At 42.9% G+C, this 108,183-nt stretch overlaps 3 protein-coding genes and 2 long non-coding RNA genes across 5 annotated transcripts; all 5 read right to left on the bottom strand.

Annotated features, from left to right (window-relative positions):
* Positions 1-4,972: 4,972 nt before the first annotated feature.
* LOC118218899 (NACHT, LRR and PYD domains-containing protein 5-like) lies at positions 4,973-32,378 on the bottom strand. The gene is made up of 13 exons (XM_035401640.1): positions 32,147-32,378; positions 26,958-27,047; positions 26,516-26,626; positions 25,856-25,966; positions 24,727-24,837; positions 23,835-23,945; positions 22,469-22,579; positions 22,069-22,135; positions 20,627-20,690; positions 18,580-20,057; positions 18,233-18,540; positions 12,880-13,140; positions 4,973-5,288 (listed from the first exon to the last, which is right to left on the bottom strand). The coding sequence occupies exons 1-13, from the start codon at positions 32,158-32,160 to the stop codon at positions 5,111-5,113; spliced, it is 3,015 nt and encodes a 1,004-aa protein (XP_035257531.1). The 5' UTR covers positions 32,161-32,378; the 3' UTR covers positions 4,973-5,110.
* An 8,426-nt stretch (positions 32,379-40,804) lies between these two features.
* LOC118218981 lies at positions 40,805-42,544 on the bottom strand. Its single transcript, XR_004763625.1, has 2 exons — positions 42,514-42,544; positions 40,805-42,044 (listed from the first exon to the last, which is right to left on the bottom strand). It is a non-coding gene; the product is annotated as an uncharacterized LOC118218981 (long non-coding RNA).
* A 2,321-nt stretch (positions 42,545-44,865) lies between these two features.
* On the bottom strand, positions 44,866-50,339 carry LOC118218927 (Bardet-Biedl syndrome 10 protein homolog). The gene is made up of 3 exons (XM_035401701.1): positions 50,315-50,339; positions 48,468-48,682; positions 44,866-46,970 (listed from the first exon to the last, which is right to left on the bottom strand). The coding sequence occupies exons 2-3, from the start codon at positions 48,656-48,658 to the stop codon at positions 45,425-45,427; spliced, it is 1,737 nt and encodes a 578-aa protein (XP_035257592.1). The 5' UTR covers positions 48,659-48,682; positions 50,315-50,339; the 3' UTR covers positions 44,866-45,424.
* Positions 50,340-54,847: 4,508 nt separating this feature from the next.
* Positions 54,848-100,047, bottom strand: LOC118218888 (NACHT, LRR and PYD domains-containing protein 3-like). Its single transcript, XM_035401615.1, has 13 exons — positions 100,001-100,047; positions 97,821-97,931; positions 92,407-92,517; positions 90,457-90,526; positions 86,499-86,838; positions 84,117-85,589; positions 83,669-83,978; positions 78,394-78,567; positions 64,671-64,844; positions 56,624-56,785; positions 55,724-55,770; positions 55,067-55,477; positions 54,848-55,032 (listed from the first exon to the last, which is right to left on the bottom strand). The coding sequence occupies exons 1-13, from the start codon at positions 100,045-100,047 to the stop codon at positions 54,848-54,850; spliced, it is 3,615 nt and encodes a 1,204-aa protein (XP_035257506.1).
* Positions 100,048-102,461: 2,414 nt separating this feature from the next.
* On the bottom strand, positions 102,462-103,840 carry LOC118218963. Its single transcript, XR_004763607.1, has 3 exons — positions 103,594-103,840; positions 103,023-103,164; positions 102,462-102,520 (listed from the first exon to the last, which is right to left on the bottom strand). It is a non-coding gene; the product is annotated as an uncharacterized LOC118218963 (long non-coding RNA).
* Positions 103,841-108,183: the final 4,343 nt, after the last annotated feature.

Genomic DNA, 108,183 nt, shown 5'->3' with positions numbered 1-108,183 from the left:
CCCGCCAAGTTACGCCTTGGCGGGGGCATGCCCCCATACCTATACAGCACCGAGAGTTTGGCACTTTTCAGGGTTCCCCACAGAAATAACCACAACAGCCACAGACACTCAGCCCTTAAAAACATTAAATTCTGTACATTCTGACCCCATTTCAACAAACAGAACTCATAAACAACTTCACATGTCCACACAATAAAGCCCCAAACTAAGGGGATTTTGCGTTTTCTCCTTCTTCTTCTCTTTCTTCTTCTCATTCTTATTTTTCCTGCCGCCTTTCCCACTAACAACATGTCTCCCCATTGGACATTTCACTGACACCAGCCAAATCTTCACCTACACGACCCAATCAAAAACGCGCATACACACGCAAAATACCGATACCTTTCTACTCTGAAACATTTGCAGGGTAAATAGCTAGTCCGCCTGTGGCCTAGTGGGCAAGGTTACAGTCTTGAGAACACGGGGTCGTAGGTTCAAGCCCAGCTTGGAACACGTTTCTTTAACCTGCTTCAACCCTCACTAATAATTGTCTACTACTTATCAATTATTGCTTTTGCACCATATCTACCTGCCGTTCACCGTTCAGTTATTAACCAGCTACAATATTGCTAAGCCATATGGATTCAACGGGAGCTAATCTGTGTTTACTGGCCTGTGATCTTTAAAACCACCGGCAGGTTTGCTAATGATATTTCACGCATTGCATAGCTATGGCATGGTGCTGCACTAACGAAGTCACAGACTGGTAAACCTCCGGTTTAAGGCTTGAATCACGACTCGCCCTCAGGCAGACCATTTCCTCTTTTATACAAACGTTTTCTTACGGTTATATTTCCTTTACCAAAACTCACTCACGGCCACCCATATGCATTTCATGACGGCAAATGTATTCCTTTTATTAAAAAGTTACACCAGTTCACCGCTGTGCCATTTCTACGAACTATATTTCTTCACTTGGCTACCGTACAAAACCTTCTTATCAGCAAACGCCACGTTTGTACATTCATGTTACCTCGCCCTGTTCTCTATCTAGCCACATAGGCTACAAACAACTACGTATGTATGTTCTGCAACTCCGCAGTCTAAACAGCTAGTCTGCCCGTGGCCTAGTGGGCAAGGTTACAGTCTTGGGAACATGGGGTCTTAGGGTCAAACCCAGCTAGGAACACGTTTCCTTAACCTGCTTCGACTCTCACTAATTACTGTCTACTACTTATCAATTATTGCTTTTGCACCATATCTACCCGCCGTTCACCGTTCAGTTATTAACCGGCTACAATATTGCTAAGCCATATGCATTATGACTTACCGTCTGTACGTTCAGTTATTAACCGGCTACAATATTGCTAAGCCATATGGATTCAACGGGAGCTATTCTGTGCTTACTGGCCTGTGTTCTTTTTTAAAACCACCGGCAGGTTTGCTAATGATATTTCACTCACTGCATAGCTACGGCATGGTGCTGCACTAACGAAGTCACGGGCTGGTAAACCTCCGGTTGAAAGCTTGAATCCCGACTCGCCCTCAGGCAGATCATTTCCTCTTTTACACTAACATTTTCTTACGCTTACATTTGCTTTACCAAAACTCACTCACGGCCACCCATATGCATTTCATGACGCAAATGTATTCCTTTTATTAAAAAGTTACACCAGTTCACCACTGTGCCATTTCCACTAACTATATTTCTTCACTTGGCTACCGTACAAAACCTTCATATCAGCAAACGCCACGTTTCTACATTCATGTTACCTCGCCCTGTTCTCTATCTAGCCACATAGGCTACAAACAATTACTACGTCTGTACGTTCTGCAACTCCGCATTAAAACATTACATCTAAAATCATGATTCACTCATAAGTATAACTACTAGCACTGAACATGAGAAAAACACATTTGTGCGATAGATTGCACACGTTATTTAACCCTCCACTTCAACAACGAACATTAAATACAGACTGTTATATGTACCGTTTGATAAGGAAACTAAGCTCGCTCATGGTCACTTCATTTACTTCGCACTATAGTCTGTGATCATGTCAACCTTCACCTACATGCCCATTCTGCTAAAAAAAAAAAACATGTTGTTTCAACTACGCAATTTCATCATTTCGCCTAATTTATCTCACACTTGTTATTTTCTCATATGCAAAGCCTGCTGGGACATATGCGTCTGCTCCTATTCTCCACTATCAACTTTTCCGGTTCTAGCTTAGCAAAACAGCAAAGAGGATTCCTACCTGCAGATAAGCCTATCAAAATGCCTTATAAACCTTACAAACACTAAAAGTGCATCTTCACGAAATAACAGACAACGGAGCAGGACAGAAGGGTACACAAGTTGCGACCTAGGCAGCTCTAATTCTACGGGCTTGCTGATTCTTTTGTCAATCAAGGCTCGTTGGATGCCCGTCAAATCCGTGAGTAGCCTACATAGCTACACCCTGCCATATTTAACCTTTTCTGATGCGTTTACAATTACGCCACCGCACCATTTGTCACAGCCACTGTTTTACATATATAGCAAACCGAAACTGCTAAACGTACACGCTCTTCAGACTGTACAAATTCACACAATGATAGCCATAATTCACAACCGTTTCTTACAGGGTCACTTCGCATTTCTCACTCTCGTAATAAAACGCTTTGCAAAAAGAAATGATATCTCATAAAAAACACGTTTTCAACGTACAAAAATGCCAAGTTACTCAAAAGTATTGATATCAAAATGACGCCAAGTTACGGTACTACAAACAATATAGGCTATCTTGCCTCACCGAAATTTAATAACATGTATTCCAAAGCAATGCTACCCAGTATTTCCTCAATTCTTTAAAGTCACTTGGCCCTGTGTGTATATAAGTGTGCAGTACATGGACAGGCCAAACATATGTGTGGATGGCTTTCTCACAGTCATGATTGATTGAAAAGGCATCTATATGTCCAATTTGTATTGGTATGTATGTATTTTGGTGGCCAGCCTTTCTGTTGTGTGAATGATTGTATGTTTCTTGGTATAAATGTCTGTTCGTAAATGTGAATGTAACATGCTGCGAGAGAAATGTCCCCATGGGGATAAAGAAGTTCTCTATGTATGTATGTACAATATGTATTTTACATGTATTTATTGTATGTTGCAAATATACAATCACTTGTACATTTAGTCAAATTCAGTTCAGAAGCAAGTATAAACATATGTTTTCTGGAGAAATATGCTTCCTGTAGTGACTGACCAGCAGTTTTCTACATGAATTTCCATGTGTTCAATGAGGCAATACGAAATATTTGACACTTTGATCTGACACAACGTTTGCATGACATTGTAATATGGTAAGGTTACAAAACACAGGGCCAAGTGACTTTAAAGAATTGAGGAAATACTGGGTAGCATTGCTTTGGAATACATGTTATTAAATTTCGGTGAGGCAAGATAGCCTATATTGTTTGTAGTACCGTAACTTGGCGTCATTTTGATATCAATACTTTTGAGTAACTTGGCATTTTTGTACGTTGAAAACGTGTTTTTTATGAGATCTTATTTACTGCAGTGATCCCGTGCAGCACCCTCCACAGGAGATCCCCAACTCTCTTGAGTAACGCTGGTTTGTACAGTGCCCTCCATGCCCCCCCCCCCCCCCCCAACTCCTTTTGTGTGTGTGTGTGTGTGTGTGTGTGTGTGTGAGGAGCATTGTGGAAACTCTCTGTACTTACAGCAGTGTGAGTGTGTCCAGTTTAGCAGCAGACAACGCTCTCACTCCTGATTCTCCTGGGTGATTGTGTCTCAGGTCCAGCTCTCTCTGGTGTGTGTGTGTGTGTGTGTGTGTGTGTGTGAGGTGCAGTGTGGAAACTCTCTGTACTTACAGCAGTGTGAGTGTGTCCAGTTTAGCAGCAGACAGCGCTCTCACTCCTGAGTCTCCTGGGTGATTGTATCTCAGGTCCAGCTCTCTCAGGTGTGAGGGGTTTGAACACAGAGCTGAAGCCAGAGAATCACAGCCTCTCTGTGTGACTCTACAGCCTGACAGCCTACAGAGAGAAGGACACACACACCTTACATGCATTAATATAAACTAACAGGGCTGTGTGTGTCAAACACATAGCAGTGTGTTACGCACCTCACACACATTAATATAAACTAACAGGGCTGTGTGTGTCAAACACATAGCAGTGCGTTACACACCTTACACACATTAATATAAACTAACAGGGCTGTGCGTATCAAACACATAGCAGTGTGTTACACACCATACACACATTAATATAAACTAACAGGGCTGTGTGTGTCAAATGCATAGCAGTGTGTTACACACCTTACACAAATTAATATAAACTAACAGGGCTGTGTGTGTCAAACACATAGCAGTGTGTTACACACCTTACACAAATTAATATAAACTAACAGGGCTGTGTGTGTCAAACACATAGAAGTGTGTTACACACCTTACACAAATTAATACAAACTAACAGGGCTGTGTGTGTCAAACACATAGCAGTGTGTTACACACCTTACACAAATTAATATAAACTAACAGGGCTGTGTGTGTCAAACACATAGCAGTGTGTTACACACCTTACACACATGAATATAAACTAACAGGGCTGTGTGTGTCAAACACATAGCAGTGTGTTACACACCTTACACACATTCATATAAACTAACAGGACTGTGTGTGTCAAACACATAGCAGTGTGTTACACACCTTACACACATTAATATAAACTAACAGGGCTGTGTGTGTCAAACCCCTTCTACAGCTCAATATAAAATAACAGGGCACCGGAATTAATCATGACTATTGAAGAAAATGACCAGTTAAACTAAATTTGAACAGATTCTATTAATTTTCATAATTTTGAAGAATGTTTGAATAGAAACAATTTGACGCTTCTGGAAAATATGTTTATTCCAACTGATGTCAGATTTAAAATGTGTTTCTACCAAGAGGAAGAACAGGAAAATGTTGCTTTATTTCTGTGAAGAAAAATAACTCTCTTTTCTATTTTAACATTAAAAACATTAGTAATATCAGTGCTATATTTAGTCATTATTAACATTAGTGCTGTATTGTGTCACATTGGAAACCTTTTTGATTGAAGGGGTTTGTGTTTGTACTCACCCCAGTCTCTGCAGTTTACAGTCTGGGTCCTCCAGTCCAGCAGAGAGCGCTCTCACTCCTGAATCCTGCAGCTCATTGTCTCTGAGTTCCAGATCTCTCAGCTCTGAGTGAGGAGAGCGCAGGACTGAGGCCAGAACATCACAGCAGCCATCTGTGAGATTACACCAACCCAGCCTGTGGAGAGACCACACACACACACACACACAACCACACACAACACACATGCACACACACACAGACACACACACATACGTGCACGTGCACACACACACACACACAATTGAAATTCACTGCTAATTGTCACACTGTGCACCTTGGTAGCAGATAAATGTGGAATTTCCTATTTGTACAGTACGTGCATTCCTGGGATGTACACAGTACACACAAAAACAGGAAGAGGTTATATTAATTACGTTCATAAAGTATTCTGACTAATCCATAAAAAAAGGTTATCACTTGGCTCAATTAACAAAAAATAACTAAAAATAAGGAGCCAATTCAACTCAAGGTTGGGGGCTTCCTGCAAGGATTTCATTAACAAACTGTTCCATGTTGCGATGATATCACATGGGACACAACATGATTGCAAACATATTTCATTTGCAAACACAAGAAACAGCACTAGTATGATCACTATGGTGTACTTTACCTCACCTTCAGTCTACAAACATCTTTATATTTTAAAAACATTCAATCTTCATCTAATAATGTAACCAAGGCGGCAAATGAAATACACTGCATCGCCATCTACTGGCTGCAGAGAAACACCACAACTGATTATTGCCATTGATTGGTACTACAGGTATATGGAGGACCAAAAATTTAAAAATAATAAATAAATAAATGACTCAATAAATGAATTAATGTATGAATAAATAAATAAATACAAAAGCAAGAAAATGTAAAAATAAATGAATGTACACAGTGTGGCGTGGATCGGGGCATGGCTCCACAGTGCCCCTCCCAGCCCTATAGGCGTCAGCCAAAACCGGCCACCAGGCCGCCTCTTCAGAACCCAGGACAGCGCCCCAATAGGAAGCCCAGCCACAGGACCCTGGAGAGCGGCAGATTGAACATTCCTCACCTCCCTCATTGGCAGGCAGCACACCTGCCATCAATGAGGCAACACAGCTGCCGCCACTCCAGGGAGATGGCTGGGAGATTAAAAGGAGGCTGTTTGTCTCCATTGTGGAGAGGGGGTTTTGGGCGGCAGGAGAGCTGAAAAACGTTTAATAACTTTGTCCCTATTTTGCAGAAGCCGGTGGAGACGCCGGACAACATCCCTCTTCCTGAGTTGAAGAGGGATCCCCTCAGCGGTCTCCCGGACGCCGTTGTTTCTTAATTTTGTTCGCTTTACTTTAAGTTAACTCCGACAGGAGGTTTTTGTTGTTCAGTTGGGTTTTGGGTTGGGTATTTACTTTTGGTGAATAAAAGGCCCTGTTGGGCTACTTTTCCCCAAACCTCCGGTCTGTGCGTTTCTGTGCCGCCCCGCCTGCACCGTCACGCCCCGTGCGGTGCCACAACAGAAATAAATTAATAGACAAAATCTGACAAATGGGTATTTGCATTTATTTCCATATTTATTGCTTGATTCATTTATTTCTGTATATATTTATTTCCTTAGTTATGTTTTGATTAATTTATGCCTGTATATATATATATTTCTGTATTTATTTCTGTATTTTTTTCATCCATATGTTAATGAGGGGGCTGTCAATGAAAATATGTCATAGTGTCACAATATTTCCATTGGTTGATCGATACTAGAGTACGTAGATTCACTGTACATGCCTTGCTTCAACACCGGTTGCTTTTTACCACATTTACGTTAGTAGGGCAGAGCAGGGCAAAACGTAACACAGATTTTATTTTTTTGGTTAGGTGGTGCAGCTTGAGTGACGTATTTCAGGATAAACACTCAGAATGACCCTTGCTTTCTCTCCAACGAAAGGTGAGGGATTTTGATAAACATTTTGGGAGATGATGCCAAATAAAAGTTTGTTTTGGTGATATGTAAGCACATTGTTTTACCATAAGTATTTTTTGGGTGCTGTAATGTGTGTGCATATCAAAGGATCCAAATATATGTAATCGTAAACTGTCTTTTCGTGACTAACAGATTGCATATTTTTGATAGAGCAATCAGCTCCACCTGCAGGATTAAGACATGCACACAGACTCACAGAGCAAGGGAACATAACAGGACTGAAAAGGGAAGACATTCAACGGGAACTGCAGAATAATGCTGGGATAACTTCAGAAGGGAAAAGAACAGGACCACATAGAAGAGTTTATGATAAACTTTACTTTGGAGCTTAAAGAACTGTGGCATACATACAGTACGGCTGCACTCAATCTCCTGAACAAGCTACCTCACTACCTCACTGACGTCTTACATTGGTTGGTATATCCTGTTTCAAAAAGCCTAGGGCTCCACCTAGGGGACAACCTGACTACACTACAAATGTACAGTATCGTGATAAGTTTTCACCAGTTGGCAATAGGCTATGAAAAACATTTAAATGTAATCAACAGATAGATTAGAAACAGTGTTTGTATCCTAAAACATCAAACTGTATTGAGTTACCTTACTTTGTGTGAACCTTTAAAGGTATTAAAACTTAGGTTAGCTAGCCATGTTAGTTTTCCATTATTCCATTATGGTATGAAATCATAATTAGGATGTAGGTGTGAATGGTTTCTATTAAAAATGATTAATCTAGTTCTAGTTATATTTTCAAAATTGAGCCAAATAGGAAAACTGTTGTTTCCTATACAGGCAAGAGATAGCCAGAGGCTTGAGCCTGGCTGACCTAGCTGAAAATGCTAGTCCTCATTATGTGCTCTTTTGTGTGGATGCTTTGACAGTTTGTTCCAGGTAGCTGCATCACAGAGATTGACCCTGTAGTGATCAGCCATTTGGAGGAAGTGGCTCTTCGCCTGAATGTTTCACTCCATAATTCAGATTACGCCAGATCAATTGGATGCCCTTCTCACATGCTGCCTGAGGAAGCACTGGAGAGTTATTTATTAGTTGGTTTGTCTGTTCATCATGTTGCAGCACAATTAATTAACAATTAATCCCTTGCATGTCCATGAGTTCTCAACAGGATGCTTAGCAGGGTGATCTACACTAGATCATTTAAACTTAATACACTTACGCAAAGCAAGTTTTATCCATCTATGCCTCGGTGGTGTTTCTCCCATCTCATTAGTAATGCATTAATTGGTGTTGTTCTGAGTGCCCCACAGCATATCCTCAAAGCTTTTGCCTGTTTAACATGTGATGCCAGGAAAGGAACTGGGGTGCTGTCCACCAGGGGGCAGCATCGGCCCTACAGAGAGGTATCGCTGCAGCTGCGGCCCATTACCTAACCATGGGCTCTATAAGAGGCCTAGCTTCCAGGCCTAGGGGAGGGTGCTTTTAGATGGTGTTTGGGAGCGTGGCTATGGACAGTATGGTGGGTTGGTGCCAGTTATGTTTGGAGCAGCTAAAGGTACATATAATGACCTTGTGCTTTATATAACAATGAGGAGTCTCCTTGTGTTCCTGCTATATAATGAGCCTGTGCTCTGTATAGCAGTGAGGAGTCTCCTTGTGTTCCTGCTATATAATGACCCTGTGCTCTATATAGCAGTGAGGAGTCTCCTTGTGTTCCTGCTATATAATGACCCAGTGGTCTATTTAGCAGTGAGGAGTCTCCTTGTGTTTCTGCTATATAATGACCCAGTGGTCTATTTAGCAGTGACGAGTCTCCTTGTGTTTCTGCTATATAATGACCCTGTGCAACCTCTACTCTCTGCCTAGCAAGATAAGTAAAGCCAACTGCTGTAGAATTTAAATGTTCTGAAATCCAGACTTTGGCTTTGAATTGGAACCACAGAAGAGTGACAAAACTAAGTGATGTAACATTGCACCTAAACAGCAGTTTGCACGTTGATCAGATTGACCCTCTTCCCTAAGATGTACACACGTACCCTATCGACCAATAGTTGATTTTACCAACAGTAATAATATCTGATTTTATGCTCAATATCTTCAGAAACGCCACAAACCTGTAGCACACGTGTGTAATGATGAAGGAGTACAACTCATCTTCATCACAAGGTCAGCATGAGAAAGGGAGTGGGGTATAAGTTAGAGCTGCCGCGGTATTGATTTATTTCCTTACCGCAAAAATTAGCGAAGCCATTCAAACCGTTGTGGTAACCGCCATAAAAAATAATAATTTTTCGATTTTCGATAACGATTTCGTTTTTTACTTTCAAGTACATTTCTGGAATGGCTGTTTCCGAGAAATAGGTTCTGCCCGGCAGTTCATACTGCTTGTCAAGGGACTGAAGCATAGCTCGGAATGATGGCTTTCCTACAGTCCGGAAGGGCACCATCTCCACAACCAAATACTTACAGTTACAGTTGTTGTAAGTGCTCGCCACTTGTTGCTGTCCCGGTTGTATTCAGTCACTCTGGCAAATGCCTCTGAGACTCCTAACTGACGTAGTGACAAGCCGGTACCTCCCGAGGTAGATGGGGTGCCTTTCATTGCATCGTATAACGGACGATGAGTGGTCCTAAGATGCGATGCTAGATTTGTCCTGTTTCCTCGCATGACGTTGATTTTCTTGCTGCAAATGCGGCACACTGCCTCATCCAAATTCTTTGGCTTTCCATCTTCATCGGGCTCAAAGCCAAAATGTTCCCAAACAGGAGAAGTAACGTTGGGTTTCGCTACAAGATCCATGTTTTAGCCTAATTTGAAGCGAAAACTTTCCGTAGCCAACAATTTCAAAGCACGTTCTGGGTGACACTTTCTCCGATCAGAACGTTAACTGCGCAACTGTGAGTGGAAACTTTTGAACACATGGAGTGAAGAAAATAGGCTACACAATTATAATTCTAATTATTTTAAAAATTGCATTGCATTTATTTCAGATCACAACTTTTACAAGTAAAAATTGCAACATAAACAATTGGCCTAAAATAAACGGGAAAAAAAACAAAACCCAGCGGTGAAGCGGTGATCAGCTTGACTCTATTGTGGACGTGACGTGTTTGCGTTACCACGGTAATGCAGTAACCGCGGCAGCTCTAGTTTGCCGGCCACTGACCTGTGTTCAAAGCCTCTCTAACTACTCTGAGAACACTGTCCTCTAGCTGCGCTTCTCGCAAGTCTTCTCAGGTGAACTGTTCTAGCTGACCCAAATTGAGATGAGTTGCAAAAGCATACAGCTCAGGAACACCTTCTGCTGAAACACCTAGTCTGTCTGCCAAGTGCACATCACTGTCACTAGACTCCTGCACATGCACACGACCACAACACCCTCGCCTTCACATCACCCTGTGAATGGTTTCTCCACGTCTCAGTGTCCAGTTTCGGGAAAGAAAATCAGCCTCAACATTGACCTTCCCAGGGTGATATTTTACTTCAAAATCGTATGTGGCTAAGGCAGCAAGCCACCTATGCCCTGTAGCATTAAGTTTCCCTGTCGTCAACACGTGATTGCGTTTCCGCGGTAATAGAGTAACCGCGGTAGCTCTAGTGTAAGTATGGATTTCATTAGAGTGCAGAGCAGGTAGTGAATAATGGGGATGGATGAAGACTGCAATATGTGACAGAAGTGAATCCAGAAGTCGGTGGAAACCTGGCAAATGAAACTCAATACAGCTCAATGTAAGGTTCTACATGTGGGAAATAAAAACATCAGGCTAGATTACTTTATGGGAGGAACGACATTGGAATGTGCTCAATTTTGGGAGTAATAGTTGATCAAAACCTTTCAGGTTCTAGGCACTGTGCTCTTTCAAGTGCCACTAAACATTTTCATTGGTCGCACCGGTGCGCCTGACATTTAGCAGGTCTGTCTGTGTGTGTGTAGCGTTATTTTTTTCCCACCCGCATTCTGTGAAGACCCGCCCCTACTCTGCCTCTGATTGGCTCTGACCCTGATATTCTTCTTCGCTGAATGCGGTGGGGAAAAAAATAAGGCATTAGTACACACATGTTAGTGATTACGGATCGCAGTTATATCCGCGGGCACCACGGTTAATCTGCGGATCGGGTGGGCCGAGTCATAAAAATTAACATTCTGATTAATAGCGGATGGGTTGCGGGTGGGTGAAATAATACATAATTAATGAGGAAAATATTAACTACATTCTCTAAAATGTGAACATATTTTAAGCTTCATTTTTCGTCAGGCGTGAATTAGCAGACTAGACTCTCGTTGCGCCAATTGCGGCGTCCATTTGTCTTAAGCAGCAAAGGAGGCAAAAAAGATCCGAGAGAAAATTTAAAAAGGAGAATTAAAAAAGGAAGGGCAGAAAAGTTCCGTGTGGGAGTGATTTAGTGAATGACGAGTCAAGTGCTGGGTATGTCATATGCAACAGCTGCGAAATAATGAAAAATAGCGGTAATGTGTGATCGGGTGCGGGTCTCTAAATCAGAGAAAATAATTTGTTCGGGTGGGTGGTGGGTGGATGATTGCGTACATGTGGATTCGGATGACGTCAGAGCCGATCCGCGCATCACTAGTGTGTATGTGTGAAACCGCGCCCTGTACTCCTCTGGGAGCAGCGCACACTTTTATTTGAGTTATTTGAGTTTGATTTATTTATTTGAGTTTGTCAAGCACTTTAAACATCAGAACTTTTTAAGTTCATTTTTTAAACAATTGAGGTTATTGCGATTTCTTGTTTGTGCTGTGATTTAAATAAAGAAAAACATTTATCTGCACCTTTATTCCTGTTTACAATCATTTACATAATGTGTTAAGAAATAACCAATGTGTATGGGAACTGAAAAAAAGGTAACACTTAAAATGTATTATTGTGGCACCAATAGGCGTGGTGAAAAATATTGGGTGCACCTAAATTATGTGCTGCTCCACCTAAATTAAAAAGTTAGGCGCACCAGTGCATCCAATGTAAAAAGTTAGTCTGGAGTCCTGTAAATCCAAGGAAGTTATACTTATTTTATACAATACCTTTGTCAGACCACACTAACAGAAGTGTGTGCAGTTCTGGGGACTGTACTAAAAGAAAGATATAGAGGATCTGGAAAAGGTTGAAAGAAGGGAAACCAAACTGGTTTCTGGTATGAAAGATAAAAGTTTTGAGGAAAGACTTCAGATGCTTAACTTCTTCAAGCTTAGTAAAAGGAGACTCAGGGTTATTTGATTGAGTCTTTTAAATTCATAAAGGGGATCAACAAAGTGAACCACAAGAGATTCTTCAGGTTCAGCTCTGTTAGTATGTCGAAGGGGCATAAAAGGAAATTAGCAAAAGGTAAATTCCGCACCGACGTTAGGAAGTATTTTTTCACACAGAGAGTAGTCACTGTGTAGAATAGCTTGGCACATGTCATGTAGTAGAGGCAGAAACTCTGGGGGTTGTCAAGACCAGGCTTGATACGATGCTGGATACAATCTAGTTTGTAGGTAAACCAAGCACTAGTGGTAGGTAGGAAAACGGCGAGCATGTCGGGCTGAATGGCCTATTCTCGTCATTACATTATGTTATGTTATGTTATTTTTGTTATGTTATGATAGACATGAAACATATTGCTGTACTGAAGTGGTTAATATTTTACAATGTCAATCATGTATTCAGCATTCAGTCATCACCTGTGACCTGATACTACAGACTCCACTGAAACCTTACGTTATGGTCAGGAACCACAAACCTGGCAACCCTATATTTCACTGCACAGATCCATAATCACTTATTCTATTTAGTTAAGGTCACACAGTACACAGCACTACTCACCCCAGTGTCTGTAGTTTACAGTCTGGACTCATCAGTGCAGCACAGAGCAGCTTCACTCCTGAATCTCCCAGGTTATTGTAGCTGAGGTCCAGTCTCTGTACTTTACAGTTTGGACTCATCAGTCCAGCACAGAGCAGCTTCACTCCTGAATCTCCCAGGCTATTGTAGCTGAGGTCCAGATCTCTCAGGGGTGAGTTTGATGACTGAAGAGCAGAGGCCACAATTTCACAGGACTTCTCTGTGAGGCCACAGTAGTTCAGTCTGCAAAAGAGAGTTAATATATTATTGTATTTTTGAAAAGCGCAATATACTGTAAAATCTGATAAGTGCAATGTAACAGTAATCACATTTAGTGATGAAGAGTTATAATGAGGATTTAAAGTTACTGATGCTCTGAGGAAAATGACTTTGCTACAATCTCAAACTGCAGCACTTTAGGCCTGAGAATTAGACGTCCTGTTGGACAGAACTCTGACAGTTCTACAGATGAAATTCTTACCCAAATGGCCCCCTTTCTTCTGACATTTGGCACAGATACAACGAAAAGTAAAGAGGCAAGAAATAACACACATCTTTCAGTGTGGATAGTGAGTTAGGCTCTGCTTCTTTACTTTTGCTGGTAACTGTGAGAAACTTCCCACAGCATTGCAAGCCAATACAGAGCAAAAGCCAGATTCACTTTAGAAACAGGAATGCAAAAAAGTGATCTGTTCACATGTAACCAGGTAGTGCAGTCTGTCTGTTTTGCTGAGGTTATATATAACCATGTAGTGCAGTCTGTCTGTTCTGCTGGTGTTACATATAACCAGGTAGTGAAACCAAAGCTATGTAGGAACTGTTAATGATCCCTTTAGGGTTCCTTTTGTTGGAATAGTGATACATTTGATGGTGCTGTCCAAGGAGACACCATTTAGCTTTTTCCAGGCTTTAGGAAACTTCAGAAACTTGTACAGGCCAGACTTTAGCCTGAGATAAGCCACAGAATTACCTCAAAAACAGGCACTTTAACAGTCCCCTGAGAAGACCTCACCCTGACACCCATCCTACAATTCCTCTACCTTCCTGTTTTCACTCTGTCTACAGGCACTATTGGATTCTGGGTCAGCCTACACCAGAATAAAGCAGAGACCAGGATGGCACTACTGGCCTTGTAACATGGTACATTTACTGCCTGAACTAATCTCACAATACAGTAACACAAACATTTCATTGACAACCACACTTGCCTCTCCCAAACCAAACCCAGCATTACATTAATCATTATGTTGAAAAAATATCTCATCTTCATGAACAATATAAGAGGGGTACAGACTGAGCAGGCTCTCTCTGGTCATCTCCCACTCACAAATTATCTATGCATGGACTAGGGATAAAAGGGGGATTCTTCCCACCTTTTGAAAAACATGATTTGATTCAATCAACATTTGTCCTTAACTGACTGACATTTAAAAGGAGGGATTCTTTTATCTACACAAACACAGTTCGAACTACTTCACCAAACTGAGTTAGATAAGAGTAAGTGTAACACCTGTGTTTACTTGTCCAAGTCAAAGTTAAGGACAAATGTTAGTTCAATAAAGACCATAGGGGTGTTTGTATGGCTAATCTGCCAAGAAATCAGACCTTGTTATTCTACTAATAATGCGGCTGACCAAACTCAGCTAAAAATTGGATTAATTAATATCAGATCACTAGCCCCTAAGGCAACTCTTGTAAATGAATTAATTACTGATCACCAAGTTGAAATCTTATGTGTAACTGAAACTTGGCTTAAAACTGTATATTACCTTAAATGAATCCACCCCTCCTGGCTACAGCTATACTCACGTTCCCCGTCTGACGGGTCGTGGCGGTGGTGTTGCTGCTGTATATCATTCTAATCTTTTTGCTACTTTGAAATCTGGCTTCAAATGTAACTTTTTTGAAGTGCTTGTTCTCAGTTTTGCACATCCGAACAAAAAAGCAGTCAGTTTTATCCTTGCAATTGTATACAGGCCACCAGGGCCATACAGTGGCTTTTTACTTGAGTTTGCTGATTTCCTTTCCAGCCTGGTTGTTAATTCAGATAAAGTAGTAATTGTAGGGGTCTTCAATATTCACATGGATAGTGAAGGTGATCCTCTCAGATCAGCACTCTTGTCTATCACTGAATCTATTGGCTTCGATCAACATATACATCAGTCCACACATTCTCATAACCATACTCTTGATCTGGTCTTAACTTATGATACAGAAATAGCAAATATAGCAGTTATGCCTAAAAACCCTGTGCTATCAGACCATTATTGAATTACTGTCCAACTTTCACAAGTCTGTCATGTGTCACCAGATCCTTCATTCTACCTTATCTGTAAGCTTTCCTCCAGGACTGCAAATGCTTTTATTAATGAGCTCCCAGGCTCAGTTGTGCACTGTGGGGATTTTCTTGGCTCCCACCCAAACGCATATAAAAATGCAAGCATTAGCTCAATTGATCAGCTGACAGACAACATAAATTACGTACTTTCCAGAACCCTGGATACTATCGCACCTCTTAAGAAGAGGAAAGTCCGCTATAAGAAATTAGCACCCTGGTACAATGACCATACTCGTGCTCTCCAACAAGCTTCACGCCAACTTGAGCGCAAATGGCGTTCTACTAAATTGCAGGTATTCCTCCAGGACTGGAAAGACAGTCTACTAACTTATAAACATGCCCTCTCCACAGCACGTTCCTCATACTTCTCTACTTTAATAGATGAAAATAGAAACAATCTGTTGCCAGGCTGACCAAGAATCAAGTTGATCCATGTGCCTCAATATCATTTAGTAGCAATGACTTCATGAATTTCTTTGATGACAAAATTATAAAAATCAGGGGCAAGATTCAAAGTTCTCCTACCACCCCTCATATAGGGTCTGCCGTTCCATCCGCTCAACGCATGGATGCAGAATCTTCAGAAGAATCTTCAGAAAGACAGGCGGCTTATCTGAACTCTTGTGCTCCAACAGATCTCATGGAGTTTAATGCCATAGTTAATTCCTCAAAATCTTCTACTTGTCTTCTAGACCCTATCCCTATGAAGCTTTTCAAGGAGCTATTACCAGTGATTGGAACACCAATGTTACATATTGTCAATGTGTCTTTAGCATCTGGACACATACCACAGACTCTTAAACTTGCAGCCATCAAACCCCTTCTTAAGAAGCCAAACTTGGATGTGAATGACCTGTCTAACTACAAGCTTATCTCGAACCTCCCTTTCTTTCTAAAATACTAGAAAGGGCCATTTCAAAACAACTTGGTTCATTTTTGCACTCCAATCATATATTGGAAGTTTTTCAATCTGGTTTTAGACCCTCTCACAGCACTGAAACAGCCCTGGTCAAAGTACTCAATGACCTACTCCTCGCTTCCGACCATGGCTGCATCTCTGTACCTGTGCTTTTAGACTTAAGTGCGGTATTTGACACAGTTGATCACCTCATCCTTCTGGATAGACTTGAAAATCTTGTAGGCCTCCTTGGACAGGCACTCTCTTGGTTCAGGGTTGCTTTTTATCACTTGAGAAACATCTCAAAAATTCAGAAAATACTGTCCTTACATGATGCAGAAAAGCTAGTTCATGCTTTTGCTACTTCAAGATCAGATTACTGCAATGCTCTTTTGTCTGGATGTGCAAATTCCTCTCTGAAAGGGCTCCAGCTAATTCAAAATGCAGCAGCTCATATTCTCACTAGAACAAGGAGATTCGAGCACATCAGCCCAGTGTTAGCATCGCTTCACTGGTTGCCAGTTAAATTCCGAATAGACTATAAGATACTACTTCTTACCTTTAAAGCCTTACATGGGCTTGCCCCTTTGTACTTAAATGATTTACTTCTTCCTTATATTCCCTCACGAACGCTCTGTTCACAGGGTGCAGGCCTCCTTGTTATTCCTAGAATATCTAAAAGTACCATAGGTGATAGAGCCTTCTCCTATCGTGCTCCCCTCCTGTGGAACAAGTTGCCTGCCCATGTTCGGGGCACAGACACTATCACCTTATTTAAAGCTAGGCTCAAAACATATATTTTTAGTCTCTCTTATATTTGAGGGGCAGGAGTGGGTGGCGGGCATAGTTATAGAGTCTCTGGTAGACTGAGCGGTTAGTGCTGTCACTGGATCATCATTGGTAGTGCTGTGTTAAGCTGAACTGGTCATGGTCTGGTGATGACTGTCTCAAGCCTGCCCTCATAGCTGCGTTGGCCCCTGCCTCTGTTTCCCTTAGCTATGCTGCCATAGCCTTATTCTGCCGGGGTTTTCCTTATCGCACGTGGGCACCTCTGTTTCTTCTGCTCTGCTTGCTAATCTACCATTTGAATCCCCTAACAATGTTTTTTTTTTCTCGTTTTCCTCGGCTTTGGGCACCTGCCCGGAGCTCTAGCCCAAGTTTGCTGAGCACCCCCCTGGCCCGCAGCTCCAGCCCTAGACCAGCTAGACCAGCTGGGCACCCCCGCCTCCTGCCACTGTTGATTTTCCATAACAAACCGGTGCCTGCCCACAGCAGATGGGTTCCCCCTCTGAGTCCGGTTCTGCTCAAGGTTTCTTCCTGTTATCAGTCAGGGAGTTTTTCCTTGCCACTGTTGCCCTAGGCTTACTCTTTGGGGGTCGGTTCTCTGTAAAGCTGCTTAGTGACAAAGCTCCTTTGTTAAAATACAAATTATAAAATAAATTGAAATAAAGTGTTGGCCTGTAAAGCAAAAGTGAGCCTGTGATCTTGTGCCATTTGCCTTGCTTCTCAGCTGTGCCTTGGTCTCTTTTGATCACAGTCTTGGATCTCTGGTCTTGATTCTTTAGCTGCTTATTTTACCATCCTGGGTCACAGGGGGGACAGACAAGCTGTGGTTCTGCGGTCCCTTTCATTCATTTTTTTCACAGTTACATTATTTATTTTCCATGTCTGTCTAATTTTGTGTAAAGGATGTGTAGCTTGTATTTTTTTATTTGATGGGGAATACGTTCATCTTAATACTGTAACATACTATACCCTCTCTTCATTTAAATCTGTGAGTTGTATGTTTGCACCATTATTGATCCATCACATTGGTTTGCCTAACAAGGAATTCATGATGTATTTAATAACTGGTATCTTTAATGATATTATGTAAATTAAATCTAATAAAATACATTTTACATGTTGGATACATTTTTTACATTTGATGGTACTTCTGTATTCATTAAATGAGGGCACAATCCGTTAAAATAGCTTGACTCAAAAATCCTAATTCTCAATTGCCTGACAATTTTATTGTATTCTATTTTCACTTTAACTATGAAGTCTTTATAAAAACATGCTGTCATTATCTACATTAATAAGTACATAATACTCACATGGCCTTCCTGCAGTTCCTGACTACTGGTACCAGTCTCTGATAACCTGCTCCTGATGTGTTGTAGGTCTTCAAGTCAAACTCATCCAGGATCTCCTCTGTCATCAGTAACATAAAGGCCAGGGCTGAACATTGGTGTGGTTCCAGCTTTTCATCAGAGAGTTCTCCTGATCTCTGGAACTTCGTGATTTCCTCCACTAGAGAGTTGTCATTCAGTTCATTGAGACAGTGGAACAGATTGATGGTCCTCTCTGCTGAAGATTCTTTTTTGATCCTTTCCTTTATGTGCAATACTGTTTCCTCAATGCTCTCTGATCTGCTTCCTGTCTGTGTCTGTGGATCTGGTACAGGTGATCTGCTTCCTGTTTGTGTCAGTATTCCTCCTAATAGAGTCTGAATGGAGTCCAGAGAGAGGCCTAGAAGGAATCTGAGGAAAAGGTCCAGGTGTCCATTCTTACTCTCTAAGGCCTGATCCACTGCAGTCCGGTGTAACTCAGACAGCTGCACTCTGTGTCTGCGAGGTCTTGATTCTTCTGCTCTGAGTACATTTCTGTTCTCATTCACACATGAATGAAACACAAACAAGGCAGCCAGATACTCCTGAATGCTCAGATGCACAAAGCAGTAGACCTTTTCCTCACCCAACCCACACTCCTCTTTAAAGATCTCTGTGCACACCCCAGAGTACACTGAAGCTTCACTGACATCAATGCCACTCTCTCTCAGGTCCTCTTCATAGAATATCAGATTGCCCTTTTCCAGCTGTAGAAAAGCCAGCTGCCCCAGTTTCAGGATGATTTCTCTATCTGACTCAGAGATTTTCGGGTTTGTCACACCATTGCCATGATACTTCTCATTCTTCACATTAGTCTGAATGAGCAGGAAGTGTGTGTACATTTCAGTCAGAGTTTTGGGCAGATCTCCACTCTCTTTACCCAACATTGTCTCCAGTACAGTGGCAGAAATCCAGCAGAAGACTGGTATGTGACACATGATGTAGAGACTCCTGGATGACTTTATGTGTGAGATAATTTTGCTGGCCTTGTTCCGATCTCTGATTCTCTTCCTGAAGTACTCCTCCTTCTGTGGGTCATTGAATCCTCGTACCTCTGTCACCTGGTGGACGCACTCAGGAGGGATCTGATTGGCTGCTGCTGGTCGGGAGGTGATCCAGAGGAGGGCAGAGGGAAGCAGATTCCCCTTAATGAGGTTGGTCAGCAGCACATCCAATGATGATGACTCTGTTATATCACAGCAGATCTCATTGCTTTGGAAATCTAGAGGAAGTCGACACTCATCCAGACCATCAAAGATGAACACAACTTTGACATCATCATCTTCAATACTCTTGATCTCTTTCAGTTGTGGAAAGTAGTGCTGCAGAAGTTGCATCAGACTGAATTCTCTCTCCTTTTTCAGATTCAGATCTCGGAAAGGAAGAGTGAAGATGAAATCAATGTCCTGATTGGCTTTTCCTTCTGCCCAGTCCAGAATGAACTTCTGCACAGAGACGGTTTTCCCAATACCAGCGATGCCCTTTGTAAGCACAGTTCTGATGGGTCTCTGTTGTCCAGGTAAAGGCTTAAAGATGTCATTGCAGATGATTGCAGTCTCATGTGTGGTGTGTCTCTTGGATGCTGTCTCAATCTGTCTGATCTCATGTTCATCATTAACCCCCCCACTTCCCCCCTCTGTGATGTAGAGCTCTGTATAGATTTCATTGAGGAGGGTTGGGTTGCCCTGCTTTGCTAAACCTTCAAATATGCATTCAAACTTCTTCTTCAGAGCAGTTTTCAGTGCTTGCTGGGCTCTTTCTATGGATTTAACTGAGGAAACGAAATAAGAGAAGAAATGTTTAAAATAACAGAACAGATAATAAAAAATACATATGCAGTCCATTGTCACAATGGTATACACACCTCTTAAGGTGTTACACACTTCTCACAGTGTGTTCTACACGCAAAATGAAAACATATCAAACAATGAAAAAGGATTCAATTCCTTTATCACATTCAATTTCTTAATTTTTCATAGTATGATGTGATAAATATGGTCTTCATGGGTCATGTAGTAATTTAATCATTGTATAATTTTTATGCTCAGTGCTCATTAATCCTGGATAAAAACTCAGACCAGATTTGAATCTCTTTCAGGGACATTTAATCTCATGTGCATTTGCTTGCCCCATAATCACTGCTGGATGCAATATTTTAATTTAAACACATTTGTGTACATGTAGTGTGTGATGTTTTCTATATGCAAGACTGTTGATGTAAAACACTATTATGAAAGTGTAGATGCTATAAATCAAAACATTGTACTCTGTTATATTCGATTGCTAAGCTCATTTCAGCATTCAAATGGACACACAGTAGCAATGAGTGAAAACTCTTACTGTGCTGCTCATCTCTCTCCAGTGAGTCAGTGAGATCCTTCTGCTTCACAGGGCTGCTGGTCAGCTGTATTAGTGTGAAATAAACACATGAAGAGGTGTACTGCATCAGTGTGAAATAAACACATGAAGTGGTGTATTGTATCAGTGTGAAATAAACACATGAAGAGGTGTGCTGTATCACTGTGTGAAATAAACACATGAAGAGGTGTGCTGTATCAGTGTGAAATAAACACATGAAGAGGTGTGCTGTATCAGTGTGAAATAAACACATGAAGAGGTGTGCTGTATCACTGTGTGAAATAAACACATGAAGAGGTGTGCTGTATCAGTGTGAAATAAACACATGAAGAGGTGTGCTGTATCACTGTGTGAAATAAACACATGAAGTGGTGTGCTGTATCACTGTGTGAAATAAACACATGAAGTGGTGTGCTGTATCACTGTGTGAAATAAACACATGAAGAGGTGTGCTGTATCAGTGTGAAATAAACACATGAAGAGGTGTGCTGTATCAGTGTGAAATAAACACATAAAGATGTGTGCTGTATCAGTGTGAAATAAACACATGAAGTAGTGTGCTGTATCAGTGTGAAATAAACACATGAAGAGGTGTGCTGTATCAGTGTGAAATAAACACATAAAGATGTGTGCTGTATCAGTGTGAAATAAACACATGAAGTAGTGTGCTGTATCACTGTGAAATAAACACATGAAGCGGTGTGCTGTATCAGTGTGTGAAATAAACACATGAAGTGGTGTGCTGTATCACTGTGTGAAATAAACACATGAAGTGGTGTGCTGTATCAGAGCCACTGAAACAATGAGATTCTTGCAATATGTCTCATGTTTTCTCTTATAGGATGGCCAGAACGGGAACAGATACTTTTAAACAGAATACATGCAGAAGGTCCAAAGCCTCAAGTTTGAAGTGCACCTTTTATCCCTGATTAATGCACAGTAAAATGTCCAGTTAATGTCCAGTGTTAATTCAACTCTTAACAGATAACATTTGATCCCACATTGCAGAGTGGGATGAAACATTATCTGTTAAAAGAGATGAGAGTTGAATTAACACTGGACATTTTATTGTGTGGTTTTGTAGAGACACTACTTGTGATAAATCAAGAGTTCCAATAGAATAAATCAGTTTCTCAGTGCAAAACATTTGGAAAATTCTGACTATAAACTGCACGCTTCAGACACTCTGTTTGGAGTCTTACTCTGCCATTGTGTTTGGGTCCTAAAAATTTTTTTGTGTCTTTCTGTGAGCCCAGGAAGGCCAGGTAGCACTCTACAAAATTAAAAAACCTGATTACAAATTCAATCTTATCAATTAAAGGCTACTAATTCATTTTTGTCAAGCGATCATATTCAAAGGAAATGCAGTGTATAGTACAATCGCACAAGCAAATATTAAAATAGAAAAAATATATAAATAATACCTGTTTTGAGAACAGTTTCTCTGAACTCCTCTCTACAATATGGTTGGACACCTGTGAGCAGTGGATCCTGTGAACAAATCATGAGACAAAGCAGTTAAACTGTGAACTCTCCACTGAAGTAGATTGGACGATGCATTGAACTCTTCACAGACAGACAGCTGGGTGCAGGTGACCCAGCCCTATCTACCTGGACCCTGTGAACAAAACATGGAGACAGAGCTTCCAGTTAAACTCATCCTCTTACTGCAACTCTAACTCACAGCACATGGAGACAGAGCTTCCAGTTAAACTCATCCTCTTACTGCAGCTCTAACTCACAGTAGGCTACATGGAGACAGAGCTTCCAGTTAAACTCATCCACTTGCTGCAGGTCTAATGCAATATGAACGTGTTTCTTTACCTTTGATCACCTGTGAACTCTCCACTGAAGTAGATTGGACGATTCATTGAACGGTCACTCTTCATAGACAGACAGCTGGGTGCAGGTGATCCAGCCCTATCCACCTGGACCCTGTGAACAAAACATGGAGACAGAGCTTCCAGTGAAACTCATCCTCTTATTGCAGCTCTAACTCACAGTACATGGAGGCAGGGCTTCCAGTTAAACTCATCCTCTTACTGCAGCTCGAAAACATAGCACATAGAGACAGAGCTTCCAGTTAAACTCATCCTCTTACTGCAGATCTAACTCACAGCACATGAAGACAGAACTTCCAGTTAAACTCATCCTCTTCCTGCAGCTCTAACTCACAGTAGGCTACATGGAGACAGAGCTTCCAGTTAAACTTGTCCTCTTGCTGCAGCTCTAACTCACAGCACATGGAGACAGAGCTTCCAGTTAAACTCATCCTCTTACTGCAGCTCTAACTCACAGTAGGCTACATGGAGACAGAGCTTCCAGTTAAACTTGTCCTCTTGCTGCAGATCTAACTCACTGCACATATAGACAGAGCTTCCAGTTAAACTCATCGTCTGACTGCAGCTCTAACTCACAGCACATGGAGACAGAGATTCCAGTTAAACTCATCCTCTTACTGCAACTCTAACTCACAGCACACGGAGACAGAGCTTCCAGTTAAACTCATCCTCTTACTGCAGCTCTAACTCACAGCACATGGAGACAGAGCTTCCAGTTAAACTCATCCTCTTACTGCAGCTCTAACTCACAGCACATGGAGACAGAGCTTCCAGTTAAACTCATCCTCTTATTGCAGCTCTAACTCACAGTACATGGAGGCAGGGCTTCCAGTTAAACTCATCCTCTTACTGCAGCTCGAAAACATAGCACATGGAGACAGAGCTTCCAGTTAAACTCATCCTCTTACTGCAGATCTAACTCACAGCACATGAAGACAGAGCTTCCAGTTAAACTCATGCTCTTACTGCAGCTGTAACTCACAGCACATGGAGACAGAGCTTCCAGTTAAACTCATCCTCTTACTGCAGCTCTAACTCACAGCACATGGAGACAGAGCTTCCAGTTAAACTCATCCTCTTACTGCAGCTCTAACTCACAGAACATGGAGACAGAGCTTCCAGTTAAACTTGTCCTCTTGCTGCAGCTCTAACTCACTGCACATATAGACAGAGCTTCCAGTTAAACTCATCCTCTTACTGCAGCTCTAACTCACAGCACATGGAGACAGAGCTTCCAGTTAAACTCATCGTCTGACTGCAGCTCTAACTCACAGCACATGGAGACAGAGCTTCCAGTTAAACTCATCCACTTGCTGCAGGTCTAATGCAATATGAACGTGTTTCTTTACCTTTGATCACCTGTGAACTCTCCACTGAAGTAGATTGGACGATTCATTGAACGGTCACTCTTCATAGACAGACAGCTGGGTGCAGGTGACCCAGCCCTATCTACCTGGACCCTGTGAACAAAACATGGAGACAGAGCTTCCAGTTAAACTCATCCTCTTACTGCAACTCTAACTCACAGCACATGGAGACAGAGCTTCCAGTTAAACTCATCCTCTTACTGCAGCTCGAAAACATAGCACATGGAGACAGAGCTTCCAGTTAAACTCATCCTCTTACTGCAGATCTAACTCACAGCACATGGAGACAGAGCTTCCAGTTAAACTCATCCTCTTACTGCAGCTCTAACTCACAGCACATGGAGACAGAGCTTCCAGTTAAACTCATACTCTTACTGCAGTTCTAACTCACAGCACAAGGAGACAGAGCTTCCAGTTAAACTCATCGTCTTACTGCAGCTCTAACTCACTGCACATATAGACAGAGCTTCCAGTTAAACTCATCGTCTGACTGCAGCTCTAACTCACAGCACATGGAGACAGAGCTTCCAGTTAAACTCATCCTCTTACAGCAGCTCTACCTCACAGCACAAGGAGACAGATCTTCCAGTGAAACTCATCATTTTACTGCAGCTCTAACTCACAGTACATGGAGGCAGGGCTTCCAGTTAAACTCATCCTCTTACTGCAGCTCGAAAACATAGCACATGGAGACAGAGCTTCCAGTTAAACTCATCCTCTTACTGCAGATCTAACTCACAGCACATGGAGACAGAGCTTCCAGATAAACTCATCCTCTTACTGCAGCTCTAACTCACAGCACATGGAGACAGAGCTTCCAGTTAAACTCATCCACTTGCTGCAGGTCTAATGCAATATGAACGTGTTTCTTTACCTTTGATCACCTGTGAACTCTCCACTGAAGTAGATTGGACGATTCATTGAACGGTCACTCTTCATAGACAGACAGCTGGGTGCAGGTGATCCAGCCCTATCCACCTGGACCCTGTGAACAAAACATGGAGACAGAGCTTCCAGTGAAACTCATCCTCTTATTGCAGCTCTAACTCACAGTACATGGAGGCAGGGCTTCCAGTTAAACTCATCCTCTTACTGCAGCTCGAAAACATAGCACATAGAGACAGAGCTTCCAGTTAAACTCATCCTCTTACTGCAGATCTAACTCACAGCACATGAAGACAGAACTTCCAGTTAAACTCATCCTCTTACTGCAGCTCTAACTCACAGTAGGCTACATGGAGACAGAGCTTCCAGTTAAACTTGTCCTCTTGCTGCAGATCTAACTCACTGCACATATAGACAGAGCTTCCAGTTAAACTCATCGTCTGACTGCAGCTCTAACTCACAGCACATGGAGACAGAGCTTCCAGTTAAACTCATCCTCTTACTGCAACTCTAACTCACAGCACACGGAGACAGAGCTTCCAGTTAAACTCATCCTCTTACTGCAGCTCTAACTCACAGTACATGGAGGCAGGGCTTCCAGTTAAACTCATCCTCTTACTGCAGCTCGAAAACATAGCACATGGAGACAGAGCTTCCAGTTAAACTCATCCTCTTACTGCAGATCTAACTCACAGCACATGAAGACAGAGCTTCCAGTTAAACTCATGCTCTTACTGCAGCTCTAACTCACAGCACATGGAGACAGAGCTTCCAGTTAAACTCATCCTCTTACTGCAGCTCTAACTCACAGCACATGGAGACAGAGCTTCCAGTTAAACTCATCCTCTTACTGCAGCTCTAACTCACAGAACATGGAGACAGAGCTTCCAGTTAAACTTGTCCTCTTGCTGCAGCTCTAACTCACTGCACATATAGACAGAGCTTCCAGTTAAACTCATCCTCTTACTGCAGCTCTAACTCACAGCACATGGAGACAGAGCTTCCAGTTAAACTCATCGTCTGACTGCAGCTCTAACTCACAGCACATGGAGACAGAGCTTCCAGTTAAACTCATCCACTTGCTGCAGGTCTAATGCAATATGAACGTGTTTCTTTACCTTTGATCACCTGTGAACTCTCCACTGAAGTAGATTGGACGATTCATTGAATGGTCACTCTTCATAGACAGACAGCTGGGTGCAGGTGACCCAGCCCTATCTACCTGGACCCTGTGAACAAAACATGGAGACAGAGCTTCCAGTTAAACTCATCCTCTTACTGCAACTCTAACTCACAGCACATGGAGACAGAGCTTCCAGTTAAACTCATCCTCTTACTGCAGATCTAACTCACAGCACATGAAGACAGAGCTTCCAGTTAAACTCATGCTCTTACTGCAGCTCTAACTCCCAGCACATGGAGACAGAGCTTCCAGTTAAACTCATCCTCTTACTGCAGCTCTAACTCACAGCACATGGAGACAGAGCTTCCAGTTAAACTCATCCTCTTACTGCAGCTCTAACTCACAGAACATGGAGACAGAGCTTCCAGTTAAACTTGTCCTCTTGCTGCAGCTCTAACTCACTGCACATATAGACAGAGCTTCCAGTTAAACTCATCCTCTTACTGCAGCTCTAACTCACAGCACATGGAGACAGAGCTTCCAGTTAAACTCATCGTCTGACTGCAGCTCTAACTCACAGCACATGGAGACAGAGCTTCCAGTTAAACTCATCCACTTGCTGCAGGTCTAATGCAATATGAACGTGTTTCTTTACCTTTGATCACCTGTGAACTCTCCACTGAAGTAGATTGGACGATTCATTGAATGGTCACTCTTCATAGACAGACAGCTGGGTGCAGGTGACCCAGCCCTATCTACCTGGACCCTGTGAACAAAACATGGAGACAGAGCTTCCAGTTAAACTCATCCTCTTACTGCAACTCTAACTCACAACACATGGAGACAGAGCTTCCAGTTAAACTCATCCTCTTACTGCAGCTCTAACTCACAGCACATGGAGACAGAGCTTCCAGTTAAACTCATCCTCTTACTGCAGCTCTAACTCACAACACATGGAGACAGAGCTTCCAGTTAAACTCATCCTCTTACTGCAACTCTAACTCACAGCACATGGAGACAGAGCTTCCAGTTAAACTCATCCTCTTACTGCAGCTCTAACTCACAGCACATTAACTCTCTGATTCATGCATTTTTACCTCTTTCTCGCAAGGCCGTGGGTTCCATCGTCAGTCTCTGTCTCCTCTGAGGAATTCATTTTAGAAACAGCGCCCCCTGTCTCAGGACACCTGAACACACCAGATCAGATTCACAAGTGGGTTCTGACCCAAATTGGCAGACCTGTAAATACACACAAGAACATTATAACGCACAGACATATTAATACACTGTGAGGGCCACATAATGTAAACGTGTAAAACAAAAAGGTCATTTAATTAAGTTTGGTGCATTAAAATATGTACGCACCATATTATGTTATTTGTGCATTTTATCCCACTGATATACTCAATGTATGTATTGATAATGAGTCCTTTGCGAAGTATCGCAAATTTGTATGCCGGCCCTTTAAGAGTTGCGCTCAAGCAGCAAACAGGTGGTGACGGGCCAGGTGGGTTTTTTTAAATAGATTGGGGGCAAGAGGTAGCAACGGAGAATGGAGTAAAGGGGAGTCAGCAGAAAATAATCAAGAATTCTGAGATTTGTTGGCGTTTTTGTTTGGATTGTATTTTTTTCAATCTACAATTATTCAACACAGCTCCAAGACACGAAAACGAGTAACCTGCTGAACCTACGTTTTAAAAGAATTCTCTTCTACTGCATCAGGAGGGTGAGCCGAAGCTTTTTGGGTTTTTTTTTTTTTTTTTTTGCTTCTTTGAATGCAATGCATTGCTTAATTATTTGTTTTTGGAGAGGAAAGAAGATTCTTGCACTTATGCATTAATTTTGGTTTCGGGACATATTATTTTTGGCACGTTTTCTGGATTTGTGTTTCCGTGGATACCGGACAACTAAACTAAACTCGGACTTCAACTTTAACTGTTATTCAATGGACAATCGGTTATTATTTCACATTGCCAGTTTAGTAATGATTGTACCTGGGTTTATGTTTTCCTGATCAAATACTTGCCATATCGTTATTTTGTTGTTGTTTTGTTTGTTCATTGTTTGGTTGCCTCTGTTGTAATATATAAATTCCGTTCGATTAGATTCCTGTGAATATAGCGTGTTCATTCTGTTTAAATTGGTCTGAATTTGTTATAACACACACACACACATCAAATCTCATAGAACAGACAGCGACAAATCTGGAATTTAATTGAGCCATAAACTTGCACAGTAATACAATTCCTTCCAAAATATTCTGCACCCATGATAACAATTACTAAGACCATTGATCATAAAGATTACCAGTGCTGAGGTATATTTTCATTGTCCAACATATGGAATATATTTAATGATATAATGGAAACTACCAAAATGACCCATTTCTCACATTTCTTTACAAAAATTGTGCGTCACAATTATTGGTACCCCTGTATTTGGTACTGTGTGCACCCTCCCCTCGCAGGGATAATGGCACTGAGTCTTTTTACATAAGGTGTTATAAGACCAGAGAACACATTGGGAGGGATCTTAGACTCTTCCTCAACCCACAATCTTTCCAGATCCTGATGTCTTTGTTGATCCGTGCTCATGGGCTGTGCTGTTCAATTGAGTCACAGGTTTTCAGGGAGTTTCAGCAGTCTTTAGACTGTTGTAGCCATTGCACAATGATGCTTCTGCATCATTAACCTTTTTATTTGTGGATTTTAACGTGAATTTGGGGTCATTGTCTTGCTGAAAGATCCACTAGTTTCAGTCTGCTGGCAGAGGTAGTCAGGTTTAGGGCTAAATTGTCCTGGTACTTGGGTAGAGTTCACGATGCTGCTTTCCTTAACAAGGGCCCCAGGACCAGTGTGAGCAAGGTAGCCCCATAACATGAAAGATCCACCACCGTATTTTTCTTTTCAGTATATGCATCCTTAAATCCATCCTACATCATATTCCTGGACATGGTTGTGAGAGGGGCTGGAGCCTCTCCCAGCATGCATTGGGCAAGAGGCAGGAAAAAACCCTGAACAGGTCATCAGTCCATCACAGGGCACACACACCATGCACTTACACACTCATACATTCAAGCAATTTAGTGTCTCCAATTAGCTTAACCTGCATGTCTTTGGACTGTGGGAGGAAGCCCATGCAGACATGGGATGAGAATATGCAAACTCCACACACACCACCATGCTGCCCTCCAGCAGTTTTAAACTTCTTCATTATTGCCCTCACAGTAGTACCTAGCATCTTCAGTTTATTTTTTAATCCATTGCCTGATTTTCAAAGGTCACCAACCATTTTCATTTCGTTCGTCAGTTCTTTGTCTTTCTCTGTGGCGAAGATGAAAAATGGGTTTCAGAAGCAGGTTCTCATGGAAGCCATGGAAGCCATGGAAGGCCATAAGAGTTTCTCTTAATATTGATGTAGATTTAGTTTGATTTTATTTATAAGAATCTTTAGGGGGTGCCAATTATTTTTATATATATTTGGGAAATAATAACCCTACCTGAATCCAACCGTCACACTAGAGGGTGCCAGTTCTCCCAATCTTAGTTTGTTTTCTGTGCCTGTTTAGTGCTAATTAAGGTGTTGTGTCGCAAACATTTAATAGCCTGACCAGATTCACATTACAGGTACCTGTAACTGATTTATGACTAGTCAAAGAGCTAATTTAAGATCTAACTGCATTTTCACTCATCAAAAAACTTTTAATATCTCAAATTACATTTTGCTAGTAAGATTGAAGTTACTTTCGCCATTCAGTTGTATGGGACCTCCTATTAAAAGATACCTACAATTCAGTTTTGACTATCCAAAACGTGAATTCCAGATACTGTATTGCCATTTCAATTATGACTAGTCATAACTCAAATTAGAGATATCTCCACATTAGTTCTGACTTAGTCATAATTTCAGTTAAAGATCTTTCATTCCTCCTGATTTGAGATGTGTCAGGTAACGGGGGACCAGGACCCAAACACAGAGTGGGAAAAACACCAGGAACTCCAAAAAGGCAAATCCAATCAAAGACATTACTCTCATACAGGTAACAGAAAAGAGGGAACAAAAACAAGGCCACTTTCAAAAACAAAAACAGCAGAATTTTCACAAAAAAAAAAAACAAAACACACACACAAGGAAACAGAACTTGGGCAGGGCAGAACTCACAGACAGAAACGCGGACAGAAACAGACGGGCAGATACTCTCAGGCAGAAACACAAGGAACCAGCACCCAAGTCAGGAAAACAGAGAACTTAAATAGCCACAAAGATAGCAAGACACAGGTGAACTCAAAGCACAATCAAACCAGAGCAGGGAGGGATAACGAGACACAAAGAAAAACAATGACAGAATAATTGAAAACAATAATACAAGTAACACAGGGGTAACTAAAGAGTGAGCAAACTGAAATACAAACTGAAGTACCGCCATCTGGCGGCCCAGAAAAGGAAAAAACAGAAACAGAAAAGGGCAGAATCCTGACAATATCTAAATTATCTTTTTGGATAACTGAATCTAAGATATTACTAGCCAAAATATGGCAAGCCATTTTAACATCTAATAACCTGTGCGGTTTCACATTACAGATATTTATCATTAATTTATGACTAGTGAAAACGCTAATTTAAGATATCTCTAATTGTATTTTGTAATATGTAACTCCAACTAAAAATATCTACAATTCAGTTTCGACTATTTAAAACGTGAATTCCAGATATCACCACTTAATTTATGACTCTTAGCAAGTATGAAGCAGCCATTACCCATAGTCCAACACCGAGCAAAACCCCTGCCGTCAAGTTTAGTTTATGCACGCTTATGGTTACAACCCCTGGTTCTCGCGCACCAATCAGAAGCCAGTACCCAGTGTTAGGAGGAAGTTGGACGGACGCTTTTTCGCTATTTTCTTATAATAATGTGCCTGCGTTGTTCCATGTCCGTTTACCCTATAAACAAACAGTTTGAAACAAAGCACCACTTGTCACAAACACATACATTTATGAATTGTAAGGTCAGCTAACCTTTTTTTTTTCCTTGTGGGAAAACTAGAAGACCTTCGCCGGTTAGCCTAGGCGCACGGCTAGCCTGCCCATAGACAGACACCCCGAGTAAGCCTGCGATTAGTAGACAGTAAACTGTCGCGATATCGTCACCCCTCAGTGGCGCCCCCACCTGTACGCCAAATACGCACACTGCGTACCCCAGCAGTGGCACAAGGTTGGCTGGCGGTTTTGATTATTTGATTAAGCGGAATTAGCGGAAAGTAAGTTTCTTTCAAAATGCGTTTAAAATCCTTGGATGCTAGCCCTCCGTCATTGCGTTCAGTGCTAGCAAGTTAGATAGCTGGCATCTAAGTGATCTAAAATAAAAAGAAAACGTGTTTATAAAAAACGCACGGCTGAGTTTATTAACTCAAAACTACGGCAAAATGAGAGTCAAATCATGTTTTTGCTGGATCAGTCCTTTCCTACCATAAAGTAGGCTAAGTTATATAATAAGCTATGTTCCAATCAACCGATTTAATTTCAAAACGTGGCTTGTTTCGTAGTGCAGTCTTTGTCAGACTATCCCATTTTTGTCCTTTTCTCTCGTTCTCCAGGCGCTCACATTCACTTCTGTTTACGTCAATAGGCCTACACGGTTCCTCTACGTTTGCCGAAAATGAGCTGCTGCCACTTGTAGGTTGTGCGCTCTGGTTGTGCGTGGCAACTTTTTTGAGTGTGCGTACCATGAACAAGAATCCTGCGGGCGCCCCTGAGTAAGATGATAACATGTATCATATGTGCCATTATCTGTATTGTCTAATGTACTTGCTATGGACCTCTTTTTAAGATGAGTCTTGAATAAAGCTGAAATGAAATGACATATAGTAATCTCTGCCTAATATAATCACTCCACTGTATATTTTGCCTCAATATTGCAAAACAATTAATTTGATTTAGTAATGGGAATGATTTCCCATAAAACATAAAAGAATAAGTAACAACCTCTTAATTGTTTAATTAAAAACAAAATCGGGTTCATACTGCAGTGTCAAAGTGTCAACAAGAAACAAGTCCTGTGACCTCCGACTCGCTACGCTACCTCCTCACGAGGTAGAATTGGTCATGGAATATCAAAGATAGGCTACTGAAGTAAACTTTCTGAAAGGTTATTTCAATATTACTTTCTGGTCTAAATGGTATGTTCGGACTCCGTGTGAGCTCTTAGCTTATCAGGCTACGCATTAAACACACCATTTTATTGGCAGTTGTCAGTTTTTCTGAATTACGCGGGTTAATGCGATTATACCTGCAGATTCCCATTCCTTCCCGCAGCCCTTTACCTTCAGCTTCTCTTACCTCAGTTCCACTCCACAACAGACTGTTTACTCCGTTTTTTACATTTAATTTAAGTCCTTCTTTCCTCGGGATTCTTTCTCCTCCGTTTTTAAAATGGCCGTTAAGTTTCAGTTCCTCTTCTGGACCGCATTTCCTTACTTGCCGACTGGCTCAACTGAATGTTCGATGGGCGGAGTTTTATATATTTATACTATATCTTAGCTGCGTCAGTCACAATATTTAATACGTTATGCAGAAGAAACACATAGCCTATTTAATCCATGTAGACCATGTAGAATTTTAAAAAAATTTAAAATTTAGCATATAGCCTACATATATCAGGCCTATTCAACAGCTCGTAAATTATAATGTTGGGATTTAACGTTCTCCAATATAATGGTGTAACCTGTAGGCTGAACACACAAATAAGCCTTTTTGATTATAACAAAATATTTCAAGACAAATAGCCTACTACAGACAGCAAATTAAATAAATAAATAATTTAACGCTCCACCAGTCTCCCTGCCATAGTCACTGACCCATTAACATCCTGAGTGATGGCCCTATGTAACACGCTAATGTGTGAGGTAAGTTATTTTTGTTATTTCCTATTACAAAATATTAAGAAATAACAAGCATGTGCTTTTGCTATTTTGTCTGTACGTCTTGTGCCTTCCCCAATCAACTGTTTCTTTTTTCTCTCTCTCTCACTTTTTTTCGTTGACAATTTTTAAGGTTAGGCTATTTGCCCTTTGTATACTCATCAAATGTGTTTGTGAAGTATTTAAATAAAATAATAAAAAACTAACGAGAGCTGACTTGATGATACCTGCTCTTACCAGTTCCACTTCATTTTATTCAAAATGCGCCACAAGACTTTTTTATTTTATTTTATTTTATTATTTTATTTTATTTCACGGCTGAAATGTAAGCTCTGATCCACAATCTTTTTCTCGAGTCGGGAGTATCTGGAGACCAGAGTACGGGGCGTGTCAAAAGTAAAATGGACGACGGGTCAAAAGCACGTTTCTATTGGTCGATGATTTGGCGAGTCACATATATTATCCAATCAAAAGCATGATCCAAAGGCGTAGATGTATCAATATTGATTTGACGTTTCTGAGACAGCATATCTGTTTTTGTTGTCGCTCCTGAAGGTGAATAATATGTCGGTTCGTAAATTATGCGGGAAAACAAAAGTTGTGGTATTTGTGTAACCTGTTCATTTACACCATTTATTTGAAAATGACGTTTGATCGTCAGTGATTACGACGCTGAAGTTGGCTCCCGATTCTTAGGTCCCGACTCGAAAATTCCGCTCCATCTTAAATTGGCGAGGTCTCTTTCCAGCAGCTTCTTGTTCTTGTTATCTTAGCAGATTCCTGGCACATTTAAATGTTTTTGGGACCAGGACTTTGTTTCACGGACTTTGTTTCACTCTAAACTATATAGCAATCTAATATGCAGCAAAGTCATGTTTGGTGTAGATGGAGAGCCAATATCATGAGCTGTTAGATGGTCTCATTCTATGTTGAGAACGTTGTCATTCAAAGTTTATGTGTCACATGAAAGTGAAACGCCAATCACGGAAATTGAGCTATGCAGTTGTTACACCTGAAATTGTGAAAATGGCGACACTATGTTTGAACAGTTGTCTGAATCCAGTGCTTTGGATGCTGTTTGGAATAAAATTATTATTATTATTATTATTATTATTATTATTATTATTAATAATAATAATAATAATAATAATAATAATGCATATAAATGTATGTACCATAATGAAATCTGGAGAGAGACATGTATACACATACATACAGTTGTGGCCAAAAGCTTACATACACCTAGGCTAAAGATATTCAAACTCAGTCTTTCATAACTCTGCACATTTTGTGTTGCCATACAGTTTGGCAAGTTAATTAAGGCATCTGCTTTGTTCACATCAGAGGTAATTTTAAAACAATCGATTAGAGACATATTTATTTCAGCTTTAATTCACTATATCAGAATTCCAGTGGGTCAAAAGTTTACATACACCTAGTTTAGTGTGTCTTTAAACAGTCTGGAAGATTACAGAAATTGATGCAATTACTTTTGACCATAAGTTTTGTCATAATTAGGAGTGAACTGGGAGTTAATTGGCACATATGGCTGTATTTAAGGGCCTACTTTTAGAGCCACTGCCTTTTTGCCCATGATACGATGGGAAAATCCAAGCAACTCTGCCAAAAAATTGTGGACCTCCACAAGTTTGGTTCCTCCTTAGGAGCAATTTCCAAACAACTGAAGGTAACACGAACATCTGTACAAACAATTGTATACAAATATAAAAATCTTGGGACCACAGACACTGCAGAGTTCAAATTAACTTCCAGGGCTAAACAAACTATGGTCAGAAAGGTTCAACTGATCCCCAAGACAACAACAAAGGAACCGGTGAAGGAGTTGGCAGTACCAAAGGTACCAACGTATCTACATCCACCATTAAGAGAATCCTACATTGCCATGGCCTGAAAGGCTGCTGTACAAGGAAGAAGCCCTTACTCCAAGGCCGGCATAAAAAATCCAGGATGAACTAGAAAAACTGAAGCAAGACCTCAAGACATCAGCTAGAAAGTTAAAACTTGGTCAGAACTTGGTCTTCCAGCAGGACAATGATCCTAAGCATACCTCCAAAGTTGTAACAAAATGGCTTAAAGACAACAAAGTGAAAGTACTGGAGTGGCCATCACAAAGCCCTGACCTGAATCCCATAGAAAATTTGTGGACTGCACTGAAAAAGTGTGTCCGAGCAAGGAGGCCCACAAACCTGACTGACTTACACCAGTTCTGTCAGGAGGAATGAGCAAAAATTCTGGCAAAATATTGTGAGAAGCCTGTGGAAGCTTACCCCAAGTGTTTGATTAAGTTAAGCAATTAAAAGGCAATGCCACCAAATACTAACAAAGTGTATGTAAACTTTTGACCCACTGAAAATCTGATATAGTACATACAAGCTGAAATAAATGTCTCTTAGCTATTATTTTGAAATTACCTCTTATGGAAATAAAGTAGATACCCTAATTGACTTAGCACAGGAAATGCATGGTAACATGAAATGTGTGGAGTTGTGAAAATTTGAGTTTGAATGTCTTTAGCCGAGGTGCATGTAAACTTTTGGCCTCAACTGTAGCCTACAAGTTAAACTGTATACTAGAACTTTTAGTTGGAGTTTGGGTTGCTTACAGCAGTAGCTTAGGTGGTTGAATTTCATGATTGGAGGCAACAAAGACAGTGATAACGTTGTCGTAAATATTGTTTCCCCCCATTATTACCCCATAACGTGGCAGTTTTTCTTTGGAATCCTGTAGAGTAGTAACCCTTCCTCGACTCAGTGCACACACTGACGCCGTGAACAAATAGGGTTCCGTTTCTTAAATTATTTGCACACGTCCGGCTTGTGGTCCCGACCAGACAATTGAATGAGTAATTGATCTAATAAATTTGTAGTTTGTAATGAATTTGCTTGCCTGCGACTCCCTGATCTGACATCGGTTTCAAGGGGGTTTCCCGGCGCCGTCGCTGGTTTCCAGGGGATTCCCCCTGGCTAACGTGGATGACAGACAACAGGAGCAGAGTTAACACCATCCTACAGCCATCCTGCTTGTCTCTTAGGAGTGATGATTCATATCGGCGTGTAAGCACACACACATTACAGCGTTCCTGCTCTGAACATGGACTCAGGCTGGTTGATCTGAATGTACAGAGTAAACAGGCACATGCTGACTTGTGCATCACATCTCATGTACAAAATCTATGCTCAAATGGTTTTAAGGCCACGTCTGAAGGGTTTATCTATGCTTCCTGTACTTTCGGGGGCGTGTGCTGTTCGGTGCTGTGTGGTCTTCACTCATAAACCGGTTGGATTATATTCATATTTTAATAATCTTCATTTTTATCCTAGGAGCAGGCATATCATAAACTCCCCAGAAACCTGATGCTAAAGGCATTGTTCAGTTCTGTTGTGCAGAGTGACCGCACATGACCATTGTAACACCCACAATTATAATATGGAGCTTATTTTCATATACACAATTTCTAGATGATCTTATTCAGATTCCTTCTCACATATAGCAAGTCATCTAGCAGACTTGCAGAGTGAGACACGCTGATCATGGAGGAAAATCATGAAACTCCACAACAGAGCCCATATCAATGCCTCTACATGCACAAGATGTCTTCCAGTGTGGAGAGTATGTATAATGTTCTTAAAATGTTTTCAGAAATCGCATGGCACTTTCTAAAATGGCCTTAACTTGATGCACTTAAAACTAGTTTTTCCTATACATATAAAGGTTATAGATAAATACTTATGTGACCTTTGTGACAGAAATTACTTGCACATGGAAAATACAGTGGATTTCATATAAGCCATCTCTACTGAACATGACTTGACTTTATTGTCCCTGTAGAGAAATGTGGTTTGCAGCACTGTGTTATGTTAAAGGGCATCACAGATGCAGACAATAGAAAGTTATAAACATTGCAAATGTCACAGTAGTAGTAGCACAGGAGTATACAATATGCAGGGATGCTACACAGGCAGCCCAGTGTGACACAGACAGCTGGAGCAGCCAGATCAGCTGGTATTAGGCATGGCTGGTGCCTGATGGCTCTCTGATATCAGAGTGAGTTCCAGTTTCATTTTTGAAAGTAGAAATATATAACTTTACATAACTGCGAGACAATATTTTACAGTAAGATAAGATTGCTATTAAGCTACTTGAACCAATTCATATGCAGATGAAGACATTTGATTGCAAAAGCAACTGTCAACTGAGAAACATTAGCCATAATCTGAATGCTGACTTCAGTGACTATTGAGCATGTGGCTTCATCTAGTGGTGGTTTCTTTAATAGATTTTATAAAAGGTTGTCAGGTTTTGAATGCCTTCACATTATGGTAGGCCTACCATCAAATGTTTATCACGTTAAATGTCATTAAAAACAAATTATTTTTAAGATTATTACTACTATTATTATTAGTAGTAGTAGTAGTAGTAGTAGTAATATAATAACAACTTCAGAAAAAAGTTGAATTGAGTGTATATTTTCCAGAAAAAATGAGCTCAATTAGATTACACATAACTCAAATGGGTGCCACCGATAGACCGTATAACAAGACCAGGTTAAAACATAGTGGACCGAAGCGGCTGACATCATAGACATGGGCGGTGTAACTTTATCACTCAGTCAGTCAGTCAGTCACAGACATTCGTGTTTGTACGGCTGGCCACGCTGTTGCGTTCCGGCCAAATATAGGTCAGTTCTAAAGGCACCCCGAGGAAGCCGTGAGTCTCTGTAATTGTTGGCAGAGAGATCCAATCAAATCCCCGTTCGCTACCAAGATTCTACCAATGAATTGAAGGGGATAGCCAATCAGAGTGCGTATGTCTACCAAGACCAATCCCTTGCTCGAGTCTTTCGGGCTGAGAGACGCGCAAATATTGAATGAGGTAAATCGCTGTTTTATTTTCCTGCGTCGATAGGTAAAGATAACCACACATTTAACTGAATCATAACTGGGAAAAAGTTACGACAAGCTATGGATAAGTATGGTAACGTTACCAAATGTAAAGAAATATTAATTTTTAGTGTTACCTTAGTTAAATCAGCTTCAAACAAGGTAGCCAACTAACGTTCACCGGTTTAAATTACAGTAGACGATCTAATCTGAGGAACTGTTCTTAATTTACACCAGGAGCAACAAGGTAAATATATTTTTAACCTTTAAGTGTATTTTCTTTGGCATTATAAATAGCTTGTTTTATATGAGTTTAATATATTAATGCAGCAGTTTTTATGCCTTTAATTTATCTGAATGATCATTTGTAACTAGCTATCTGGATTGAACTCTGGCCATTTATAGCTAATCAAATAACCTTGCTCACACTAAGAAAATAAAATGTCCTAGAAATAACCTATAGCTAGCTACATTTTTATTTTTCTTTCTTCATTGGGATGGCAGGTATGCCATCCCGCCAAGTTACACCTTGGCGGGGCGGCATGCCCCATACCTATACACCACTGAGAGTTTGGCACTTTTCAGGGTTCCCCACAAAAATAACTACAACAGCCATAGACAATCAGCCCTTAAAAACATTAATTTCTGTACATTCTGACCCCATTTCAACAGACAGAATTCTTGTGAAGACAAAAACTTAACACGTCCACACAACAAAGCCCCAAACTAAGGGGATTCGCGTTTTCTCCTTCTCCTCCTCCTGCTTCCTGCCACCTAGCCTACAAACAAAATGTCTCCCCATTGGACATTTTACCAACACCAGCCAATCCTTCGCCTACACAATACAATCAAAATCTCAAATACACATGCAAAATAGACATATCTTTTTACTCTAAAACATTTCCAATCTCAGCAGCGAGTTCCTTTGGCTGAGTGGTCAATGTCATGGTCTATGGATTACAGGGTCCCTGGTTCAAGCCCCACTGGAAGCAAGTTTCTGAACTGTGCTATTTTGCTCACTAATATTTGTCTATTACTTATCAACAACCACATCTACCCAGCGTTCACCGAACATATACACTGCATTATGATGTACCATCTGCACGTTCACTTAATTGGCTACAATATCTTCTGTAAAACCACAGACAAGTTTGACCAAAAAATCTCACGCATTGAACAGCAATGTCATGGTGGCGCACTGCCAAAGTTACAGCGTATAAAGGTTGGAACACAAACAGACAGTCAGTTAGAGGGGATGACACCAAAATCAGATGCCCTCCTTATCTCTAGATTGCAGTGTTTGAAAAAGTGCCTGTTTGTACACACTTACACAGAGAGAATAAGGACACAGTGCTGTCTGTACACAGTTACAAGGGAATAAGAACACAGTGCTGTTTGTACACAGTTACACAGAGAGAATAAGGACATAGTGCTGTTTGTACACAGTTACATAAAGAGAATATGGACACTGTTGTTTGTACACAGTTAAACAAGAGAATAAGGACACAGTACTGTCTGTACACAGTTACAGGGCGAATAAGGACACAGTGTTGTTTGTACACAGTTAGACAAGAGAATCAGGACACAGTGTTGTCTGTACACAGTTACACAGAGATAATAAGGACACAGTGCTATTGTACACAGTTACACAAAGAGAATAAAGACACCGTGCTGTTTGTAGACAGTTACACAAGAGAATAAGGACACAGAGCTGTTTGTACACAGTTACACAGAGAATACGGACACAATGCTGTCTGTACACAATTACACAGAGAGAATAAGGACACAGTGCTGTCTGTACACAGTTACACAAGAGAATAAGGACACAGTGCTGTCTGTACTGAGTTACACAGAGAGAATAAGGACACAGTGCTGTTTGTACACAGTTACACAGAGAATATGGACACAGTGCTGTCTGTACACAATTACACAGAGAGAATAAGGACACAGTGCTGTCTGTACACAGTTACACAGGGAGAATAAGGACACAGTGCTGTCTGTACACAGTTACACAAGAGAATAAGGACACAGTGCTGTTTGTACACAGTTACACAGAGAATAAGAAAACTGCTGTCTGTACACAGTTACACAGGGAGAATAAGGACACAGTGCTGTCTGTACACAGTTACACAGGGAGAATAAAGACACAGTGCTGTCTGTACACAGTTACACAGGGAGAATAAGGACACAGTGCTGTTTGTACAGTAGCACAGAGGATGGACTAAACAGTGCAGGTATACACACTTTATTGATGTCTGGGGTTGTGCTGTGTTATAGCGTGTGCTGCACGCACACCCAGTGCTGTCAGAAAAAAGAGGCCAATCAATCCTCCGGCCACTGATAGCATGATCTGGGCTCCAGGCCCTGCATGGAGTGAGAAAAGCAACCAATCACACAACACATTCTAATCCATTCTACTACAATCACACAGCACATTCTAATCCATTCTACTACAATCACACAACACATTCTAATCCATTCTACTACAATCACACAACACATTCTAATTCATTCTGCTCCAATCACACAACACATTCTAATCCATTCAACTACATTCACACAGCACATTCTAATATCTTCTACTACGACCACACAACACATTCTAATTCATTCTACTACAATCATACAACACATTCTAATCCATTCTACTACAATCACACAACACATTCTAATCCATTCTACTACAACCACACAACACAGTATATAATAATAATAATAATTATACATATATATATAATAATAATAATAATTATTATTATTATTTTGAAGAAAATACCCCCCTTTTTAAACATGTTATACACATAGCTCATTGCTTGCTTATTTATAGAGCCTTCTTTGTTCACTTTTATCAAGTGTAAAAATAATTCTGGAAGGCAGTATATATAAAAAAATGTAGGTTGTGTGTTGAAGTTGCTCTGGACAAGTTTCTGCTAAATGCCTACATTCTAGCAATCCCTCACTGAGCCAGCATAACCAATCCCTCAGAAACGCACGCTCACACGCATACATGCACACGCGCACACACAGATGCGCATACGCACAAACGCACACTTACACGCATACATGCACACGCACACACAGATGCGCATGTGTGCGCGCACAAAAAAATGCACAGAAATGCGCACAAACAAGTTTCAAGTTTAATTGTCATTCCCACATACATAGTATACGGGAACGAAATGTCGTTCCTCACGGTCCAAGGTGCTAACACAAAATACAACACAGTCTCGAAACATAAAAACAGAATAAAAGCACAATAAAAGCAGTGATAAATATAAATAATGCAGTATGTGTAATTATAAGAACTATAAGAATATAGGTAATATAAATACTGCCTAACCAGTGGCCTCAGTGGTAATTATACATAGTATAAATAGGAGGCACAGCGGTGATGATGGCCCGGAATAAAGGGTCGGTACAGGGTAGTCATAAAATGTCCATTACAGGGGCAGAGAGGTGTAGTCCAGGTGCGCATCTGCGCACACACACAGATCTGCCCACACACACGCACGAACCCACACACACATACACTCTCTCTTGCACTTCTATGAAGATGTGGGATGGGGCAGAAAATAACTGGGTAAAATTCACTGTCAGGGAGGAAAAATAATCAGTGACAACAATTGTAACTACAGAACCCTTTTAAAATACTCCAGATATTACAACCATTTTTTACCAGACGCCATTATTTAGAGCAATTTCACACTATATTTGGTATTTTTGCATAGTATCAATTTATACAGCTGTCTACATATTGAAGCAATTCAGGTGAATTATTCTGCTTACGGTATAACAGCCGTGTCCTACCTGGAAATCGAACCTGAAACATTTAGAATGCAAGCACAGTTCCTCAACCAGCAAGTTACTCACACATACAAAGAACTGTCAGCAGGTCATTAGTTCAAATGGTGTAGGTCATATTTTTTAGACTGAAGTGTTTTTTAATGGGCTATTGTACACAAGAGACCTACTAATTGTTTGTATATTGGCAGAGGATCTATAGGGCTAGATAACATTAATTTAGAAATGTGGGCAGCTACAGTAGTTAAAAAGTACTTATCAGTACAGGCGCAACAGTGAATGTGAACCATTCTGACTTAAAGAAAATCGATATATCTGGTGTGAGTAAAGTCATTATCTTGCGTCAGTTTCTATACCGAATTGCAACACAGATTGTACTTAATTTCAGAGGCGTCTGTATCTCCACTAACATAATGCACTCGGTCGGTCGTGTCGTTAACAAGGTAGCTAACATTAAACTCGGTGAAAATGCAGAAAGCGGAACTGTCTAAAGTGGGTGTATTTTATTTGGATTTCAAAAATGTTTCCCGCAAAGACATAGAGGCAAAGACATTCCCTGGGGCCCCTGGGAAGCTTCCTGGATGAGCTAGACACCTTGCTCAGCTCCTTCCCTGAGGATGGCACCCCGCTGATCCTCCTGGGAGATTTTAACATCCACCTAGAGGCCTCCCAGTCTGCTGCCTTCCTACCACTACTCCACTCCTTTGACCTCTCCCTACAACACTCTCCCCCAACCCACAAGGCAGGCAACCTCCTAGACCTGATCTTCCTGAGGATCTGCTCCAGCTCCAATCTTACGGTTACCCTCCTGCATACATCTGACCATCACTTCATCTCCTTCTCCCTCCCCCTCTCTCCATATCCTCCCTCTCCTCCTCCCATCCCCACTGTCACTGTCCACCGTAACCTCCGCTCCCTATCACCCTCTTCTCTTGCTCCCAGAGTGACTGCTTCCCTCCTCACTCTTCAATCATTTTCCAAGCTCCCCACTAACTCTGCATCCTCCACCCTAACTTCATCTCTCTCCTCAGCACTCGACTCCCTATGCCCCTTTGTCCCTAGGCCAGCACGTTCATCCCCTCCCAGTCCATGGATGTCTGACATCCTACGCACCTCCAGGGCCAGCCTCCGCGCTGCTGAGAGGAAGTGGGCCAAATCCAGGGACCCATCTGACCTCTCAGCCTATCAGTCTCTCCTGACAGAGTTTTCTTCTGCTGTCACTGCCGCTAAGGCAAAATTCTACCAAACCAAAATTCATAACTCCATTTCTAACCCTCGTCAACTTTTCTCTATTTTCTCTTCTCTCCTCAGCGTGCCACCTCCTCCACCCCAGTCTTCCTTCACTACAGATGACAGCATTCTTTGACGAAAAGATTGCAGACATCCGCAGCTCCTTTGCACTCTCCGCCCCCTCTGCGCCCTCCGCCCCCTCTGCGCCCTCCGCCTCGTTTCTTCATATTTTCTCTCCTCTCAGACTCTGAAGTTTCCCAGCTTCTGCTCACCCACCGCCCTACCACCTGTGCCCTCGACCCTATCCCCTCATCTCTCCTCCAGGCAATCACACCTGACATCCTCCCTTTTGTCACCTCCCTCGTGAACTCCTCCCTATCTTCTGGATGTTTCCCCTCATCCTTCAAGAGGGCCCACATCACCCCGCTGCTGAAAAAACCCACACTAGATCCTTCAGTCATTCAGAACTACCGCCCGGTATCTCTCCTCCCTTTCCTATCCAAAACACTTGAACGTGCTGCATCTAACCAACTCTCTGCTTTCTTCTCTCACAACAACCTGCTTGATCCCCACCAGTCTGGCTTCAGGCCTGGCCACTCGACCGAGACTGCACTCCTCTCGGTCAGTGAGTCACTCCATGCCGCACGAGCAGCCTCCCTCTCCTCTGTCCTGATTCTTCTAGACCTCTCCGCTGCATCTGACACTGTGGAGCACTCTATCCTCCTGTCCTCCCTGGCAGCAACAGGGATCTGCGGCACAGTCCTTGACTGGATTGAGTCTTACCTCTCTGACCGTTCCTTCCAGGTTGCCTGGGCGGGTAAGGTATCACCACTCCGTCCCCTCGCCACCGGAGTTCCCCAGGGCTCAGTCCTCGGTCCCCTTCTCTTCTCCTTGTACACCAGATCCCTTGGCCCTGTAATATCTGCCCATGGCTTGTCCTATCACTTCCTATGCCGACTGACACGCAACTCTTTCTCTCCTTCTCCCCATCGGACACACAGGTCCCTGCCCGCATCTCCGCTTGCCTGAGGGACATACAGAGCTGGATGGACAATCACCACCTGAAGCTCAACCCGGGAAAGACGGAGCTAATCTTTATTCCTGCGCTATCCGCTCCCCTCCTCGACTTTTCCATTTCCCTAGGGGACACCTTAGTGACATCATCACCCTGTGCCAAGAATCTTGGAGTGGTGATGGACAACAGGCTGTCCCTCTCCAAGAACATCGCAGCAGTAAGCCGGGCATGCAGATTTTTCCTGTATAATATCCGCAGAATCCGCCCCTTTCTCACCACCTACTCAACCCAGCTCCTGGTCCAAGAAATGGTTCTATCCCGCCTGGACTACTGCAACTCTCTTCTGGCTGGACTACCGGCATATGCCACCAGACCCCTGCAACTCATTCAGAATGCTGCGGCTCGTCTGGTCTTCAACCTCCCCAGACACTCCCACGTCACTCCCCTGCTCACTACCCTCCACTGGCTGCCTGTTATACCTCGCATCAAATTTAAAACATTGGTCATTGGCATACCAGGCATTCAATGGATCAGCCCCAGCATACCTCCACAAGATATTCAAACCCTACATGCCAGCCAGATCCCTCCGTTCTGCTACCTCAGGACGCCTAGCACCTCCCCCTCTTCGCACCTGCACTTCCAGAACACGTCTCCTGTCTGTTCTGGCCCCACGATGGTGGAATGACCTCCCTGTGGAGGTCAGAACAGCTGAGACACTGACCCAATTCAAACAACAACTGAAGACTCGCCTCTTCAGGCTGCACCTCTCCCCATCCATCCCTACCCCCCTGTAAATGACTGTAAGCTTAGGGTTGTAACTAGGCAGCTGTTTCGTAGGTGACTTAGGTGCATTAACTGTCTTAACTACTGCTTGTATTTTTTCCATAGATTGTGTTGTTGCCGTTCTCGTTGTGTTAGTGTTAATCAGTTTATCCTTCAGGGTCCAAGTTGAACTATGCGGTTGTTCCCTGCACTTGGACCAGTACTTCTCTCTAGGGGTTTCGTCATACTTGTTCCTGGTTATGGTTATACACTTTGTTGTACGTCGCTCTGGATAAGAGCGTCTGCCAAATGCCTGTAATGAAATGTAAAATGTAACATAACCGATGCAAAAGCAATAGCTTAAATGTTTGATTTTTAGTTAGCTAGCAAGCCAGTTTAGAGTTAGAGGTTTGCTTGAGTCTGAGGGGGGATTTGAACCTGGGTCTGTCACTCGTCCATAATTGGTAAACGTGCTACCCAGTGAACTATGAGGAAAACAGATGTCGGGGCTGCAAATTTTTGGTCTTTTAAACGTATGCACCTGTATGTATGTCCAATGAGGCAACCTATTCTGGTGCATCTGTGATGATGTAATCAGTCAGGAAGAAGAAAACGCGAAATCCACTAAGTCTGGGGCTTTATTTTGTGGACGTGTGAGGTCAGAAGGTACAGAAATGAAGGTTTTTAAGGGTTGAGTCTGTGGTCATTGTGGTTATTTCTGTAAGGAAACCCTGAAAAGTGCCGAACTCTCGGTGCTGTATATGTATGGGGCATGCCACCCCACCAAGGCGTAACTTTGCAGGATGGCATACCTGCCACCCCAATTTCACATACTTAAGGTATGAATATACTATCACATGGGAGGACCTGGAACTTGTATAAATACATACAGCCATTCAAATTTGTGCATAATGAAAAACAGGATTGACAGAACATTTCTACTCTTCTGCCTCCTCTTCCTCCTCCTGGCTGTGTTCCGCCTGGCTGCGGATGTGGGTGTGAAGGATGAGGTCCACGGACAGCAGGCTTGACGCAGTGTGCAGGACGGAGAGGAGGAGCTGGTATTTACAGGCCAGGGACTCCAGCCCCCGAACCCTCCAGCTGGGGGGGGCGGCCCCAGAGGCCCTAAGGAAGTGTGACTGGGCATCCAGGAAGCGTGGGCCGGGGTACAGCCGCCTGGGCACGCTCAGTACGGCCCCCGCCACCAGCCGGCAGGCCGCGCGCAGGTCGGGGCAGCGCCGCTGGGAGGCCTGCTGCAGGAGGCAGTGGTGCAGTACGAACTCAAATGCGCCCCCTGCTGGTAGCACGCTGCCTGCCTCTATTAGGACACTTGAAGAGGCGGGGCCTGTTTCTCGGGTACGGGTCCCCAATGCTCCTTCTTTCCCTTCCCCAAAATGGACGCCGGGCCGCTCTCCTGATGCCTTGACATTTCGTAGCATGTGATGCGATTGGACAGGACCCTGTCCGTGACGCGACTGGACAGGCTCGTACACGCGCTGAAGCATCCGGAACAGTCCGCAGAAGGCCGTGCTGCACTGCTCCGCCAGGCCGGGACTGGGCCCGCACAGAACCAGGCAGTGCGGTGCCAAGCCCCGCCCCTCTGGGAAGCCCACGTGGGCCAACCTGTCGGGACCCAGCACCACGGGCTTGCAGAATGTCACCGTGGCAACGTGCTCCTCTCCAATCAGGCTCCAGTCACCGGGGTCGGCAAAGAGCTCCGCCCCCGCCAGCCGACAGAACAGCGCCAGCTCGTCACTGTCCACGCACTCCACCACGGACAGGCCGGCCCGCCGAGCGAGGTCCAGCGCCAGCTCCGACTGCTTCGCTGCCGAGAGCAGCAGCCCCACCCTCAGCCTGCGCAGGCAGGCCACGCCCCGCTCTGCCCTCCCGCCCACCCCGCCGCAGCACCTCTGCGCCTGCGCCGCGCTCGCCAGGTTCAGAGAGACGCCAGGGGGCGCCAGAGGGGACTGGAGCGGCACGCTTGTGGCCAGCGCTCGGAGCGGCCCGTCGCCAGGGCAACGCACCGCAAAGTCTCTGTGGATCACCAGGCCCTGGAGGACCCGGGACCGGCTCACGGGCAGGCCTGGTACGGGCGTGTGGAGCGCGGCGAAGTGGCGGGCGATCAGGGTCACGCCGGTGCAGTCCTGCTCACACCGCCACCTGCGGTAGAACTCGCAGGCCGTCTGGCTCAGGACCCCCCAGTGGGAGCTCGCCGTCTTTCCCCGGAAGTAGGCGTCCGTGAGCGGGCGCAGGTGGGCGGAGTCCTGGAGAAGGGACAGGGCGCGAGGGGCGAGGCCCTGCCCGATCACGCCATCCAAAACGAGCGTCTGGAAGGAAAGCAGAATGTGAGCCACGCGGCGGGCCTGAATGCCGTGGAGATGGTCGCTGTGGATACCCCGCAGAAGCGCCCCCAGCAGGAGAAGGAAGGACTTGGCTCCATCACCCGTGATCTTACAGTGTGCTGATACACATCCCACCAGGACTCTGTCACAGGCACAACACAACACCATTATCAGCACACACATCACTATCCATAGTCTTTTACTCACTATTACTCATACAGTATGAATTGCAGTTTCTCATACACATTGGTAATCACACAGTATTATTTACACACTGTTACTCACACAGTATGATTTACACAGTCACTCATACACACTATTACTCATACAGTATGATTTTCACAGTGTTACTCATACAGTGTTACTCACAGTATGATTAACACACTGTTACTACAGCATGATTTACACACTGGTTCTCACACAGTATGATTTACACACTGTTACTCACACAGTATGATTCACACAGTTACTCATACACATTGCTAATCACACAGTATGAATTACACACTGATACTCACAGTATTAATTACACACTGTTACTCACACAGTATGATTTACACATGTGAGTAACAGTGTGTAATTCATACTGTGTGATCAGCGATGTGTGAATTACACACTGATACAGTATTATTTACACACTGTTACACAGTATGATTTACACACTTTTACTCACACAGTATGATTCACACACTGTTACTCACACAGTATGATTTACACACTGTTACTCACACAGTATGATTTACAGTCACTCATATACACTATTAATCATACAGTATGATTTATACAGTTACTCATACACATTGCTAATCACAATATTTACACACTCTTACTCACACAGTATGATTTAGTGTCACTCATACAGTGTTACTCACAGTATGATTAACACACTGTTACTACAGCATGATTTACACACTCTTACTCATACAGTATGAATTACGCACTGTTACTCACACAGTATGATTTACACACAGTTACTCACACAGTATTATTTATGGACTGTCACTCACACAGTATGATTTACAGTAACTCATACACACTATTACTCATACAGTATGATTTATACAGTTACTCATACACATTGCTAATCACACAGTATTATTTACGCACTGTCACTCACACAGTATGATTTACAGTAACTCATACACACTTACTCATACAGTATGATTTATACAGTTACTCATACACATTGCTAATCACACAATATTTACACACTCTTACTCACACAGTATGATTTACAGTGTTACTCATACAGTGTTACTCACAGTATGATCAACACACTGTTACTACAGCATGATTTAAACAGTTACGCACACAGTATGATTTACACACTGTTACTCACACAGTATGATCAACACACTGTTACTACAGCATGATTTAAACAGTTACGCACACAGTATGATTTACACACTGTTATGCATGCAGTATGATTTACACTGTTACTCAAACAGCATTTTCCACTTGTATACTTTCATTTCTCATTTATAGTGCAAACATCACATCCTCAACATCGAACTGTCCATACTGCAGTAAGACGTAGTGGTGAAAAAACGTTTTCTGAGCTGGAGGAATGGAAGAAGCCCCAGGTTGTTGGCTGTGCTGTATGTCAGTAAGAGGGAGAACAGGTTCTGGGGCCTGTTACCTGGCAACGGGATGGTCAAGCCGAAGGGAGGTAAGGATCCTCTGGCCATCCCTGGTGATGAGGACCTCTCCAGAGCCACGGGTGAAGAGGACCTGGCCCCCGGACGGACCGAAGCACGGGCCTACCACCGCCTCCAAGGCCTGGGTGACCTGCAGCAGGGTCCCCAACTCCACCCTCTGCACCCCCTTCATCTCCACACTGCCTTTAACAGGGGCCTGCTGCACACACAGGGCGCAATCACTGAGCTGCATTTCCAACCCAGACACAGCGTACTCAATCTGAAATGCACACGGTGCATTTCCCACACAGACCAAGCATACTCAATCTGAAATGCACACGGTGCATTTCCCACACAGACACAGTGTACTCAATCTGAAATGCACGCGGTACATTTCCCACACAGACACAGCGTACTCAATCTGAAATGCACACGGTGCATTTCCCACACAGACACAGCGTACTCAATCTGAAATGCACACGGTGCATTTCCCACACAGACACAGCGTACTCAAACTGAAATTCACGCGGTGCATTTCCCACACAGACACAGCGTACTCAATCTGAAATGCACATGAATCCACCAGCGAGGGGCCAGGACAGACAGCAGACGCGAACGGGAGGTACAGACACGAAGAGGGGGAGGTGCCAAGTGTCCAGAGGTGGCAGAACGGAGAGGTCTGGCTGGTGTGTAGGGTCTGATGATCCTCTGGATGTATCCTGGTGCTGACCCCTTAGCTGCCTGGTATGCAAGCACCGAAGTCTTAAATTTGATGCGAGCCATAAGAAGCAGCCAGTGGAGGTCAGTGCGCAGGGGGGTGACATGGGAATGTCTGGGGAGGTTGTAGACCAGATGAGCTGCGGCATTCTGGATGAGCTGCAGGGGTCTGATGGCGGATTAATAATAATAATAATAATAATAATAATAATAATAATAATAATAATAAATAAATAATACATTAAGAAATTAATTAAATACAAATATTAAACTCTAACCTTAAACTCTATTATTAAATATAATAATTTCCTATAATAATGCATTGATATCTATAATAATTATCTATAATAATTTATTATTAAATATAATAATATTATATTAATTATATCATATGTTTACATTATATATTAATATCAGCATGAGGGTTAACATGTGACTGTTTTGCCAGAGGCTGGGGGTGCCCACAATTATTAGGTGCATCATGTTCATCACAGCTGCCTTCTGGTAAATGGACTGCATTTCTATAGTGCTTCCATCCAAAGCGCTTTACAATTGACGCCTCTCATTCACCCATTCACACACACACTCACACACCAACGGTGAAAGGCTGCCGTGCAAAAGTACCAATCAGCTCGTTGGGAGCAATTAGGGGTTAGGTGTCTTGCTCAGGGACACTTCGACACGCCCAGGGCGGGGGATCAAACTGGTAACCGTCCGGCTGCCAGACAACCACTCTTAGCTCCTGAGCTATGTGGCCCCACACTGCACTGCCTTACGCCTGGTCTACACCGCTTACCTCGCCTGCGCGTGACGGCTACCTCGCCGAACTGCTGCGGCTCGCATGCATGTGTGTGTCCACACCGCCAGCGCTGCTGCTGCGGCGCTGCTACTGCCAGCCCTATCTGTCTACATTGAGTTTGCCTTTGATAATGGCCATCAATAATAGAATGTCTGATTTCATTTCATAAATTTAATTTAGACAGAAAAAGGTTAAGAAGTGTGTGCTCAATTGTAAAAAAAAAAAAATTAGGGCTTAGTTTCAGATCTTTACAAAAAATGTTATATTAGACAGAGGGAACTGGAGTAAGCAGTCAACGATTTAGAAACTCCCAACTTCTGCCTTGAGTCTCACCCTCTGGAGTTCAGTCCCTTGTAGTAGCGTCACAAGACCACCGGATGGCGGAAATCATCCACTTTGTGTTTCCAGTATTCCAATACAGCCAACAGGCCTGATAGCAAAAGTAAATACTCTGATATTTTCGACTATTTCAAGCTCCTGCCACTGCACATAATGGTTTTATTAAATTCCATTTAGCATGAGGATGGGGGTGTAATTTCAAAGAAACACTACACTGGTTGATGCACTGAAGATGCTCATTTTTATTGTACACACAAGAGCACGTACACAGCACATTACAGTACATTACAGGCATTTAGCAGACGCTCTTATCCAGAGCGACTTACACAACTTTTTACATAGCATTTTTCACATTGTATCCATTTATACAGCTGGATATATACTGAAACAATGCAGGTTAAGTACCTTGCTCAAGAGTACAACGGCAGTGCCCTTCCCGGGAATCGAACCTGGGACCTTTCGGTTACAAGCCCAGTTCCTTACCCACTGTGCTACACTCCGTCCTACATCAATACACACAGACGCACGCACATGCATAACATGCACACACAAGCACATATACACCATGTTCACATGATCATATAGATAGATGGTTTGATACTGTGGTTTGTGTCTTTGGAGGCCCTACTAGACTGAAGGCTTTTCTTTCTGGGGAGGCTACGCTCCTTCGGTGTGTGTAGCAGGATGCTGGCCATGTTCTACCAGATCATTGTGGCCGATGTCCTGTTCTACACCTGTGTGTGCTGGGCTGGGAGCCTCTACTCCAGGAACACAAAGAGGCTCAAACTGATCCAGAAGGCCAGCTGCCACCCTCTGCTGTTGTTTTGGGTGCAGTGGGTGTTTGCCGACTCTCCCCCCTCTCTCTGAGCCAGCCCCCCTTCTCTGCTTCCTCGGCCATCTCTCCAGCTGCCCTCCTCAGCCTTGCCCCTGCCTTGTCTGTGTTCTCCAGAAGGTAGAGCACTGACTGGCGGGTGAACCCCCAGCGTCCCACCTCCACTGGATATACTGTCGCTCTCTAACCGGCCTCCTTACACTCCTTACACTCTCACACTCCGCTGCCAGGTCGGAGTACTTCAGGCGTTTCCGCTCATAGTTTGCTTCTGCCCCCTCCTCCCATGGGAGAGTGAGCTCCATAAGGAGCACCACCTTCGCCCGAATAGAACACGTCTCCATATAAGGAGCACCACCTTCGCCCGAGAGGACAACGTCTCCATATAAGGAGCACCACCTTCGCCCGAATAGAACACGTCTCCATATAAGGAGCACCACCTTCGCCCGAGTGGACCACATCTCCATATAAGGAGCACCACCTTCACCCGAGTGGACCACGTCTCCATATAAGGAGCACCACCTTCGCCCGAATAGAACACGTCTCCATATAAGGAGCACCACCTTCGCCCGAGTGGACCACATCTCCATATAAGGAGCACCACCTTCACCCGAGTGGACCACGTCTCCATATAAGGAGCACCACCTTCGCCCGAGAGGACCATGTCTCCATATAAGGAGCACCACCTTCGCCCCAGTAGACCACGTCTCCATATAAGGAGCACCACCTTTGCCCGAGTGGACCATGTCTCCATGTTAGGCCACAGGAACGCTGTGCTGATTTCATTTGGGAAATGGAGCTGTGGATTGAGATCTACACGCATGCTCCACCCTCTGCCTGGAACCAGGGCTCTACTCCCACCTTCGTGTCCTACGGTCCCCTCCTCCTCTGCTTGCCTCACAAAGTGGGTTTGATGCTCTTTCACAGGAGAGGCGTCTCTGTTTGCCTCCTGTCTGCTGGTCTCTAGTAATTCCAGAAGCTTCCGCAGCAGCTGGTCATACCTCCATCTGTAGCACCCCTGTGCTGGAGCCGTCTCACAGCCTGACAGAACGTGCCGGAGGCCTGCTCTGTGTCCCTGTGCTGGAGCCCTGCTCTGTGTCCCTGTGCTGGAGGCCTGCTCTGTGTCCCTGTGCTGGAGCCGTCTCACAGCCTGACAGACCTGCTATGTGTCCCTGTGCTGGGGACCTGCTCTGTGTCCCTGTACCTAATCAAAAGTACATAAACACACCTTGAACATTTTCAATATAAATATATTAAAATGAAAAAAAATATCACATTTAGACAGCAAGTGCTTAACCTGAACTGCTAAAAGATAATACTCTTATGTACAGGAGTTAGGTTGTAGTGAGGTTATATATATATAATATTGGGCACAGCTGAAATTGCACTGGTAAGGCATTGGTCAAGGAAGGTTGCAAGTGTGTCGATGAGTGTGTGTGTGTGTGTGTGTGTGATTGGGTGAGAGTGTGTTTGTGTGCGTGAATTTGTGAATGTGTGTGCATACATGCGTACGTTTGTGGGAGTGACTGTGGATGTGAACATGTGTGTGTATGTGTGTGAGTGCATGAGTATGTGTGTGCCCGGATTGTGTGTGTATGGGTAAGAGAATGTGTGTGCGTGTGCACGCATGTATGTGTGTGTGCATGTGTGAGAGTATGATTGAGTGCATGAGTATGTGTGTGTGCACACGGGTGCGTGTGTGTATGGGTAAGAGAAAGTGTGTGTGCATGCATTTGTGTGAATGTGTGTGTGATTGTTTATTTGAGTGTGTGTGCGTGCAAGAGAATGTACACAGTGTATGTATGTGTATGTGTGTGTGCGTGAGAGTGCCTTTGTGAATGTGTGTGTGTTTATACGTGTGTGTGTGTGTGTGTGTGTATGTATGGGTATGAGAATGTTTGTGTATACATGTGTATATGGTGTGTGCACGCATGTATGTGTATGCATGTGTGTGCATGTGTGAGTGCATGAGTGTGTGTGTGCGTATAGGTAAGAGAATGTGTGTGTTTATACATGTGTGTGCGTGCATGCGTATGGGAATGAGAATGTGTGTGTGTTGACACGTTTGTGTGTGTGCGTGCTTTTGCGAATGTGTGTGTCTGTATACTGTGAGTGTGTGAGTGAGAGAAAAAGTGTGTGTGTATGAGTGCGTGTATGTGTGCATGCGCGTGTGTGTGTCCGTGTGTAGGTGTGTGTGAGTGACTGGGTGTGAGAGAGTGTGCGTGCATAGGTGTGTGAGTGCGTGTGCATGAGTAAACATGAGTGTGTGTATTTGTGAGCGCGTGTGCATGACTGAGAGAGAAAGGGTGTGTGTGAGAGTATGTGTGTGTGTGATGGAGTGTATGTGAGAGAGAGAGGGTGTGTGTGTGACTGGTTGTGCGAGATTGTGTGTAGATGTGTGAGTGCGTGTGTGTGAGTCTAGGAGCATATGAGTGTGTATATATATATGTGTGAGTGTGTGATTGAGTGTGTGTGTACGTGTATATGAGTGTGTGTGTGTGTGTGTGTGTGTGTGTGTGTGCGTGTGTGTATGTGTGAGTGTGTGATTGAGTGTGTGTATGTGTACATGAGAGTGTGTGTATATATATGTCTGTATGTGTATGTGCATGCGTTGGAGTGTGTATGCTCACGTGTGTGTGTATGCGTGTGTGTGTGCGCTTGCATGTGTGTGTGTCTACTCCAGTTAGCAGAGGGACACTGAGGAGTGTGTGTGTTGACACGTGTTTGTGTCTCTGCAGGCATGTGTGTGTGTGCGTGAGTGCATGAGTGTGTGTGTGTGTGTGCGTGTGTTTGTGTGAATGTGTGTGGATGTGAGTGTGTGTGTGTGTGTTATGTGTGTGCATGTGTGTGCGTGCGTGCGTATGGGAATGTGAATGTGTGTGTGTTTATACATGTGTGTGCATGCGTATGGGAATGTGAATGTGTGTGTGTTTATACATGTCTGTGCATGCGTATGGGAATGTGAATGTGTGTGTTGACACGTGTTTGTGTCTCTGCATGCATGTATGTGTGCGTGCATGAGTGCATGAGTTTGTGTGTGTGTGTGTGCGTTTGTGTGAATGTGTGTGTGACTGTGGATGTGACTGCGTGTGTGTGAGAGAGAGAGGGTGTGTGTGTGAGTCACTGAGTATGAGAGAGAGAGAAGGTGTGTGTGTGCATACGGTTATGAGCGTGTGTACATATGCATGCATGTGTGTGTGCGTGAGAGTGCACTGGTGATTGTGTGTGTTCATGTGTGTAGATGTGTGTGTGCATGTGTGTGATTGGGTGTGTGAGTGATTGGGTGTGAGAGGGTGTGTATGTGTGTGTAAGAGTGTGAGTGTGTGTGCATGAGTGTGTGCGTGCGTAGGTGTGTGAGTGTATATGAGTGCATGAGTGTATATCAGTGTGTGTATTTGTGAGTGCGTGTGCATGAGTGTATATCAGTGTGTGTATTTGTGAGTGCGTGTGCATGAGTGTGAGAAAGCAAGGGTGTGTGTGAGAGTATGTGTGTGTGTGTGTGGATGTGTGGATGTGTGTATGTGGGTGTGTGTGTCTATGTGTATCTGAGTGTGTGTGAGTGGGTATATGAATGTGGTGTGTGTGTGTACATGAGTGTATGTATTTGTGTGTGCGTGCATGTGTGCGAGTGTGTATGCGCACGTGTGTGTGTGTATGCGTGTGTGTGCATGTGCATATTTGTGCGTGTGTGTGTGTCTCTACTCCAGTTGGCAGAGGGACACTGAGGCGTCACACACTCTAAATCCAGCACAGAGGGGTGTGTGTTGAGTGAAGTGTGTGTGGAATCTGTGCAGGAGGGTCAGTGTGTCAGAGTCAGAGACGCTGTAGAAGGACAGAGTGCCGGCCGGACGGTCCACACACACTCCTACCCTGTACACACACACTCCTTTACCAGCATCATCATCATCATCACACACTCCTGCTCTGCGGTAGGGGGGGGGGGGGGGCAGGTATGAATGTTAGGTTCTTATTGAGCCAGACATAGTGACTGAGTTCATCAGAGTCACCAAGCTTAATGCAGCCCAGACTCCAGGAGTTTTTATTCCATCCAAACCTACAGTCAAAATCCCGTCCTTTCCTGCTGATTCCTTTATATGCCACTGCTATATAAACCTCTCCCCCCCCCACAGACACACTGAACTCAGCCTCCCAGTAACAGCGCTCACACACACTCTCTCTGCACACAACCTGGCGCTCAGACTCAAATCTCTCTGGATGATCAGGATATGGCTCCTCTCTCCCCGGTGTGTGTGTCACCCTCCTGTTCCCCTCAGACAGAGACAGCTTTCTGGACGCTGTGTTTGGATCCAGTGTGAGCTGACAGCCGTCTGCACACCAGAGACATTAATGAGATTAATTATCATTATTAATATTCACCTTATTATGTGTGTGAGAGAGAAAGGACTGTCATAGTACCTCTGTGTGTGTGTTTGTGTACATGTGTGTTTCTGTTTGTGTGTTTATGTGTGTAAGAGAGAAGTCTCTCGCTCTCTCTCACACACACACACACACACACACACACACACAGCAGAGTGTGTATCTATGGAAAGTGTTCTATGTCGATACAGACTCACATTTCCTGGGTCCTGGTTTGGTCCTGTTCTCTCCTCCATGGTCCACACTGTAAGAACAGCAGAACAGAATTCTGAATTTTAACCATCCTTTATTTCCACTCTTAACACACCAATGACATCACATATATAAAAACAAAGGCACAATAAAACACAAAACCACGATCATATGAAAAAACACAAATCTGTCAGAAAGGAAACTTATTCCATTCACTCACCCTGTTCCATGAGCAAAAATAGTTCCCCTCCCTCCACTGAACATAAAACACCCTTATAACACACACACACTCTGAAACACACTCAGGTTCTCCATTACTTTGTAATACTGAAACTCCACCATCACTGTTCCTGATCAAACCCCTAACTACAACAACCATATCTTATTTACTGCAGTGATCCCATGCAGCACCCTCCACAGGAGATCCCCAACTCTCTTGAGTAACGCTGGTTTGTACAGTGCCCTCCATGCCCCCCCCCCCCCAACTCCTTTTGTGTGTGTGTGTGTGAGGTGCACTATGGAAACTCTCTGTACTTACAGCAGTGTGAGTGTGTGTATGTGTGTGTGTGTGTGAGGTGCATTGTGGAAACTCTCTGTACTTACAGCAGTGTGAGTGTGTCCAGTTTAGCAGCAGACAGCGCTCTCACTCCTGAGTCTCCTGGGTGATTGTGTCTCAGGTCCAGCTCTCTCAGGTGTGTGTGTGAGTGTGTGTGTATGTGTGTGTGTGTGAGGTGCACTATAGAAACTCTCTTTACTTACAGCAGTGTAAGTGTGTCCAGTTTAGCAGCAGACGGCGCTCTCACTCCTGAGTCTCCTGGGTGATTGTGTCTCAGGTCCAGCTCTCTCAGGTGTGTGTGTGTGTGTCTGTGTGTGTGAGGTGCAGTGTGGAAACTCTCTGTACTTACAGCAGTGTGAGTGTGTCCAGTTTAGCAGCAGACAGAGCTCTCACTCCTGAGTCTCCTGGGTGATTGTATCTCAGGTCCAGCTCTCTCAGGTGTGAGGGGTTTGAACACAGAGCTGAAGCCAGAGAATCGCAGCCTCTCTGTGTGACTCTACAGCCTGACAGCCTGCAGAGAGGACACACACACCTTACATGCATTAATATAAACTAACAGGGCTGTGCGTATCAAAACACATATCAGTGTGTTATACACCTTACACACAATAATATAGACTAAAAGGCTATGTGTGTCAAACACATAGTAGTGTGTTACACACCTTACACACATTAATATAAACTAACAGGCCTGTGTGTGTCAAACACATAGCAGTGTGTTACACACCTTACACACATTAAAATAAACTAACAGGGCTGTGTGTCTCAAAACACATATCAGTGTGTTACACACCTTACACAAATTAATATAAACTAACAGGGCTGTGTGTGTCAAACACATAGCAGTGTGTTACACACCTTACACACATTAATATAAACAAACAGGGCTGTGTGTGTCAAACACATAGCAGTGTGTTACACACCTTACACGCGTTAATATAAACTAACAGGGCTGTGTGTATCAAACACATAGCAGTGTGCTACACACCTTACACACATTAATATAAACAAACAGGGCTGTGTGTGTCAAACACATAGCAGTGTGTTACACACCTTACAGCACATTAATACAAACTAACAGGGCTGTGTGTGTCAAACACATAGCAGTGTGTTACACACCTTACACACATTAATGTAAACTAACATGGCTGTGTGTATCAAACACCTAGCAGTGTGCTACTTTACAGCACATTAATATAAACTAACAGGGCTGTGTGTGTCAAACCCCATCTACAGCTCAATATAAAATAACAGGGCTCTGGAATTAATCATGCCTATTTAAGAAAATCACCAGTTAAACTAAATTTGAACAGATTCAATTAATTTTCATAATTTTGAAGAATGTATGAATAGAACCGATTTGACGCTTCCCAAAAATATGTTTATTCCAACTGATGTCAGATTTAAAATGTGTTTCTACCAAGAGGAAGAACAGGAAAATGTTGCTTTATTTCTGTGAAGAAAAATAACTCTCTTGTCTATTTTAACATTAAAAACATTAGTAATATCAGTGCCATATTTAGTCATTATTAACATTAGTGCTGTGTTGTGTCACATTGGAACCCTTTTTGATTGAAGGGGTTTGTGTTTGTACTCACCCCAGTCTCTGCACTTTACAGTGTGGGTCCTCCAGTCCAGCAGAGAGCGCTCTCATTCCTGAATCCTGCAGCTCATTGTCTCTGAGCTCCAGATCTCTCAGCTCTGAGTGAGGAGAGCGCAGGACTGAGGCCAGAACATCACAGCAGCTCTCTGTGAGATTACACCAACCCAGCCTGTGGAGAGCCACACACACACACACACACATACATACACATGTACACACACACACACACACAAACACACAACACACATGCGCACACACACCACACAGACACACACACACACACACAATTGAAATTCACTGCTAATTGTCACACTGTGCACCTTGGCAGCAGATAAATGTGGAATTTCCTATTTGTACAGTACGTGCATTCCTGGGATGTACACAGTACACACAAAAACAGGAAGAGGTTATATTAATTATGTTCATAAAGTATTCTGACTAATCCATAAAAATAAATACAAAAGCAAGAAAATGTAAAAATTAATGAATGTACAAATAAATTAGACAAAATCTGACAAATGGGTATTTGCATTTATTTCCATATTTATTTCTTGATTCATTCATTTCTGTGGATGTTCATTTCCATATTTATTTATTGCTTGATTCATTTATTTCTGTATATATTTATATCCTTATTTATGTTTTGATTAATTTATGCCTGTATATATATATATATATATATATATATATATATATATTTCTGTATTTATTCATCCATATTTTAATGGGGGCTGTCAATGAAAATATGTCATAGTGTCACTATTTAAATTGGTTGATCGATACCAGAGTACGTAGATTCACTGTACATGCCTTGCTTCAACACCGGTTGCTTTTTACCACATTTACGTTAGTAGGGCAGAGCAGGGAAAAACGTAACACAGATTTTATTTTTTTGGTTAGGTGGTGCAGCTTGAGTGATGTATTTCAGGATAAACCCTCAGAATGACCCTTGCTTTCTCTCCAACGAAAGGTGAGGGATTTTGATAAACATTTTGGGAGATATTGCCAAATAAAAGTTTGTTTTGGTGATATGTAAGCACATTGTTTTACCATAAGTATTTTTTGGGTGCTGTAATGTGTGTGCATATCAAAGGATCCAAATGTATGTAATCGTAAACAGTCTTTTCGTGACTAACAGATTGCATATTTTTGATAGAGCAATCAGCTCCACCTGCAGGATTAAGACATGCACGCAGACTCACAGAGCAAGGGAACATAACAGGACTGAAAAGGGAAGACATTCAACGGGAACTGCAGAATAATGCTGGGATAATGATAACTTCAGAAGGGAAAAGAATAAGACCACATAGAAGAGTTTATGATAAACTTTACTTTGGAGCTTAAAGAACTGTGGCATACATAGAGTACGACTGCACTCAATCTCCTGAACAAGCTACCTCACTACCTCACTGACGTCTTACATTAGTTGGTATATCCTGTTTCGAAAAGCCTAGGGCTCCACCTAGTGGATAACCTGACTACACTACAAATGTACAGTATCATGATAAGTTTATACCAGTTGGCAATAGGCTATGAAAAACATTTAAATGTAATCAATAGATAGATTAGAAACAGTGTTTGTATCCTAAAACATCAAACTGTATTTAGTTACCTTACTTTGTGTGAACCTTTAAAGGTATTAAAACTTAGGTTAGCTGGCCATGTCAGTTTCTGAATGGCACGTCCCAGAAATTCCATTATGGTATTAAATCATAATTAGGATGTAGGTGTGAATGGTTTGTATTAAAAATGATTAATCTAGTTCTAGTTATATTTTCAGAATTGAGCCAAATAGGAAAACTGTTGTTTCCTATACAGGCAAGAGATAGCCAGAGGCTTGAGCCTGGCTGACCTAGCTGAAAATGCTAGTCATCATTATGTGCTCTTTTGTGTGGATGCTTTGACAGTTTTTTCCAGGTAGCTGCATCACAGAGATTGACCCTGTAGTGTTCAGCCATTTGGAGGAAGTGGCTCTTCGCCTGAATGTTTCACTCCATAATTCAGATTACGCCAGATCAATTGGATGCCCTTCTCACATACTGCCTGAGGAAGCACCTGAGAGTTATTTATTAGTTGGTTTGTCTGTTCATCATGTTGCAGCATAATTAATTAACAATGAATCCCTTGCATGTCCACTTCCCATGAGATCTCAACAGGATTCTTAGCAGGGTGATCTACACTAGATCATTTAAACTTAATACACTTATGCGAAGCAAGTTTTATCCATCTATGCCTCAGTGGTGTTTCTCCCATCTCATTAGTAATGCATTAATTGGTGTTGTTCTGAGTGCCCCACAGCATATCCTCAAAGCTCTTGCCTGTTTAACATGTTACATTACATTACATTACAGGCATTTGGCAGACGCTCTTATCCAGAGCGACGTACAACAAAGTGTATAACCATAACCAGGAACAAGTATGACGAAACCCCTAGAGAGAAGTACCGGTCCAAGTACAGGGAACAACCGCATAGTTCAACTTGGACCCTGGTGGTTAAACTGATTAACACTAACAACGAGAACGGCAACAACGCAATCTACGGAAAAATAAAAATAAATAAAAATAAATAAATAAATAAATAAATAAATAAATAAATAAATAAAAATACAAGTAGTATATCATACATGTGATGCCAGGAAAGGAATTGGGGTGCTGTCCACCAGGGGGCAGCATCGGCCCTACAGAGAGGTATTGCTGCAGCTGTGGCCCATTACCTAACCATGGGCTCTATAAGAGGCCTAGCTTCCAGGCCTACGGGAGGGTGCTTTAAGATGGTGTTTGGGAGCGTGGCTATGGACAGGTGATTTTTTTCCTTACCGCAAAAATTAGCGAAGCCATTCAAACCATTGCGGTAACCGCCATAAAAAAAATTATAATTTAAACCTCCGGGCTACGATTTTGTTTTTTACAAGTACATTTCTGGAATGGCTGTTTCCGACAAATAGGTTCTGCCCGGCAGTTCATACTGCTTGTCGAAGGACTGAAGCATAGCTCGGAATGATGGCTTTCCTACAGTCCGGAAGGGCACCATCTACACAGCCAAACACTTTGTTACAGTTGTTGTAAGTGCTCGCCACTTGTTGCTGTCCCGGTTGTATTTAGTCACTCTGGCAAATGCCTCTGAGACTCCTAACTGACGTAGTGCCGAGCCGGTACCTCCCGAGGTAGATGGGGTGCCTTTCATTGCATCGTATAACGGACGATGAGTGGTCCTAAGATGCGATGCTAGATTTGTCCTGTTTCCTCGCATGACGTTGATTTTCTTGCTGCAAATGCGGCACACTGCCTCATCCAAATTCTTTGGCTTTCCATCTTCATCGGGCTCAAAGCCAAAATGTTCCCAAACAGGAGAAGTAACGTTGGGTTTCGCTACAAGATCCATGTTTTTAGCCTAATTTGAAGCGAAAACTTTCCGTAGCCAACAGTTTCAAAGCACGTTCTGGGTGACACTTTCTCCGATCAGAATGTTAACTGCGCAACTGTGAGTGAAAACTTTCAAACACATGGAGTGAAGAAAATAGGCTACACAATAATAATTATAATTATTTTAAAAATTGCATTGCATTTATTTCAGATCACAACTTTTACAAGTAAAATTGGAACATAAACAATTGGCCTAAAATAAACGGGAAAAAAACAAAACCCAGCGGTGAAGCGGTGATCAGCTTGACTCTGCGGTGGACGTGACGTGATTGCGTTACCACGGTAATGCAGTAACCGCGGCAGCTCTAGTTTGCCGGCCACTGACCTGTGTTCAAAGCCTCTCTAACTACTCTGAGAACACTGTCCTCTAGCTGCGCTTCTCGCAAGTCTTCTCGGGTGAACTGTTCTAGCTGACCCAAATTGAGATGAGTTGCAAAAGCATACAGCTCAGGAACACCTTCTGCTGGAACACCTAGTTTGTCTGCCAAGTGCACATCACTGTCACTAGACTCCTGCACATGCACACGACCACAAATCGCCTTCACATCACCCTGTGAAAGGTTTCTCCACGTCTCAGTGTCCAGTTTCGGGAAAGCAAATCAGCCTCAACATTGACCTTCTCAGGGCGATATTTGACTTCAAAATCGTACGTGGCTAGGGCAGCAAGCCACCTATGCCCTGTAGCATTAAGTTTCCCTGTCGTCAACGCGTGATTGTGTTACCGCGGTAATGCAGTAACCGCGGTAGCTCTAGTGTAAGTGTGGATTTCATTAGAGTGCAGAGCAGGTAGTGAATAATGGGGATGGATGAAGACTGCAATATATGACAGAAGTGAATCCAGTAGTCGGTGGAAACCTGGCAAATGAAACTCAATACAGCTCAATGTAAAGTTCTACATGTGGGAAATAAAAACATCAGGCTAGATTACTTTATGGTAAATGGACTGCATTTACTTAGCGCTTTTATCCAAAGCACTTTACAATTGATGCCTCTCATTTGCCAGAGCGGTTAGGGGTTAGGGGTTAGGTGTCTTGCTCAAGGACACTTCGACACGCCCAGGGCGGGGTTTGAACCGGCAACCCGCCGACTGCCAGACAATCTCTCTTACCTCCTGAGCTATGTCGCCCCAACTTCGGGAAGAACGACTTTGGAATGTGCTCAATTTTGGGAGTGATAGTTGATCAAATCCTTTCAGGTTCTAGGTTCTGTGCAGTTGCAGTAAAAAAGCCAACAGGATGCTGGGATAGTAGTGAGTATAAATCAAGGCTCCAGAGTGCGACCATTTTGGTTGAACATGCGACCAAAAATCTGTCAAGTGCGACTAAACATTTTCATTGGTCGCACCGGTGCACCTGACATTTAGCAGGTCTGTCTCTGTGTGTGTAGCGTTATTTTTTTTCCCACCCGCATTCTGCGAAGACCCGCCCCTACTCTGCCTCTGATTGGCTCTGACCCTGATATTCTTCTTCGCTGAATGCGGGTGGGGAAAAAAATAAGGCATGTGTGTATTAGTGATGTGCGGATCGCAGTTATATCCGCGGGCACCACGGTTAATCTGCGGATCGGGTGGGCCGAGTCATAAAAATTAACATTCTGATTAATAGCGGATGGGTTACGGGTGGGTGAAATAATACATCATTAATGAGGAAAATATTAATTACATTCTCTAAAATGTGAACATATTTTAAGCTTCATTTTTCGTCAGGCGCGAATTAGCAGACTAGACTCTCGTTGCGCCAATTGCGGCGTCCATTTGTCTTAAGCAGCAATGGAGGCAAAAAAGATCAGAGAGAAAATTTAAAAAAGGAAGGGCAGAAAAGTTAAGTGTGGGAGCGATTTAGTGAATGACGAGTCAGGTGCTGGGTATGTCATATGCAACAGCTGCGAAATAATGAGAAATAGCGGTAATGTGTGATCGGGTGCGGGTCTCTAAATCAGATAAAATAATTTGTTCGGGTGGGTGGCGGGTGGATGATTTATGCGTACATGTGGATTCGGATGACGTCAGAGCCGATCCGCGCATCACTAGTGTGTATGTGTGAAACCGCGCCCTGTACTCCTCCGGGAGCAGCGCACACTTTTATTTGAGTTATTTGAGTTTGATTTATTTATTTGAGTTTGTCAAGCACTTTAAACATCAGCACTTTTTAAGTTCATTTTTTAAACAATTGAGGTTATTGCCGTTTCTTGTTTGTGCTGTGATTTAAATAAAGAGAAAACATTTATCTGCACCTTTATTCCTGTTTACAATCATTTACATGTGTTAAGAAATTACCAATGTGTATGGGAACTGACAAAAAAGGTAACACTTAAAATGTATTATTACGGCGCCAAAAGGCGCGGTGAAAAATTTTGGGTCTAACTAAATTATGTGCTGCTGCACCTGAATGAAAAAGTTTGGCGCACCAGTGCATCCAATGTAAAAAGTTAGTCTGGAGCCCTGTAAATCCAAGGAAGTTATACTTATTTTATACAATACCTTTGTCAGACCACACTTACAGAATTGTGTGCAGTTCTGGGGACTGTACTACAAGAAAGATATAGAGGATCTGGAAAAGGCTGAAAGAAGGGAAACCAAACTGGTTCCTGGTATGAAAGATAAAAGTTTTGAGGAAAGACTTCAAATGCTTAACTTCTTCAAGCTTAGTAAAAGGAGACTCAGGGTTATTTGATTGAGTCTTTAAAAGGGGATCAACAAAGTGAACTACAAGAGATTCTTCAGGTTCAGCTCTGTTAGTATGACGAGGGGGCATAAAAGGAAATTAGCAAAAGGTAAATTCCGCACCGACGTTAGGAAGTATTTTTTCACACAGAGAGTAGTCACTGTGTAGAATAGCTTGGCGCATGTCATGTAGTAGAGGCAGAAACTCTGGGGGTTGTCAAGACAGGGCTTGATACGATGCTGGATACTATCTAGTTTGTAGGTAAACTTAGCACTAGTGGTAGGTAGTAAAACGGTGAGCATGTCGGGCTGAATGGCCTATTCGTGTCATTCTGTTATGTTATGTTATTTTTGTTATGATAGACGTGAAACATATTACTGTACTGAAGTGGTCAATATTTTACAATGTCAATCATGCATTCAGCATTCAGTCATCACCTGTGACCTGATACTACAGACTCCACTGAAAACTTACATTCTGGTCAAGAACCACAAACCTGGCAACCCTAAGACTCATGAGGGTTTATCCTGCTTTTCTTTGTTGTGCTAAAGCAGTTAGAAGAGAGGGATGAGAACAATGTGGACAAAGAAAGAATGCTGGTGGACATAGGAGTAAACAGAGAGAAAGCACTTCATATATTTCACTGCACAGAGCCATAATCACTAATTCTATTTAGTTAAGGTCACACAGTACACAGCACTACTCACCCCAGTCTCTGTAGTTTACAGTTTGGGCTCATCAGTCCAGCACAGAGCAGCTTCACTCCTGAATCTCCCAGGTTATTGTAGCTGAGGTCCAGATCTCTCAGGGGTGAGTTTGATGACTGGAGAGCAGAGGCCACAATTTCACAGGACTTCTCTGTGAGGTCACAGCTGTTCAGTCTGCAAAAGAGAGTTGATATATTATTGTATTTTTAAATAGCGCAATATCCTGTAAAATCTGATATGTGCAATTTAACAGTAATCATGTTGAGTGATGAAGAGTGATATTGAGGATCTGCAGATATCCACCCCACACTTGCTGCAGCTGTGCTTCAGCTGAACTTACTGTAAGAGGCCCTCTGTGTCAGTTCTGTTCTTTCCTAATACAGCTAGGTCTATTACAGGATCCAGAAGAAGCCAAGGGGAGATGACAGACCAGCAGGTTGAAGGAGCCATGTCTTTTCCCCTCTTATTGTAGCTTTCCCCATTGCATACTTGCACAATTAATAAGAGCTTTTCTCCTCTTTCTGCCCTTGCATGTCCACTTCCCATGAGTCCTCAATAGGATGCTTAGTAGGGTGATCTACACTAGATCATTTAAACTTAATCCAGTTATGCAAAGCAAGTTTTATCCATCTATGCCTCAGTGGTATTTCTCCCATCTCATTAGTAATGCAATAACTGGAGTTGTTCTGAGTGCCCTACAGCATATCCTCAAAGCTCTTGCCTGTTTAACATATGATGCCAGGAAGGGAATTGGGTGCTGTCCACCAGGGGGCAGCATCGGCCCTACAGACGGGTATAGCTGCAGCTGTGGTTCATTGCAATCACATCAGCTGTGGCCCATTACCTAACCATGGGCTCTATAAGAGGCCTAGCTTCCAGGCCAAGGGAGAGGGTGCTTTTAGATGGTGTTTGGGAGCTGGGCTATGGACAGTATGGTGGGTTGGTGCCAGTTTTGTTTGGAGCAGCTAAAGGTGCATATAATAACCCTGTGCTCTATATAGCAGTGAGAAGTCTCCTTGTGTTCCTGCTATATAATGGCCCTGTGCTCTAAATAGCAGTGTGGAGTCTCCTTGTGTTTCTGCTATATAATGACCCTGCGCAACCTCTACCGTCTGCCTTGCAAGATAAGTAAAGCCAACTGCTGTTGATTTTGAATGTTCTAAAATCCAGACTTTAGCTTTGGATTGGAACCACAGAAAAGTGACAAAAATAAGTGATGTAACATTGCATTTAAACAGCAGCTTGCATGTTGATCAGATTGACACTCTTCCCTAAGATGTACACACATACCATATCGACCAATAGTTGATTTTACCAACAGTAATAATGTCCAAGGCTGCGTTTACCCAATGGGCTACATGGGCTGCAGTCCTGAGCTTCTGCCACTAGGGGACCTCAGCGGTGAGGGGAATGTTTTTTTTCTTTTCTTTTTCACAAATTTTTAATTCGTTGTGACATACATACGTACCCGTAGGATTGCTGCACGTCTCGTGATATACTGCCGTTAATCTAACCAACGTAAACGTACAAAATATGTTGTTGCGAGAATTCTTGTGTCATCATCAAAATTCAGTCTAAAACAAACATGTCGTCAAGCAGAACATTTGAGAGTGGGGCGCAAAAAAGAGCAAGAAAACAACAACAAAAAGCAAGAAACGAAGAAGTTCTCAGTAAAATACCGAAGCTTACTTCTTTCTTCAAAACATCGACGGATGATTACTTAACAGCAACCGATGCAGGCTCCGACATCAACAACGATCCCTTCCTTGACACATGCCCTGACGATGACGATGATGCAGATGCTAACCCAAGTCCCGCCACACCAACTCAGTCAACCCGGCCGCCTTCTCCGGAAACTATACCGCCGTCACCAGGCAGAGATGGCACAGCCACGACATCAACCCTGTTAGCATCGAGTACGCCTTCTCTGGAACCCGGCTCCGGAGACACTGATAACATCAGCACTGTCAGTGCTGCTGACGAAACTACTCCGCTAGCAGGTGCAGGCGCCACGGTCGGGAGGAAAGATGCAACATGTGGAGCCACATCCACTGATGTAGCTTGTTGGGGACCCGTTACCGAAAACTTGCGTAGCTATTGGGTGAGCAAAGGAATAAAAGCATCCTTGTCATGTCAAAATAAAGACATAGCATTCACAGCATCAGAACGATCGTATAAAAATCAGAACAGACAATTGAGTAAGACCTTGTTTTCGCGTAATCTGCGTAATGGGGAGAGTGTTACCCGTGAGTGGTTAGTTTATTCTCCAACAACCGGTAATGTATATCGCTTTTTTTGTCGGCTTTTCGGCAGGACACCATCTGCCTTTTCTCAATCCGGGTTTTCTGATTGGAAACATGCTTCTTGTCGGACTGAAGAGCATGAGTCAAGCCAGTCTCATCGAAATGCAATGCTCATCTGGTTCGCTCGCACACAGGTGCACGGAATTGACAACGAACTTAAGGAGCGCTGCGAAGAGGAGGGGAAGTATTGGCGCGAGGTCCTAAAACGAATTGTCTCCGTTATACAGTTCTTGTCAGAACGAGGTCTCGCATTCCGAGGAGGCGATGAAGTTCTCGGTTCCCCTAACAATGGCAACTATTTGGGAATACTTGAGCTACTCAGCAAGTTCGACCCCTTTCTTGCCGAACATTTAAAGAAATATGGAAACCAGGGGAGTGGGTCTACTTCCTATTTATCCAACACTATATGTGATGAATTCATTGCAATTATGGGACAGCGAGTTCAAGCTGAAATTATTCTAATGGTGCAGAAAGCAAAGTACTTCTCTCTTGTTGTTGATTCAACCCCAGATTTAACCCATATTGATCAGCTAACATTCGTGATAAGATATGTCTCTCAGGAAGGTCAAGTCTTCGAGCGTTTTTTAAAATTCCTGCCCATATACAGTCATACCGGTGAGTCTCTTTTTCAGTCCGTTACAGACGTGCTAAATGACATGAATATTGATATAAATAATTGTAGGGGACAATGTTTTGATAATGCATCCAACACGTCAGGTGTGTACAAAGGACTGAGGGCCCGTATTCTAGAAGTAAATCCTTTGGCTGAGTGGATACCTTGTGCAGCCCACTCACTCAATTTAGTCGGAGTGAACAGTGTAGACTGCTGCTCTGAAACAACCACATTTTTCAGATCTGTTCACTCTTCAATCTTTTCTCGGGATCACCCCGCCGATGGAAGGTTATGATGGATGGACTTGAGCCCAATGTTAACAAACGCATAGAGACTTTAAAGGGACTGTCGGACACGAGATGGGCCGCTCACGCCCAGGCCACCAAAGCTCTCTGTGTAAACTATAAAAATATATTGAATTCGCTAATAAACATATCAGATGATGATTCTCAGAATGCTCTCACGCGTGACGAGGCGCGCTCTCTGGCTAACAAAATGAACCGATTAGAGACAGCTTTCTTGTGTATATTGTGGAACAAAGTATTACAAAGAATTCAGACAACGAGTACTATCCTCCAGAAGGTAGATGTGGATCTCGTTACGGCTGTGGATATGCTGCGATCACTGTCAGATTTCGTGGCAGGTTTACGCGACCAGTTTGGAGACCTGGAGACGCAGGCCAAGGAAATGGGAGGAACACAGGAATACAGGTCTGTGGTAACTCGGCAGGCGAAGAGAAAACGGAGAGCAGATGATTCCAGTGCACCTGACCACATTCTAATTGGAGCTGAGAAGTTTCGTGTCGAGGTATTTTTAGTCATAATTGACAAACTAACAAGTGCTTTGCAAGCAAGACATAAGTCCTACACAGAGACTTGCGACTATTTTGGCTTTTTAACCCATCTCAAGAGCCTGTCTGTGTCTGAAATACAAGAAGCAAGCCGCAATCTTCAGAAAAAATATAGCACCGATTTACAGGATGTTTTCGAGGATGAGCTTGTTCAGTTCATTAAATTCTGTGACACAACAACTGACGATCTGTCACCAAGAAACCTGATGGTCTTACTGAGAGAGAAACAACTCCAAAGTGCTTTCCCAAACGTGGACATCGCACTCCGAATTTATCTCACTCTTCCTATTTCAAATGCCACCAGAGAAAGATCATTTTCCAAGTTGGGCATTATTAAGAACAGACTGAGGGCATCCATTGAGGAAAATAGACTGAACGGGTTGACCATTCTGTCCATTGAGCATGATCTGCTGCGCCAGCTGGATTTTAAGGATTTAATTAAGGATTTTGCATCAAAGAAAAGCAGGAAAAAGGCCTTTTAATGACATCACTGGTGAGTCAGATTTTTTTAAATATGCTAGTTTAAGTCTTGAATATTATCGTGTAGTTTATAAACAAAAATGACTACGATATTCTATTCAGCGATGCCCATATGTATTTCTCATACAAATAGAATTAGAATGTTGTTTTTCTTTTGTGGACTGTTTGCCGTGTGATAAAACTGCTCGAATTTTGATTATCCTGCCGTTGTGTGTTTGCAGTATGACTATAATTGGCGTTCTTTTGTATGGCGTTGGTGTGTATTTTCCCATGGCCTCTTTGCACTGGCTTATTATGGGGTTGTCTTGTGTTGCGTATCTTTGCGTGCGTGCGTGCGTCGCCGCGGCGGGGGGGCCTCTGAGCTGCGTAGCCCAGGGCCTCAAGATGGGTAAACGCGGCCCTGATAATATCTCATTTTATGCTCAATATCTTCAGAAACACCACAACCCTGTAGCACACACAGGTGTGTAATGTGAAGGAGTACAACTTATCTTCATCACAAGGTCAGCGTATGAAAGAGAGTGGGGTATAAGTATGGATTTCATTAGAGTTCATAGCAGGTAGTGAATAATGGGGATGGATGAAGACTGCAATATATGACAGAAGTGAATCCAGAAGTGGGCAGAAACCTGGCAAATGAAACTCATTAAGGCTCAATGTAAAGTTCTACATGTGGGAAATAATAACACAAGGCTAGATTACTTTATGGGAGGAACAACATTGGAATGTGCTCAATTTTGGGAGTAATAGTTGATCAAATCCTTTCAGGTTCTAGGCACTGTGCTGTTGCAGTAAAAAAGCCAACAGGATGCTGGGATAGTAGTGAGTATAAATCAAGGCTCCAGAGTGCGACCATTTTGGTTGAACATGCGACCAAAAATCTGTCAAGTGCGACTAAACATTTTCATTGGTCACACCGGTGCACCTGACATTTAGCAGGTCTGTCTCTGTGTGTGTAGCGTTATTTTTTTCCCCACCCGCATTCTGCGAAGACCCGCCCCTACTCTGCCTCTGATTGGCTCTGACCCTGATATTCTTCTTCGCTGAATGCGGGTGGGGAAAAAAATAAGGCATGTGTGTATTAGTGATGTGCGGATCGCAGTTATATCCGCGGGCACCACGGTTAATCTGCGGATCGGGTGGGCCGAGTCATAAAAATTAACATTCTGATTAATAGCGGATGGGTTGCGGGTGGGTGAAATAATACATCATTAATGAGGAAAATATTAATTACATTCTCTAAAATGTGAACATATTTTAAGCTTCATTTTTCGTCAGGCGTGAATTAGCAGACTAGACTCTCGTTGCGCCAATTGCGGCGTCCATTTGTCTTAAGCAGCAATGGAGGCAAAAAAGATCCGAGAGAAAATTTAAAAAGAGAATTAAAAAAAGGAAGGGCAGAAAAGTTCCGTGTGGGAGCGATTTAGTGAATGACGAGTCAAGTGCTGGGTATGTCATATGCAACAGCTGCGAAATAATGAGAAATAGCGGTAATGTGTGATCGGGTGCGGGTCTCTAAATCAGATAAAATAATTTGTTCGGGTGGGTGGCGGGTGGATGATTGCGTACATGCGGATTCGGATGACGTCAGAGCCGATCCGCGCATCACTAGTGTGTATGTGTGAAACCGCGCCCTGTACTCCTCCGGGAGCAGCGCACACTTTTATTTGAGTTATTTGAGTTTGATTTATTTATTTGAGTTTGTCAAGCACTTTAAACATCAGCACTTTTTAAGTTTATTTTTTAAACAATTGAGGTTATTGCCGATTTCTTGTTTGTGCTGTGATTTAAATAAAGAAAAAACATTTATCTGCACCTTTATTCCTGTTTACAATCATTTACATGTGTTAAGAAATTACCAATGTGTATGGGAACTGACAAAAAAGGTAACACTTAAAATGTATTATTACTGCTGCCAAAAGGCGCAGGTGAAAATTTTGGGTCTAACTAAATTATGTGCTGCTGCACCTAAATGAAAAAGTTAGGCGCACCAGTGCATCCAATGTAAAAAGTTAGTCTGGAGCCCTGTAAATCCAAGGAAGTTATACTTATTTTATACAATACCTTTGTCAGACCACACTTAGTGAACTGTGTGCAGTTCTGGGGACTGTACTACAAGAAAGATATAGAGGATCTGGAAAAGGTTGAAAGAAGGGAAACCAAACTGGTTCCTGGTATGAAAGATAAAAGTTTTGAGGAAAGACTTCAGATGCTTAACTTCTTCAAGCTTAGTAAAAGTAGACTCAGGGTTATTTGATTGAGTCTTTTAAATTCATAAAGGAGATCAACAAAGTGAACTACAAGAGATTCTTCAGGTTCAGCTCTGTTAGTATGACGAGGGGGCATAAAAGGAAATTAGCAAAAGGTAAATTCCGCACCGACGTTAGGAAGTATTTTTTCACACAGAGAGTAGTCACTGTGTAGAATAGCTTGGCGCATGTCATGTAGTAGAGGCAGAAACTCTGGGGGTTGTCAAGACCGGGCTTGATACGATGCTGGATACTATCTAGTTTGTAGGTAAACCAAGCACTAGTGGTAGGTAGGAAAATGGCGAGCATGTCGGGCTGAATGGCCTATTCTCGTCATTATGTTACGTTATGTTATTTTTGTTATGTTATGATAGACGTGAAACATATTACTGTACTGATGTGGTCAATATTTTACAAAGTCAATCATGCATTCAGTCATCACCTGTGACCTGATACTACAGACTCCACTGAAACCTTACGTTATGGTCAGGAACCACAAACCTGGCAACCCTGTATTTCACTGCACAGATCCATAATCACTTATTCTATTTAGTTAAGGTCACACAGTACACAGCACTACTCACCCCAGTGTCTGTAGTTTACAGTTTGGACTCATCAGTCCAGCACAGAGCAGCTTCACTCCTGAATCTCCCAGGTTATTGACGCTGAGGTCCAAATCTCTCAGGGGTGAGTCTGATGACTGGAGAGCAGAGGCCACAATTTCACAGGACTTCTCTGTGAGGCGACACCTGTTCAGTCTGCAAAAGAGAGTTAATATATTATTGTATTTTTAAATAGCGAAATATCCTGTAAAATGTGATATGTCGCTATGTTACAGTAATCATGTTGAGTGATGAAGAGTGATATTGAGGATCTGCAGATATCCACCCCACACTTTCTGCAGCTGTGCGTCAGCTGAACTTACTGTAAGAGGCCCTCTGTGTCAGTTCTGTTCTTTCCTAACACAGCTAGGTCTATTACAGGATCCAGAAGAAACCAGGGGGAGATGACAGACCAGCAGGTTGAAGAAGCCATGTCTTTTCCCCTCCAATTGTAGCTTTCCCCATTGCATACTCGCACAATTAAGAAGAGCTTTTCTACTTTTTCTGCCCTTGCATGTCCACTTCCCATGTGTCCTCAATAGGATGCCTAGCAGGGTGATCTACACTAGATCATTTAAACTTAATCCAGTTATGCAAAGCAAGTTTTATCCATCTATGCCTCAGTGGTATTTCTCCCATCTCATTAGTAATGCATTAATTGGTGTTGTTCTGAGTGCCCTACAGCATATCCTCAAAGCTCTTGCCTGTTTAACATGTGATGCCAGGAAGGGAATTGGGGTGCTGTCCACCAGGGGGCAGCATCGGCCCTACAGAGAGGTATAGCTGCAGCTATGGTTCATTGCAATCACATCAGCTGTGGCCCATTACCTAACCATGGGCTCTATAAGAGGCCTAGCTTCCAGGCCAAGGGGAGGGTGCTTTTAGATGGTGTTTGGGAGCTGGGCTATGGACAGTATGGTGGGTTGGTGCCAGTTTTGTTTGGAGCAGCTAAAGGTGCATATAATAACCCTGTGCTCTATATAGCAGTGAGGAGTCTCCTTGTGTTTCTGCTATATAATGACCCTGTGCTCTATATAGCAGTGAGGAGTCTCCTTGTGTTTCTGCTATATAATGACCCTGCGCAACCTCTACCGTCTGCCTAGCAAGATAAGTAAAGCCAACTGCTGTTGATTTTAAATGTTCTAAAATCCAGACTTTAGCTTTGGATTGGAACCACAGAAAAGTGACAAAACTAAGTGATGTAACTTTGCATCTAAACAGCAGCTTGCATGTTGATCAGATTGACACTCTTCCCTAAGATGTACACACATACCATATCGACCAATAGTTGATTTTACCAACAGTAATAATATCCAAGGCTGCGTTTACCCAATGGGCTACATGGGCTGCAGTCCCGAGCCTCTGCTGCTAGGGGGCCTCAGCGGTGAGGGGAATGGTTTTTTTCACAAATTTTTAATTCGTTTTGACATACATACGTACCCGCAGGATTGCTGCACGTCTCGCGATATACTGCCGTTAATCTAACCAACGTAAACGTACAAAATATGTTGTCGCGAGAATTCTTGTGTCATCATCAAAATTCCATCTAAAACAAACATGTCGTCAAGCAGAAATTTTGAGAGTGGGGCGCAAAAAAGAGCAAGAAAACAACAACAAAAAGCAAGAAACAAAGAAGTTCTCAGTAAAATACTGAAGCTTACTTCATTCTTCAAAACATCAACGGATGCTTACTTAACAGCAACCGATGCAGGCTCCGACATCAACAACGATCCCTTCCCTGACACATGCCCTGACGCTGACGATGATGCAGATGCTAACCCAAGTCCCGCCACACCAACTCAGTCAACCCGGCCGCCTTCTCCGGAAACTATACCGCCGTCACCAGGCAGAGATGGCACAGCCACGACATCAACCCTGTTAGCATCGAGTACGCCTTCTCTGGAACCCGGCTCCGGAGACACTGATAACATCAGCACTGTCAGTGCTGCTGACGAAACTACTCCGCTAGCAGGTGCAGGCGCCACGGTCGGGAGGAAAGATGCAACATGTGGAGCCACATCCACTGATGTAGCTTGTTGGGGACCCGTTACCGAAAACTTGCGTAGCTATTGGGTGAGCAAAGGAATAAAAGCATCCTTGTCATGTCAAAATAAAGACATAGCATTCACAGCATCAGAACGATCGTATAAAAATCAGAACAGACAATTGAGTAAGACCTTGTTCTCGCGTAATCTGCGTAATGGGGAGAGTGTTACCCGTGAGTGGTTAGTTTATTCTCCAACAACCGGTAATGTATATTGCTTTTTTTGTCGGCTTTTCGGCGGGACACCATCTGCCTTTTCTCAATCCGGGTTTTCTGATTGGAAACATGCTTCTTGTCGGACTGAAGAGCATGAGTCAAGCCAGTCTCATCGAAATGCAATGCTCATCTGGTTCGCTCGCACACAGGTGCACGGAATTGACAACGAACTTAAGGAGCGCTGCGAAGAGGAGGGGAAGTATTGGCGCGAGGTCCTAAAACGAATTGTCTCCGTTATACAGTTCTTGTCAGAACGAGGTCTCGCATTCCGAGGAGGCGATGAAGTTCTCGGTTCCCCTAACAATGGCAACTATTTGGGAATACTTGAGCTACTCAGCAAGTTCGACCCCTTTCTTGCCGAACATTTAAAGAAATATGGAAACCAGGGGAGTGGGTCTACTTCCTATTTATCCAACACTATATGTGATGAATTCATTGCAATTATGGGACAGCGAGTTCAAGCTGAAATTATTCTAATGGTGCAGAAAGCAAAGTACTTCTCTCTTGTTGTTGATTCAACCCCAGATTTAACCCATATTGATCAGCTAACATTCGTGATAAGATATGTCTCTCAGGAAGGTCAAGTCTTCGAGTGTTTTTTAAAATTCCTGCCCATATACAGTCATACCGGTGAGTCTCTTTTTCAGTCCGTTACAGACGTGCTAAATGACATGAATATTGATATAAATAATTGTAGGGGACAATGTTTTGATAATGCATCCAACACGTCAGGTGTGTACAAAGGACTGAGGGCCCGTATTCTAGAAGTAAATCCTTTGGCTGAGTGGATACCTTGTGCAGCCCACTCACTCAATTTAGTCGGAGTGAACAGTGTAGACTGCTGCTCTGAAACAACCACATTTTACAGATCTGTTCACTCTTCAATCTTTTCTCGGGATCACCCCGCCGATGGAAGGTTATGATGGATGGACTTGAGCCCAATGTTAACAAACGCATAGAGACTTTAAAGGGACTGTCGGACAGGAGATGGGCCGCTCACGCCCAGGCCACCAAAGCTCTCTGTGTAAACTATAAAAATATATTGAATTCGCTAATAAACATATCAGATGATGATTCTCAGAATGCTCTCACGCGTGACGAGGCGCGCTCTCTGGCTAACAAAATGAACCGATTAGAGACAGCTTTCTTGTGTATATTGTGGAACAAAGTATTACAAAGAATTCAGACAACGAGTACTATCCTCCAGAAGGTAGATGTGGATCTCGTTACGGCTGTGGATATGCTGCGATCACTGTCAGATTTCGTGGCAGGTTTACGCGACCAGTTTGGAGACCTGGAGACGCAGGCCAAGGAAATGGGAGGAACACAGGAATACAGGTCTGTGGTAACTCGGCAGGCGAAGAGAAAATGGAGAGCAGATGATTCCAGTGCACCTGACCACATTCTAATTGGAGCTGAGAAGTTTCGTGTCGAGGTATTTTTAGTCATAATTGACAAACTAACAAGTGCTTTGCAAGCAAGACATAAGTCCTACACAGAGACTTGCGACTATTTTGGCTTTTTAACCCATCTCAAGAGCCTGTCTGTGTCTGAAATACGTGAAGCAAGCCGCAATCTTCAGAAAAAATATAGCACCGATTTACAGGATGTTTTTGAGGATGAGCTTGTTCAGTTCATTAAATTCTGTGACACAACAACTGACGATCTGTCACCAAGAAACCTGATGGTCTTACTGAGAGAGAAACAACTCCAAAGTGCTTTCCCAAACGTGGACATTGCACTCCGAATTTATCTCACTCTTCCTATTTCAAATGCCACCAGAGAAAGATCATTTTCAAGTTGGGCATTATTAAGAACAGACTGAGGGCATCCATTGAGGAAAATAGACTGAACGGGTTGACCATTCTGTCCATTGAGCATGATCTGCTGCGCCAGCTGGATTTTAAGGATTTAATTAAGGATTTTGCATCAAAGAAAAGCAGGAAAAAGGCCTTTTAATGACATCACTGGTGAGTCAGATTTTTTTAAATATGCTAGTTTAAGTCTTGAATATTATCGTGTAGTTTATAAACAAAAATGACTACGATATTCTATTCAGCGATGCCCATATGTATTTCTCATACAAATAGAATTAGAATGTTGTTTTTCTTTTGTGGACTGTTTGCCGTGTGATAAAACTGCTCGAATTTTGATTATCCTGCCGTTGTGTGTTTGCAGTATGACTATAATTGGCGTTCTTTTGTATGGCGTTGGTGTGTATTTTCCCATGGCCTCTTTGCACTGGCTTATTATGGGGTTGTCTTGTGTTGCGTATCTTTGCGTGCGTGCGTCGCCGCGGCGGGGGGGCCTCTGAGCTGCGTAGCCCAGGGCCTCAAGATGGGTAAACGCGGCCCTGATAATATCTCATTTTATGCTCAATATCTTCAGAAACACCACAACCCTGTAGCACACACAGGTGTGTAATGTGAAGGAGTACAACTTATCTTCATCACAAGGTCAGCGTATGAAAGAGAGTGGGGTGTAAGTATGGATTTCATTAGAGTTCATAGCAGGTAGTGAATAATGGGGATGGATGAAGACTGCAATATATGACAGAAGTGAATCCAGAAGTGGGCAGAAACCTGGCAAATGAAACTCAATAAAGCTAAATGTAAAGTTCTACATGTGGGAAATAATAACACAAGGCTAGATTACTTTATGGGAGGAACAACATTGGAATGTGCTCAATTTTGGGAGTAATAGTTGATCAAATCCTTTCAGGTTCTAGGCACTGTGCTGTTGCAGTAAAAAAGCCAACAGGATGCTGGGATAGTAGTGAGTATAAATCAAGGCTCCAGAGTGCGACCATTTTGGTTGAACATGCGACCAAAAATCTGTCAAGTGCGACTGAACATTTTCATTGGTCGCACCGGTGCACCTGACATTTAGCAGGTCTGTCTCTCTGTGTGTGTAGCGTTATTTTTTTTTCTCCCACCCGCATTCTGCGAAGACCCGCCCCTACTCTGCCTCTGATTGGCTCTGACCCTGATATTCTTCTTCGCTGAATGCAGGTGGGGAAAAAAATAAGGCATGTGTGTATTAGTGATGTGCGGATCGCAGTTATATCCGCGGGCACCACGGTTAATCTGCGGATCGGGTGGGCCGAGTCATAAAAATTAACATTCTGATTAATAGCGGATGGGTTACGGGTGGGTGAAATAATACATCATTAATGAGGAAAATATTAATTACATTCTCTAAAATGTGAACATATTTTAAGCTTCATTTTTCGTCAGGCGTGAATTAGCAGACTAGACTCTCGTTGCGCCAATTGCGGCGTCCATTTGTCTTAAGCAGCAATGGAGGCAAAAAAGATCCGAGAGAAAATTAAAAAAGGAGAATTAAAAAAGGAAGGGCAGAAAAGTTCCGTGTGGGAGCGATTTAGTGAATGACGAGTCAAGTGCTGGGTATGTCATATGCAACAGCTGCGAAATAATGAGAAATAGCGGTAATGTGTGATCGGGTGCGGGTCTCTAAATCAGATAAAATAATTTGTTCGGGTGGGTGGCGGGTGGATGATTGCGTACATGTGGATTCGGATGACGTCAGAGCCGATCCGCGCATCACTAGTGTGTATGTGTGAAACCGCGCCCTGTACTCCTCCGGGAGCAGCGCACACTTTTATTTGAGTTATTTGAGTTTATTTATCTTATATATATATTATATTTATTTATCTGAGTTTGTCAAGCACTTTAAACAGCAACAGTTTTTAAGTTCATTTTTTTAAACAATTGAGGTTATTGCCATTTCTTGTTTGTGCTGTGATTTAAATAAAGAAAAAACATTTATCTGCACCCTTATTCCTGTTCACAATACGCTTTACAGACAACCCTGGCCTAAACCCCCACAGGAGCAAGCCTAAGGCAACAGTGGCAAGAAGAAACTCCCTGTGGCAGATGGGAAGAGACCTCAGAAGGAATCAGGCGCAAGGGGAAACCCATCCTCCTCTGGTCGGCTCAGGGTGCCGACTGGAGACCAACATGTCACTCAGTTTTACAGAGTTTATGACCATATGGTGCTGGAAACTATCTAGTTTGTAGGTAAACCAAGCACTAGTGGTAGGTAGGAAAATGGCGAGCATGTCGGGCTGAATGGCCTATTCTCGTCATTATGTTATGTTATGTTATTTTTGTTATGTTATGATAGACGTGAAACATATTCCTGTACTGAAGTGGTCAATATTTTACAATCATGTCAATCATGCATTCAGCATTCAGTCATCACCTGTGACCTGATACTACAGACTCCACTAAACCCTTACGTTATGGTCAGGAACCATAAACCTGGAAACCCTATATTTTACTGCACAGAGCCATAATCACCAATTCTATTTAGTTAAGGTCACACAGTGCACAGCACTACTCACCCCAGTGTCTGTAGTTTACAGTTTGGACTCATCAGTCCAGCACAGAGCAGCTTCACTCCTGAATCTCCCAGGTTATTGTTGCTGAGGTCCAGATCTCTCAGGGGTGAGTTTGATGACTGGAGAGCAGAGGCCACAATTTCACAGGACTTCCCTGTGAGGCCACAGCTGTTCAGTCTGCAAAAGAGAGTTGATATATTATTGTATGTTTAAATAGCGCAATATCCTGTAAAATCTTATATGTGCAATGTAACAGTAATCACATTGAGTGATGAAGAGTGATATTGAGGATTTAAAGTTAGTAATGCTCTGAGGAAAATGACTTTGCTACACTCTCCAATTGCAGCACTTCGGGCCTGAGACTTAGACGTCCTGTTGGACAGAACTCTGACAGTTCTACAGATGAAATTCTTACCCAAATGGCCCCCTTTCTTCTGACATTTGGCACAGATACAACCAAAAGTAAAGATGCAAGAAATAACACACATCTTTCAGGGTGGATAGTGAGTTAGGCTCTGCTTCTTTACTTTTGCTGGTAACTGTGAGAAACTTCCCACAGCATTGCAAGCCAATACACAGCAAAAGCCAGATTCACTTTAGAAACAGGAATGCAAACAAGTGATCTGTTCACATGTAACCAGGTACTGTAGTGCAGTCTGTCTGTTTTGCTGAGGTTATATATAACCATGTAGTGCAGTCTGTCTGTTTTGCTGGTGTTACATATAACCAGGTAGTGAAACCAAAGCTATGTAGGAACTGTTAATGATGCCTTTGAGTTCATTTTGTTGTAATAGTGATACATTTGATGGTGCTATCCAAGGAGACAGCATTTATCTTTTTCCAGGCTTTAGGAAACTTCAGAACCTTGTACAGGCCAGACTTTAGCCTGAGATAAGCCACAGAATTACCTCAAAAACAGGCACTTTAACAGTCCCCTGAGAAGACCTCACCCTGACACCCATTATATCCTACAATTCCTCTACCTTCCTATTTTCACTCTGTCTACAGGCACTATTGGATTCTGGGTCAGCCTACACCAGAATAAAGCAGAGACCAGGGTGGCACTACTGGCCTTGTAACAGGGTGCATTTACTGCCTGACCTAATCTCACAATACAGTAACACAAACATTTAATTCATAACCACACTTGCCTCCCCCAAACCAAACCCAGCATTACATTAATCATAATGTTGAAAAAAAATCTCATCTTCATGAACAATATAAGAGGGGTACAGACTGAGCAGGCTCTCTCTGGTCATCTCCCACTCACAAATTATCTATGCATGGACTAGGGAAAAAAGGGGGATTCTTTCCCCCTTTTGAAAAACATGGATTTGATTCAATCAACATTCGTCCTTAACTGACTGACATTTAAAAAAAGGGATTCTTTTTTCTACACAAACACAGTTCGAACTACTTCACCAAACTGAGTTAGATAAGAATAAGTGTAACACTTGTGTTTACTTGTCCAAGTCAAAGTTAAGGACAAATGTTAGTTCAATAAAGACCATAGGGGTGTTCGTATGGCTTATCTGCAAAAAATCAGACCTTGTTATTTTACTAATAATGCGGCTGACCAAACTCAGCTAAAAATTGGATTAATTAATATCAGATCACTAGCCCCTAAGGCAACTCTTGTAAATGAATTAATTACTGATCACCAAGTTGAAATCTTATGTGTAACTGAAACTTGGCTTAAAACTGTATATTGCCTTAAATGAATCCACCCCTCCTGGCTACAGCTATACTCACGTTCCCCGTCTGACGGGTCGTGGCGGTGGTGTTGCTGCTGTATATCATTCTAATCTTTTTGCTACTTTGAAATCCGGCTTCAAATGTAACTTTTTTGAAGTGCTTGTTCTCAGTTTTGCACATCCAGACAAAAAAGCAGTCCGTTTTATCCTTGCAATTGTATACAGGCCACCAGGGCCATACAGTGGCTTTTTACTTGAGTTTGCTGATTTCCTTTCCAGCCTGGTTGTTAATTCAGATAAAGTAGTAATTGTAGGGGACTTCAATATTCACATGGATAGTGAAGGTGATCCTCTCAGATCAGCACTCTTGTCTATCACTGAATCTATTGGCTTCGATCAACATATACATCAGTCCACACATTCTCATAACCATACTCTTGATCTGGTCTAAACTTATGATACAGAAATAGCAAATATAGCAGTTATGCCTAAAAACCCTGTGCTATCAGACCATTATTTAATTACTTTCCAACTTTCACAAGTCTGTCATGTGTCACCAGATCCTTCATTCTACCTTATCTGTAAGCTTTCCTCCAGGACTGCAAATGCTTTTATTAATGAGCTCCCAGGCTCATTTGTGCACTGTGGGGATTTTCTTGGCTCCCATCCAAACGCATACAAAAATGCAAGCATTAGCTCAATTGATCAGCTGACAGACAACATAAATTACGTACTTTCCAGAACCCTGGATACTATCGCACCTCTTAAGAAGAGGAAAGTCCGCTATAAGAAATTATCACCCTGGTACAAGGACCATACTCCTGCTCTCAAACAAGCTTCACGCCAACTAGAGCGCAAATGGCGTTCTACTAAATTGCAGGTATTCCTCCAGAACTGGAAAGACAGTCTACTAACTTATAAACATGCCCTCTCCACAGCACGTTCCTCATACTTTTCTACTTTAATAGATGAAACAATCCTAGGCACCTGTTTAACACTGCTGCCAGGCTGACCAAGAATCAAGTTGATCCATGTGCCTCAATATCATTTAGTAGCAATGACTTAATGAATTTCTTTGGTGACAAAATTATAAAAATCAGGGGCAAGATTCAAAGTTCTCCTACCACCCCTCATATAGGGTCTGCCCTTCCATCTGCTCAACGCATGGATGCAGAATCTTCAGAAGAATCTTCAGAAAGACAGGCGGCCTATCTGAACTCTTTTGCTCCAATAGATCTCATGGAGATTAATGCCATAGTTCATTACTAAAAATCTTCTACTTGTCTTCTAGACCCTATCCCTACGAAGCATTTCAAGGAGCTATTACCAGTGATTGGAACACCAATGTTACATATTTTCAATGTGTCTTTAGCATCTGGACACATACCACAGACTCTTAAACTTGCAGCCATCAAACCCCTTCTTAAGAAGCCAAACTTGGATGTGAATGACCTGTCTAACTACAGGCTTATCTCGAACCTCCCTTTCTTTCTAAAATACTAGAACAGGCCATTTCAAAACAACTTGGTTCATTTTTGCACTCCAATCATATATTGGAAGTTTTTCAATCTGGTTTCAGACCCTCTCACAGCACTGAAACAGCCCTGGTCAAAGTACTCAATGACCTACTCCTCGCTGCCGACCATGGCTGCATCTCTGTACCTGTGCTTTTAGACTTAAGTGCGGTATTTCACACAGTTGATCACCTCACACTTCTGGATAGACTTGAAAATCTTGTAGGCCTCCTTGGACAGGCACTCTCTTGGTTCAGGGTTGCTTTTTATCATTTGTGAAACATCTTAAAAATTTGGAAAATACTGTCCTTACATGATGCAGAAAAGCTAGTTCATGCTTTTGCTACTTCAAGATTAGATTACTGCAATGCTCTTTTGTCTGGATGTGCAAATTCCTCTCTGAAGGGCTCCAGCTAATTCAAAATGCAGCAGCTCGTATTCTCACTAGAACAAGGAGATTCGAGCACATCAGCCCAGTGTTAGCATCGCTTCACTGGTTGCCAATTAAATTCCGAATAGACTATAAGATACTACTTCTTACCTTTAAAGCCTTACATGGGCTTGCCCCTTTGTACTTAAATGATTTACTTCTTCCTTATATTCCATCACAAACGCTCTGTTCGCAGGGTGCAGGCCTCCTTGTTATTCCTAGAATATCTAAAAGTTCCATAGGTGGTAGAGCCTTCTCCTATCGTGCTCCCCTCCTGTGGAACAAGTTGCCTGCCCATGTTTGGGGCGCAGACACTATCACCTTATTTAAAGCTAGGCTCAAAAAAGATATTTTTAGTCTCTCTTATATTTGAGGGGCAGGAGTGGGTGGCGGGCATAGTTATAGAGTCTCTGGTAGACTGAGCGGTTAGTGCTGTCACTGGATCATCATTGGTAGTGCTGTGTTAAGCTGAACTGGTCATGGTCTGGTGATGACTGTCTCAGGCTGCCCTCATGACTGCGTTGGCCCCTGCCTCTGTTTCCCTTAGCTATGCTGCCATAGCCTTATTCTGCCGGGGTTTTCCTTATCGCACGTAAGCACCTCTGTTTCTTCTGCTCTGCTTGCTATTCTACCATTTGAACCCCCAACAACATTTTTGTTCTCGTTTTCCTCGGCTCTGGACACCTGCCTGGAGCTCTAACCCAAGTTTGCTGAGCACCCCCCCCCCGGCCCGGAGCTCCAGCCCTAGACCAGCTAGACCAACTGGGCACCCCCGCCTCCTGCCACTGTTGATTTTCCATAACAAACCGGTGCCTGCCCGCGGCAGATGGGTTCCCCCTCTGAGTCTGATTCTGTTCAAGGTTTCTTCCTGTTATCAGTCAGGGAGTTTTTCCTTGCCACTGTTGCCCTAGGCTAACTCTTTGGGGGCCGGTAAAGATGCTTAGTGACAAAGCTCCTTTGTTAAAATACAAATTATTTAAAAAATTGAAATAAAGTGTTGGCCTGTAAAGCTAAAGTTAGCCTGTGATCTTACGCCATTTGCCTTGCTTCTCAGCTCTGCCTTGGTCTTTTTTGATCACAGTCTTGGATCTCTGGTCTTGATTCTTTAGCTACTTATTTTACCATCCTGGGTCACAGTGGGACAGACGAGCTGTGGTTCTGCGGTTCTGTGGTTCTCATTCATTTTTTTCACAATTATATTATTTATTTTCCATGTCTGTCTAATTTTGTGTCAAGGAAGTGTAGCTTGTATTTTTTTATTTGATGGGGAATATGTTCATATTAATACTGTAACATACTATACCCTCTCTTCATCTAAATCTGCGAGTTGTATGTTTGGGCCATTATTGATCCATCACATTGGTTTGCCTAACAAGGAATTCATGATGTATTTAATAACTGGTATCTTTAATGATAATATGTAAATTACATCTAATAAAATACATTTTCCATGTTGGATACATTTTTTACATTTGATGGTACTTCTGTATTCATTAAATGAGGACACAATCTGTTAAAATAGCTTGACTCAAAAATCATAATTCTCACTTGCCTTTATTGTATTCTATTTTCACTTTAACTATGAAGTGTTTATAAAAACATGCTGTCATTATCTACTTTAATTATTACACCATACTCACATGGCCTTCCTGCAGTTCCCGACTACTGGTAGCAGTCTCTGACAACCTGCTGCTGATGTTTTGTAGGTCTTCAAGTCAAACTTATCTAGGATCTTCTCTGACATCAGTAACATAAAGGCCATGGCTGAACATTGGTGTGGTTCCAGCTTTTCATTAGAGAGTTTTCCTGATCTCTGGAAATTCTTGATTTCCTTCACTAGAGAGCTGTCATTCAGTTCATTGAGACAGTGGAAAAGATTTATGGTCCTCTCTGCTGAAGATTCTTTTTTGATCCTCTCCTTTATGTACAATACTGTTTTCTCAATGCTCTCTGATCTGCTTCCTGTCTGTGTCTGTGGATCTAAATGGTAAATGGTAAATGGACTGTATTTATATAGTGCTTTTAGCCAATCTGGTACAGGTGATCTGCTTCCTGTCTGTGTCTGTGGACCTGGTACAGGTGATCTGCTTCCTGTCTGTGTCAGTATTCCTCCTAATAGAGTCTGAATGGAGTCCAGAGAGAGGCCTAGAAGGAATCTGAGGAAAAGGTCCAGGTGTCCATTCTTACTCTCTAAGGCCTGATCCACTGCGTTCCTGTGTAACTCAGACAGCTGCACTCTGTCACTGCAAGGTTTTGATTCTTCTGCTCTGAGTACATTTCTGTTCTCATTCACATATGAATGAAACACAAACAAGGCAGCCAGATACTCCTGAATGCTCAGATGCACAAAGCAGTAGACCTTCTTCTCACCCAACCCACACTCCTCTTTAAAGATCTCTGTGCACACCCCAGAGTACACTGAAGCTTCACTGACATCAATGCCACTTTCTCTCAGGTCCTCTTCATAGAATATCAGATTGCCCCTTTCCAGCTGTAGTAAAGCCAGGTTCCCCAGGTTCAGGATGATTTCTGTATTTGATGCTGACATTTTCTTTGGGGTTGTCTCATTGGTGCCATGATACTTTTCATTCTTCACATTAGTCTGAATGAGCAGGAAGTGTGTGTACATTTCAGTCAGAGTTTTGGGCATTTTTCTATTGCGTACTTCACCCAACATTGTCTCCAGTACAGTGGCAGAAATCCAGCAGAAGACTGGTATGTGACACATGATGTAGAGACTCCTGGATGACTTTATGTGTGAGATAATTTTTCTGGCCTTGTTCCGATCTCTGATTCTCTTCCAGAAGTACTCCTCCTTCTGTGGGTCATTGAATCCTCGTACCTCTGTCACCTGGTGGACGCACTCAGGAGGGATCTGATTGGCTGCTGCTGGTCGGGAGGTGATCCAGAGGAGGGCAGATGGAAGCAGATTCCCCTTAATGAGGTTGGTCAGCAGCACATCCAATGAAGATGACTCTGTTATATCACAGCAAATCTCATTTCTTTGGAAATCTAGAGGAAGTCGACACTCATCCAGACCATCAAAGATGAACACAACTTTGACTTCATCATCTTCAAAACTTTTGATCTCTTTCAGTTGTGGATAGTAGTGCTGCAGAAGTTCCATGAGACTAAATTCTCTCTCCTTTTTCAGATTCAGATCTCGGAAAGGAAGAGTGAAGATGAAATCAATGTCCTGATTGGCTTGTCCATCTGCCCAGTCCAGAATGAACTTCTGCACAGAGACTGTTTTCCCAATGCCAGCGATGCCCTTTGTAAGCACAGTTCTGATTGGTTTCTCTTGTCCAGGTGAAGGCTTAAAGATGTCATTGCAGATGATTGCGGTCTCATGTGTGGTTTGCCTCTTCGATGCTATCTCAATCTGTCTGATCTCATGTTCATCATTGACCCCCCTACTTCCCCCCTCTGTGATGTAGAGCTCTGTATAGATCTCATTGAGGAGGGTTTGGTGTCTCTGCTTTGCTAAACCTTCAAATATGCATTCAAACCTCTTCTTCAGATGAGTTTTCAGTGCCTGCTGGGCTCTTTCTTTGAATTCATCTGAGGAGACGAAATATGAGAACCAATGTTTAAAATAACAGAAATAGACAAAAAAAAAAACTTATGCAGAAAGATTTCACAATGTTGTGAAAGTGTTGCACATTAAGTTGCAGCTATACCTATATAGTTAAATTGTAACTAATTTGGTAACAAGAGGTTATTACTGATTAACGCCAATGTAGAAAACATGGAACAGTTAACAATATATTTGATTACACATGCGAAACAAAGGCCAGCCCTGTTACATCTCGTCTGTTAATATGAAATAATTCTGCATCATGAGGACACATTGTGAAATTAACAGGCAAGGTTTATTTGTTATGTATCATGAAGATATGCCCTATATGCTATAACTGCACCTTCAAGTAAAGTGTTGCCCATACCTCTAGTAGTGTTTCACACTTCTCACAAACTGTTGTACACACAACAATGAAAACATAAAAAGGATTCATTTCCATTTCAACATTCAATTTCTTAATTGTTCATAGTATGATGTGCCTTTATGGTAAATATGGTCTTCATGGGTCATGCAGTAATTTAATTATCTTATAATTTTTATGATCAGTGCTCTTTAATCCAGGATAAAACCTCAGGGTAGTCAGTCTGATGGGACAGTGGTTTAGTAACTGGCTTTTGATCCCAAGGCTCCTGGTTTTAAAGTCTTTCGGAAACATTTAATCTCATGTGCATTTGCTTGCCCCCATTATTACTGCTGGATGCTATATTTGAATTGAAATGCCTTCCTGTACATGTTGTGTGTGATGTTTTTTATATGCAAGATGTAAAACACTATTATCAAAGTGTGAATACTATAAATCAGTACTCCGTTATTTTGTACTCTGTTATATTTGTTGGCTAAACTCATTTCAGCATTCTAATGGCCACAGCAGCAATGAGAGAAAATCTTACTGTGCTGCTCATCTCTCTCCAGTGAGCCAGTGACATCCTTCTTCTTCGTGTTCATCAGGATATGGAGTGTGATCTTCAGAGACCCCTCAATGCCACAGGTCTCCAGCATCTTCTCAACTATGTACAGGGCCTCAGGATCCTCCTGCTCTCTCTCAGTGCATTCTGGGTAATCAGCAATTTGATGACTCTTGAACACTTCCTTGATCTTCATAAGCTTATCCAGTACAGAAGGATCTTCAGGAAGACTATGTAAGCATTCTGGGCAAACCTGACTCAGATGGCTCTGAAACAGTTTCAACTTTTCAGTCTTCTTCAGCTTCATCAGAGTGCGCAGGAGAGACTGAAATAAACACATTTAGAGGTGTGCTGTATCAGAGTGAAATAAATACATGAAGAGGGTATGCTGTCTCAGTGTGAAATAAACACATGAATAGGTGTGCTGTATCAGTGTGAAAAACACATGAAGAGGTGTGCTGTATCACTGTGTGAAATAAACACATGAAGAGGTGTGCTGTATCAGTGTGAAATAAACACATGAAGAGGTGTGCTGTATCAGTGTGAAATCCATGTATCCATGGAAACTAAGCCTTGCTTTATTATGGGTGGCAGTGTAGTATAATGGGTGAGGAGCTGGTCTCGTCAGAGGTTTGAATCCCAGGTAGGACACTGCTGTTGTACCCTTGAGCGAGGTACTTAACCTGCATTGCTTCAGTTCATATCCAGCTGTATAAAAGGAAGCAATGTAAATGCTGTGTAAAACGTTGTGTAAGTCGCTCTGACTAAGAGTGACTACTAAATGCCTGCAATGTCTCATGTTTTCTCTTGTAGGAAGACCAGAACAGGAAAAGATACTTTAGAACACAACATGCAGCAGGTCAAAAGCCTATATTTGAAATGCAACTTTTGCTCCTGATTTATGTTGTGTAGGGACACTACTTGTGATGAATCACGAATGTCCTTGGAATAATTTAGTTGTTGAGGTGAATTAAGTTTCTCACTGCAATACATTTTATAATGCTAACTATACAAACTGAGTGCTGAGTGTCCATTCTACCTGCCCCGGGAGTTTTCCGCAGTGATCACTAGGGCCGTTTACATTCCACCACAAGCGGACACGACGAGGCTTTGTCGGTGTTACATGATGTGCTAAGCGGACTACAGACCAAGCATCCAGACGCTGCCCTCATCGTGGCAGGGGACTTCAACAAGGCAAACCTTATGCCAAACTTTTACCAACACGTCAAATGTCCTACGCGAAAGGACAAGATACTTGATCACTGCTATTCACCGTTCAAGGAGGGCTACAAGGCTACCTCTCTACCATCATTTGGCAAATCAGACCATGCCGCCATCTTCCTGATAACAGAATACAAACAACGGATGGTACGGGAAGAGGTGGTGTCGCGAGAGGTCAAGCGCTGGACCGCCCAATCAGAGGCCACTCTACAGGACGCGCTGGACGACGTCGACTGGGACAGGTTCCAGTCCACCTCTGACGTCAACGTGTTTACGGAAGTGGTGACCGGCTTCATTACAACGGTGGTGGACAAAGTTATCCCTATGGTGAAAGCTAAGTGTTTTCCTAACCAGAAACCGTGGGGTGACAGATCCATCCGCGTTGCTCTGAACGCATGCACCACTGCCCATAACGCGGGACAGGTGTCTGGGGACATGACGGAGCACAAGGCGGTGTCCTACAGGCTGAGGCGACCAATCAAGGATGCGAAGCATCACTACAAGGACAGAATGGAGTCTCAGTTCCAGCAGCGAGACACCCGACGCATGTGAAAAGGACTATGGGACATTACAGACCATAAGGGCAGGCGCCCCCCTATGGTGAGAGCTGACACTACTCTGGCAGACGAGCTGAACTCTCTTTATGCACGTTTCAAGGCTAACAATGCTAACATTAGCCCGGAGGCTAGCACAGTTAGCGTGTATAACACGAGTTCCCCCCCTGGAGCTGCAAGCTCACTTGTCCTGTCAGAGCACTATGTGAGAAGAGCCTGGAAACAGGTGGACACCAGGAAAGCAGCAGGGTCAGACGGAATCTCCGGACAAGTCCTCAAGACCTGTGCTGATCTCCTGGCTCCTGTGTTCACCACCATAATCAGCCTCTCCCTGGCCCAGTCCGTGGTCCCCACATGCTTCAAGAGGTCCACCATTGTCCCTGTACCCAAGAACGCTTCCCCAGCCTGCCTGAATGACTATCGCCTCGGTGGTGATGAAGTGCTTTGAGAGGCTAGTCAAGGACTACATCTGCTCCTCTCTTCCCAGCACCTTGGACCCTCTGCAGTTTGCTTACCGCCCCAACAGATCCACGGATGATGCGGTCTATCAGGTTCTGCATGCCACTCTCTCTCACCTCGACAACAGAGGGGGGGCTATGTAAGATTGCCGTTCATTGATTTCAGCTCAGCTTTCAATATCATAATCCCCTCCAGACTGGCTGCTAAACTGACTGACCTGGGACTGAACACCTCCGTTTGTGCCTGGATACTGGATTTCCTGACCGCCAGACCCCAGGTGGTTAGAGTGGGTAAGCACACCTCAAACCCCCTCACCCTCAGCACTGGAGCCCCCCAGGGGTGTGTGTTGAGCCCTCTGCTGTACTCCTTGTACACACATGACTGTGTGGCCAGGTTTGAGTCCAACACCATCGTCAAGTTTGCTGACGACACAGTGGTGGTAGGCCCAATCACCAACGACGACGAGAAGGCCTATCTCCAGGAGGTAGCAGACCTGTCACTGTGGGGCCAGGACAACCGTCTCTTCCTGAACGTCAGCAAAACCAAGGAGATGGTGGTGGACTTCTGTAAGAAGAAACAGCTGAGGACCGACACCCCTCTACAGATCAATGGGCCACCGGTAGAGAGGGTGAGCAATTTCAAATACCTTCGGTGTACACATCACAGAGGACCTGACATGGACACTGCACACCGACACTGTGGTGAGAAAGGCAAGGCAGCGCCTGTATCACCTCAGACAGCTGAGGAAGTTCAGAGTCTCCAAGAAGATCCTGAAAACCTTCTACTCTGCAACCATTGAGAGAATCCTGCTGGGGAACATCACCGTCTGGTACGGGAACTGCTCCTCTCTGGACCAGAGAGCCCTGCAGAGGGTGGTGCGGTCAGCTGAGCGTACCATGGGGACCACACTCCCCACTCTGCAGGACCTGTACCCCAGGAGGTGCTTAAGCAGAGCAAAGAGGATTAGGAAGGACTCTTTCCATCCAAACAACGGACTGTTTGAGCTGCTGCGGTCAGGCAAATGCCTACGCAGTCACAGGACCAACACGGAGAGACTTAGGAGGAGCTTCTTCCCTCAGGACATCAGTGCTTTTAACTGCACTGCCTGGACAACTGTCCTGAAATAGTATTTTCACCTCATGCACATAGCACCTTTACCTCAATGTACACTGCAGCACCTTACCGTCCCATGGTTTACTTTGTATTTTTCTTTTTTCTTTATTGTACTTATTTAATTATATATCATAGATTGCACTGCTTCCTATGACTTATTTTAGGACTTACTTTTTTAAAACTTATTTGTATTGCTCTTTTTTTAAATAACTGCTCTTTACGTTCTTCTCTTTTAATTTGTATTCATATGTTATATTATATTATGTTATTATTTTTATTTTATTTTTCTGTATATTGTTATTATTGAAGCATTGTATTGCAGTCTACAAGGAGTTTGTCTCACCAGCATATCACTGTATGTACATGTATATGCATGTGACAAATAAAGCCTTTGAACTTTGAACTTTAAAACATTCTGTTTGGAGATTTCCACTGTCATCGTTTTTGGATCCTAAAAAAGAATCCAGTCTTTCTGTGAGCCAAAGAGGGTCAGAGCACTTTTTATAAATGTTAATTAACCTGATTACATATTCAATCTGATCGTCTGAAAGTCCAATCAACTTCAAATATTGAAATAGAAAAAGCATATATCATACCTGTTTTAAGGGGGAACGTTTCTCTGAACTCTTCTTGTCTAAACGACTTAAATCCAGTGAGCAGGGAATCCTGTGAATAAATCATGAGACACAACGTAGTTAAACTCGTTTACTGTAGCTCTAACTCACAGCACATGGAGACAGAAGCCGCGTTTCCACCGCAGGAACTTTACCCCGGAACTAGGAACCTTTTGAGGAACTCAGTGCGTTTCCACCGCAGGAACTAGGGTCTAAATTTAGTTCCCCGGGCTTTATTTTACCCCCTAAAAAGTTCCTGCTCGGGGGGTATTACTTTCCGAAAGTACAGGAACCTTTTGGGTGGAGTTTGCAGCGCTGAACATTTCTGATTGGTCGAGTACTTGCAGCATTTTTTTGTGTTTATTTTCAACCGCCATGTTTAAATATCTGCAGCCGCAAACCGATTTATTTTCATAATAACTTCAAATCAAACTTGTATGTTATGCAGCGCAGTAGCCTAGTTTTGGTTATAGCCTGCCAACGTCTTGGAATTATAACGTGTGCTCTTCTGTTCTTTTCTTGCTTTAGTATTCGTTTTATAAAATGCTAAGCATTCGTGCTGGGACAGCATATTACGTAACAAAACATTCAAACGGATTATTTCTGTTGCTGAATATTTTCTTCCGGATTTTCTTTGTTAGCCCGTTGTAATTGACTTAAAACGTTTGATACAGTTATGTGAGGTATGCGGTAGTTCTGCGTAATTCACATTGGTGATACAGTAAAAAAGCAAAAGCAAACTGGAAATCACCTTCCGCACTTTTTGTCAGGGTAAAATAACAGGTTAATTCTAGTAATTCTCCCTTTAGCTTTTTCAGACTGCCGTAATTTTAGTCTGCCATTCTTCAAATCCACAAAAAGTCCAAGAAGACTATGGACTAATTTATTGTGCATGGTTCGCATCTGGAGGGCACACTTCGCTGCTCGGCTAGCAGTAACTTCGAAGGAAAGCAAACGGTGGCTGTACCACTACTAATTTAAATTTTCACGCAAGTCCAAGTTTTCATTCTATTCTTGTCATTTTGCGATTAGCCTATATGGAATTGACGATAAGAAAGTAATCAAACAGCAAATTGTTTACAACGTGTGCATGTTTTCTGCTGTTGTTTCCAGTTATACATATAAATGTGAATGCATTCTGTCGCTTCGGATGTCAAGACATGAAAGCAAATGTACGCATAAGAACATAATGAATGTGTTTGAGAGGATATATAAAACAGTTACAATCTGACTATTGGCCTGTTATATCCTATTTGTTGCATAACAACGGTCCAAGTTCAACTACCAACGACAGTTTTGCCTGACAACGGTAAAATATGCTCAAACGGCTGCAGAAGAATATTTCAATTCCAGGTGATTAAATCGATAAAAAAATATATATAAAAGTAACCATATATAATCATTGTTGGTAACCCGTTGTATATAAGTGGAATAAACCCCTCCGTGCTGTCCCGGTTATTAGAAAATAATGTAGGCTACTTCGCTGGTAGTATGGGGTTACAGAAGAAATCATAGGACAGATGGACCGACGACAACGTCGCTTTTTCATACGTCACTGGGCTAATTTGCCTAATCTTCGCGGGACTTTAGACCGCTGGGGAAACGCAGACAATCATGTGCTGAAGGAACCTTTTAGTTCCTTGAAAAGTAGTTCCTGGGACTAAAAGTTCTGTACTTTTGGTGGAAACGCGGCTAGAGCTTCCGGGTAAACTCATTTCCTTACTGCAGCTCTAACTCACAGTACATGGAGACAGAGCTTCCAGTTAAACTCATACTCTTACTGCAGCTCTAACTCACAGCACATGGTGACAGAGCTTCCAGTTAAACTCATCCTCTTACTGCAGCTCTAACTCACAGCACATGGAGACAGAGCTTCCAGTTAAACTCATCCTCTTGCTGCAGGTCTAATTCAATACAAACGTGTTTCATTACCTTTGATCACCTGTGAACTCTCCTCTGAAGTTGACTGGAAAATGCATTGAACGGTCACTCTTCATAGACAGACAGATGGGTACAGGTGACTCTGCCTTCTTTACCCGGACCCTGTGAACAAACATGGAGACAGAGCTTCCAGTTAAACTCATCTTCTTACAGCAGCTCTAACTCACAGCACATGGAGACAGAGCGTCCAGTTAAACTCATCTCCTTACTGCAGCTCTAACTCACAGCACATGGAGACAGAGCTTCCAGTTAAACTCATCCTCTTACTGCAGCTCTAACTCACAGCACATGGAGACAGCTTCCAGTTAAACTCATCCTCTTACTGCAGCTCTAACTCACAGCACATGGAGACAGAGCTTCCAGTTAAACTCATCCTCTTACTGCAGCTCTAACTCACAGCACATGGAGACAGAGCTTCCAGTTAAAATCATCCTCAAACTGCAGTTCTAATTCACAGCACATGGAGACAGAGCTTCCAGTTAAACTCATCGTCTTACTGCAGCTCTAACTCACAGCACATGGAGACAGAGCTTCCAGTTAAACTCATCCTCTTACTGCAGCTCTAACTCACAGCACATGGAGACAGAGCTTCCAGTTAAACTCATCGTCTTACTGCAGCTCTAACTCACAGCACATGGAGACAGAGCTTCCAGTTAAACTCATCCTCTTACTGCAGCTCTAACTCACAGCACATGGAGAAAGAGCTTCCAGTTAAACTCATACTCTTACTGCAGCTCTAACTCACAGCACATGGTGACAGAGCTTCCAGTTAAAATCATTTTATTGCAGCTCTAACTCACAGCACATGAAGACAGAGCTTCCAGTTAAACTCATCCTCTTACTGCAGCTCTAACTCACAGCACGTGGAGACAGAGCTTCCAGTTAAACTCATCCTCTTACTGCAGCTCTAACTCACAGCACATGGAGACAGAGCTTCCAGTTAAACTCATCCTCTTGCTGCAGGTCTAATTGAATACAAACGTGTTTCATTACCTTTGATCACCGGTGAACTCTCCTCTGAAGTTGACTGGAAAATGCATTGAACGGTCACTCTTCATAGACAGACAGCTGGGTACAGGTGACTCTGCCTTCTTTACCCGGACCCTGTGAACAAACATGGAGACAGAGCTTCCAGTTAAACTCATCTCCTTACTGCAGCTCTAACTCACAGCACATGGAGACAGAGCGTCCAGTTAAACTCATCTCCTTACTGCAGCTCTAACTCACAGCACATGGAGACAGAGCTTCCAGTTAAACTCATCCTCTTACTGCAGCTCTAACTCACAGCACATGGAGACAGAGCTTCCAGTTAAAATCATCCTCAAACTGCAGTTCTAATTCACAGCACATGGAGACAGAGCTTCCAGTTAAACTCATCGTCTTACTGCAGCTCTAACTCACAGCACATGGAGACAGAGCTTCCAGTTAAACTCATCCTCTTACTGCAGCTCTAACTCACAGCACATGGAGACAGAGCTTCCAGTTAAACTCATCGTCTTACTGCAGCTCTAACTCACAGCACATGGAGACAGAGCTTCCAGTTAAACTCATCCTCTTACTGCAGCTCTAACTCACAGTACATGGAGACAGAGCTTCCAGTTAAACTCATCCTCTTACTGCAGCTCTAACTCACAGCACATGGAGACAGAGCTTTCAGTTAAACTCATACTCTTACTGCAGCTCTAACTCACAGCACATGGTGACAGAGCTTCCAGTTAAGCTCATTTTATTGCAGCTCTAACTCACAGCACATGAAGACAGAGCTTCCAGTTAAACTCATCCTCTTACTGCAGCTCTAACTCACAGCACATGGAGACAGAGCTTCCAGTTAAACTCAGCCTCTTACTGCAGCTCTAACAGCACATGGAGACAGAGCTTCCAGTTAAACTCATCCTCGTACAGCAGCTCTAACTCACAGCACATGGAGACAGAGCTTCCAGTTAAACTCATCCTCTTACTGCAGCTCTAACTCACAGCACATGGAGACAGAGCTTCCAGTTAAACTCATCCTCTTACTGCAGCTCTAACTCACAGCACATGGAGACAGAGCTTCCAGTTAAACTCATCTACTTACTGCAGCTCTAACTCACAGCACATGGAGACAGAGCTTCCAGGTAAACTCAGCCTCTTACTGCAGCTCTAACAGCACATGGAGACAGAGCTTCCAGTTAAACTCATCCTCTTACAGCAGCTCTAACTCACAGCACATGGAGACAGAGCTTCCAGTTAAACTCATCTACTTACTGCAGCTCTAACTCACAGCACATGGAGACAGAGCTTCCAGTTAAACTCATCCTCTTACTGCAGCTCTAACTCACAGCACATGGAGACAGAGCTTCCAGTTAAACTCAGCCTCTTACTGCAGCTCTAACTCACAGCACATGGAGACAGAGCTTCCAGTTAAACTCATCCTCTTACTGCAGCTCTAACTCACAGCACATGGAGACAGAGCTTCCAGTTAAACTCATCCTCTTACTGCAGCTCTAACTCACAGCACATGGAGACAGAGCTTCCAGTTAAACTCATCCTCTTACTGCAGCTCTAACTCACAGCACATGGAGACAGAGCTTCCAGTTAAACTCATACTCTTACTGCAGCTCTAACTCACAGCACATGGTGACAGAGCTTCCAGTTAAACTCATTTTATTGCAGCTCTAACTCACAGCACATGAAGACAGAGCTTCCAGTTAAACTCATCCTCTTACTGCAGCTCTAACTCACAGCACATGGAGACAGAGCTTCCAGTTAAACTCAGCCTCTTACTGCAGCTCTAACAGCACATGGAGACAGAGCTTCCAGTTAAACTCATCCTCTTACAGCAGCTCTAACTCACAGCACATGGAGACAGAGCTTCCAGTTAAACTCATCCTCTTACTGCAGCTCTAACTCACAGCACATGGAGACAGAGCTTCCAGTTAAACTCATCCTCTTACTGCAGCTCTAACTCACAGCACATGGAGACAGAGCTTCCAGTTAAACTCATCTACTTACTGCAGCTCTAACTCACAGCACATGGAGACAGAGCTTCCAGTTAAACTCATCCTCTTACTGCAGCTCTAACTCACAGCACTAGGAGACAGAGCTTCCAGTTAAACTCAGCCTCTTACTGCAGCTCTAACTCACAGCACATGGAGACAGAGCTTCCAGTTAAACTCATCCTCTTACTGCAGCTCTAACAGCACATGGAGACAGAGCTTCCAGTTAAACTCATCCTCTTACAGCAGCTCTAATTCACAGCACATGGAGACAGAGCTTCCAGTTAAACTCATCCTCTTACTGCAGCTCTAACTCACAGCACATGGAGACAGAGCTTCCAGTTAAACTCATCTACTTACTGCAGCTCTAACTCACAGCACATGGAGACAGAGCTTCCAGTTAAACTCATCCTCTTACTGCAGCTCTAACAGCACATGGAGACAGAGCTTCCAGTTAAACTCATCCTCTTACAGCAGCTCTAACTCACAGCACATGGAGACAGAGCTTCCAGGTAAACTCAGCCTCTTACTGCAGCTCTAACAGCACATGGAGACAGAGCTTCCAGTTAAACTCATTTTATTGCAGCTCTAACTCACAGCACATGAAGACAGAGCTTCCAGTTAAACTCATCCTCTTACTGCAGCTCTAACTCACAGCACATGGAGACAGAGCTTCCAGTTAAACTCAGCCTCTTACTGCAGCTCTAACAGCACATGGAGACAGAGCTTCCAGTTAAACTCATCCTCTTACAGCAGCTCTAACTCACAGCACATGGAGACAGAGCTTCCAGTTAAACTCATCCTCTTACTGCAGCTCTAACTCACAGCACATGGAGACAGAGCTTCCAGTTAAACTCATCTACTTACTGCAGCTCTAACTCACAGCACATGGAGACAGAGCTTCCAGTTAAACTCATCCTCTTACTGCAGCTCTAACTCACAGCACTAGGAGACAGAGCTTCCAGTTAAACTCAGCCTCTTACTGCAGCTCTAACTCACAGCACATGGAGACAGAGCTTCCAGTTAAACTCATCCTCTTACTGCAGCTCTAACAGCACATGGAGACAGAGCTTCCAGTTAAACTCATCCTCTTACAGCAGCTCTAATTCACAGCACATGGAGACAGAGCTTCCAGTTAAACTCATCCTCTTACTGCAGCTCTAACTCACAGCACATGGAGACAGAGCTTCCAGTTAAACTCATCCTCTTACTGCAGCTCTAACTCACAGCACATGGAGACAGAGCTTCCAGTTAAACTCATCTACTTACTGCAGCTCTAACTCACAGCACATGGAGACAGAGCTTCCAGTTAAACTCAGCCTCTTACTGCAGCTCTAACTCACAGCACATGGAGACAGAGCTTCCAGTTAAACTCATCCTCTTACTGCAGCTCTAACAGCACATGGAGACAGAGCTTCCAGTTGAACTCATCCTCTTACAGCAGCTCTAACTCACAGCACATGGAGACAGAGCTTCCAGTTAAACTCATCCTCTTACTGCAGCTCTAACTCACAGCACATGGAGACAGAGCTTCCAGTTAAACTCATCCTCTTACTGCAGCTCTAACTCACAGAACATGGAGACAGAGCTTCCAGTTAAACTCATCCTCTTACTGCAGCTCTAACTCACAGCACATGGAGACAGAGCTTCCAGTTAAACTCATCCTCTTACTGCAGCTCTAACTCACTGCAAATTTAGACAGAGCTTCCAATTAAACTCATCCTCTAACAGCAGCTCTAACTCACAGCACATGGAGACAGAGCATTCAATTAAAATCATCCTTTAACTGCAGCTCTAACTCACAGCACATGGAGACAGAGCTTCCAGTTAAACTCATCCTCTTATTGCAGCTCTAACTCACAGCACATGGAGACAGAGCTTCCAGTTAAACTCATCCTCTTACTGCAGCTCTAACTCACAGAACATGGAGACAGAGCTTCCAGTTAAACTCATCCTCTTACTGCAGCTCTAACTCACAGCACATGGAGACAGAGCTTCCAGTTAAACTCATCCTCTTACTGCAGCTCTAACTCACTGCAAATTTAGACAGAGCTTCCAATTAAACTCATCCTCTAACAGCAGCTCTAACTCACAGCACATGGAGACAGAGCATTCAATTAAAATCATCCTTTAACTGCAGCTCTAACTCACAGCACATGGAGACAGAGCTTCCAGTTAAACTCATCCTCTTACTGCAGCTCTAACTCACAGCACATGGAGACAGAGCTTCCAGTTAAACTCATCCTCTTACTTCAGCTCTAACTCACAGCACATCCGAATGTGATATAAAACACATCATGACACTTTAAAATGAGTTAATATACACATGTTGACGAGAATGTGCTATCATACAACCCACTAAACCAAAAAGTAGCCACTGAGATTTAAGTTTTATTCAACCATAGTGTCAGTATGAACTTGTTTCATTACCTTTGATCACCTGTGAACTCTCCTGTGAAGTTGACTGGAAAATGCATTGAACGGTCACTCTTCATAGACAGACAGCTGGGTACAGGTGACTCTGCCTTCTTTACCCGGACCCTGTGAACAAACATGGAAACAGAGCTTCCAGTTAAACTCATCTCCTTACTGCAGCTCTAACTCACAGCACATGGAGACAGAGCTTCCAGTTAAACTCATCCTCTTACTGCAGCTCTAACTCACAGCACATGGAGACAGAGCTTTCAGTTAAACTCATCCTCTTACTGCAGCTCTAACTCACTGAAAATTTAGATAGAGCTTCCAGTTAAACTCATCCTCTAACTGCAGCTCTAACTCACAGCACATGGAGAAAGAGCATCCAATTAAAATCAACCTCTAACTGCAGCTCTAACTCACAGCACATGGAGACAGAGCTTCCAGTTAAACTCATCCTCTTACTGCAGCTCTAACTCACAGCACATTGAGACAGAGCTTCCAGTTAAACTCATCCTCTTACAGCAGCTCTAACTCACAGCACATGGAGACAGAGCTTCCAGTTAAACTCATCCTCTTACTGCAGCTCTAACTCACAGTACATGGAGACAGAGCTTCCAGTTAAACTCATACTCTTACTGCAGCTCTAACTCACAGCACATGGTGACAGAGCTTCCAGTTAAACTCATTTTATTGCAGCTCTAACTCACAGCACATGGAGACAGAGCTTCGAGTTAAACTCATCCTCTTACTGCAGCTCTAACTCACAGCACATGGAGACAGAGCTTCCAGTTAAACTCATCCTCTTGCTGCAGGTCTAATTCAATACAAACGTGTTTCATTACCTTTGATCACCTGTGAACTCTCCTCTGAAGTTGACTGGAAAATGCATTGAACGGTCACTCTTCATAGACAGACAGCTGGGTACAGGTGACTCTGCCTTCTTTACCCGGACCCTGTGAACAAACATGGAGACAGAGCTTCCAGTTAAACTCATCTTCTTACTGCAGCTCTAACTCACAGCACATGGAGACAGAGTGTCCAGTTAAACTCATCTCCTTACTGCAGCTCTAACTCACAGCACATGGAGACAGAGCTTCCAGTTAAACTCATCCTCTTACTGCAGCTCTAACTCACAGCACATGGAGACAGCTTCCAGTTAAACTCATCCTCTTACTGCACCTCTAACTCACAGCACATGGAGACAGAGCTTCCAGTTAAACTCATCCTCTTACTGCAGCTCTAACTCACAGCACATGGAGACAGAGCTTCCAGTTAAAATCATCCTCAAACTGCAGTTCTAATTCACAGCACATGGAGACAGAGCTTCCAGTTAAACTCATCCTCTTACTGCAGCTCTAACTCACAGCACATTGAGACAGAGCTTCCAGTTAAACTCATCCTCTTACTGCAGCTCTAACTCACAGCACATTGAGACAGAGCTTCCAGTTAAACTCATCCTCTTACTGCAGCTCTAACTCACAGCACATGGAGACAGAGCTTCCAGTTAAACTCATCCTCTTACTGCAGCTCTAACTCACAGTACATGGAGACAGAGCTTCCAGTTAAACTCATCCTCTTACTGCAGCTCTAACTCACAGCACATGGAGACAGAGCTTCCAGTTAAACTCATCGTCTTACTGCAGCTCTAACTCACAGCACATGGAGACAGAGCTTCCAGTTAAACTCATCCTCTTACTGCAGCTCTAACTCACAGCACATGGAGACAGAGCTTCCAGTTAAACTCATACTCTTACTGCAGCTCTAACTCACAGCACATGGTGACAGAGCTTCCAGTTAAACTCATTTTATTGCAGCTCTAACTCACAGCACATGAAGACAGAGCTTCCAGTTAAACTCATCCTCTTACTGCAGCTCTAACTCACAGCACATGGAGACAGAGCTTCCAGTTAAACTCATCCTCTTACTGCAGCTCTAACTCACAGCACATTGAGACAGAGCTTCCAGTTAAACTCATCCTCTTACTGCAGCTCTAACTCACAGCACATGGAGACAGAGCTTCCAGTTAAACTCATCCTCTTACTGCAGCTCTAACTCACAGTACATGGAGACAGAGCTTCCAGTTAAACTCATCGTCTTACTGCAGCTCTAACTCACAGCACATGGAGACAGAGCTTCCAGTTAAACTCATCCTCTTGCTGCAGGTCTAATTGAATACAAACGTGTTTCATTACCTTTGATCACCGGTGAACTCTCCTCTGAAGTTGACTGGAAAATGCATTGAACGGTCACTCTTCATAGACAGACAGCTGGGTACAGGTGACTCTGCCTTCTTTACCCGGACCCTGTGAACAAACATGGAGACAGAGCTTCCAGTTAAACTCATCTCCTTACTGCAGCTCTAACTCACAGCACATGGAGACAGAGCGTCCAGTTAAACTCATCTCCTTACTGCAGCTCTAACTCACAGCACATGGAGACAGAGCTTCCAGTTAAACTCATCCTCTTACTGCAGCTCTAACTCACAGCACATGGAGACAGAGCTTCCAGTTAAACTCAGCCTCTTACTGCAGCTCTAACAGCACATGGAGACAGAGCTTCCAGTTAAACTCATCCTCTTACAGCAGCTCTAACTCACAGCACATGGAGACAGAGCTTCCAGTTAAACTCATCCTCTTACTGCAGCTCTAACTCACAGCACATGGAGACAGAGCTTCCAGTTAAACTCATCCTCTTACTGCAGCTCTAACTCACAGCACATGGAGACAGAGCTTCCAGTTAAACTCATCTACTTACTGCAGCTCTAACTCACAGCACATGGAGACAGAGCTTCCAGTTAAACTCATCCTCTTACTGCAGCTCTAACTTACAGCACATGGAGACAGAGCTTCCAGTTAAACTCAGCCTCTTACTGCAGCTCTAACTCACAGCACATGGAGACAGAGCTTCCAGTTAAACTCATCCTCTTACTGCAGCTCTAACAGCACATGGAGACAGAGCTTCCAGTTAAACTCATCCTCTTACAGCAGCTCTAACTCACAGCACATGGAGAAAGAGCTTCCAGTTAAACTCATCCTCTTACTGCAGCTCTAACTCACAGCACATGGAGACAGAGCGTCCAGTTAAACTCATCCTCTTACTGCAGCTCTAACTCACAGCACATGGAGACAGAGCTTCCAGTTAAACTCATCCTCTTACTGCAGCTCTAAGTCACAGCACATGGAGACAGAGCTTCCAGTTAAACTCATCCTCTTACTGCAGCTCTAACTCACTGCAAATTTAGACAGAGCTTCCAATTAAACTCATCCTCTAACAGCAGCTCTAACTCACAGCACATGGAGACAGAGCATTCAATTAAAATCATCCTCTAACTGCAGCTCTAACTCACAGCACATGGAGACAGAGCTTCCAGTTAAACTCATCCTCTTACTGCAGCTCTAACTCACAGCACATGGAGACAGAGCTTCCAGTTAAACTCATCCTCTTACTTCAGCTCTAACTCACAGCACATCCGAATGTGATATAAAACACATCATGACACTTTAAAATTAGTTAATATACACATGTTGACGAGAATGTGCTATCATACAACCCACTAAACCAAAAAGTAGCCACTGAGATTTAAGTTTTATTCAACCATAGTGTCAGTATGAACTTGTTTCATTACCTTTGATCACCTGTGAACTCTCCTCTGAAGTTGACTGGAAAATGCATTGAACGGTCACTCTTCATAGACAGACAGCTGGGTACAGGTGACTCTGCCTTCTTTACCCGGACCCTGTGAACAAACATGGAAACAGAGCTTCCAGTTAAACTCATCCTCTAACTGCAGCTCTAACTCACAGCACATGGAGACAGAGCTTCCAGTTAAACTCATCCTCTTACTGCAGCTCTAACTCACAGCACATTGAGACAGAGCTTCCAGTTAAACTCATCCTCTTACTGCAGCTCTAACTCACAGCACATGGAGACAGAGCTTCCAGTTAAACTCATCCTCTTACTGCAGCTCTAACTCACTGCAAATTTAGACAGAGCTTCCAATTAAACTCATCCTCTAACAGCAGCTCTAACTCACAGCACATGGAGACAGAGCATCCAATTACAATCATCGTCTAACTGCAGCTCTAACTCACAGTACATTGAGACAGAGCTTCCAGTTAAACTCATCTTCTTACTGCAGCTCTAACTCACAGCACATGGAGACAGACCTTCCAGTTAAACTCATCCTCTTACTGCAGCTCTAACTCACTGCAAATTTAGACAGAGCTTCCAGTTAAACTCATCCTCTAACTGCAGCTCTAACTCACAGCACATGGAGACAGAGCATCCAATTAAAATCATCCTCTAACTGCAGCTCTAACTCACAGCACATGGAGACAGAGCTTCCAGTTAAACTCATCCTCTTACTGCAGCTCTAACTCATAGCACATTGAGACAGAGCTCCCAGTTAAACTCATCCTCTTACTGCAGCTCTAACTCACAGCACATCCGAATGTGATATAAAACACATCATGACACTTTAAAATGAGTTAATACACACATGTTGACGAGAATGTGCTATCATACACCCCACTAAACCAAAAATAGCCACTGAGATTTAAGTTTTATTCAACCATAGTGTCAGTATGAACTTGTTTCATTACCTTTGATCACCTGTGAACTCTCCTCTGAAGTTGACTGGAAAATGCATTGAACGGTCACTCTTCACAGACAAACAGCTGGGTACAGGTGACTCTGCCTTCTTTACCTGGACCCTGTGAACAAACATGGAGACAGAGCTTCCAGTTAAACTCATCGTCTTACTGCAGCTCTAACTCACTGCAAATTTAGACAGAGCTTCCAGCTAAACTCATCCTCTTACTGCACCTCTAACTCACTGCAAATTTAGACAGAGCTTCCAGTTAAACTCATCCTCTTACTGCAGCTCTAACTCACTGCAAATTTAGACAGAGCTTCCAGTTAAACTCATCCTCTAACTGCAGCTCTAACTCACAGCACATGGAGACAGAGCTTCCAGTTAAACTCATACTCTTACTGCAGCTCTAACTCACAGTACATGGAGACAGAGCTTCCAGTTAAACTCATCCTCTTACTGCAGCTCTAACTCACAGCACATGGAGACAGAGCTTCCAGTTAAACTCATCCTCTAACTGCAGCTCTAACTCACAGCACATGGAGACAGAGCTTCACGTAAACTCATCCTCTTACCGCAGCTCTAACTCACAGCACATTAACTCTCCGATCATGCATTTTTACCTCTTTCTCACAGGGCCGTGGGTTCCATCATCAGTCTCGGTCTCCTCTGAGGAACTCATTTTAGAAATAGCTCCCCCTGTCTCAGGACACCTGAACACACCAGATCAGATACACAAGTGGGTTCTGACCAAAATTGGCAGACCTGTGAATACACACAAGAAGCACATGATCATGCACAGACATTGGGATGGCAGGTATGCCTTGGCGAGGATATGCCCCATACCTATACAGCACAGAGAGTTTGGCACTTTTCAGGGTTCCCCTCAGAAATAACCACAACAGCCACAGACACTCAGCCCTTAAAAACATTAAATTCTGTCCATTCTGATCCCATTTCAACAGACAGATTTCATAAACAACTTCACATGTCCACACAATAAAGCCCGAAACTAAGGGGATTTTGCGTTTTCTCCTTCTTCTTCTCTTTCTTCTTCTTCTTCTCATTCTTATTTTTCCTGCCGCCTATCCCACTAACAACATGTCTCCCCATTGGACATTTTACCGACATCAGCCAAATCCTCACCCTCACGACCCAATCAAAAACTTGCATACACACGCAAAATACCCATACCTTCTTATTCTGAAACATTTCCACTTCAAACAGCTAATCTGCCTGTGGCCTACTGGGTAAGGTTACAGTCTTGGGAATATGGGGTCTCAGGTTCAAATCCAGCTAGGGACACGTTTCTTTGACCTGCTTTTACCCTCACTAATAATTGTCTACTACTTCTCAATTATTGCTTTTGCACCATATCTACCCGCCATTCACCGAACGTATACACTGCATTATGATGTACCGTCTGCACGTTCAGTTATTAACCGGCTACAATATTGCAAAGCCATATGGATTCAACGGGAGCTCTTCTGTGCTTTCTGGCCTGTGTTCTTCTTTAAAACCATGGACAGGTTTGCTAATGATATTTCAGGCATTGCATAGCTATGTCATGGTGCTGCACTAACAAAGTCACAGACTGGTAAACCTCCGGTTGAAGGATTGAATCCCGCCTTGCCCTCAGGCAGATAATTTCCTCCTTTACACTAACGTTTTCTTACGCTTTTATATTTTCTTTACCAAAACTCACTCACGGCCACCCATATGCATTTCATGACGGCAAATGTATTCATTTTATTAAAAAGTTACACCGGTTCACCACTCTTCCATTTCTACTCACTATATTTCTTCACTTGGCTACCGTACAAAACCTTCTTATCAGCAAACGCCACGTTTCTACATTCAGGTTACCTCGCTCTGTTCTCTATCTAGCCACATACAAACAATTACTACGTATGTACGTTCTGCAACTCCCCATTAAAACATATTTAAAATCATGATTCACTCATAAGTATAACTACTAGCTCTGAACATGAGAAAAACACATTAGGGCAATAGATTGCACACGTTATTTAACACTCCACTTCAACAACTAACATTAAATACAGACCGTTATATATCCCGTTTGATAAGGAAACTAAGCTCGCTCATGGTCATGGTCAAACTAAGCTCGCTTTATTTACTCCGCACTATAGTCTGTGATCATCTCAACCTTCACCTACATACCCATTCTGCTAAAAACATATTGTTTCAATTACGCAATTTCATCATTTCGTCCTAATTTCTCTCACACTGTTGTTATTTTCTCATATGCAAAGCCTGCTGGGACATATGCGTCTGCTCCTATTCTCCACTATCAAATTTTCCGGTTCTAGCTTAGCAAAACAGCGAACAGGATTCCCACCTGCAGATAAGCCTATCAAAATGCCTTACAAACACTAAAAGTGCATCTCCACGAAATAACAGACAACGGAGCAGGACAGCAGGGTACACAAGTTGCGACCTAGGCAGCTCTAATTCAACGGGCTTGCTGATTCTTTTCTCAATCAAGGCTCGTTGGATGGCCGTCAAATCCGTGAGTACATACATACACTGGCCATATTTCACCTGCGTTTTTGTTGCGTTTATGCTTACGCCACCGCACCCATTGTCACAGCCACTGTTTTACATACAGCAAACCGAAACTGCTAAACGTACACGCTCATCATACTGTACAAATTCACACAAGGATAGCCATAATCCACAACCGTTTCTTACAGGGTCACTTCGCATTTCTCACTCTCATAATAAAACGCTTTGCAAAAAGAAATGATATCTCATAAAACACACGTTTTCAACGTACAAAAATGCCAAGTTACTCAAAAGTATTGATATCAAAATGACGCCAAGTTACGGTACTACAAACAATATAGGCTATCTTGCCTCACCGAAATTACATAAGATGTATTTCAAAGCAATGCTACCCAATATTTCCTCAATTCTTTCAAGTCACTTGGCCCTGTGTTTTGTAATCTTACCATTTTACAGTGTCATGCAAATTTTGTGTCAGATCAAAGAGTCAAATATTTCGAATTGCCTCATAGAACACATTGAAATTCATGTACAAAACTGCTGCTGAGTAACTACAGGAAGCATATTTCTCCAGAAAACATATGTTTATACTTGCTTCTGAACTGAATTTGAGTACATGTACAAGTTATTGTATATTTGCTACGTACAATAAATACTGCATGTAAAATACATATTGTACATACATACATAGAGAACTTCTTTATCCCCATGGGGACATTTCCCTCGCAGCATGTTAAATTCACATTTACGAACACGCACTTATACCAAGAAACATACTATCATTCACGCAACAAAATGGCTGGACAGCGAAATACATACATACCAATACAAATTGGACATTTACACGCCTATTCAATCTTGACTGTGAGAGAGCCATCCACGCATATGTTTGGCCTGTCCATGTAGTGCATGCTTATACACACAGGGCCAAGTGACTTGAAAGAATTGAGGAAATATTGGGTAGCATTGCTTTGAAATACATCTTATGTAATTTCGGTGAGGCAAGATAGCCTATATTGTTTGTAGTACCGTAACTTGGCATCATTTCGATATCAATACTTTTGAGTAACTTGGCATTTTTGTACCACCAGTTGTCACCAGTCCATCACAGGGCACACACGCCATGTACTTACACACTCATACATTCAAGTAATTTATGGTCTCCAATTAGCTTAACCTGAATGTCTTTGGACTGTGGGAGGAAGCCCATGCAGACATGGGATGAGAATATGCAAACTCCACACACACCACCATGCTGCCCTCCAGCAGTTTTAAACTTCTTCATTATTGCCCTCACAGTAGTAACTAGCATCTTCAGTTTATTTTTTGATCCATTGGCCTGATTTTCAAAGGTCAGCAACCATTTTAATTTCGTTCGTCAGTTCTTTGTCTTTCTCTGTGGCGAAGATGAAAAATGGGTTTCACAAGCAGGTTCTCAGTTTAATCCTCCAGTGAAACAGGAAGCCATGGAAGGCCACAAGAGTTTCTCTTAATATTGGTGTAGATTTAGTTTGATTTTAAAGAATCTTTAGGGGTGCTAATTATTTATATATATTTAGGAAATAATTACCCTACCTGAATCCAACCGTCACACTAGTGGGTGCCAGTTCCCCCAATCTTAGTTTGTTTCTGTGCCTGTTTAGTGCTAATTAAGGTGTTGTGTCGCAAACATTTAATAGCCTGACCAGATTCACATCACAGGTACCTGGAACTAATTTATAATTAGTCAAAGAGCTAATTTAAGATATCTAACTGCATTTTCACTCATCAAAAAACTTTTAATATCTCGAATTACATTTTGCTAGTAGGATTGAAGTTACTTTTGCCATTCAGTTGTATGGGACCTCCAATTAAAAGATATCTACAATTCAGTTTTGACTATTCAAAATGTGAATTCCAGATACTGTATCGCCATTTCAGTTATGACTAGTCATAACTCAAATTAGAGATATCTCCACATTAGTTCTGACTTATTCATAATTTCAGTTAAAGATCTTTCATTCCTCGCGATTTAAGATATGTCAGGTAACGTGGGACCAAGACCCAAACGCAGAGTGGGGAAAACACCAGGAACTCCAAAAAGGCAAATCCAATCAAAGACTTTACTCTCATACAGGTAACAGAAGCAGGGAACAAAAACAAGGCCACTTTCAAAAACAAAAACAGCAGAATGTTCAAAAAAATAAATAAATACAAGGAAACAGAAGTCAAACAGGGCAGAACTCACAGACAGAACCGCAGGTAGAAACACAAGGAACCAGCACCCAAGTCAGTAAAACAGAGAACTTAAATAGCCACAAAGATAACAAGACACCAGTGAACTCAAAGCACAATCAAACCAGAGCAGGGAGGGCTAACGAGACACAAAGAAAAACAACGACAGAATAATTGAAAACAATAATACAATTAACACAGGGATAACTAAAGAGGGAGCAAACTGAAATACAAACTGAAGTACCGCCATCTGGTGGCCCAGAAAAGGAAAAAACAGAAACAGAAAAAGGCAGAATCCTGACAATATCTAAATGATCTTTTTGGATAATTGAATCTAAGATATTACTAGCCAAAATATGGCAAGCCATTTTAACATCTAATAACCTGTGCGGTTTCACATTACAGATATTTATCATTAATTTATGACTAGTCAAAACGCTAATTTAAGATATCTCTAATTGTACTTTGACAAGTCAAAACGCTCATTAAAGATATTTCTAATTCGATTTTGACTAGTTTCGCCACTAAGTTCTATGTAACTCCAATTAAAGATACCTACAATTCAGTTTTGACTATCTAAAACGTGAATTCCAGATATCACCACTTAAATTATGACTGTTAGCAAGTATGAAGCAGCCATTACCCATAGTCGGACACCGAGCAAAACCCGTGCCATCAAGTTTAGTTTATGCATGCTTATGGTTAGAACCCCTGGTTCTCGCGCACCAATCAGAAGCCAGTACCCAGTGTTAGGAGGATGTTGGACAGGTCGCCAATAGACGGACGCTTTTTCGCTATTTTCTTATAATAATGTGCCTGCGTTGTTCCATGTCCGTTCACCCTATAAACAAACAGTTTGAAACAAAGCACCAATTGTCACAAACACATATATTTATGAATTGTAAGGTCAGATAACCTTATTTTTTTCTTAGTAGGAAAACTAGAAGACCTTCGCCCGTTAGCCTAGCAGCACGGCTAGCTTGCCCATAGACAGACACCCCCTCCCCTCCCTCCCTCCCTCCCTCCCTCAATGAACAGGACGGG

The sequence above is a fragment of the Anguilla anguilla genome, chromosome 19 (genome assembly GCF_013347855.1).
Source record: "Anguilla anguilla isolate fAngAng1 chromosome 19, fAngAng1.pri, whole genome shotgun sequence".
NCBI classification, from domain to species: domain Eukaryota; kingdom Metazoa; phylum Chordata; class Actinopteri; order Anguilliformes; family Anguillidae; genus Anguilla; species Anguilla anguilla.
The sequence above is the reverse complement of the archived record's forward strand: the minus strand, read 5'-3'. Positions and strand labels throughout refer to the sequence as shown.

Excerpts from the sequence above, each read along its gene's own strand:
- LOC118218899 (XM_035401640.1), bottom strand. Across the intron at positions 25,967-26,515 it reads GAGTTCACAGGTGATCAAAG|GGTCCAGGTAGATAGGGCTG; the intron begins GTAAAGAAACAC and ends TTTTGTTCACAG. Across the intron at positions 20,058-20,626 it reads GGAGAGAGATGAGCAGCACA|TTAAATCCATAGAAAGAGCC; the intron begins GTAAGAGTTTTC and ends TCGTTTCCTCAG.
- LOC118218927 (XM_035401701.1), bottom strand. The coding sequence starts at position 48,658 with ATGAAGGGGGTGCAGAGGGTGGAGTTGGGGACCCTGCTGCAGGTCACC. Across the intron at positions 46,971-48,467 it reads CTTGACCATCCCGTTGCCAG|AGTCCTGGTGGGATGTGTAT; the intron begins GTAACAGGCCCC and ends TGCCTGTGACAG.
- LOC118218888 (XM_035401615.1), bottom strand. The coding sequence starts at position 100,047 with ATGCATTTTCCAGTCAACTTCAGAGGAGAGTTCACCGGTGATCAAAG. Across the intron at positions 86,839-90,456 it reads AACGTTCCCCCTTAAAACAG|TCTCTCCTGCGCACTCTGAT; the intron begins GTATGATATATG and ends TGTTTATTTCAG. Across the intron at positions 55,033-55,066 it reads CCCCCTACCGCAGAGCAGGA|TGTGTGTGTACAGGGTAGGA; the intron begins GTGTGTGATGAT and ends CTGGTAAAGGAG.